The following is a 144,179-nucleotide window of genomic DNA, read 5'->3' as shown; positions in this document are numbered from 1 at the left end:
TACACACTAAATGTTAACTGCTTGAAATCATGAAAGTGTTTTTCTGTCTTCTCCAAGCCCCTTTACATAACTATGTTCCTTTTTCATGGCATAAACACAAACATTTATTTTCTTGGTCCTTCACAGCTTGGTTCTTCTTTATTTCTTTCATCTTGTGTTTATCATTGACATTACTTTAGGAAATGCTTGTTTGGAAGAGTTGCATGAGAACATACAGACTTTAATGTTTTTGGTTTCTTATCAGGCTGGACCACGCTCATACAAATAACCTCAAGTTTAAAAGCCCTACATGTCTTTTCCACATTCCTAAACAAATAGTAAAAATGTTACTATTACTTTTGAAATGTTCTCTTACTCCAGGGCAGATCATGCTCCTGCAGACAAGTTCCCAAAAGTTTTAATTTTTTGTCCTGTGCTTTTGGATAGTAGCTTGAAATGCTCACTTGCCTTCTTCCAAAAATGCCTTTACATGATACAGGATGCTCTCTGTGTACTTCTCTGTGAATCCAATGCTTGAAAGTTTTCTTCTGTCTCTTACATGATGAGATGATAGCCTGCATGTTTGTTATGCTGGATAATACTGTGTTGTAGTCCTGTTTTGTTTCCACATTTTTCATACCCTTCTCTCAGCTGTTGTCTCAGATAATTTTGAGACAGGGCCTGTGTTTTCTGTGTTTGTTAGAAGAACACCAAATATAGAGAAGTCCTAGCCATTGCAGAATTCCAAATAATGTCTTATCTATACTGTCATGTTGCTGTGTACCATATTTCACACTCAGGTCTTAGTCCTTTGATCTTCATGGCTACATACATTTTATTTATCACCCAAGATACCATTGTGGGGTGGTGTTGGAAGGGCAGGAGCCTAATCAGTTCCCTTGCTGGGAAAAAAAGAATTATAAAAAATTGCAAATATGAACTGGAAAACAGTACATGCCATGGGTTCATTCCTATATAAAACATAAAAATAAATCCTGGCAGATTTGGCTTCTTCAGCCTGCAGCTTCATGGCCTTGTATGCCCTTCCGATTCTCATGCTATAGACCAAAACAACATGCCTCAGCCTTGGCAACATGCTACAAAACATTCCTGTATTAGATTGGGAGGTGGCTGTCTCATTTGTGTCCATTGCAGAATAGAATTATGCTAAAGAGCATTTAGAGAAGTGCCAATGGGGGTCAAGAGGAGATCAGCACTTCTGGTTCCACCAGTTTAAATTCAGAAAACATCATCTGAAGCCAAAGAAAGAAGCTGGAATTTGAGGGAAGTTTCAGCATTTCCAAAATATGCACAACTTGGATGGAGAAGTAACTATCAAATGTCCATGATTCCATGTTCTCAGGCCAAAGCCCATATAGAGGTGCCAAATTCCAAGAGACAGGTCTGCGTCTCAGCATCTCCAGACATCCCAGGGCCCAGCTGTGCAACTCCTCCCACAGGAGCAGCCTCCAGATCATGGTAACCATGCTGGTGAAGGCGCAAGGAGGAAGTAAACAGGCACATGGTCATGGCATTCATGAATCTCCTCACTTATCAACTATGCTCTGCAGGATCAGGTAGTGATACCTCTACTGATTCACACAGTTGTAGGTCGGTAGCACTGGGAAATCTGGGAGAAAGCATCCCTTCAGTGTCTTACATGCACTTACTGCTTCAGAGAGGCCAAGAGCACACCAATTCATGGACAGTTGGCAGAAGGGTCTTCTTACCTTTATTCTGAATTATTTGCCAGAGGACTTTCTCTCTCCAAACTGGCTTGGGGTGAACAGGTCCCAGGGCAACTTCCTCCCATGGCAGAAAAGCACTGATGTTAGTGATACATCTTGCTGCTGTAGGGCAAAAATGAGCTCCCTACAAAGAACTCTGTGTTCCCACACCTACCTTAAAGTTTTGGAGGTACTTTGAGTATCCCAAGTCTAAAATATAATGCTGCCATCCTAGAGTGCTCCCTAGTCAACAACTGCTGTTCAACAACGAAGACTGTGGCTGCCCCCCTGACAAAGTGAGATAAAGGGTAATGTCCCAGTCCAAACAGCTTTGTCTGTCCACAGACAACCCAGTGTCTACTCCTCCTGTGCTAGACATCATTGCTCCAACACACAAGGTGTGAATAAACCTGGAATATTCTTCACAGCTAAAGACATAACACTGCCACTAACATCAGCAGCCACAGCAATGGACAGATTATGTAGCAAGTCCAAATAAGACGTTAAGTGCCTGGGTCTGTATCATGGAGAGAACTGGAGAAATTTAAAATTCAGCTGGTCAAGGTCCTGAGAAACCTTATCTAAGTTGACCCTGTTTCAAGCAGAGAGTTGTACCAAAGCACATCAAGAGGTCTCTTCCAACACAAATTACTCCTTGATTCAGTGGTTCAAACACTCATCTATGCTAGAATATCATCACAATTGACTGTAGGAGAAAAAAAAACCCAAACACTTAAATTAAAAGACCCATTGTAGTCTAAATTAAATCATTGCTAGTGACTGTGATGGTACAACATAAAGCTTGAAAGTTCTTCGAACTCCATGTTCATTACCTACTTTCTGTTTTTCTATCTTCATTACATATATGTGCTAAACAGAACATATACAACAGAGAGCATGGATTAACTTTCAAATTACTCTAGATGCCGTAATTTTCCATGTGGTAAATCATTCTCTATACATAACACATTGTGACAAATAATATATGTAGCATGAGACTACACTATTTTAATGAAAGTCTACATCTTCCACTAATTTTCAAAGAAGGAAACACATATCTACAGACTTAGACATGAAATCCCATCCTGTAGTCTCTATTTCAGGGTCAAAGTATATTTGCAGCTTCAGTTCAAATAGAAGATGTGTTAGTAATAGTCTTAAGTGTAATTGTATGTATCCAAACACAAGAACCTGTGTCAAAGAAACAACTTTCTGGTGTCCGACACATAGCAAAGTACTGCTTCCCTCTTGTTATCCCCATCTTTGACTCTCTTCTTTCTACCTTAAAGTCTGATGTTGAAATGCATATATATGGTATGCATATCTTATGCAGACCTAATAGAAGCTCAAAATGTGCCCTAAGAACCATTAAGAAACATGGAATTAACTTTAATTGTATAAATACACAGTCAGAGAAAATCTCAAGACCACATAAGTCAGAAAATACATACACATGACATGCAAGGGAAGGAAGAACATACGAGCACAGCAAACATTAGCTTTGTTAGAATTGTTATTATTGGCTTTATTTGTTGCTTAGGCAGGTGGAAAAACAAACAGGATAGGAGTAGATCTGTGAGAGCAAATGGTAAATCTGTATGGACATCAGGTTATACAGGCAGCAGAAATAAGCTTTTAAAGTCATCACTATTTTAAAGCTTTCAGGTTGCACAGTTTCTGCAGTGGCTTTGTTGTCTTTACTCTTTGGCTGGCTCAGATCTGCAGCTTCTTTTGTAGGTGTTAAAACTTCTATGGCAAAGCAAGACATCTAAGCTCTGTTCAATTTACTATCTGGATGGGCAAGGTTGTACTCCCAGATGTCTGTATCACAATGTGTTTAAGCACAGTAACTTCTGTTCAGTTCTCATTCCTAGTTTTCTTTTCAGTGCAAACTGAGAAAGCTCACTTCAGTCCTAGATGCACTGATTTCTAGCCCTAGTGTCATCTAGACACAGCCAAAGTGTTAAATAGACATAGACCAAGTGTCATCTAGACATAGCCCTAGTGATTCCTAGCCCATACTTTATGGTTTGAAATTTATACATCTTTGCAAGGGTATTTAAGCATCAATTGCCTATGCAGAGTATGAATAAAAAGGATACGACTTCTAAAAAGTAACAAAAGTAATTAGCAGAGGGTGGCCTCACCAGCCAGTTCAAGAGTGACTTTCAGACCCAGACGGAATTTTGATTTAAGGACAAAAAGAGGTCATTATTACACTCTTGCTATTATAAACCAGACCATACAGGTCATTTAAGGATTAAAAAGCCTAAGAAAACCAGAAATGCTTTATAGGCTAAGAAAGTTGGGGCTGTTCAGCCTGGAGAGGAGAAAGCTGCATGGAGACCTCAGAGCAGCCTTCCAGTATCTGAAGAGTGCCTATAAGGATGATGGGGAAGGACTCTTCATTAGGGACTGCAGTGATAGGACAAGGGGTAACGGGTTAAAACTTAAACAGAGGAAGTTTAGATTGGATATAAGGAAGAAGTTCTTTGCTGTAAGGGTGGTGAGGTACTGGAATGGGTTGCCCAGGGAGGTTGTGAATGCTCCATCCCTGGCAGTGTTCAAGGCCAGGTTGGACAGAGCCTTGGTTGATATGGTTTAGTGTGAGGTGTCCCTGCCCATGGTGGAGGAGTTGGAACTAGATGATCTTAAGGTCCTTTCCAACCCTAACTATTCTATGATTCTATATTGGCTCAGCTGAGCAGAGGTATTGAGGAAACATTCAAGATGTGTTGCATATGCCAGAAGAGCAAGCCAAGTCAAGCAAAAGAGCCCCTATTGGCACAGGAAAAATTGTTCCCTGAAGCAACATATGCTTAGATTTGTTTAGATTGGCCAAGAACATAAATGTACTTTTTTTTCTGGATTAAGTTCACTAAGAAGCAGTATTTAGTGAAGTGAATACTGACAAAGTACTGCTAGTGCTCCCTTAGTCGTAATCCATCAGTGACTTTGAAAAAGTTTACTGCAACTAATTTACAGGCTACAACAATAAAACCAGTTTGCCACCTTTAGACATTTGTTTTAGAAGACAGGGAGAATTATATATATATAATGCTTTTACTGATGATAAAGGTCTATGTCAGAGTTTTGTGAAAGTATAAATACAGCTATATGCAGTATGATCTGATGGTAATAGAGTTCTCAACAATCCCTTGACTTGAAACACCATATATGAACATGATGGAAATCAATGATCAGAAAACAAAGAAGATGGAGGAATCACAAAGTCAAATTAAAAGTATCTTATGTCATGCACTCTAATCATATAAAAATTGACCAAATTTGCACAACTTCCCACCTTTTCCTGTTTATACTGTTGCTAGACCCAGCCATCTAAACCTCTGATGGACTTCAATACAGTTGTCTCACATGCTCATGAGATTGGCATCTATAGACAAATGTCAGTATCTCAATTTTCAGGAGAGGAAGTAGGTGTCATTCAGCTTGACTTGTTTTTTTTCTTTGAGATAGTCATTATTAGGCAGTGTTACAACAGATACAACAGATAGATCCCAGGTCCTTAATACTGCAACTCCAGTAAAATACCTCCTAATCCTTCATCCTAAACTGGGAGATATAGCAGAAGCAAGTAACCAAAGCACTAAATCTCTTGTTAGAAGAGAAACAGGAAGTGTATACTTCAGGGAAGGAACTGTACATTGCTTCTGCTTTTTTGTTTCCCATCCCTCCCTTTCTGCTTCCCTCCTTTCCACAAAGCACTGTTTAAATAATCTGTTCATTTGATGGGTTCATCACATACATCTGCAGAAGTATTTGTCCACATAAACTAGGTTTATTTTGCCAGGTTTCCAGGTGGATATTCAATTTTTTTTAGTAGAGAGACTTCTAGAAGCCTTTTGTTGCTGTCAGTAAGGCCTGACAAAAAGATTAGCGTTTTTACATTTTATCTGGGAGAATAAGATGTGGTGTATGAAATCTTACCTTTAAGATGTTCATCTTGGGAAGTGTGTCACTGATCCAAATGTGACCACATTCGCTGATGTTACATCTAAACTGCTCAACAAAATGTGACACTTTGGTTAGCCTTATGTCAGTTGGCACCAGCCTTCTTACCTGAAACTGGCTTAGGACTAATCTCCTGGAGATTTGTCTCAGAAGCAGCTAGTTGAAGCAGTCCAGAACAAAGCCAGCAAATGAACTAAGAATTAAGAGTTGTAGATCATCTTGGGTATAGCTCTTTCCCTACACATCTTCTGCTCAGCAGTGATGACTGAGCCCTACCCTCACCTTTCAATACCTACCATGGAAGTGAGGTGGCACAAACATACAACTCATGAGTGTCTGCACCCTTTTAGAGGAGGCTTAGGAACAGCTTGGTAATAGGTCTTGCTATCTGCCAGGGGGATTGGACAGTATTTGAGTTATAAGGTCAAATTTTGTGCTGCAGAACAGAAAAGCAGAGAGCAGAAGTAGCATGGCTAAGTGCTGCACCTGAAACCAGACCAAATTCTCAAAGAGAGATCAGAGTCTGTCCAAGCATTATGGAAAAGTTGATTCTGAGCTCATACCATTTTCAGGTATCAATGACAGTTGCAAAGAGCTGCAGTAATGCAGCTCAAGAAAGCAGATGAAGTCACTCAGGCAGAAAAATGGTAGCTCTGGTAGCTGGTTTGGATTGATCCTCAGAAAGCTCTTGTATTTCCAAGCTATTACCTGTACAGAGATCCTAGTACATGGCTTTTAACTAAGACTGTCAGACTGTAGTCTTGCACCATAGTTTAATTCTCTGTATGTAGTGTGCTGCATCATTCACAGGACACACAGCAAAGTCCCAGGGAGTTCTTCTGCAAGTAGCTCTGCAGAAACTGGCACTGACACAGAAGTTCCTGAGTCTAAATGTTAGCAGGGAAGGTGTTGACAGCTCTCTGGAAAGGTTTTATGATTAGGAATCTCAGGACTGTCAGCCACCCTGCCCAGAGCTGGCTTGGAATGATTCCATTGCATTAGACTTTCCAGGTTGTCTTTTAACAGATTATTTGTTTACCCAGATAATCTCTCTTTGAGAGTGACTGTTTTGCCAAAGTGAGAAAGTGACTGAGTTGTCACCTCCAAGCCTGTGCTGTACTTGCATTCTTTTGGTTTAATGCAGATTTAAAAACATCCAGGCACTATAGAGCATCCAGAGGACTTCTAGCCATGATAGAACACATTTCTGGACCAAAAGCTGCTAGAGGTATTATGTTACATGAACAGTCAGCTGTAAGTTGTATCCTGTGGTGTTATCTTTTGGACATGTGAACATTGCCATTTAAAAACTAAAACCTGAAGCCCTCTACTACGTTGCTCACACATCTTACAGGTGTTATTAATTATCCTCTGTGACATAAAAATATTTTTCCTCTTCCAAAATCTCTTACAAACATGTTCTGGAGATTTTTTTTTTCAGTAGTACATTTATCACGCTTTCAGGCACTACCTTTCTGAAACATTTAAGTACGTACAGGGTGTACTGTCATGTCACAGAATACCATCGGACCAGCAGTAAACATAAACTGATCTACAGAGTACCTCTGTGCTGCAGAGCTCCTTGAGGCACTACTTAGCCTAATATAAATATTTTGCTAATATAAACTTCCAAAATATATACACATGTACTGATTAAAACATATCACTTAAAATTAAAAAAAAAAGAGAATGAAAAACAAAAGTGTGAGGTGGGGGTGGGCTGTTTGTGAGCTAGATAAACCCAAAGTCACAGTTGTTTCGAATGAGCATATTCAAGTTCATTTAGCTGGTGCTGGATCAATTACTTTAATGCAAAGCACGCATTTGTCACAGGTTGGGAAAGTTTTCCTAATAAGTAAGTCCACTGCTCTTAGATGAGACTAATCCCTAAAACACTCTATATGATTGAAAATAGAAGAATCTGGCTTTCGCAAGTCAGGTCAAAAACTACTATAATCATCAATCTCCCCAGACACCACTGAGAGTAGTAATTAAATGTTCTTTGATTGGAACGGGAGCTTAGACATGCAGTTCATTTGCAAGCATTACATTCAGGCAGTTACAGTCTGGTGTTAAATCTTATTCCTAAATGGCTTAAGTGGTTAAATTTTGAGAATTTAGGACTCCATTCAACAGTTTAAATACAACAGGGGACCATACTGGGCCTCCTTCCTTCCGTTAGGGAAGAACACAGGCCTCATACAAATCCTCTGTTTTATCTTCTCGTCCCATGTGAATGGCTCAAGACACTTCATGGCAACAGGCAACTGTGTTTAGACAACTGAATTATCTCCTATATGTCAACCTTTAGATGAGATGACCATTATCATGGAAGTGCCTGCTTCTCTCTACTGACTGTAGAGAAAGAATTGGTGGCAGCTCACGTACCAAAAGTGAGCTGAATTCCACTGTAGATGATTTGTGTAAGGGTATTGGTGACTCAACAGCAGTTGGAGGATAAACTTTTCTCATTTGAAAAATCCCAAAGTAGAGCTAAGTAAGTAAAGTTCACCCAAGTCTTTGTGTGCATCCAGAGACAGATACCCTGCCGTAAAGTTGTGTCAAGTGTATCTCCTTGAAATGAAAACAAGGAAAGTACCTATGTTGTTTCCTATAAAATCATAGAAAAGTTTGCATTGGAAGGGACCTTCAAAGGTCATCTAATCCAACCCCCCTGCAATGAACAGGGACACCTTTCACTAGGTCACTACCTGTGGCTCTTGTCCTGGAGAGAGAGAACTGTTCATGATGCTAAGCTTATGGTTTCCAGCTATGTTTCAGTGTTTCTGCGTGCCAGTAGCCATGCATTACCTACTAATGCAAAAGCTCCCATACCACTATTGTCCTCCATGTTTTCCTTGGCCTTACAGGTTGATTGGTGCAGGTACTCTCCAGGTATAACATTACCCCAAGGAACTTCGTCTTGGGTAGGAGAGACTGCAGTTGCAAACCTCAAGTCTAACAACAAAAAGCATGTATTTGAGAGGAGCTCTGGGGAATAACTGTTAAAATATATTAAAAATAAAAACTCCCAACCACCAAACAGCAAGAAATTACATTAGCTATAGGGAATTTCAAAATAGAAATGTATCAAAGAACTCATACAGCCATGTAAGGAACTCGTTCTTAATAAGATGGGTTTTGTGGTGTGTTAAATCAGAAAGAAGTTGCTAACAAGGATGGGAAAATCATGCATCTTGTATACACTGAAAGTAGTTAAAAGGTTCATCACCTTCATGGAAAAGCATGAAAACCAAAGAAAAGGGGGCTGGGAAAAAAAATGGTTGTCACAGTAAAATCCAGAGTTGAAAAAATCACATCAAAATTAACTCTTTACTCTGATAATTAACACCTTTCGTTAACCCCCAGGAAAGCTGATGCTGGACTTGGCTTTTATATCTTCACATCTTTTTCAGATCAGTTTTTTTGAATTTGCTTCAACCTAAGTGCCAAGAGTTTCCATTTTCTATAGCCAGTTTTCCTGAGAAGAGCTTGAATTCCAGCACTGTCTTTTCTCTAAAAATCACCTTTTCTCTAAAACCCCCGTTCTCTCCTACCATGCTGGAGTATCTATCGGTTTTCATTACTCCAAGTAAGATCTCAAGGGCTATCCTCCCACCCTGGCGCTATTTTGTGGTGGAGAATTACCTTAATTTTGCTTCATTGCTTCCTAAAAATGATTCTGTTTTCTCAGAGTTTTTTACTAATGGCTCTTTCATTTGTAGCGTTATGGATAATGTAAAATACTTCTGCAAGTTCTCTCTTTCCCAAGTCCTATCTCCCGTTGCTTGCTTTGGATTTGCAAGTTTTCAAAGTATATGATAGCTGCTACACTTTCTATTTTCTCATCTGGAAGTGCTTTGCCTGCATTAGATCCAGCACTTTGTCAGAACATTTCACAACATAAAATCTGAATGTATAACAGTGGAGTTGAGATTCATCACCTGTAGTTACTAATATCTAGGTGAGGAAACTGAGGCAGAAATGAAAAAAATCTCTTGTCAATGGAGAGAAGTAAGTGTTTCAGAAAGACTGAATTACTTTCTTGATACATACTTCCCCATACCGACTATGTAAGGAAGTGACATTCATATTGCAGATACTGTAGTTAGATGCCTGACTTTCATGGTAATACTCCAAGAAAAAAAGGATTATACTTTTAACATAAGGTAAAACGGTCAAGTTGAAGCCAGGAACCTCTTGTGGATTTACCTCTGTTTATTTTGCATATATTATAGTAAAGCCAAAGCAATTGTACTGCTGTCAGGCTGAGGTAACTAATGGGGTTAGTATCAAGCCTTGAATTTCAAGGTAATATTTTAATGATTTAAAAAAAAACCCTCTCTTCATAAAAACTAGAAAATTTAATCTTGCATTATTTTCTAGGGATATTACTAACTTCAACACAAAAATTAGACCTCTTCATTGCCTTGTTCTCCCTCTTAGGACATAGATAATTTATATTCTTTGTGTACTGAATGAATACTCAATTGTCAGAAAACTTTTTTTCTGACAAAAGACAGACAACCTGATTTTCTTCTCTGTTATCTCTTAAGACAGTTCTGTTTCTTTGTAAAGCCACTGCACATCAACATCAGATGTATCTATCTCATCAATATCTGTTTAGGAATGCACAAAGTGAGAATTTTAACTTTAACTACTGAAGAAACAAGTGGTTTGTATGACTCCAGGAGTCAGAAGTAAACAGTTTGTGAGCAGAAACCATGGAGGAGCATACTTGTGTAATGAAGAGGAACAGCAGTAAGGGATGACAAATTGACATTTAAGGATAAAGAATCATAATTTGGCAGAGTGCTGAAAACAAAAGACATGATGAAATTAAAATCTGAGGACAAATGTCCTAATGCTGCTTAATTAGTATGATGGGTGCATCCCCTGTTGCCTATCAGCACCTTATTTCTGCACAGATTCCAGTGGTTACTTGATTAGCTACAGTCCATCACATTTGCTGTATTCCACCTAGAGTAACTTAGCGATTGTAGTGCTTCTGACATGTTTATTATATGAGCATTGTAAATATTATAGGTGAGCATTGTACAAAGGAGACAAAGTTTTTCTTCCAGTGCCATTTAAGTTTTCCCTAAGTTGCCCATGGACATACACCAAATGACATTGAATTACTTACTTTAAACATATAAAAGCACCTATAAAAGCACAGTTGTCACTAAGAACACTGGTGTTTGGATGAGATGTACCTTAATTTTGACAACAAAAGAGTCTTTTAACTCAGTATAAAAGCAAATGTTAGACTAGCAGGAATCTTGAAAGCATGGACAGCAGCCTTTGCAACCATCCCAGAGACCTTAGGAAATGACAGATATATGTTAGATTGGAGGCAGGATTCCTCTCTCTGCAAAGTCTGATCTAGTTGCCTAGGTTTTCTCTGCTTTAATGTCGAAAAAGACACTGACACCTCCACAGAGAAGCTAATGTAAAAGAGAAAAACTTCTCCAAACAGAAACTTCATTGAATTGCATACAGATCGACTGGATCCTATCTGGATTCAATTATTCATGAAAATCCCATATGACTAGCTTGGAGGAGATGATACCTAACTTTTGGATGGTTAAATTTAGCTTACATAAATAATACCTTTAAAAATTATGTTTTGGGAATAAATATTTTTTATGTTTCAGAAATGGTGAAGAACAGATGGCAGAGAAACATCAGCACACCTATAATGACACTGAAAGAGTGGGGAAGGCAGGGAAGCCAGCAGGACTGAGCAGCATGCGTGTTTGTTCTTTATCAGTTGATCCACTTGCCAGATTTTCTCTCCACTCGGATTAATAAATCAAATACCTAAACCTCCTTTCTTATTTTATTGCTTGTTTGTAGTGTTTTAGGATTTTACTGGTGCTGAACTGTGAAGACAAGAAAGCAATGAAAGAGCAGACATATAGAGTAGGCAAACATTACAAATCAAACAAAAAAGAAAGGCACCTTTTATATTCAAACTATAACCCACAAGCAATATATGCTGCTGGAAACAACTCATACTAACTAGACAGTTTTTGCCTTAGTGCAGTTACTGCTGGTGACTGCTAAAACAGGTTTGCATTTCCACCAGCAAGCTGATTATGACAGATTTAGGTCGAACCCTTGAGGCAGTGATTTACACCTGCCCTGGAAAACTGAATAGGCTAAGAAATACAGATGGAATCTTGCACTGTATTTAAAGTAAAGGGATAGATTTTTCAGTGCTGTTGCAGTTTGCTCACGATATTAGCAGTTGTGCACAAAAAAGCTGCCTTCTCCAAGCTGGAAAGCTTTTACCTTCTGCCCTTTATGTTTAAAATATATGTGGCCAGTTGCCTTTGCTGGCTTTTGAATTTGCTTTGTGTAATTTAGCCACTCTTTCATATAAAATACTTAAAAGTAAAAAAAAAATACTCAAGAAAGCTTAGAAGACATACAAACAATGCCAATAACCACTAAGTTATCTCCATCGATGAATTTCCTATCTTCCTATGTCTGCCTCATAAACTTTAGGCTATTCACATCCAATAGCGCTTTGCAATGTAATAGAAGACATTGCAAACGCAAAACACATTGCTTGTGTTAAACCAAAAACAGTCCATTATGGTACCACAGACCTGTAGGTCCTCAGATTCCTTCACATTTCTACCACAAGCATGGGGCCCAGATCCAACAGTGAGTTCCCCTAGGCGAAATCCTGTGTGCAGAGCAGGTACAGAAATTCAAGCATTCTGAATAATGCCTACTGACAGCAGGCAGCAGGCCATCCAAAAGACACCCCAGATCCCAAAGGGCACTCTTGTAAACCACTTTCTTCTTCACCTGTAATCAAACAGCGGAGCTATGAGAGTTGTGCTTTGACCAAGTTGAGTCCTCCCTCACAGGGTCCCTGCTTAGCAAACCAAGAAGCCGTGTTTTGCTCTAACTGAATTTGCCAGGTGGTCTTTGAGTGCATGCTCACTGAGAAAGCTTTCCAGTGCCACAATCCCACAGAACAAAAAATCACATTGTTCCAGAATTAAACAAATCAATAATCCCCTTGAAAACAGAATATCTTCTTTGATTTTGTGGACATCAGATCAGACGTGAGGCACCAAAGTCAGAAACATTTCTACAACAATTTACTATTGTTTTACAGTCTTTAAAGGGCAAATGTAACCAAATAAAAACCTTAGTAAGCCAGTGTAAATAATAAATCACCATTTAATTTAAAGAACCTTTTCCAACTGACAGGGTTGTCTTCCTCAATCAACAAGCAACACACCCAACCATACCTGAAGTAAGGATTGCTCCTGAATATAGATTACCTCAATCTGAAATTCAGTAGTCGGTACAGAGAAATGCTTGCCAGGAAGGGATGTAACAAGAAGTAGCATGAACACAAGTATGCTATATGTTACATGATTTTTAGAATTGCTTGCCACAGGTTTTGCATTAAAATATTTAATGTTCAGGAGGGAGGCTGTGGAAAGGAGACAGTGGAAGCAGCCCCACTGCATGAGGTAGCAATGGAGCCAGAGCTCAGGAAAGAGGAACACAGTGCTCTGGCAAGAGCACAAGAGAAAAGAAAGATGGGATTAAGAAGAAAAGTGAGATTAAGAAGAAAAGAGAAATGCATAAAACATTTTCTAAATTAATCTCTCAAAGAAAAGGAAGAAAGTGCATTGAATGCACTAGTGAAATGTTTGGCAATAAAGCAAAAATGGAAGGATGCAGAAGAACTTGTACCCAAACAATCCTTGAGTGACCGAAAAATAATTTGTGATAGCTAATAAATAGGAAAGATAGAGCTGGAATTAAAAAATTAGTTCCCTTTAATATAATAAAGAAAATACCTTCCCAAACAATAACTTGACAGGAAGGCAGAGAAGCTTTATTAAAGATTAAAAAAAAATAATGAACCAAAGAAAAGTCTCTTTCCCTGTAGTTTTGATAGGAGTACTCCTTAAACTGGAAATAAGGAACCACACACCACAGTGCTTCTGCTTTTGGGTGTTCCTTGATGGCATTCAATATTGAGAAGGATTTGTTAGATGCCTTAAAATATGTGTATACTTTGGCTGTTGCTGCTCATGACTAAATGTGCTTCATTATAGTGAACTGGATACCATTTGGGTATATATTATTTTGGGGATAATATAGTTAATTCTTCTCAGATGTTTGAGAAGCTACTCCCCGACCTAAAACAAATGTGATTTACTTCACTGAATATGAAAGATCTGCAGACATATGTTGGGGCAAATTTCACCATTTTCAGAACCATAGATGTTGGGGGAATACCACAACCCTACAAACCAAATAAATACAAATAAAAGCTTTTATTTTCCCTACACTAGGCATTTACTTACCCAAAGAGGAAGGAGATATGTATTTTAAGTCTTAGGTGGCAAAGTATCCTATTATCTCAGAATCAAAACTTTCAGACTCGTGAATGTTTACTCTCCCTCCCATCCTCTGGGCTATCAAAATGCAATGCAGTTTACCAGTGCTCTGGGGAGTATGTGTCATGCACAAAGCTTTGAAAGTTCCTGTTTATTCTGAGTGGGGATTTGAGATCCTGGGATACGGATCATAAAACTAGGTCTTTTTTCTTTCATATTTTGCCAGCAAGACTGCTCACTCTTCTGTGGTAGCATAAATACATATATATAACAGCTTTTGGATCATTTGAAAGACCACATAAATGGAAGTTATAAGGAAAGTAATGAAATTTGAGAGTCATGTATAGCTTGTCTGTCTGTAAAAGATGACAGTCGCCTACTTTAAGATTCTAAAGATCTCTTATGAGCAAAAATATTCCAATTAAAGCATCCACAGACAGCTGTTTATATTTTTAAAAAAGACCCCACAGTTATCCTGTGCAGCACTGGTAGTCCTAGCGCTAAGAAAAAAAACCCTAAACCAACAAAGCTTTGCAATATTACTGAGTCATATGTTAGTGTGACAACTCCTGTTTATCTTAACTTTCTGCAGCTTTAAACATTAAATCTAAGAGGGAGGAAGCAGGAAGACAATTTAATGGTCAAGAATAGCTGGTGTGAAAGGAAGGGAGGGAGCTTTCCCCTTGAGCTGTTAACAGATAACTTGCGAGAGTATTGCTCTTTCTTTCAAAATGCTCTTAAAATCAGGGATAGTGATTTACTGAATACCCAGGTTCTGGTATTCAAAAGAATTAATTTATGCCAACAAGATTTTTTTTTTTCCTTCAAAGACCAATACTCTGCTTTTGGCCCAAAAGAATTTTTTGAAACATGTTTCACAAAATGAACAAGAAGATTGTAGGTGACCTGTGCATGTATTCTGAGTATATAAATCTTATTTCATGGTATATTTTCTATAACGATTTTGAAAGCCAGTTTCTATTGCTCACAATAGCACACATAAAAACAAAATGAAAAAAAAGTTCAAGCAGGTTCTTTGCATTCAAGTAAAAGAGGGTTGTTTTCAGGTCTGTATTTTAAAATGGTTTTAGAACTTACCTTTTTATGTATTTATATTTCCTTCAGGGAAGCAAGAAGATATTCCAGTATTTTTAATAACTGTGCAAATATCCCATTTAGGCTTTTTTTCTGTTCAGTAAGAGTAATGAGGAACAAAACAGACCCAGCTGTGCTGGGCTGTACATGTACAGTGATGCATTTTCTCTCCACACTTAACTAGCAACATATAATATACACAGCAGAGCCAACATGAGAAAAAAACAAATCTGGAGGTTCTACAGCCCTTCTTATCTCTACATGATTATGAGGACCTAGCCTGTATAAATCTGCAGTCTTACCACTAAGTGGAATGAAGATTTAAAGCCATGTACATTCACATACACAGAAGCCACAGGAGTGGCCCATGGCATCCTTTTTTCCAGTACAGTAATGAAGTTACACACTGTTGTAGCACTTCCACTTCCAAATTCACTTTCACAGCTCAAAATGAAGCCAGCATGTGATTAAGCAGACATATATTTGCCCCCCCCAAAAAAATGGGACTGATAGAAAAGTGCCCTACAATTATTTTTTGTGCTGAAAAAGCTGAGGGCTGGTATAGCACCCCTGCCAGAGACAATCTAACATTTCTTGAGCACTGGTTTCTGATTTATGTAGAGGCTCACAGGTAGGCATCATGTGATTGATGGCAACCTCTGTTGTGAATGCAGCTTTTCCAGAAGGCAGAGCACTTGGCACAAGCCTGAAAGTCATGAGACTTCCATGAGACTTGGACGTTACCATCTGTACCTTTGACCTCTTCTGTAAAATGGCAAGAACTGCCACTGTTCTCTGAATGGCTGCTAAAAAGCTTAACTAATCACTGTTAATAAAGTACACTGAGGCTTTCTCACAGCATGAGCATTTGGTTCTCTGAGACAGAAACACACAGAAAAGGAGGTGTCTTAATGCAGAGTCCCAATTCCATCTTAGAAAACTATTTTTTTTTAGGATTACTAAGACACTCAGAAGATCCTCAGAAAAGCAGCTGCACTGAAATCTGCTGAAATAATTGGATGTAACTTATTAAAAACTGTCCTCAGGTTTTAAGAAGTATCATTTTAAAAACATTTGGGAACTGGAAATTAACATATGAACTCTTCGACTCTTTGGGTTTAGAGCAGCCCATCCTGAAACGGTAATTAAGTGCTTCTTAATGAAATATACATTGCAATTAATTGCAGGTATCTATTTTCATGCTTTCCTGAATAGGAGTGATACCAGCATTGTTTAAGAGCTTTCTCAGTCAGGTTCCAACTGCAGTTGTTATTAAAACAATCAGACAGATAGGGTTGTTTCTGAGGCTTCAAAACAGAACTTCACATCCCCTGTGTGTAGTGAAAAACATCTATTCAATGTTCATCTCACAGAGCACAAGCTCTCTAAACATTTTTGCAACTTTATTTTCACAGTGTTCATTTCCCTGGCATCTGCAATGATTAAAGAGACTTGCTCATCTCCAGCAAAAGCAATAATGTTTTTGGAATATCTAAGAATGAAAGCTGAAACAGCATTCAAAATACGTCTTGAATAAATGTTCAAAACCATATCCTTAGGGTATTTTCCATGTTCCTGGCAAATCTAGTTTGCGTGCATCTGATAAAATGGTTTGAACTACGGAAGTTTAATACTGCAAAGAATGTTTGAGATGCTAGGACATGCCATATGACAAACTCAGAAACTCATGATGCTCCTAGTTTACCAGTTCTTGCCACTAGTCAAATGTATTGAGCTGGACATGCATTCACTTTGTCTTTCTAGCGACAGGCATTTACAGTCTTCTTTCCCAAGTTTTGCCTCCTATGTGTCTCAGTAAGCCTGAGGACTTTCATTAAGTTGTCTTTGTTACTAACATGGAATATAGAGCTCCCTGAACTATTTTTTCTAAATGGTCAAGATGATGGTGGATGATTTTTACATTGCTGAAGTGAGAAAGCAAGGCATTTATAACAGTGAGGAGGGCTATTAGCAAAAGAAAACTTTCTTAGGGAAGGTATTTTATGTTTTTCTCTCTCCTGAGCACTTCAAATCACAACTAGATGACTTCCCAGAGATTCAGTTAAACACAGAGGTCAATGGTAAGTGGGCAAACTAAAAAAAAAGGAAAGATTTTAATCAGTATGGCGTCATAAAAGCAAACCAAATCAAGCCAAGCCAAGCCAAGCCAAGCCAAGCCAAGCCAAGCCAAGCTTAAATGCTTATATTGAATGCTATCATTTGAATCGGAGGACTCTTCTGGGCAGAGATGCCCTTCTACAACCACTTCAGTAACTGTCACTCCAGTAATGCTGTGTATGGTATGTATAGTCCTGCCCAGAAGGGAAGAGCCTGAGGTATTTATGAAAGGTACACAGACACTGGAGACTCTAGGGTAGTGGGAAATGTAGATAAAGTTTCAATTTATTTAATCCTAACAGGAATTTCCTAGAAACTAAGTAATTATATTGCACAGCATACTATTTTAAGTTGCAACATTCCATGTTCTTCTACCTGTGAAACTTCTGCTTTGCAGAAATAGAAAGTTTCCTGGTGTTCCAGCAGTGCCTGTTGCTGGTGGCTTTGGAACCATGGGGAAGAAAAAGAAAACCTTTTCACTTCCCTTATTCTTTGGGCTGTCGAAATATTTAACTGGTATTTTGGCTGATGTGCAGCTCTGTTCAGAAGAGAAAACTGGGGTTATGTTAGATGACAAACAGCAACAGTTCAATTACATGTATCCCTTCCCATGGCAGGAGAGGGGTTGGACCTAGATAATCTTAAGGTCCTATCCAACCCTAACCATATTGCTATGACATTAGGCTTGATTTAGATCCAGAGGAGACTGCATAATTTCAGGTAGTAAAATGTTGCCTGATTTCTTTCAGGACACAGAAACTGAAGATGTTTTCTTCTGGAAACCGTTCAAAACCAATGCACCCTGAAAGCCTCTGAAAACAGCACGAACCTCTGTGGAAGCACTTCATAAAAGTATTTGCAAAATATTTGTGGATGAATGTCTTTGCCTTTGGCTATTACATTCCAGTTTTCATCTGCAGAGCTATAGAAAGGAAAACGTTAATTTCGCATATGGCTTAAAGTATAGCAACAAAATACTGAGGTAATTAACATAAGGGTTTAAGACTGCTAATTTTCCCTTCCATAATCTTCCCTCTCTGGTCACATTTTGAAGCAATAATTACAACTCTTGTAAGCTATGTCCAGAAAAAAAAAAAAAAACCCAGACAGAAACCACAGGTTCTGTCTGCTGATGTTAGTAAGTAACATCTGCATTAACGTTTACTATGCTGAGTACACCTAACAGCTGCAGCTGCTTCCAGGAAAGTAGCAGTCAAAAAGGCTATTACAACAGATGCTTTTCAGATCCTCCTGCAGAACATGATCCTTTCTGTGATAATATATACAGACTACATCTACATCTTGCACACATCTTGTACCTACATTTGTCATGACTGCTTTACAGTAACATATGTGGTAATTTTTCCAAGCTTCTTTTTTGGTTTTGGGAGGTTTTGGGGGGGGCTTTGTTTGTTTGTTTGTCTTTTGGTTTGTTTTGGTTTATTCTTTGAAACAGAGCCAATAAAAGGATCTGTAGGCATGTAAACTACGTGGAAATTCCTGTATTTAAGAACCATTACATCTATAACACTGAAATAGTCCCAGGAGAAAAACAAACAAGCAAAAACAAAAAACCCCAACACACTGTTCCTTTTCCTTAACCACTAGTATTCAAAGTTATGCAGCAACTTGTGTCCTCTCTCTGGCCCAAAGTTTCCATTAGTTTTTTTCTATCCAGTTCAATGAGGAAACCTCGTGACAGTGTTACTCTTCTGGGATATGAGCTGTGACATCCTAGAAACCAGGTCTACTGCTTCTTCAGGAAGCATTACAGCCATCAAGAGCTATATAGAGGGTTACTATCTTGGAGGCTATCTTTTCAGATTCAAGCCCTGCCGAGTTCTAACAAGGCACATCTTTACTGCTAAACAAGAGAGTTAGGAATTTAGGCTACGAAGCAAGCCCACGAGTCATCCACAATATTTAAATGTCAGTTCACACCCTGGCACCCTTTCAGACTGCTTCAGGTAACTCTCTCTAAGATCAGTTTTGTTCCAGAGGGAGCTACCCTTGGCTGCACAGCCATGAGCCAGTTTCTGCCAATTGGCTTTGAGGTCAGGGTTTGGCTCATGGCCCCTTTTTAATTAGCAGCATAAACATAGCTTCAAAGAACATATGTGGGTGTCAAACCTCATTAGAGGATTTGTGGCTGTGAATCCCAAGTGAGCAGAGTCATCTCTGTTGCAGACTTAATTCAAGTACCTCCAGTGTAGGAAAGGGGAAGGATTTAATTAGCATTTTTTATTAGTTAGCCCTAATGGGAGCACTACTCTGGGTGTTTCTCTTTCCCTTAGCAGTTAGGATGCTTCCTTATTTTACTTAGGATTTTGGACTACCTCCTAGGGCAGCGGGAACATCAAAGGTAGGCATCACATACTGTATCATGTAAGCATCCACCTCCACAATCAGATTTGCCCCTACACTCCTTCATGGAGAATTTTTCTTTCATGGGTTTTCACCAGGCTTAGACTTAATCTCTGCTCATGAAGTCTCTGCTGATGCAAATTTAGACAAAGAACAGAAGCTTCCTGGTTGGAACAGCTTAGAAGTGGTTAAGAGCCCAGGCAGGATAGAAGCTCACACACTACGAAAAAAAGCATACAATGAGATTCTAAAACGTCAATTAACAGCATCATATTCCTTTTCCTTTTCTGCTTTTTAAGTCATCATAGATGCCATAATTCTTGCTCTTTCTTTCCCTTTAAAGGGTCAACACCAGCAGACAGATGACCACAGTTGTGTGGCTGCTGACTCAGAGTCCTTGATCTCAGAACTATTACTTCAAGACCAGCTTCTGTGGTAAATCCAAAAAAAGAGAGGATGCCAAAGAAAGTTGCCAGAGACATTTCCCTATCAAGTACATGCAATCTAAAACATATCTGAACTGCACTATATAAAGTATGGCTTTTTTTTGTTTCCTATTATGTTGGCTTTTCCTCGCTTTTCAGACTCTTAAGCTCCTCAAGGCAGGGACTTGTTCTTGATTTGACCCAGTTTTACCTCCTTACCAATGCCATGTGCACAGCAGCTGTACAAGAGGCCTGATTCTGCAGGAACGCTGCACCAACCATCATAAAACAGAACAGTAATTTTGTTTACAGTCATTGGAAGACCACACAGAAAAACACTGAAGTGCTTGGTTTCTGATGGAAAGTGCATGCATAATCAGTATCAACATGAAGTGTCCTAGCCCAGATGTTCTGGCTCACTACTACAATTGTGAACCACCTTAATATAATAATAAATACAGATGAACCACAATTCTCTCAGTTTTCTCCCATCCTCTGTCCTTTCCTCAATCTTGACAGCTGGATTAGCAGCTAGCATATATAAGACTGGACATTAAAGGACACTAATTTTTCCTCAGTCTAGACAAAAAAGGTTCTGCTACCTGAATTCTGGACATATCATCTTGTCTCTGGAACATCCCAGAAAAGTCCATTGACCTTCTAGATAAGAATCAGCATGTGTAACATAAGGATGAGTTATATAGTACCTTTTATTGGACTTCTAAGGTCTCTGGAGATCTTTTAAGATAGCCCTCCATTTACAGCACAAAGGAAATAGCACAGGGCCAATAAATTGGCTTGAAGTTGTCACTTTTGTATTAGATTTTAAAATAACAAAAAGAAAAAAGCTAAAAAAATATAAATATGGCTTGTGAGGTAAAACAATATAAAATTTCTGCCTCATCCATACTGGTTCTCATTGTTCATGGAATAGTTTTTACTTTTCTCCCTGTAGAAAACTACTTGGGCAGCTCTGAAGTTGCTACAGAAGATTGAAAAGCCATCTCTTCTCAGAAACAGGCACTTAAGCCAACAACATAAAAACATAAAGAGCTTGGAAAGGAGAGAGAACAAACAGAGGGGTTACTTTAAACACCCTTTCTTGTGCTGGGGTTTGAAGCTAGTGAGGAAAACACACACTGTTGGTGTACATCATGGATCAGTACCTGCCCCTTTGCCCTCAAACACAGTACTATTCCCATCAATTAGCTGCATTTCTGATTCTCTTTCTCCCCTTTCCTTCCACTTGGGTCTGTCCTATTTTATTCCCTGACATGAAGATGCAAAATCTTCATCAACCTACAAAATAAAGAACAAAACTAAACTTGCAACAGAGCATTTGCTCATTAACTAAATGCATCAATAGCACAAAATAATCCAGTCTCCACAATAAATATCTGTACAGGGTTTTTTTTTTTTTCAAATGTGAATTAGAATGTTCTATTATTTCACTGCTTTTCTTTATTGCTAAATGGTTGCCTGTGTTCAATAGCATCAGAAATTATTATCTGTTTCACTGTAGTTCCCATAAAACCTGAACAGTCTTATACTAGGCTTTATGCGTACATGGTAAATTTGTTAAAGCAAGGACCATTTGAGCAGACGCTTGGTAAGGAAAGAACATAAAAATGATCAGCCCTACAGAAAATGTCTGGGGAAGGCAAGTGAGGTTTTCTAATTTCCAGTTTACTGTCCTGGCTATTTGCTCCTGTCTCAGAATTAGTTCTGCAATCCTCTTGCAGCTGAAAGAGTGTTATCCCTACAAGGTACACAGAGCTCGGGCAATGCCCTCACCTAGACTGCAGCTGCTTCAGACAAGGATTTCTGGTTTTATTGTGTAGAGTCCAGCTTTCTTCCAGCCCCTAGACACTACCACAGCACAAACATTTAATCCCGTTATGCAAGTGTGGGCATGTCAAGCTTGCTTTGTGGTATTATGGAGGTTTTTGGAAAATATGTTCATTTTCACTGCTTTGTGATTTTGTCAGCAGGCTAACACATGCCAGGAGACAGTTTTTCCTGTATCTTTTCTCTCCCACAGGAAAGCAGACAGAAAAAAAAAGCAGCTATTTCACAACAAAATTATCTGTGGAACTAAAGAAAAGTTTAAAAACGAAGGGCAAATCTGCAGTTCACTGCTTCACAAAGGATTAAAGGAATATACAGGAGATGCACTTTATAAGTTCTCTTCAAGGAGACGGCCTTCTTTTATGTAAACTGCCTTTCATCTTATCATATATTGTTCACAGTGAGGATATAAAGTAGACAGGATATTGAGTGAGGTTTCAAAATGATGCAGAAGGAAACAAAGCTCTTTTCAGCAGTTTATGCTCTGAAACACTGCTGAAACGCTCCAAGGTTTCCACATCTCCATTTCTTTCTTGGAAGTATACTGTGCTTATGTAAACCCAACAAGCACCTGCGATTTATATTTTGGAGCAAGTCATGAATTTCTTGAGCAAACTCTTGGTTTGGTCTATATGGATGCCATAAACCTATTCTTGCTACTCTTGGGAATACTGTAAAGACTTACCACAATGGAGTCCTCTATTATGTAAATACCTCTTGAATGTAGTTTTTGCTGTGCTGTTTTATGCAGTTAACATAGATTTTATGAATACCTGAGAATTTTTAATCAATATTGGCATTTATACTCAGTTCTGTATAACGCAATTGGGTGCCAGGGAAAACTATCTTTCCAACTGTCTGGAATAGCTTGTCAAGTAAATAGCATTTTTCTTCCTGTTTCCTTTGGAAAATGTATCATCGATAATGCAAAACAAACTAAACATTATTTTGAACAGAATGTTCTGTACACCAAGTTTCAAATGCCACAAAATACAGAATATCCATGTTCAGACAGTAAATTTCATTCCAAGCCATTTTCACTCAATGGCATTGCATGCACTGCTTTCAGAAATGGGCTCTAAGATACTGCCCTGTGAAAATACAATAATGAAACCTCAGTTTAAATGAGACTTTAGTAAAAGAATATCAGGAAGATACAGTTTAAATGAGACTTTAGTAAGAGAATATCAGGAAGATAAAATTTGCCCAGTGTGTAATTTCAAAGGTGCTAGAAGTTTTACCACTTTAGCTAGACATAATTCTTTTCTGTGGGAGTGGTGAAACACTGGAAGAAGTTGCCCGAAGAAGTTGCCCAGAGAAGTTGTGAATGCCTCATCCCTGGAAGTGTTCAAGGTCAGGTTGGATGGGGCTTGGGGTAACCTGGTCTAGTGGAAGATGTCCCTGTCCATGGCAGGGAGGTTGGAACTAGATGATCTTAAGGTCCTTTCCAACCTAAACCATTCTATGATTCCAATAGTAGCTGCAAATACTCAGTGCTCCAGAAAAACATGCTCATAATGTAAGACTGCATAAATACATTTGGCTCTTCATCAAAGAGCACCACTTGGTAGTGTGCTTCCAAACTATAGGGCTGGATAACAAAGCCACAGATTTGTTATGGGCTATCAGCTACCAGACTGATAGTACTGAACTAGGTAAGGCAGATGCACGATCTCCTTCTACCCAACTGCAGATCTGCATCTGCGTGAGACTGTAGCCAAAGTAATAAGATATCTTAAGAAGAAAGATAAGCTCCACTAACACTTGGCATAGCTTCTGGATCAGACTTCACCCACATCAATCAGATGAGAGCATACTTAACAGGAGTCAGGCCCATTGGCACGCAACCAAGCAGCTGTATTTATAAATTTGAAAGGGTCCCATTTTACAGCATTGATGCTGTTTTGTATCAATTGGAAATATCAGGAAGATATTGCTTGAACTCAGGAAAAAAAAAAAGAGAATCTATCTCTTGTGGAAGAAGCAACTGTCACCCCATGAAAAGTACAAGGATGTTGTTAGGTTATGTAGAAGGTCAGAAAGGTGAAAGCACAGATGAAACTAAAACTGCCATAAAAGATGATAAAAAGTACTTTCACAAATACATTAGCAATAAGAGGAGGGCCAAGGAGAACCTCCATCGTCTACTGGATACTAGAGAAAACATAGTGACTGAGGATGAGGAAAAGGCTGAGTTACATAATGCTGCCTTTGCCTCAGTCTTTAATAGTCACACCAGCCATCCTTAGGGTACTTAGTTCCTTCAGTTGAATGGCAGAGATGGGGAACTGATTGAAGTCCCCATAATTCAGGAAGAAATGGTTAGCAACCTCCTGCTCCACTTGGATGCACACAAGTCTATGGGGCCAAATGGGTTACACCCGGGAGTGCTGAAGGAGCTGCAGAGGAGCTTGCTGAGCCACTCTCCATCATTTATCAGCAGTCCTGGTCTGACAAGTCCCAGAGGATTGGAGGTTGGCAGTCTGATGCCTCTCTACAACAATGGCAGGAAGACCCTGGAAATTACAGGCCTGTCAACCTGACCTCAGTGCCAGGGAAGAACATGGAGCCCGTGATCCTAAGTGAGATTCTAAAGCACGTGTGGGAAAATGGAGGGATTAGACCCAATCAGTATGGATTCATAGGGTAGGTCCTCCTTGACCAACTTGATCTCCTTCTATGACAAGATGACCCACCTGGTCAATGAGGGAAAGGCTGTGGACATTTTCTCTTTGGACTTAAGTAAAGCATTTGACAGTTTCCCACAATGTTCTCCTGAGGAAACTGGCTGCTCAAGGCCTGGATAGGTGTATTCTTTGCTGCTGTGTATGTATATATAATCAGTGTTACATAGTCCAGTGCAGGCGGTGACTGCCTAGAAAAACATGGATTAAATCAAACACATTTTTATGATTTCTTTTGGCTTAAAAAAAAAATCACATTTTCTAAACTGAATTTTCTTCTTAGTTTTTCAACTTTTACTTCAGTTATTCACATTTAAATGAACTGAATGAGAAATAAGCAACATTATATAAGGAAAATGGATTATATGCTGATGCTGACTCAGGAATACCCTAGATTTGGAAACAGCATAAGCCTCCTAAAGAGGTCAGTAGTTACTAAACATTTTGCTAAAAGGGCGTTCAATGTTTTTATCGGCTCAGTGAAATTCATAATCAGAAATCACTTATTTTGAGTATCCAAAAATGAGGCTATTAGATCCTCCTGTAGGAAGGGGTAAAAAGCAAAGTGGAGAAACGTATCAGTATTTTCTCTGTTTTCTATTACTGAAAGAAAATTATTCCAAATAATCTGGTTTAGGTGTATTGTAGTTGATGTCCACATCATGCTTTCTGCTGCTACTACTGTTGAAAAGTTCAGTCTTGGATACAGATAATATACCTTTTTTCAGTAACATCTGTGTGCAGACTGCAAAGTATGAAAGTTGGCTGGATTGCTAGAGCTCAGTTTGGGAATTTGGCTGCAGGCTTATTCTGTCTATAGATCTGGCCATAATGACACAGGAATAATACTTGATTTTTCTAGGGGAATGACAGAAATCTCAGGGGCAAGGAGTAACTGAAGTGAACAGAAACAAAAGAGGAAATATTGTTTTCATTTTTTAACAAAGAAAGATTATTTTCATTCTTTAACTCAAATTAGTCACAGTAGAAAAATATAATACTACATGCATAAGTATATGTAAAGAGCTCTACAGAGCAGACTGTGTCTGAAAAGACAAAACATTACCTTTTGGCTACAAAACCAAGTTTGAGTACCATAGTCTAGCTGGACTCTGCCCCAGTAATTAGCCTCTTTTAAGCACTCCACCTTGGCAAATGAACATCTGCTCCCTGGTACCTTCACAGGGAATAGTAGGCAGCGATGGCTGTGCATCTGCGTACCGCGTGTGCAGCAAGCACTGAGCTCCTAGGAAGCATCAGGGCTGCTGCAGTTCCAGACTGCATGACCAAGTCTACTCCTACATGTGTAATAGCCACAAGGGTGTTTTTCTGTCCAACCACAAGAACAACTTACGTGGCTCAACTGGTTTCAGATGTCCAGCCCCTCTCTACATTAAGAGGACTGAATACAATACTGCACCACCAAATAGCTAATAAGACTGAAGACAGTGACAGTCACCTTCATTGTATGTATTTGTCACATTTTACTTCAAGTAAGAGCCACTTTATGGACTTTAGATGTTATCTGTTGTCTATCTAATTGCAGTTTCATATAATTTCGATAGTTTCATATAATTTCATATAATTTCTATAGCTGTATCTGGGAATTGTGTACATCTTTCGACTGTGTTAGAATTTAAGTTTTTTCTACACCTCAAAAAAGTCAAAAAGTCTATAGAAGAGATTAACTTTTAAAGTATTTCTCTGCAGAAAATTTGAAGGTCAACCATCTTCTTAACATGGTTCAAAGAGCCCAATCTATATGTTTATTCGTTTTCTACATGAGCCAGTGAAAGACGAGACTACCAGTTGCTTTTATATGTATGTAACTGCCTACTATAATTTCATACTCTGCTCAAGGTAATGCATGAATGAAGCACTTCATTATTCACATTTAGCACTTAACCTCCCTCATTCTCATTCCCACCCCCCCCCCCCCAAGAATGCACTATTCACATCTCCAGATCTAGGTGAGTATGTTCTTTGTGAATGTACCTATCAACATCTGAAAAAATATCTTCTCAGCTACCTCATCTATTTGTAGTCATAAACATCACTGCACTGGTTCACATACTTTCAATAATGAATAAAAGCTGCTAAAGTCACAGTGCAAGATGAGATGGCCACAAACATGAATAGTTTGAGAGACTTATCATGGTAAAGCAAAGGGTTAAATGTGACCCAGAAGCCATGAACCAGTTTTCAGCTACTTCCATGCTGAAAGTACCCTGTCTTGCCACTGACTGTGCCAAAATTATTAAAACCTCCCGTGTAGCATGGAATACATGCAAAGAAATTAGCACTTTATATCACTTACATGGATCGGGGAGCCATATGAGCTAGTAATGACCAAAAAGTGATGAGATCTGCAAAAGTGTGTCATAATGACATTCCAAAATACAGAGTCACTGTTCAGAAAATGGCAGCTACAGTAGGTTTCATATTATGACTTATGAACTTCCGACCTTTCCCTTCCCCCCTTTCCCCTGATGGGCTCACGATGCTTAAAGTAGACTATCATAGCGTGCTGCTTGGTATTGCAAAGCCTTCAGTGGTGCAATCATGAAAATGCCATGCAGATTATGCTAAAATCAGCATTTAGGTACCAAAGGACCCCCAATGCCTTTTTTTAAAAATTATTATTTTGTTTATGGGTAAAGCCACCTAAATGTTTGGCTTATATAAAACAGGAACAAGGCTTCAAGAATGAATCTATCTGATCTCCCCACTTCCTTTCATGAGACGCTTTGTAAAAAGTGTTGCTGAACTAAACACGTACAAATATAATCTCTCAGGCTTCTTTAGGTCAAGGCCAATCCCTTGAATTGCCATTTGGAACTAGAGGTGTGACCCTGCTAAGGCATCACTGACTCTGGCATTAATTACTAACTTCTCGGAGCTATGAGCATCTCTTCATGACTTAAACGTCCCTTCCACTGTCATTAATTTAGATTAAGTGTAACTGCTTACCTTGCCATGTGACAGCTGAAAGTCCCAACAGACAGATGCACTGAGGACCTGCTGGTGCACCCAGGCTGGTGAGCAAGGAGCAGAACTTGCTAACTGGTGGGATCTGCAGGCAGAATGGTCAGGAATCACACCAGCCATAAGAGCATTTGTAACCTCTGAGAGGTTGATGTTACAAGAAAGGCAGGAATCTGGTGACAGCAAGAGCTAGAAGTGTAGACAACAGGAAAAAGATGGCTGAGCAGAAGGGCTGGTCAGCTGGGAAAAAGGAAACTAAACCAGACCAGCTTGGACATACCCTTTTCAACACAACGGTGACAGGAAAAGTCATCCAGACTTAGTAATTTCCTTTTTTATCCATGATTTCTCAATTGATAAGTCATGCCTGAAGATTAAACACCACAAGCCTTTCGTGTCACTGCCCCAATTCTTTTAAAGTATGAAACCTCATCCACCATTCATAGTAGATATTTAAATAGTGTTTTCCATATGAAGATGCTAATTTTTAGTATTTGTGTTAGCATACAGACAGTCTAATGTCAGGCCTGAAATCCTACTGGGCTTCACGTTATACAAGCACAAAGGAAAAATACAGGAATCCAGGTCTTCAGCAACTTGCAATTTAGGTACAGCAATAGTCATCAATCAGAGAAAGGAAAATTGGTTAGACAGCATCTATTAAAGGATTCAAGAGCAGTAAGAAGACACTGTTCTCCTCCTTTGAGTGGTACTGTACCGAAGAAAAAGCTTTCAAGGAAGGACATGCAGACAAATAAATATGGAGACCCTTATGTTTATGAGAGACTTTCCCCACAGTAAGGGACAATATGGAAGGGAGCTAGGAAATGTTTTGCTTGCAACAGGTGCAATGCAGGCTGGCATCATGGATATGGGAATCCATGCTCAATAAGAAACTACTAAAGGGACAGGATATTGTGTGTGGCTTTCTAAAAGAAGTTAATAATCTTTTTAACTGTATTACACAGAGAAGAGAAAATCAGTAGTGATACACAAGAAGTGGTCAAAGCAGTGACATGGTGAAAGCAGGGAGAGAGGAAAATGATACTTTAGAATAATAAAATAGTTAGGGTTGGAAAGGACCTTAAGACTATTAGTTCCAACCCCCCTGCCATGGGCAGGGACACCTCACACTAAACCATATCAACCAAGGCTCTGTCCAACCTGGCCTTGAACACTGCCACGAATGGAACATTCACAGCTTCCCTGGGCAACCCATTCTAGTGCCTCACTACCCTCACAGTAAAGAACTTCCTCCTTATATCCAATCTAAACTTCCCCTGTTTAAGTTTGAGACCATTACCCCTTGTCCTGTCACTACAGTCCCTAATGAAGAGTCCCTCACCAGCATCCTTACAGACACTCTTCAGACACTAGAAGGCTGCTATGAGGTCTCCACGCAGCCTTCTCTTTCCCAGGCTCAACAGCCCCAACTTTCTCAGCCTGTCTTCATATGGGAGGTGCTCCAGTCCCCTGATCATCCTTGTGGCCCTCCTCTGGACTTGTTCCAACAGTTCTGTGTCCTTTTTATGTTGAGGACACCAGACCTGCACACAGTACTCCAAGAGAGGGCTCAGGAGAGCAGAGTAGAGGGGCAGGATCACCTCGTTTGACCTGCTGGTCACACTCCTTTTGATGCAGCCCAGGATACGGTTGGCTTTCTGGGCTGTAAGCGCACACTGAAGCCGGCTCATGTTCATTTTCTCATTGACCAACATCCCCAAGTCCTTCTCCTCAGGGCTGCTCTGAATCTCTTCTCTGCCCAACCTGTAGCTGTGCCTGGGATTGCTCCAACCCAGGTGTAGGACCTTGCACTTGGCATGGTTAAACTTCATGAGGTTGGCATCAGCCCACCTCACAAGTGTGTCAAGGTCCCTCTGAATGGCATTCCTTCCCTCCAGCGTATCAACTCAACCACACAGCTTGGTGCCATCGGCAAACTTGCTGAGGGCGCACTCAATCCCATTGTCCATGTCACCAACAAAGATGTTGAACAAGACCGGTCCCAACACCGATCCCTGAGGGACACCACTCGTTACTGGTCTCCAGTGGTGTGGTCAGAGCATTTGCCAGTGAAGACTGAGGCAAAGAAGCCATTCAGAACCTCAGCCTTCTCCAAATCCAGGGTAGCCAGTTCTTCCAAAAGCTTCTGGAAAGGGCTCACGTTTTCCCTAGTGTGTCTTTTATTCATTATGTACCTACAGAATCCCTTCCTGTTATCTTTCACATCCCTAGCCAAGTTTAACTCTAACTGGGCCTTAGCTTTCCTAACCTGTTCCCTAGCTTCCCAGACAACATCCCTGTATTCTTCCCAGACCACCTGTCCTTGCTTGCACCTTTTATAAGCCTCTTTTTTCCCTTCGAAGTTTCCTCAGCAGCTCCTTATCTATCCAAGGAGGTCTCCTGGCCCTCCTGCTGCACTTCCTTCTGGTCGGGACGCAACACTCCTGAGCTTGTAGCAGGTGATCCTTGCATATCAACCAACAGTCTTGGGCCCCCCTGCCCTCTAGGGCTATATCCCATGGAACTTTACTAAGCAGATTCCTGAAGAGGCCAAAGTCTGCTCTCTTGAAGTCCAGGGCAGTGAGCTTACTGCACGCTCTTCTCACCATCCTGAGGATGTCGAACTCAACCATCTTGTGATCGCTGCATCCAAGGCTGCCCTGGAGCATCACATTTCCAACGAGCCCTTCCCTGTTGGTGAGCACGAGGTCAAGCAGGGCACCTCTCCTTGTCGGCTCCTCTATTGCTTGCAGAAGGAAGTTGTCATCCACATAATTGAGTAACCTCCTGGATTGCTTGTGCCGGGCCGTACCGTCGCCCCAACAGATGTCAGGGTGGTTAAAGTCCCCCATGAGGACAAGGGCCTGCGAGCGTGAGGCTGTTCCTATCTGTCTGTAGAGTGCTTCATCCACAGATTCCTCTTGAACAGGCGGTCTGTAACATATCCCCACAGTAATGTCTCCCATCGCTGTTCTCCCTTTAACCCTGACCCAGAAACGCTCTGTTGACTGCTCACCTATCCCCAGACAGAGTTCCATACTCTCTAGCCTATCCCTAACATAAAGGGCAACTCCCCCTCCCCTCCTGCCAGGCCTGTCTTTTCTAAAGAGCCTGTAACCTTCCATTCCAACACTCCAGTCATGAGAGCCATCCCACCATGTTTCTGTGATGCCTATTATATCATACCCCCGTAGATGTGCACACATCTCTAAGTTCTCTTGTTTGCTCCCATGCTATGGGTGTTTGTATAGAGGAACCTGAACCAAGCTCCAAAGGAAGCCAGCTCATTGGCTGGAGTGGCTGAAATATCTCTACAAGCACTTATCGCTATTAACAAAATATCGCTGCAAGCACTTATTATATTATCTTATAATAATCTTATAAGATATAATCATAATAATCTTATTTAATATATTATCATTTTAGTTTGGATAGATCTCTTGATGAAGACACTGCAAGTCCAAAGATGACTTCAGGTGAGGAGGTAATGGATGAATGCCCTAGCTGCAGGGATGAGGAAGGAAAATTATTAAGGACATTTATTATGCATGCAGGTCTTTAACCTACCCAGAATATTAGGTTCTAGAAAAGGCAAAGACATTTATGGGGCTGAATGACTGGAAATGTAGAGGTTTTATCCCCAGTGACTAAAAAGGGAGGGGAAAAAACCTTAGAGAAAAAGGTTGAGAGTCGTGACTCTGCCATCAGCTCAAGAGCTGAGCCCATCTACAGTTTCAACAGAAGGAGGCAGCCAATTCTGGGGATGCAGCAACAAGGACACAGGAACGGGATTTGCAGTCATGGACCAATAGAGAACCACCAAAGAGGGAGCAAAGAGAGAGCTCTCAAATGTTCCCTTACACTTAGATATTAAGTTTTGGTTGTGAAAAGTAAGTTTGAGTCTTTACTTTTAAAAATAACCGAGTGGCCTTTCTGTTTGCAATTGCCCTGGAGGAGATTCTGCCTGTCACAAAACTGAGCATGACAGAGGTGGTTTTGCTGCATATTTCATATGGTTTGCCCCCAGTTACACTTCAGTGAAGTACGTGACACTGTGCAGTAGTACCTGGGTTAGTTGATGCTAATCTCAGGGGAGACAGCCAGCTCCACCATCAAAAGGCAAACAGCAGCAGTACCACAGCCTGTGTTTGAAACCAGTGTGTGACTCTCTAGATTCTTTTGAGAGTATAAGAGATCAGGCTTCTCACATCTTGCATTTCTTCCTGAAGTTTGATGGTATCCAGTGTGACAGACACTTGATAAAAACACTTAGAACAGCAAAGTTATAAGGTTACCAAATCCTGACATGACGTATTGCAAGGGAACAGGATAACTAAAACAGGAAAAACAATGGCATCTTAACTCAAATAGCTCATTATATCCAAGATGCTTGACTCTCCAGTTCACATCACATGTTGTAATGTGAAATTTAAAAATGCAAATCACAGACAGTTGGGCACCTTCCTTTTACGTGTTGGCATCATACATAAACAGCACTGGAAGAAAACACAGGCACTGGGTTCAAATCAAGAGCCTGGAAAATAGAAGAGCTTTAACTACTAAAAAGAAAACATTTTCAAAGTATATACTGCCCTCCCGTGTACAACCCAGTATTACCTCTAACAGTTGCAACCTGTTTGTAAAATCGAGAGTACTGTAGGGTTGTGATGTCCCAGATAATGGAGGAAAACAGGTAAAATCTTGGTGCTAGGGAACAGTGAAGAGACAGCTCTGACCAGGGCTGGCACAGACAGCAACGAGCAAAAGCTATCATTGCCACTAGCTTCTAACCATGTTTTATGAAATAGATGGTGCTGGTTCCCTAGCACCAGGAGCCCTGACAGTTTATTAATCTGGGAGGTTCTGCAGCCCTCGTGTTACAGGCAAATATCAAAGCACTCTCCCAGCCTGGCTCTGCACCCCTGTCACAATCAGTCTGAAAGCAAAGATAAACAATTAAAGACAACAGTTTGTACACAAACGACTCATTGCTTTAACCAGCAGTAATTTCTTCCAATGAAAGCTTCTTATGAGCTAAGTCTGGGACACTCCCATTTAGAATACTTACCTGTGTAGAGATAATTTAATCACTGGAATATTTATTGACATCATCTTCAACAGTTCTGCCTTTTTTTTTCTTTTTTTTTTTGATAAAGTGGATTTAAACTGGATTATAAAAACTAATGTGAAAAATCATTTACCTCTGGTAAACAATATCATGCTGTGCAGGGATACTGCTGCACTATACAACCACTTCTCAGTGTAATAAAGTTTTTACTCACCACTAAATGCTTCTCCGTTTTTCTTTAGCTTAACCATTTAAGACAAGCAGGTCCTCGAGCAAATTCAGAACAAAACTGAGAGGAACTCAGAGCCACAGTGAAAGACTTACTTGGTACACAGTCTGTTTCCCACTGTAAGTCACATTTGCACTTGCAGAACTTGAACACTGAACTGAAAAAAAATCTTAGGATCATAGCAAGATTGACTAAAAAATAATACATATGTGTTTGATGCATACTACGGCTTCGTAACACAATTAAAAAGACACAGAAGTTTTCAGCTGAACTTAGTTGCTATTTGCAAAAATCCAGCATAACCTTTACAAATACTAAGTAATAAAAACTTTAGGAGCTAAGTAGATGTCAGTTGCTAAATTCTGACAATGTTTACACTGCACACTCAAGGGCTGCATTATTGCTGAAATAGATTCTTTATTTCTGAAACATTCCAAAACAGCAGTATACACAGTTGTAATCAAATATTAAGTCATATGCCATTATAAGAAAGCATTGATTAGTGCAATTGGATTTTGTAAAAGGTCTATAAAAAAATTTATTTGCATTAAAACTCATTTTCCATAAGCAACTGTTAATAAAACATTACAATTTAATTCTTTTGTAATAAAGTACTGAAAATCAACTGTAGTTTTAGAGACCACTTTGTAAGTGCAATGTGACTTTTGCTGCCGTTTTAAACACAAAACACTATGACAATTGAACAAATGGTGAAAGACCAACAAAACCATGCTGACCCAGCTGGATGGAAATTTCCAGTGAATGCTACTTTTTTTGTGCTTCTGAAACATAAATATACTGCTTTGTATTGCCAATGGTACCACTTTGTAAGATATGCTCCTAGCGCTAAAAAAGTACATTACCCCAAAAATATTATTTATGGCACAGAAAAGTTAAATTATCTCTCTGTTGTTCAAGGTTCAGGCAAGTTTAAATGAACTTAAGTATACAAAATAAACTGTACTGGAAACACTAGAAAAAAATTCAAGCACATACATAAGTCCCCCCAAATTAAAAATAAAATGCATGATGACTTTACACTAAATAAATTAACTTAAAATTTCAGGATGGCAAAGCTGCCCAAAAGCATTATCTCCTAGTTCTTTCCAAGGAAATATTCTGGAACTTTCTTCAGTTCCAAATGCCAACACTGTCATTGTTAGTGTGGTAACAATGCAGCTATTCAGGTAACTGATTAAGTGCAATATTTAGTACTCGGTAAGATGTTCATTTTTTAAAAATGACATTGCATTATGGATGGTTACCTATCAAAATCCCAGGGGAAATAATACTGCATGACTCTCCTTTCCCAAACCATTGTTACCCAGCCAGCTGGGTAATGAAATCCACATTATTTTCCACTGTTGATGGGTATCCTTCAATAGCAGCCGTCTCTCCAGTTCCCATCCCGCATCGTGCTGAGTGATGAAAGTGGTTTTGGAGGCTGAAGAAAACTGTATTAACCAAATGACAGAAAAAGGCAAAGGAAGTCATATTTCATGTGAAAGATCAAGGTAAGAAACATCATTTACTTCTCCAGTGACACTGGCTTTATGGCTTACTTAAGGACTTTGGTTCATTTCTGGCTTCACACTAATGTAAATATAGAGATCTACAGTGAAATTAAGGCCACTTCCAATGAGACCCCATTACTATTCCTGGTCTTAACAGACTAAAAGCTCTGTAAAAAGGAATTTGGTGAATAATTGTCATGATGAAGAGACCCCATTACTGTTCCTGGTCTTAACAGACTAAAAGCTCTGTAAAAAGGAATTTGGTGAATAATTGTCATGATGAAGAGACCTTTCTAAATGGGAAGATTTGTGTTTTCAGGGCTAAAGATGATAAAAACCTTTTTTTGTCACTATGGTCAGCAAAGATCTAACAGGAATATCTTCATGGTTGAATAACTCTACCAAATCTTGCTCCAGACCTTTTTATCCAAGACCCATGACAATGTTTCTACCCCACTGCTGAAGTCTGAGAGCCGCCATTCCCAGCACCACCACTCCAACCTGGAACTCACCATGCTCCAGGCCCCCACCCTCACAACCAAGCTGCCTCTCTCACTAATCAGAGAGTGCTTATTCTTATTATAAAAAGTTTCCTGACCACATTCCAAACTCTCCAGGTAACTACAGTGTTAGCTGTACCTTTTAAACCTTTCAAGTAAGATTAAAAAAAGGAAAACCAACCATCTGAGTCTATGTGACTGCCAACACACTGCTGATGGGGAAGGTTATCTCTAATTTGCTGCAAACTTATTTTTATTTCACCAGAATTTGCTGAAAAGAAAGCATCTCAATTCCATGAAACTGTTTCTTATAAAGCCAGGTCTCAAGCCTTGTTCTCACACTTTTTCTGTGAGAGGGCTTAAGTAAAGAATAATTAACTAAGTTGAAAATAACTAAGAATGCCACTATATATCCTGGGCAGTGAACAAGAACATGTGCCAGCATTGAAAACCATCTCAAACAGGCACAGGCTGTCAGTATAATGCCCTGTGGTTTGAGATAACAGGTTTTGAGGGTCTGTAGTCCCTTTCTACTTTTCCATCACCAGCTGGATTGCAGTGACTGGCTCCAGCACAAGGCAGCAGGAACAAGCAAGCCTTCCACCTTGGCTCAAGAGCTGAATTTACACTGCTACCATGCTTGCGCCTGGTACCTGGGTTGATCCAGACACAGCTGCTGACTGACTTCTTGGCTTTAGCTGCAACCTGCCTCATCACTGTAAACCTGTCTGGAGACTGGGACTGTTGGCTGACCCTGGTCACCATCAATAATTCTCTTGGTTGGTTACTGTAAAGCAGCCTAGCTATCCTGCTCGTCTCCCAGTACACCTTACCATGCTGCCTCATATAAGGATAGAAAATGGAGGGCTTGAAGGCAGGGGTCTGCAAGAAGGCCCAAGCATAGAGCTGGAGAGGGCTGAGGGATTATCTGGATCCATTCAATAGGAACAACAAAAAATGTGCTGCCTCACTTGTAAGGCCAAGAAAAGATGGACTGTACGGTTACAACTTTTTTACACTGCTTGTGGATGCATGAATCTCAAACAGCAAGGAGAAAAGTGGTTAATATTTAGCCAAGTTGTTATCTTGTCTATTATAATATATTTTACAAATTATCTAAAGCACTCCCTTATCCTGTGTTTGATCCTATGCAGTATTTACTGAAGTTCCCTAATGCAGGTCCTATATAAAGTGTCTAACAACCTATTTTAAATAGCTTAAATACCAATAATTTGGCTACCTAACAGCCTGGCCATAGGTATGAAGACACACCTCTGCTCTCAATGTGTACTTCCCTGAACATCTGATTTATTTAAAAAAAGACCTGTTCCACTTTCAATCAAGTAATGAACAGAAACAGTTTAATTTTTCAGTCTAGACTCTTGACTGATAACATGAAATATCATTCCTTGGAATAACCATGGTGACAAAAATCAACAGAGAGAAAATCTGCTTCTGATGGCTGAATTGCTTCCAAGAAAATTCCACATGAACTGAAACTGCCCTTATTTTTTCACATGCATAAATAAAATTAATCCAGGGTCTTAAAGAGCTCCAATGTGCCTGTGCTTTTAGAGATGTATAAACCTGTCGTTCCTACAGTGCCAAGACCATCCATCATCAATGACCACTGGTCTGGCTCTGTGGCAACATAGGATCCTGCTAAGGTGCATTTGAAGGTACGGACAGGAGCCCTAACTCTCTGGACTATAAATAGTTTCGTTACTGATTTGAACCAGCTTCTAATAAAACCAGTGTTGAGAGTGAGGTGTCTCACCCTCCCACTGAAATCTCAACTTTGTTTTTCTTTAATATTGTCTGTTGGATGCAAAGTTACAAAACAGAAAGGACTGGTCTTCATGGCCTAGGAAGTATCTTTCTCACATGTTGCTATGAAAGATTTAAGAGCTCTGCAGAAGACTATGAAGTGGGGGAAAGCTAAAAAAATATGCTAAGAGAACCACCCACTATAAAGAGTTCTAACAGACAGAGCTCCAGCAGAGAGCAAAGGAGGTTATAATAGAAATCTTATGGTATAGGCTTCATCAAAGAAGAAACCTAATGGCTCTTTATGAAAGTTTCACCACAGTTGGTCAAAATCTGTTGTCAGTCACATCAGTGTAATTCCCAAGTAACTCAACCAAAGTGAGAATGTGAGCAATTTAAGTTACTCTGGATTTGGCTAGTATCTAATGAGAAGTATAAAAATGGTGAGATCTAAACAGCGACAATTCATCAAAGAGAAAACCAGGTGGTCATACAGCAGGCCCTCACATGAGGAGGGATGCATCTGATGGGAAGAAGTAGTTGGAAGAGTTGATGCAAATTGATAGACATTTCTCTTTGAGAAACTTCATCACCTATTAATTACAGAACATATATAGCTAAGAGTATTTACTCAAGCTCTATGTTCTGTTCTCTTTATTCAAGTTTATTTTAATACTCACCCTAAAAAAATAAAATCATTTGAAAATTAAATTCTCTTGGAAAAAATGCAAAAATATATTTGCTTAACAGCATAGCTCATTGCCAAGTATGTGATATTCCAGGATTCCCTGTTTGTCTATTGTCTACCAGATGGAGTTGAAGAGATGCTAGTTCAACCCAAGACTGTATTATTCAAGACAGTTTCTTCCTCACAATGCCGTAATGTCACAAGCTGTATTTTTGCAGTCTACTGCCATTCACAACAACAGGGATGCTTTGTTTTTATTTCTTACTGACAGGTAGCAAATCATTCTTACTTCTATGTGATTATATCCTATCAATTATCATAGTTTACTAGTAACTACCAGCAAAAACTGTTCACTGTTTCTGGAAAGAAATCTTTACCCATTCAGTGACGCAGCACCAGGAGCTAGAAAATCTTCTGGTTTACAGCCCCCCAAAAAAACCAAACCAAAACCAAGTCAACCAACCAAACAAAAAAAACCAAACACAATCTAAGCCAAGCCATCCACATATGGAAGGAGGCCTATTTAACTCTTACCTTCGTACTGGCTGTGCAATTTTACTTCTGGGGATGCCACTCCCATTGATGGCCAGTGATGGTCTTGGAAGAGCACTGCGCCCTGCAATCCCTTGACTGGCAGTCTTGTTTGGCATTGGGATCCCAGTGTTAGAATATAACTGCAGGTTATTGGACACTGGAATGCTGCTGCTACTACTGCTACTACCTTGTATGGTTGGGCTTACATATGCAGTAGCTTTGAGAGGCTGTCTGGCAGACACTGGAAAATGTCCCACACTGTGAACTCTGTGTTGAAGCTGTCCTGGTGATGGAACTGTAAAGAGTGGTAGAAAGGGAAGGAGCAAGGTCAATATGCAACAGATGGTGCTAGGTAGTATTACTCATTTCTAAGAGAGATATGAATAAGGATAAATCATTATATGTATCATTATGTATCACATCATTATCAATTTATTTACTAATTAGAAACTGCTGAAAATCCTTGTATTCAATACTGTGTCTAGTAACACTGCAGTGAACTAAAATACCCTGTCCCATCCCCCTCCTGAAGCCCCCCCCTTCTTTCTCCCCTCAAAAAGGTTTTATTAGCTATTACAAGCACACTAATTACACCTTTACAAATAGAGCTTTAAGTAGGAGAAACTGCTAAACATATAATTTAATTAGTTAGACCATCTAGATTTTCATAAGTTTGCCGACCATAACTGTATCTTGTTTAAGGAATGTCGCATAAAGCATTATAAACATCACAGAAGTTTCAGCTTTATGTATAAAAACAACCAAAAGGCTATAAAAAGATCTTGAATATAACAGCATATTCCAAGGCAAACGTTATGCAAACTATCATTTTAAATCAATGCTACGGGCTCCAGAAGCTTTATATATAGATTTTCTACACAATCCTGCCCTCTGGTGTACAACCAGACATGCATCTGTTTCAGAGGCCACATATCAAAAGCAAACTGTCAAAAGCCTGAAGCACATAAAACTAACACAGCACATACAGGCCAATCCTTTTTCAACTCTCAGCAAATTATTTAAAGACACGTTCTACATTAATAATTTTAACATCCACTAGATCAATTCTCTCTTTATCCCCCCATCAAGAAGCCACCTAAACTGAACGTACTACAGAGTAATTTTAATTCCCCCACTCAACAAGTATATTACACTTGAGGACATAACCCTCTGTTTATCATGCTTGCTTAGAAGTGGTTACACTTCAGCAGGACAGAGGTAATGTATTTTAAGACAGTATTTACACAGTGTACTGTAAACCCAGCATTGCATAAATTACCAAGAAAAGCAGTTTTCAATTCTAGTATCAAAACTAAAAATATAAGTTTATAGGAACTAATTGCATTACAGTGCTTCTGCACTACTACTACTACTTACTGGTATTATAATTTTAGTTTTATAGTTGCCACAAAAGGAATGGGAAAAGAAATTTAAAAAAAGGAGGTGATGAACGTCTGAATACTGCATAGCAAGACTGGCAGAATCCACTTTCCAAAACAGAAACTTTAAAAATCCCAAGTTATATTAAAATCTGGTGCAAAAGGAACACAATCTGATTTTAACTTTTCATAAAGCAGAGGATCAGTGACTGGGACATATATTTTACCATTCTGTCAATTCCTTGCGTGCAGCCAAAGAACACAGGTACTTACTACATGACTGCAACCTTGAAATTCCATTACTCGCTCCATGCAAATTGGAGTCAAAGCTCTGACTGTTCCTCACAGTGACTGGAGAACTAGCAAAGCCAGCACTGCCGTTAACAGTGGGGGTACTTGGCATCCGAGCAAGGTTAGGCATGCTTCTTCGAAGTTTATCTGAAGCAAAAGAAGACAACGTTCATGGTCATGTCAGAATTTCCAACAAACAGAAGCAACCTCTGAATAATTTCGGCATAAAATAAAAATTAGAACGAATTAATTCAACACAAAGAAAATTTTTGCTCTTCAGAAAGAATATGAATTCATTATTGACAGCCTACTAACTGAACCCTACTGACTACTGTAACAGCAAGATTATTCACAAATAATTCTAAAGACATCAATATACAGTACATTTTTGGAATCACAAGGATTTAAACACTGAAGTGTCATAATAGGAAGAGTTTCACATAAATGTGCAAAGTAGGTCAGATGAGTTATGCCCTGAACGTGCCTGTTTCATTGCAGTGAATACAAAATAAGGCTGCAGTGAAAGTCAGATGCATCTATGCTGTGGATGTATGTCTAAAGACAGGTGAGATGAGTCTATCCAAAGTGACCGAAGTCTTGCTTTCAGGTGTCAACAAGATGCTAAAAAATTCCACTCAGTACCTAACCTTATTAGCATGTTAAGTTTCTGTAGATGGCCATGCACAAAACCTGCTGAGTCTTGATGCTTTTCAGTTGATTTGAGTCCTTGGTTGACATCAGGATTTCCACATCTGGTGGTTCTCCCTCCTACCCCACTTGTGGTGCCTGATTTGGTGGGCTTTTTCACAACAGGCCTGTAAGGATCTTCCACAGGAAGAAAGCTGCAGATGCCTCAAATGCTTCTGGGTCAGGTTCAACAGCTAAGGCAAGTACCTAAGAAGTTAGAAGATGTCTGCACCTTCACTCATGCTAGCTGATTTGGAGAGAGAAGCCAAAACTAAGTCTGATACATTAAGAAGACTTCCCAAACACAACAGCATTAGATAATCCAAGATGAAGCTCTTTTGGTCTCTTCTTCCACAGGGCCAAAGGATGACTCTATTCTGTGCAATCAGAGGAGAGTGGTGGGGGCAGAAGGGCACACACTGAATGACCTGATATGAGTTGCCTCCTGTGACGTGACAGACTTCAGTAAAGGACCAATGTGGGGAAATAATACGCAATTTGTTAAACTGCAGTTGACACCACAACTAATGCTGGCCTCTTGGCCAGGTTCACGAGCACCAGTGCTGTGCCCCTCAGAGGTGGCTATGTTTCTTATGTATCATGATATCATGGTCAGCGTGGAGGCCACCAGCTCCTGCCCATGCCACAGGTTCCAGTGCCTGGCAGATGTCTGCCTCCAGTTCTTCCACTACAACAGAAAGCAGGGGCATACTTGTCTTATAACAGGCAGCTATGATGGCTCTCTCCAGTGGCAAGCAGGGCATTTCAATATTGATGGTTTGGATTTTTGCGCAGGAAAGACACATCACATGGCTTGGAACTGCTGTTCTGGGCTGACCCCGTAGCTCACACAGGGCAAGTTGAGTCCATAGAAATAACAAACTGACTTATAAATCTCTGTTCATCAGTCCACATACATATATAACCTATTTAAGCACCAGCATGAACTCCTCTAATCCTTAAAGCTGCTAACAACTGATGACTAATAAGAATTGACAGTATGGATCTAGCTATACAAGGTATTAATAGCCACTAACAGTAACTTTAATATCTGTGATGCCTATGTAACTCCAGCAAACAGTCACAGCAAGGCTACAACCCCAGCTGATTTTTATGACTGGTCCTCATGATAAGAATGATACAAAATCCTGCAAATAGTCAAAAACATCCTTGTACTTCAAAGGTCCAGCATTTCTAATATTCATGTCCGAGGTCCCAATTACTAGTGCCTGTCTGCCCTGGACACTGTACCACACACACTAGTCCTGTGATGATCTTCTCTTCCACCTCACCTAAGGTTGACTTTCAGTTACCACAGGCAGTCAAACGTAGAAAAACATTGCTGTCTAGGAAATAGTTTAAACATTCCCATTAATTAAATATACTACATTTTAATATTTTTTAAATCAAACAGTAGATATGGGAGGTAAGATAGGGTGGGGTTCAATGCAGCAAAAGGAGATGCAAGGTTTTAGTTCCTGGAAACTACAATACAACCAAATCCTAATAAAGTACCAGCTTAAGGGTAATCCTTCATCAAAGAGTTAGGGCTGTTGTGCTTCAGTCATTCATCACTAATGATGGCAGGCTGAAACTGTCAGTGGTACAGCAATAAACATTAGCAAAGGAATTATCACTGTGGTTCAGTCAGGTGGTGAGTATTAATCTCACTCATATAATAATAATAAAAGAGTTATCAGGCTTCCAAAACTGTCCTGGGGATGAAAATAATAGCATCATACAGCTACTATGTAACTATTTCCTGAAATAATCATGATTTTGCAAACTAGAAAGGAACTGTCTTCCTATGATGCAATCCTTGGCCCAGCATGGCAGAAAAATCATGAATATGGGATGTCCACAGCTACTGTTAGTTTGAGCCTAGCCTACTCTAAAATCCTAGGTTCTAAAATCCTCGGTCAACATTACAGCACATGGCAGAAAAGGTCTGAGTAGCAGGATGGTGGCAAGGAAGATGGTGCTGCGTAAAATAGTTTTTCTAATACTATTCATGTGTCATGTCATATAAGCAGAATTCCTTAGACTCTACATGCTTTTCCAGTCAGGAACTGTATCAGCCAACACAGGCATGATCTGTGCCTTGAACTGTCCAGTGGCTGCAGCTACAATAGCAATAAGAATAGGTACAGAGGTAGCTTGGATTTCGTCCATGTCATGGACATCCACGTCCTTTGCCTCCTGTTCATTAGTCCCTTCTCTTTGCAGCAGTCTGCTCTGCTGCTGATTCATTCAGTCCTCAGGCAGCAGGTTCCTGCTGCACCTGCAAGTTCTCATCCATCAAGCATCTGTGTTTACTTCTTTGATGGGTCCTTGTGTCTGCTGAGATAAATGGCCCTGAAAAGCAATGAAAATAGCAGGTCAGTTCTGTGTTTGGGGAAAACCCAGAAATGTTTGTCTTGATGACATTCTGCAGCTTTCATCTCCTTGGATGATGCATCCTCTTTTATGTTTCTTGAAGTCTCTGTCACCTGTTCCCCTCTTAAGAACAGTGAAAAGAGTCTTACAGATACTTTGTTTGTAAATGGAATGCTGGCTTTTGTGAGCTTGAGCAGAAGGTGCGAGTTATGAGATTTTAACATTATTTCAGGCCGCCAAGACACAACTCGAAACAAACTTACTGGAAATATATGAGAAGAAAACAAAAGTGTTTTTCCAAGCTGCTAGTAGCAAACCTTCCCTTTCTAGAGCATTCTGTTCTCCTATGATTGATAAGAAAATTAACAGAGAGGAAAAATGAAAGAACAGAGATGTATTCTCAGGTAAGAAGTAATTTGCCCAAATTGTCCTGTTTATGATGAATGCTGAAATTTGCTACAGTTTCTGCTACCTCTTCTGCACTAATCTGGTTCAGTGACAAGCCTAAAAATATCAGTTGTTTACAGTTTGTTCTGTTTGGAAGTTGTTGATATTAACACTAGCAAGGAACTCCAAAGAACCTGTAACTTCTACAGCATCCACAGTTATTGTGACCCACTACTGAGTCTCAATGATAATCTAGGCCAGAGTATGATGTTTAAGTACGATGCAGCCATATAAAACATCACAGATAATCTTCACCTTTCCCAGGCTTCTTTGAGATGTAACAGCATGACCTACAGACACTGTAGTATTGATGCATTTTAAAGTTTGAAGAAAATGCAAATTCACACAAGGGAGTTAACCAGGAACTGTTTATTACCACCTTCTCAGAATAGTTCATGCATACACACACATGCTTGTCACTTCATGAGTGCTGGTGGCACACATTGCCCCTTTTTCACATATGTGCAGCAGATTGATACACCAAAAATCACCTACAGCATGTTTACGCTTTCTCCCCTATGTGGCATCCATGCTGAATTGCCTGTTGACTACAGCACAGGAAAAACAGGGAATTGTGAAATACAAGATCTTCTGCCCTTTCCTGAAAATGTGTATCCAAAAGCACAGATCATATCCACCACTGGTGAGAAACGGGTCAAAAAGTGGACAAAAGTGTCCTTTATTTTGTCACGCATTCCACAGAATTACAGGAAAGACAGCAGTTTGCCTTTTATGCTCAGATGCTTCAGTTCTGATTTTTTTCCAGCAAGTTCTTCCCCCCGTGCTGTTTCTTCTCTGAAGTCAGTCTGGGATCCATGGCCCAGCTTCTTTCTGGCAGGCCACCAGAACAGGCATCACCTGCTTCTCTCTTCTGGTCCCAGCACTGCTAGTGGCTGCCCTCATTTCACTGTTTCTATTTTTTTCCTTCTCTGACCTAATACTATCACTGGCCAAAGATTAATGTCCATATAGCACACAAACAGACCTCACCCTCAGAGCAAAGCTGCCCCAGAAAAGGTACTCTTTTGGTGGGTTGCCAGGCTGGGATTCTGTAGCAGTTCTTGATAGCTAACATCTTCTCTCTGCCAAAACACCTCATCCAGTGAGGCTCTCCTTGCAAGGAGGGCTTAAGCTGACACTACAGCCAAGTGTCTCCAGATCCATTTATTCACTCATTGTTATTCTCTGCAAGTGTTGTCAATGTTTTATTTGCACAAAAGGACTCACAAACCTTGCCAAAAGTGCATGATCATTAAGGAATGTGATACAATGAATCATAATTATTAGTGTCTCAGAAATCTGTATCATCTTATTAACCTATGTTAGCAGTTCATTACACATAATTAAATCCTTCACACAAGCCCTGCAAATTCAACTGTGCCTTATTCATACCATATGCACAAATAAGTTAGGAAAAAAAACATACGGAAAAAAATCTGTGCTTTTCTATTTTAAATATTATTTTGTATTATGTAGTTATTCAGAGTTTGTTCTGAAATCCTTAACAAACTTTCAGACTCAATTACAACTTCACCTTAAGGGATTAATCTCTTCATTGCTGAAGACCAGAGTTGAGTATCTGCATTACATTCATTATGTTTATAACATTTGTGACATCCCAAATACACCAGGGTCTTGTTAAAAATAGTTGCAGATACAGCAAATTAAAGATTTTTCCATTATGCTTCCATGACTTCTCCCCACTGATTTCTATTCTCAATACAACTTCAAAGGTGACAAAGTAAGGTTTTTTTCCTCCTTTAATAAAATCTGCAACAACTTCCTACAGTGAATTCCATTCCTCACTGAACAAGAGAGGTTCTGAGCAGAAAAATACTCTGTAAATTAGTAAGAACAGACCTTTACCCAAACACACATATCAATGTTAGTCTATAATGAACTGGTATCTAAACACCAGACTACTGTTCTTGAAATGCTCCTCTTTTATTTCTGCTGGAGTTTGCTTAAAAAACCACTCAAACAAACAAAACCCAGCAGCTTTCCAAATGAGGCAAGGGTGTTGGAACAGCTGATGATGATCATAATATTTTCCCTGAGAAAAGTTATCCTGCCGAAGTATATGCAATCAAGTAACTCAAAAATAGTGACTTCTGGAAAATAAAAGCAAAATTTTCCAAGTGAATTGTATCTGTGGCCTGTTTATGACAATATCAAACAAGTTAAAAACTTTAAAATCAACCTGAAAAGATAATGTCAAATATACATTCAAATTAACCAAATAGCATGCACTGCTACTCAGCAAAGAATGTATTTTTCATCTGCCCCTTCTTACTGCATTATCATAAACTCCTTCTTTAGCTGAAATAGTTTATCCAAAATACATATTTTCCAATCTTCAGGTATTATTAAAATGGACACTTTAAATTGCACATGAAACAAAGGGTACCTAGGATAAAGTTTATGAGCAAGCTTATCTCAGGATCTGGTAAGTGGGTCTGAACACAAGAAGATCAATCCCATTTTCAGTATCCTGTCAACCCTGCATTTTGACTCTATGGATGATTTCACAGCACGGTAGTTTTGTTACTTTCTGTTTCAGAAAATCAGAAGAAATAAAGGGCATAAATATCTATTAAAAAAGAGTAAAGTGAACCAACAGAAATAAAAATGCTTAAAAAAAAGGTTAAAATGGATGAGATCACTTCTGTGTCACAGTAAAAAAATAAGTGTACATTTTTGGACAATGCAAAGCAAGAAACAGCTTGGTTTTATAACATTTGGTGGTATTTCTTATATAAAATGACTAAATATAACTATTCTTGATTATTAATAGATTTAGCAACATTTTAAGTTGCTAACCATGAACTTTTTCAAATTAGAGGAAGGGCAGAGAGGTATAAATGTAAATCTTTCCACTGCCAAAATACAGAAAGATTTGTAAAATTATAAAACACACTAAGAACCTGAACGATAAGAACCTGAATGTGCACAAGTCCATGGGACCTGATGAAATCCATCCATGGGTCCTGAAGGAGCTGGTGAATGAAGTTGCAAAGCCACTGGCCATCATATTTGAAAATCACAGCAGTCAGGTGAAGCCCCCAGTGACTGGAAAAAGGGAAATATAACCCACATTTTCAAGAACTGGAAAATGGGTGACCCGGGGAATTACAGACCAGGCAGTCTCACCTCTGTGTCTGGCAAAATCTGGGAGCACATTCTCCTGGAAGGCATGCTAGGGCACATGAAAAACAACAAGGTGCTTGGTGACAGCCAGCATGGCTTCACTAAGGGGAAATCCTGTCTGACCAATTTGGTGGCCTTCTATGATGGGGCTACAGAAGTGATGGACAGGCGTGGAGCAGTTGATAACATCTACCTGGACTTGTGCAAAGCGTTCAACACTGTCCCACACAACATTCTTGTCTCTAAATTGGAGAGACATCAGTTTGATAGGTGGACCACTCGGTGGATAAAGAACTGGCTAGATGGTCGCATGCAAAGAGTTGTGGTCAATGGCTCAACGTCCAGCTGGAGAACAGTATGGAGTGGTGTCCGTCAGGGATCAGCGTTGGGACCGGTCTTGTTCAACATCTTTGTTGGTGACATGGACAGTGGGATTGAGTGTGCCCTCAGCAAGTTTGCTGATGACACCAAGCTGTGTGGTTCTGTTGATACACTGGAGGGAAGGAATGCCATTCAGAGGGACCTTGACACACTTGTGAGGTGGGCTGATGCCATCCTCATGAAGTTTAACCATGCCAAGTACAAGGTCCTACACCTGGGTCGGAGCAATCCCAGGCACAGCTACAGGTTGGGCAGAGAAGAGATTCAGAGCAACCCTGAGGAGAAGGACTTGGGGGTGTTGGTTGATGAGAAAATGAACATGAGCCGGCTTCAGTGTGCACTCACAGCCCAGAAAGCCAACCGTATTCTGGGCTGTATCAAAAGGAGCATGACCAGCAGGTTGAAGGAGGTGATCCTGCCCCTCTACTCTGCTCTCCTGAGACCTCACTTGGAGTATCGTATGCAGTTCTGGTGTCCTCAACATAAAAAGGACATGGAACTGTGGAACAAGTCCAGAGGAGGGCCACAAGGATGATCAGGGGACTGGAGCACCTCCTGTATGAAGACAGGCTGAGAAAGTTGGGGCTGTTCAACCTGGAGAAGAGAAGGTTCTGTAGAGACCTCATAGCAGCCTTCCAGTGTCTGAAGAGTGTCTGTAAGGATGCTGGTGAGGGACTCTTCATTAGGGACTGTAGTGACAGGACAAGGGGTAATGGGCTCAAACTTAAACAGGGGAAGTTTAGATTGGATATAAGGAGGAAGTTCTTTACTGTGAGGGTGGTGAGGCACTAGAACGGGTTGTCCAGGGAAGCTGTGAATTTTCCATTCGTGGCAGTGTTCAAGGCCAAGTTGTACAGAGCCTTGGTTGATATGGTTTAGTGTGATGTGTCTCATGCCCATGGCATGGAACTTGATTTCAAGGTCCTTTCCAACCCTAACTTTCTATGATTCTATGAACTAGACGGAGTCACATTAGCTAATTGTAACAGATAGCCAAAAGCTATTTACCTCCTGTATCTCTTGGATCTTAAGTGATCTATTTCTGACCCACTGATTACAGAATCTCTGAAAACCAGAATGCCTTAAAATGTTCACAGATGGAATTTTTCTGATGTAACTTAGTGTTAAAAACCATTCAGCTGATTTAGCCTGATTTAGGGAGAGGGTATAATTAAATAAGGCGGGGGGGGGGGGGGGGGCAGACTGTATGCAAAGCTTTTCTTAGTGTATTCTTGCTAGAACTTGAAATAAAACTTCTTAGAAAGCAGAGCTAGCCTACATGTTACAGGTTATGGCTGCAGAAATGTTGTTTAAGAGGTAACAACAGGTACACCTACAGCCTATGCTACAAGTGGCCCCAAACAGGTCTTAAACATATCTTCACATATTTCACACCTTAACATACTTACAGGTGCCCATATCTTCCACTTTATGACAGCATTTACCAGGAGCTTTTCAGCTCCTGAACAAAGGCAAGCTGCTGGGGCCTGACAATCCATCTTGTGGGAACATCAAACATATTATCTAAAACTTCAAAGTTCTTGAGAAAAAATGCAACCAGGTGATAAAATTTGTAGCCTTTTACATGCTTTCTAGTTAACAAACTAGGAGTCTAGGGTTTTTAGTGCCCTGTAAGTACTTTCTGAGACATTTCCATGTCAGAATGCAATGCTTAACGTCCATTGACATGGAACACGAAAAAATCATTGAAAAAGTATCTGGGGACCATGTAGAAAGATCATTAGCACCAGATCCTGTCCTCATTCCTGAATCAAAAATGCTCCATAACCTTTCTATCTCCCGAACATTTCTGCAAGCCCATCAGCACTGTCCCATTCTTGTACCTCACCAGCAAGAAAAATAACGTTAAAATTAATATGGCACATGTGCCGTACCAACAAACTTCCATGTTGCTCTATCCTATTAGTGTCAGCCTTCTTTTTTACAATTAGGGTGGTAGAATACTGGCACAGGTTGCCCATAGAGGTGGTGGATGCACCATCCCTGGAGACACTCAGGGCCAGACTTAAAGTGGTTCTGGGCAACCTGATTAGTTGAAGATGTCCCTATTCATTGCAGGGGGGCTGGACTAGATGATCTTTGAAGGTCCCTTCCAACCCAAACCATTCTATGATTCTCTGATTCACATACTGCCACTTGTCAACTATATGCATCTTACTTTGAATGCAAGTGCTTTTGGCACCAACCTGTCCTGACATATTTGTCAGGAAAGCAGCATGCATACCTGTAGTGCTCTATAAATAGCAACTTTGTGGGGTTTTTTTGCACAAAAGATTTGTTTTCTTGCCCTACCATGAGCTGTAACCTGTAATGTTACAAACAAGACCCTGACAGAAAACTGACTGTTTTGAATTAGCTTGGGGAAAGTAAGATATAGCAGAAAGAAGAAAACAGTGATCATAATAAGGAATGAAAGGAAGGTAACAGCAACAACGGAGCAAAACTTAAGTCTTGAGTAAGCACCAAGAGACAAATTGTCCAGAGACTCTGGAATAAATATCAAATGCAGTGCAAAAAGCAGCAATGGCCCAGGATAGTTTGGGACTGACATTATCTCCCACTATGTTTTTGCCACCAGACCTGGAACAGGAGCATGGTGTTGACTCCTGCTGTAAACACTCATTGTGGATTCATTGCATTAACAGCAAAGTCAGCAATAAGAAAGAGAATGAAAATCTGAAAACCCTATTTTGTATTTTACTATATTCACAATGGACATGAACAGGCCATGCTCAAAAGCCCAATCTGTTCTTCTAACTGCCTATTAACCTGCTAAAAGATGCTCTTCTTTCTTTTTATTTTGTTCTTCACTTGTGGTCACCCTTGTAGCACTCTAAAACAGACTAAAGCAACAACTTTTATGGTCAGGTCACAGATTACATTTTGTAGCAAATGACTTAATAACATACCTCAATCTTTTGCACAGGCTTAAACTGTCACAATTCAGGGGCTGCTCTAGCTGTCAAACACCAAACACAATTCACTCTGTTGACACAACTTGATCTTTAAAACGACACTGTCACTTTGCACAGAGAAAAGACCACTTCTCAGAAAAGCATGCAACCCACCTCCATTAATCTTATTTGGTTGCTGCTCTGGAGTTTGGGCTTGAGGAGAATAGTAGGGCTGCTGATAAGTATTTGAAGGAAAGTGTGGGGAGGTAGAGCTCCTCCTGCAGTCCCGGATACTGGAGAAAGTCTGTGAGTGTGGAATCCCTCTCTGGAAGGGGGAACAGCGAGTCAACCGTGGCTGGGGAGGCGGGAGGTGGTCAAACTCTTCCTCATCCTCAAGACTATAGCGATCATACTCCTGGTCAGCACATGTCCCTTTCTTTCCTGCATGCAGACTGACGTTGGAACTGTGCCTTGACACAGATGCTGAAGTCGAAGCATAATCTTGCCTAAGGCCTGCAAATTCCAAGAAGAGGATAATTCATCTTCTGCTAAGTAACTCTTAACATGCACTTCGATCTTGAAAACTAAGCAGAAGAGTAGACATAATTTTACAGCAAGAATTGGATTGACTGTGTCACCAGGCTGAAGATTTAAGGTACGATTCATCTCATCTAACTTTCAGTGTCTACCTTTCAGGCATCTAATTCTGAATTATTTCCCTCAAGATCCCTTTTTAACAAAAAATAAAAATGCAAGAATACAGCCACCTCCAAAATGTAGTACCTGTGAGAAGTCTTAGATACCTCTCTCAATGCAAATTGAATTGCCTTCAGGAGGCATCTATTTCTCTGCCAACAGAAAGACTACATGAGTATTTTTTAATTAGAGGTATTAACACTCAGTGTATTAGGTTTCCAAGTTATTGCTATTAAATTTTTTATATTCATGCAGTGAAAATGCTGACAATGACATTTCCTAAACTTATAACCCATGTAAGGATTCTGGCTCTCCAACCTCTCTGAAACAGAATTACTTCCTGCTAGCAAGACAAGGCTTAGTGGTAACCTGTCTGACTTTTAGACAGGTAGGCACCACCATCCCTTCCAGCTCCCCTTCTCAGAACACCAGGTTATGAAAACCATCCCACTATTAGCACTGCGCCAGAAAAGCATGTTAGCTCCAGGTCAAGCATGAGGGAAACATCCACATCCCTTGTAAACCCCCACAGCAGCCAGACAAAAGGGATGCACATCACATTTCCAGGAGCTGAGTATCTCTGGCAATAGCTGTGGATAACAGCCTCGCTAGATTTACAAAAAGCCCTCATCTTTGACAGATGTCTTTGCCTCATAATCGAAACTTCTTAATACGCTTCCACCCACCCTCAAGTGGGAGATTCTATCCATGGCATTGAGGAGAGTGTGCCTGTGTATATGTATAGTACTATCACTTTCCACAGGATTAAGTGGACAACAATTGTCACGTGCTCAAACACTCTATACTAGCTGCTACAAGGATGAGATACAACCATTACACTTGACAGAGATGAGAAGAACATAGTGTATTTCCTTCCAGTTTACCAATGACCTGATTGCTCAAAGAGGAGTCTTTTTTACACTTCGCTCTGAAGGAGATGAGCGCAGCTGGCATTTAACCAATGCAATCCTTTGTGGTTTTGATAGTCACCACTTTACTTTTTTTAAACTATTACAACTTCAACATAATATCAGAAATTTTCCCAGCTGTAACCACACACATTTGCCAGCTAAGAGAGAATTCAGCTATCTTGGAAAGCCTCACACTTGCTAATTTCTCTGCTGAACATAATGAGTGCCACCAGATGCTCAGCAAGTTCAAGTGCTCACAAGTGATCACTCCAACTTGTTCAGTCTGGTTTGCTGCAGCCAGACCACAGCTCTACTTTTTAATTAACATTTTATTTTTATTCTATTTAATCACTTATTACTTGGTATTTTCCTTCAGTCACCTCTGAATTTCTCTTGTTTTTCAGCACATCGCGTCCTCCTTGATGTCTTACTTGGCATTCATAGGAAGTGAGAAAGACACTGCACTTACTGTCTGAGTGACTTCTAAGTCAAATGGCCTTTATGAATAAAGACATTTTTCAAAAATTACTATCAAGCCAAACTAAAATCTATGTCAAACAAGCTTCTGGGCTCAGATTTGTGCATAGTAACTAGTCTTAAACTGAAATGCTAAATTTAAATGCCCCAATTCAGGATTTAAAAGGGAATTAATTTAAAAATTCATCTGACACAAAAAACAAAGTAGAGGAGAAGAAATACATGAGAGCTGCTTATTATTACCTGTCTCATAAAACATATGTGTGAGAAAAATGCTTTAGCATCTTTCCTTCCCAGAAATAAAATTATTTTAATTAATGTGGTAACACATTATAAATCTTTTAAATCTAAATGTACTCAACAGATATGGAGCTACACCAGTTGGGATTCTGTAAAACATACGTATCAAGTGTTGGGACGATCCAGTACTGTTAACCTGAACCCAGCAATGTGCATACCTTATTTACACAGGTGAAGAGTTTTTCCACCTGCCACTCAAGAGGTGAAACCACTTACGAAAGATCCACCTGACTGAGACCAGACTGGAGCAGTTTTGCCTGTTCTGGGAAACCTTCCTCAAACTGTTTTGGAAAATTAACAAAAGGCACCTACTCTCCTCCTGTAGACGAGCCATGATCTGAACATCAGTGAGGTCCTGCAGCTTGTATCCCATGGAGATGGAATCATCCTCCAGCTCTGAGGTGCTCAGCTCACTGTCTATTGATGACTGTGGGCTCAAAGGTGAACTCCTAGAAAGGTAACCTATGTAAGAAAGCATAACCTTTAGTTTGTGACTGCATCTGTCCATCTTTCATTCACTACTATCTGCCCTTTATGTTACAGTACCTTAAAATATTTTCTGCATAGTAGATAAAAACTTTCAGAAGCGTATTGCAATCCACTAAGTTAGCAGAAGTGTTTTGATTCTTGTGAGATGTAGTAAGTGTAGTAATGGATCATGAATTCCTCTGCTTTTTTCCAAAATACCACCACATAGCCCAGCAATGAATAATTTACCCAGTACAGTTCTGACTGATCTCAGATTACTTAGTGTAGTCTAAACACATCTGCATTTGAATACTTCTTATGGGACTCTGGTTCTCCCTACTTTGCTCTGCAAAGCAAGTGTGTGTCATACTCAGTACTCAGATTCTATTTCAGAGTCATTTAACTAAGTTTTGCAGGCTGGGTTTGTTTTTTGGGGGGAGGGGTTGGTTTGTTTGGTTTTTTGTTTGTTTTTTTTGTTTTGTTTTTCTAATTCATTAAAATCATCAGATAAATCAATGACAACAATTAAGACTAAACATTATGCAGCACCAGAGAAAGCATTGCCTCCTTCAGAGAGCTACCTTTTGGAGAGGGGTCTGGGTTCTACTTGCAGTTAGTTGCGTGAGCTAGTTGTTGGCCAACTTTAAAGACAAATTCTTCCAATAAAACAGTAAGTTCCTTTCTAATAACCTCTGGACCACCAAAGGGCCACAGCTGCCTGCAAGGCAAGAAGCACTGTGGCTATGGCTCATCAGCTGTGCTCATAACACAGATGTATTTGCACCCTCTGGCACTGCTGAAAGCAGCCACCTAAAATTCATCCTACATTCAGCTGTTCTCTAATAGTATCTCCAACAGAAAAGAAGATGCTGGGGATTACTTTGCTTTGGAAGGACTGTAAGCAGTAAACGTGTTTGCTTTTCTTAAATTTGCAAGTTACAACGGTCCTCCGGGCTTTGCAGAGGTAGTAACACCTGTGCCTATTTGGTGCAGCAGTGGGAAGCTAGACAAGATACCTGAGGATATCTCAAATAGCATGAGACACCTTCATTTAGGTACTAGACTACATCCCATTGAATAGGGGAGTTCAGATATCTTGCTCACACATACACCTACACCAGGCATTCAGTCTGGAGCTGTATCTCACCCACAGTGCCCATATCCCTTAAAACAGGGCTTTCTGCACTGATTTCACACATTGAAAAGAACAGTGGGCACAGATCAGTGTGACACTGAAGCTAACTTCCTTAGACCATGCCTGCTCCTGCCAGCAATAAAATTTTAATGCCTCTTGCCAAGATTATTTTCTCAGCTGCCACTACAGTTTAGTCACAGATACAAGCTGACTCCTGATACTTGTAGAGAAGGAAAAATGCAACTCTCTGCAATTTACAGCTCACAGAAAGTTTACATTTTTCCTAAATGCCTATGTCCCCTGGAAATCAGTGGTGAACATAAAATAATCTTGGATTTATTATTTAAAGAATACCAGTTTGAAAACAGCCATGATTCTGTTGCCTGTTTTTATTGTAGGAAAATGCTCCCTGCTACTTCATTACACAGTTGCACAAATGTTTCTGTAGACAGAAGGAAGGGGCACAGTGGGGCAGAAATGAGCAGTAAAGGGCAGGCAAAGCTGGAGACTTTAGCCTGACACAGTCACAACTATGCTTTCAGGTAAATCACTACTGAGAAATAGGCTCTGTTTAGTAGCACCACTTTCCTATGACATACTGCATAACACAGAAGATAACCTACACTACTAGTTAATTGCCACATTTTAGGGTTTTTTAAAAACATCTCCCTCTGAGGTGAGAGTCTATATACAATCATCAAAAAAGTCATTGCTGTTACATGCCAGGAAGATTAGATTAAACCAAGCAATTTTGTAAGCACCATAAATCAATAAAAAGATAAGCATTACCTGTTCGTTCAGGTGTTAGTATTGCTTTACTGGAGGTTTTAGAGAAGCTGGGACTGTTAAAGCCATTGGTATATGGGGTGAGTCTTGCAACGGGACTATAGGGAAAAGCCAAGGAGACAGATGTAGAGAAGAGGTTCCGCCATCGGCTAGCTGTTACAGATATGAGGGAGGAGGGGGAAAAAAAAGATGTTCCATTATGAAGAGAATAGTTCTGGTCAGAGAGAGAAAAATCATCTCATCTTAATCTGTTCATTAGACATATTTTACTTACAGTAAAAGGAAAATAATGGTCACAGTTCAGCAGCAAAATAAAGGATCAGCACAGTCTTCTATATTTAAGTGTGCTCCAAAAGTTTTCTAGCAAATGTCTTGATTGCCATTTTCTATGTATACACCATTTTGATGTATATTCATCACATACATGACTGGGTGCAAACACACAAAGTAACAGAGGAAGTAAAACCCACTACAGTTAATAGAGAAACACAGATTACATTTGTAGTGCTCTTCAAGGAATTGTTCATGGCAATCAATCATCACACAATTGAATTAGCAGTTAAATTATTGGTTATGGGAGTTCAGAGACACAGCAGTAAAAGACACTTAACCATCAAGTGCTGAAACCAACTGTAATTCCACAGCGAGGTTTAAGTTACCGTATTTTCTCTCTTCACAGCATCAATTCCTGATTACATTAAGTATGAAGTCTGCTGTTTCTTTTTACTCTCCACTCATTGGGTTTTGGGTTTTGGTTTCTTATTTGAGGATTAACCAAATAATAAAACAGGGCATCTCTTTTCCTACATACTGTTTACAGTAAACTTGGAAGAAATCTGGTCTGCTCAGTAACATCACAAATTGCTCAGAGCAGACAAAAAAAGCTAAAGGCTTATTTAAATTACATTTTCTTAGCTCATCCAGTAAAATATGAATACAACTGCCCTTTGGTTTGTTTATTTTGTAACATGCATTCAAAAGGCAAAATAAACAATATCCACATGCTCTTCAGAAATTAAATGAAGTGGGTTTAATTAGAAGGAAAAGGCAAAATTTAAAAAATGTGAATTTTCAGAGAACCCAAACAGGTACAAGCAAAGCTTGTACAGATGAGAAACAAAGTATAATATCACATAGTAATTTGTGACAGAATTTATTTTGTCCTGATAGATGTTACATACAGTGACACAGGGAGCAAGCTAGGAACATAGCTCTACCTAACTTAGAAATCAATGGCATAACCTCAATCCTTACCAGGTTTTTGTGGTGTCAGATGCTACTAACTGGTTTTCAAATCTAGAAGGGCCTCAAAGCCCCCAGAAGCTATTCTCCATCACATGGTTAGTTAATACCACAAATCTGCCATCTTATTTGGACCTGTTGATTCAGTCACTTTAAACACGGATACCCAAATAGCATTCAGGCCCTCTCTATTTTAAAACCTGTCACCAAAATGATTTAACAGGACATATGAACTATTCCTTCTTGCTAACATCAGCACCAAGTGGCCATGGAAAAATCAGGGAAGTGAATCTCATTGGCAGTCTGTCAATCATATCCTTGCAACATTTTGGAGTAATCAGTTCAAAATATGCTACTTCCACCTTTCCCTTTGGTTTTGACCCACTCAAAGCTACTCCTGGAGTTTTAAGGAAGAAGCAGCTTTTCTTATTCTTCCCACTAGCGCTACTAAGCTCAGAATGAAGGCAGCTACCTGATTCCAGCACTGGCACAAAGCAGTTTGCCAGGGAAGAGAAGTACCTGCAAGGGTCAGTCTCTGTGGGAAGCAGCTAAACTACACATTAGTAAGATATAAAAATTAAAATTGTGATCTTTGCTGTCCTCTCATCAGAGAATAATTGTAACTTCTCATTTTTGATGATTCTTGATCCTTAAGAAGCTTAAAGAAACCTCAAGGTCTGAGACCTTAACTAGGAGCAGCATCAGCACCACTTCTAGGAAACTGCTTGATGCCAAGCAGCACAACACAGACTTCCTGGCAGTGCTATTTGTCCTTTACATCCACTAGCATGATCGGGTCAGAAGTCAGGCACACAGGTGTTCCAGGACAGAAAGGAGAGCACATGCAGATGGACACCACTCTATAAACTAGTAACTAACACAAATTGCTGGGAATGAGATCAGTTTACAAGTAGTGAAAACCTGCAAATTGATTTGAGGCATTCCCTGAAAGAAATCTGTGCAATAGAGTAGTTCTCAATTTCATATTTGCAGCTAATGTTTGTCATTTCCACTAGAAACCATCAGTAAGGAGCAAGCGCTGGCAGTTCCTTGTGATTTTATTTTTGTGCCTAACGTAAGATCCTGCTTTGTAGCAGCCTGATCATCTGCCAGGCCAATTAGCTGCCAGCATGTTCTCACCCCAGATGTGGTCAACCGCACAGCACAAATAAACATCATTCATTACCCTCTACAATAACCACTGTGCACTGGCCCACTAAGCACAAAGCAACAGCTACCGCGACTATGAAAGCAAGAGCCCACGTGAAGAATATAATTAGTATTTATGGCAAAGCAGATTTCAAACTCCTCTTTCAAATAGTGTTTTCAAGTAAAGACGGACAAAGAAGCCAAGAAACTCTAGACCAATCTCTCTATATAATGAACCAATGTAAAATATCCCCAATTCTGGAACTTTCACCACCGTGCCTAAAATGAAACTTCATAGTGTTCAAGCATCAGCACAGTAATGACACTTTTCTGGCATACAATTAGTTCCATTGTTCAGGATCAAATATAGAAAGGAGTTTTCACTAGTTTTCCAATGAAAATATCAAAGTACAATTAAGACCTTATTTTTATAATTTTCCTGGAGATATCAAAAATGCTAAAATAGATAAAAATAATAGCTCCCATAGAAAAATATCAGCAACTACATAAACATCACCATACTGACTCCCGTGAATAATCAGCATTTGGTAAGAACTGATGGAAAATCTCACATGAAAGCCTGAATAAGTAAACATCTACAGAATTGCATGGCTCAAAAGGAATGAAGCACCCTGCAAAACCACAGGATGCTGTACCATACCTAAAGCAATTCCTTTACTAAAAGCATTTTCTCATTTAAATTATATAAAGTACAGGATTTCTAAACATATATAGAAGAATTTTTTGAAAGTGAAGAAAAAAATTGCTATTCAAGTTAATGGCAATATTAACAATCTGGGACATGAGGTAAAAATCAGCACAGATTCTCATTATGTTGTTTTAATTTTAATTTGTTGTTTTTAATTTTACAAGTACAAGTCCTCTACTTGATGAATCACATACGCCCCATCCCTGTAAGTGTTCAAGGCCAGGCTGGATAGAGCTTTGAGCAACCTGGTCTAGTAGAAAGTGTCCCAGCCGATGGTGGATGGGTTGGAACTAGATGATATTTCAGGTCCTTTCCAACCTAAATCATTCTGTGACTCTGTAATTCTATTACTTAACAATATTAGTGTAGACTGTGCAAGGGGACTTCTTTCAAGAGTTAGGAAGTAGGGGTCTCCAAAATACAATTTAGTGTACATCCTCGCATAAACAGATGGACAAGCACAGAGGTTTTGTGAAAAATGTAACTGTCTCAGCATTCATTTTCCTTCTGCATGCACAACTCTCCCCACATGCACAGGTCCAAAAGCAAATTTTCTAAGCAGACATAGTAGCCAAACTTGGCTTTCCAGCTTCCCTTTTCTGAGAAACTGGCCAAATGTTATGTTGAATTATTAAGCTCCAGGCATGACCTAGGACCCAAATGTCTGCTCCCTCCCCAGCTCCCATACTCAGTGTCCTGGGTTGAGCCGTAGCAGTCATTTTTCTCCTTCTTGGTAGCTGGTGCAGCACTGCGTTTTGACTTTCGGGCTGGGAACGGTGCTGATAGCACCTATGTTTTTAGTTACTGCTCAAATGTCTACTCTGCCCAAGGACTTTCTGAGCCTCATGCTCTGCCAGGGAGGAGGGGAGGCCAGGAGGAAGGAGAGACAGGACACCTGACCCAGGCTAGCCAAAGAGGTATTCCATACCATAGCACGTCATACCCAGGAGGTAACCAAGAGTTACCCGGAAGGGCTGGGGCTCTGGGGGGTTGGAGGAGGTATCGGTCGGTGTTTGGTTGGGCAGGGTGGGGTGAGTTATCGATCAGCGGGTAGTGAGGTCTCATATTCTCTTCACTTGTTATTTCCTTTATCATTAGTAGTAGTAGTAGTAGTAGTAGTAGTAGTAGTAGTAGCAGCAGTAGTGATTTGTGTTATACCTTAGTTATTAAGCTGTTCTTATCTCAACCCATGGGAGCTACATTCTTTGGATTCTCCTCTACAACTCTCCGGGAGTTGGGGGAGCAAGGGGTGAAGTGAGTGCACGGGCTGTGTGGCTGGCTTTAAACCACGACACTCAGCAAGTGCTATTTTATATAAACTGCCACTTTGATGCATTTTTATTCCATTTGATGGATTCCTAAGCAGAATCCATGAGCATACAAGCTCTCACATTTCAGCTAGCTTGAAAACACACTTTCCTGAGCAGAAGACTCATTATCATGTATTACTATATAAGGAAACCTGGAACAAAATACATGGCCCCAGATTCTTCGGCCAAACTATTACCATTTATTAAGGAGAATGTTTACACCATTTAATTTTCGGAGCCTTCAAATAAGAAATTAGGAGCTTTCCAAAACAAGGAATGCTTACCAAAGGGCACTGTGAATGCAGAAATTTACATAGGAAGACTGCACAAATTCACAGAAGAGGAATCCACCAAAGGTTAATAAATCACATCTAAACCAGAGTTAACATCTGGTTCAGCCAGTCTCTGAACTGGAAATACAACGAGCAGGGTGTTAGGGCAGGCATGTATGCTCTTCCCCCATATTCTCACTCCCTTCCAATACCTATTTATTGCAATTTTGAATGCTGGAACCTGCGTCACAGACACAATGAAGATGCTTTAATGTACAGACGTTGATAGTTGACCTAGTCACAACAAGACACAATATACTCTGAGAAAAAGGATGGGGAAGAATTAATCTCACCTCTACTTGAAAAGGTCATGAGCCGTGCCTGTTTGTCTGCACTGCCTACAAAGGCAGCACAGTGTGACTGGCTCTGATACAGATCCCTGCATATATTCAAATGAAACTCACTCTGACAGTATTCATTACAGAGAACAATAAACAGAGCTTAAAAACACATCTCAGAGACTGCATTCAGTTTTCCCTTTTTCTAAACAATTGAAAAAGGCAACTCTTTTGCAGCACTAGAGCACTGCAATGCTTGCATGCATCCTGTTGAAATAGCTGTAGATACCCAATTAAAGTGGCTGAAAATCTTTTTTGGCAGCAGCTCCAGTTGGAAGGGGAACCTTGCTACCTCCCTACAGGCTAATGCTTTACCCCAGTCCTCCCCATGCCATCTTCTTGGCAGCACTGGTACAATGTCCCAAGTACAGCTGTCCTTGACAGACTTCATGCTCAATTAGATCAATTTTTCAATCTGTATTAAAAAGACGTTTTTGTTAATTTATTAAAAAAAAAAAAAAAAACAAAAAACAAACAATGAGGACCTCCTCAATGGCCTTTGCCAGCAAGATGGAGTCAAGTTGTACTAGAGCATTTAAGGAGAGATGGAGAAGCAGAAAACAGAAGCAGGAAGGTGAGGCTGCTGAAGCCCACTTTGCCTCCAAAAGAAATAAGCGCAGCCTCCACAATGTGTGTAAGCGCAGATGAGATTAACTCAATGTTTGACACCAATTGCTTGTGTACACATACAATGCAGAGCAAAACACCACCACTTTCATTGCATTTTAACAATTATCAATAAAAAAGGAACAAAATGATAATGACCTTACAATATCACTCAAAGGGTAAAGGTCTGTCACTACAATGTGCAGACAGTGCACATCAGGCAAAAGAAAAATCTTCCTCCAACCCTTGTTGTGCCAACTGGATAGACTCCTGTCTCTGCTGACTCTGGCTGTAAGTTATCAAATCTCTAGTTAGGCTCACACAGCATGTAGTGACTGAAATAAGCTAAGAAGCCATTATCTAATCACACAAGTAGATCAGAATGGGCAGCAGTTCCTAGAAGCACAAATGAAGTTAGAACAGGACATATGTCCCTGCCAAAGAGAAAGCAAGTTACATTCCTGTGTAAAGGGATGAAATGAAGACTCAACCACAGTGATGAGGCACTGGAACAGGTTGTTCAGAGAAGTTGTGGATGCTCCATCCCTGGCAGTGTTCCAGGCCAGGCTGGATGGGGCTTTGAGCAACCTGGTCTAGTGGAAGGTGCCCTCCCAATGGGTTTGGAAGGAAATGATCTTTAAGGTCCCTCCAAACCCAAACCATCTATCATCTTATTCCAAATGTAGCAGATCCACAAGAGACTGGGGTTGGTTTATAACATATAGCAGAGTGTCCAAGAGCCCTGCAGAAGACTAACTGCCTGTAATCCAAAGGGAAAACATTTGGCTTGGCATAATTTGTGAAATACTTTACATTTTCCTTTATAAAACAGTTCTATCATTGCTTACACATACTGTAACACTGTGAGAGACACTCATACTCTCTGACGTCATCATAAGCAAAATCTGAACACTCATGCCCATTGCATTAAGCACTGTGAAACTCATCCCAACCTTATTTTCCTTCATGAATTCATTACCTTTGGTAACTGCTTCGTCTGTATTTCACTGACTGTGATAGAGCAAAATCCCACAGAGTACTGTAGAAAGTACATTTTGCAATCACTCAGCACTGGTTTAAATGCTGTTTGTCACAACACTCCACAAATAGTAAAACCAACTAAATTTTGTACAGGAAAACATCCTTTTGTCCTTTTCTTTAAATGCTGGTTCTTTGAAACATCTCACAGGTCTGAGAAATGGTGTGCCTGGGTCTCAGCACATCACTGCTTAATGGCAAACTTCGCCTGCTATATAACTGACACCCTTTCAAACCAGTGGACATTGGCTCTACAGACAGTGTGATATTCTCTCTGGTTCTGAAGCAGTTAAGGGAATGTCCACCAACAAGCAGTAGCAAGGAGTATGAAGCTGGAGGACTCATCTCCATAGCCTCCATAATTCAACACTTGCAGAATACTCATCAGAGACGCTTACCTAGGATGTGGCTCTCGCACAGTAAAGTATTGCTGACCTGCAGCTTGACAGCTACTGTGCTGGATTACTAACACCACAGTTCTGTGGTATTATCAACTAGGAAGACCTAAATCTGTGGTGTCTGAATTAACATATTGTCATCACCTCTCAGCGACGTGCCTTTAACTGCAATGGGATGTGTAGGGTTGTTTGTATGGTTTGTGTTTTACTGTTGACCCTGCACAAAGGTTATATACAGCTGTAGAGTGCTGACCAGAATATACATAGTTAGTATTTCTATTTCTGTACAAAATGTGCTGTTACACTACTAATTTTAGGGTCTGCTATAAAGAAACAAAGTTTAAAGTCTAAATCCAGGCCCATAATCTAATCAAGATTTTCAACAAAAATGTTAATTAAAGTTCCTTAACCAGGGGAGGAGGCAGAAATTTCTTCCACTTTGACACAGTTACCAGAGTTGCTATTTTGAAAGACTCTGCAAACCACTTTACAGGAAGGATCTGGGGAGCTGTATCTCTACAACCCTTCTCAGGCATGTCCCCTGGGGTGTTTGAGCCTTCTAATTCACCACTCTCATTAGCAGAGATTTGGGATCAATAGAGAGAGAAACCTAGTTTCATACATAAGGTTAATAATGTAGGTGGGAGGTTGCTTCTAATATGGGCCCATGATCATGATCTGTGCACTTCAGTGAGCACTTAATCCTAAAAAACATCCAGTGGTAAAACTGACTTAGAGAAATCTGGCCTGCCACTTCTTCAGACATAGTTATCTATTATTCAGGAGCAGCCTTTCAAACTACTAATCCATCTGGTGCACGTACTGGGTATGGGACTCTTGTTACAGGTCCTCCTCTTCCCCAGACACAGAGCTCTGTCCCTTGGGGCTTCCCTTAGATGTGGAATTTGCCTTAGCATCCAAGAGGAAGGAGAAGCAGTTTCATGTCCCCTATTCCTAGAGGGGCTTTCTTTACTTTTGTACAAGACATGTAGGTGCAGTGACATTTTTGAGATGCAGTAAAAGCTAGTAATCTCATTTTTGGACATTTCTCTGTCAGATTACTCCTGAACTAACAATTATGATAATTACCTGTTCAAACCTAAACAGTGGAAGTCTGGGTTAGATATAAGGAAGAAGTTCTTCACTGTGAGGTGGTGAGGCACTGGAATGGATTGGACAAGGAAGTTGTGAATGCTCCATTCCTGGCAGCGTTCAAGGCCTGGGTGGACAGAGCCTTGGGTGACATGGTCTAGTGTGAGGTGTCCCTGCCCATGGTCGGGGGGTTGGAACTAGATAATCTTAAGGTCCTTTCCAACCCTAACTATTCTATGATTCTATGATAATTTTCCTGGGCATCTGTTTTCCAGCATAATGATACTTGTTTCCCCACAGCAGTCCACTTGCCACATCCACCCAATTCTTCAAACTACTTAAAGATCAAATAGCCTGTTAGTGCAGGGGTATTTTGCCAATACAATATAGCAGGATGTGTAAATGACTCTTAATACCACTACACAAAGTTGATCTTTATGTCAACATCCCGCAACCATTCCCAAAGCAGGTAATGGATTCATATATTTTCACACTCTTGATGAACAAAACTATGCTACATTCAGGTTTCCAGAACAGACCTGATTCTTCCAAAATTTGAACAACAGCAAGAATACCATATATAGCTCTATTGTGTGTCAGAACCACTGCATGGCATCTAGGCAGGCTTTGCAAAGTCCTCCTCAAGCAAAATCTCTAACTATGGGGAATTGAGCTTCAGAGTTTTAAATAGTTTGTATTGATTGCTGTCAGCCTAATCAAGAGCATGAACTCATCCTATTTTCAGTCATGCGGGAACCAATAAATACTGAAACTCATCTTGCCATATTTCTAACCTCAAATATAAAGCAGAAAACTCCTCTCAAAGTTATCCAACATTCACTCCAAAAAGTTTACAATTAGTAGGCGAAATACCTTCAGGAACTAACATAAGGTCAAATGCACAAACAAGAAGGACTTCTAGAGATTTCAGTAGGTTTTGGATCACCATGGTCTTTTTCTTACTGTGTTTCTACTACTACATTTTTCCATTGTTTCTATCTTGTACATGAGATGTAATTACAAAAGATCATTTTTTTTTACATACTATTTATTTAGTTACCTTCCCTCCTACTGTAAGATTAGAGACATTTCACTTGATTCTTGTCTTAGATTAATTTTACAGTGGTGGAAGCTCTGCTTTCAGCAGAATTTCAGTTTACCATACACTTCACTATTAAGTGAAGGCTGGAAATTAATTTTGCTTGATGACTAAAAATTATTACAGAAGCTATTGTATGGAAGCCAATCTGAATTCCAACAGCACAGAAGGGGAGAGACCGAGGAAACATTTTGAAACATGCAGCATGTCCTCTGTCTTTACTAAACTCTGTGGTCTGTGTTCACATCAACTACTTTCCAGTGTTTAGATTTGACCTCCAGTCCTACCTCACCAGCTATGCTCCTCTATGTCCTTCCCTGTCACTGGAGGAAGAAAGATCTCATGCTCCACAGATGTCTCTATTTTTCAATTAGTCCCCAGTGTCAACCCTGAAGTGTAAGACTGCTTAAAAAAAGCTAGTACAAATCTTATTTGAATGTATTTCTAGCAAATTTAACACAGAGAAACAGACACATATGGTAGCTAGAGAAGATATAACCTGAAAGTTGAAATAGAGGAGTATCAGTTTATTCATTCAAGCTGGATCCAAGTGACAGCTATACTGATATATATTATTGTTATATTATCCATGCAGCACTGCATTGCAGTGTGTGGATGGAAGCACTAGAGCTAGGCTGTTTGGCATGCCTGTGCGTGGTGTAGACAGGTTGTAAGCACTGAGAAGATTAACTCTTAGTGTCTACTTATGTTCTGATAACACAACAAGGAGGGCTGAGGTAATCTGTGTGCCTGTATATGCTCTGTATACAAGCATACCCTTCAAGGCTACTAAGAACACAAAAACCTTGTACCTTATCAGCAAGCTGCCATCTACATAGCAAAAAAACCTACAGGTTTTGTGTATTTTTTAACTTCAGTCTGAGAAGGAAGCCTGGTTTTAAAACCAGTTAAGCTAATAGAGCTTTTTTGTGCAGAACTAAATCTCCCTAATCTCTTGCAACTGTACATTAGATGTCTCCAGTTCAATCAGCCAAAAGCAATTCTAAAACCCCAATGATAATAGTGCACCCACTCTTTTGGAAATACTGTTTTCATCCCTTAGAGAACAACAGCTACTTTGTGATCTCTTGAGTCTTTGTGTCTTTGTACTGCTACATCTAAGATCGTCAGTGCCATCATATTTATCTTCCTGTGCATTCAGTACAGGAGCTGAGTCATCACAATCACAGCAGCCACAAAGAACTCTGCTGGACAGGCTCCTTTTTTGCAGCTTTGGTCTCAGGAGTTGAATAAAAGATAGGAGAAGTCAGTAGTAAAAGCGCCATTTAAGAAAGAAAAAACACCACCACAATAAAATAAAATTGTATCAACTAAAACTCGACAAATATGTAATAGTTAGGGCAAACACGGAACTGTAGTGTAAGCAAATTAATTCAAAACCAAAACCAAAACACACATTGAAAGGATTATTTTTGAGAATAAAACAGATTTTATTTTTTTTTAAATAGATTTCAAGACAGGCTTAGCTGCCATTCACAACATGGAGTAAGAGAAAGGGTGCCTTTGCCCTTTCACCCTGTGAGTCCATGCTTAGGGGACTTCTCCAGGATAAGGAACAAGGCTACTTATCCCTTCTCTGCTTGATTTACAGAACAGGTATCAGTTCAACTTCCCTTGCAGATCGGAGATCAGCTACTACACCATGTGCCCTTATGCTCTTCTGCTGAAGACAGCCTGTTCCTTTAGACTATCCACTGAACTAGAGGTGAAACAAACCAAAAAAGACTGTCACAAAGTGGCTAGTGCACTCCTTCAGAGAAGGTAGATTAATAAGAGAGAACTTCATTTCCACATGCCACAAAGGATGTACAGCAGTTCTCCTAAGTGGACATGTACTATACTGCTAACCAGATAATGCTAGCAACAATTTGAATCAAAGATGTATATTTTTGTTTAGAGGAACAGTTGGCTGAAGAAAACCAGAGCTAATTACATTCCTTAAATTTAAAATTTTTGGTAGTATATGTAATTCTTTTTTTCATTTTTAAATTACCATCTGCTAAGCGAGATAAGGGATCCATTCTGTAAATAACAGACTCATAGAAGGACAATTTCCCACCCTTCTCTGAACAGTATAGGATCATAATTACCTACCAGGTGTAATTCAAATATGTGTCTCTGTTGGGATATAAATCTCTTGAACATTTATCGTAACATAAAAACAGTAAAATAATTCAGATATTAACCCTAAACTGCATTTTTTTTCTAACCTTACTGGTGAGTTCTGAATTTTCCCTGCATCCAAGAAACACCTATAAACACGTTTCACAGTTATTCACAGGTTAAACCTCTGAAAGAAGGGTTTTGAAGAAGGCTTTTCTGTCTACACCTTCTTATTCTGACACCCTGTTCCAAGATGCCGCACTCCCTTTTTTTGGCACAAGTATACCTGCTCCCTATACTGAATCTGACTGGAAAAACTATAAGTTAGGCTTAAATCGGGGTCAAAAGTAGCACTTACCCTCAAGGACCCCTGTGGAATTTGGATAAATACAGAAGGTGTCACAGTTATGTGCTGATTATGAGAATGTGTTAACACTATCACCCAAAGCAGAGAAATAATACAAAACCCTTAAAAAAAAAACCAAACAAAAAAAGATACTATGAAATAGGTTCTCATACTTCTGAAGCACCAAATAAGGAAAAAAAAAAACAACACAAGAGTTAGGATTAAGAAAAGTACTGATAGAAGTTTAAGTGACTATCAACTATAATAAAGTATTCAGAAAACATAACGTTGTGTAGAACTAAGGTTCAACACCAAGCTAGGGTAAAATGAAGAAATACTAACCAAACAGTTACTTCTAGGAGAATGGATGAAACGACATAGAATCAATGAATCATAGAATAGTTTGGATTGGAAGGGACCCCCAAAGATCATCTAGTTCAACCCCAATGAGCAGGGACATCTTAATCTAAATCAGATTGCCCAGACCATATACAGTCCAGTCCTGTCTCCAAGGATGGTGCATCCACCACATCTCTGGGCAACGTGTGCCAGGATTTTACCACCCCCACTGTAAAAAATTTCTTCCTCACATCCAGCCTGAAATCCCCTCTTTTAAAACCATCATCCCTTGTCCTGTCACAACAGGCCCTGATAAAATGTCTCTCCCAGTCTTTCATATAGGCCCCTTTTAAGAACTGAAAAGCTACAATAAGGTTCCCTGGAATCTTCTCTTCCCCAGGCTGAACATACATATGTTTGATATAGACACCATTATTATTACTGTCATGGGGGTCAGGGCTTCTGCAATGACAGTTTTTAGCTTAAAAAGACAAGTCTCTTCCAACTCTCTAGAGAAAGACAGGTTTCTCCTGGCACTAACTCAGAGAACATTCCTAAACTTAAATTCCCTTGGGGTGACTTTAGACATCACAAGAGACTCCCTGAGTACCTCCCAGAGGTACATACACTCTAGCAAGAACTGTGCAAGCATTTAATAAAGTGGCAATCCTTTTTCCTTGCAAACAAGTAACATAAGTGTAAGCAAACAGAAAAGGAGAGAGGAATATAACATTACCAATCAAGAGGGACAACAGGGAAAGCACAAGAATGGCACAAGAGACAAGTCAAAGCATACAACTTGCAGAATGACAATCAATACAATTATAACGCTGCTGCCACATCCTTCTGCCCACGTCTTACTTTCAAGATAAAAAGAACTCTACAGTATCTTTAAAGAGTTTCCACCACCAGAACCTGTCACGTCCACAATAAGCAGAAGTGGGCTTGGACAACAAAGCTCGAGAGGTTTCTTCAAGCTTCTCCATAAAACACTATTTTGTTTCTTCCAAGTAAAATTACCTCAGATTTAACAGCACCCACACGGGCCAAAAATAAAACCTCTTTTGGACCAAGTCCAATACAGTGGGAACATATGTGCCTACTTACAGACTGAATCTTTTTTATTTAGAAATAAAGACTCATTTGTGATTACAGTGAAGTATTTCACAGTGTTTCAAAAGACATTTAATAAACAACCCTGAGGCACTCTTAATGTCAGCTACATAACTGCAACACGTGAAGCAGAAATGACAAAAAAAGAAAACTGGTGACACCATGGAGCAATAGGCTGAAGCGATGACTCCATACCTCCATTCCACCATATTCCATGCTGGCCTGTAAATTGCTCCCTTCCCTAACCTTCCTCAGGATTGGGAAGGAAGAACAAAGAACACAGAGGTTTTTCTAGTGTTTCACAGATCTACTTGAGGGACATGCACCTCTAGGAAGAAAGGACCTTAAGCTGTTAGGATGCTGAGCCCAGTCCTCTGTTTTTGCAGGCAACAACACAACAGACAACTAAACTCCTATCACATCCTACAGCCCACAAAACCATTCCCTGCACCCATAACATACTTAAGAGGTGTTATGAAGAAAACATTGCCTAAAGCTAAAAATCACAAACACATGAAGTGCCAAATAACTCTAAAACTGGGGGAAAAAACAACAACAAAAAAAAAAGATATGCTACCAGTCAGATGCAAATTCTTAAGACTTAATACTCAATCCTACTTGAGACCAGTGAAACTGGAATTGCATTTTATGAGTCACTCCTGAAGGATACAACAAACAACAGCCCCTGGCCCTAACAGCTTACTTAGATTTCTGACACAAATCTTTACATGGCTTTCAAGTGGCTTTAAAAGAAGTGGCAAGTAGTTAATGCTACTCCAAGTCCATTCACATGCTGAAAATATAAGTTATCTTGCACCACTTACTTTCTTATATGCGGATAACTCTTCAGCAATATGACAGCATTAATATAAAGTGCATACTGAATTTTGTTATATGTAAACAGCAATTTGAAATGGAACAGACAAAGTAATGAATACATACTGCTGTATGACGCATGAAAAACCATAGAAGCCATATGCCAACATTCTAATCATTTAAAAGCTATAGCCTGAAGTTATATCTGGAATGAATGGGAAAATAATTACAATTTTTCCTTCCAAAACTCAAAAAATAATTCTTTCAAATTAGCAGGTTACATATTCAAGTTGCCTGCATAATAATAGCTGTATCATTGAAGAGATTAATTCAATTTCATTACCAATAAAAACAATGTCTATTAAAAAAAAAGTAAGACACTAACACATTTCTAAGAAGAAAAAGAAATTAAGCTTCTGTCATAGGATTGCTTCAGGAATTCTTCGCTACTTTTCTACCTTCCCAGACATGTGCTCTGAGTGTTTATGATGTCCACAACTAAGTTTTGCACCTAAGCTCTGATCACAGTCAATGAAGACCTACAGCTCAATTCAGCTGCCCACAGGTAGGCATATTCTGCCATTTAGATATCCACTCAGGACATTTCAAGGGCCTCAGTGCCATATGTATATGGACAACCAAACCTAGCCCTGTCTTTCTATTGGCTATAATGGGATACTAAATACTGGTTGTATGAAGGTATGCCAGGAGATGACTTGTAACCAGATGCAACATGAAATGTTGCTCAACATAACCAGGAACAGACTGTGAACAGGTCACTGCTGTGAGCCAGCCATGTACTTGATCAGTCTCTACTGCATGCTGAACTCTCAACTATTTTGCTGCACAAAGGGTGTTGTCTGTGCCGTGTGTGAGTGCACAAACGCACATGCATGTGTGAGAGAGTTCAGCAAACGCCAAACCATGCTAGCCAATTAGACAGACAAGAGGTCTGGGAATCCATTATTGAGCAACTGCAGGGCTATAGGCTTGGCACTGGAGAGACTATGGGTCTAGGCCAGCTACCAGATGTCCACATGCGCATGTGAGATGCCAATAAACATCAAGTCAGACTAGCCAGCAAACAGGACCAGAGGTCTGGGGCCTGGATACTGCCCAGACAATAGATGTAGGGGTCAGCTACCACAGCATGGGTGTCGGAAGCCAAACAATGGAGGGAACCTAGGTCCAGGCAGGTGGCAAACTTGTCCATGTGACTCCACATGGACAAATGAGAGTGTGAGACCTGCTGGCAAGACTCAATCTTAACAACTGGCTGGACATGAAAATAGGAAACTGTAGCAGCCTCACATCTAGTGGACTGGAGAGGAGAAATCTCCTGGGTCTGAGACTCCCAATAACTTCAGCTCTGGAGAAACATAGCAATGCTGTCCTTGCGACTTGAAGTCCACCAGATTTGGGCACACTAAACACATCTTGTATGCTTAGACAGCTTCATTTAAACACCTGCAGTCTGGAGCAGAGCCCACCCTTCAGCACAGAACAGCAGGGGCATAATTTAGCTGTCTAAAACTAGAATGCAATGGCATCTGAGGTGCTCCAGCTGGTCCAGTTAAGTGAGGCTGCTGTGCAGGTCCTGTAACATACATCTGCCTCATATAGATATTTCAAGGACCCAAGACCATGTCAAATTGCACTTATTATCCTTGTTAAGGTAAATGAATCATGGCCAAAGTGATTGCGCTGTTAAATTAGGTATACCAGACACATGCCTAAAATTAGGTGGAATGAATCTGGGCAATATGTTCTATGAATTAAGTAACAAATGTCTGAGATCCCAGGACAAGGTACTTACAGTCAGACACAATGGGAACAGCTCCATGTCTGGCTCCAGTAACTAAGACACAAAAAATCTTTCCAGGCAAAACTGAATCACACAGACTTCTCCCTGGGATTCATATGCAACACAAAGCAGTATCCCATGTATCTCACTTACAACTAGCAGACATGCACTACAGTGTTCGTATCACTTCATCCATGTATGGACCCTGGTACTATTTGTGCCTATCATAGAAAGATTCAGATGAGCTACCAGTATGTGAAAAAAACCAAAAAGACCCCAAGTGTCCCTGTTCTGCAGAATGAACTTAGGCATCTAAACAAATGATTATGGGCAGGGTCTGAAGTGCAGTGACTGAAAAAAAGGAGACAATGAGAAACGGCCTCTGAATTAAAGATATCAGGGCTAGTCTTGCAAAACGCAGCAGGTTTTCAAGACTTGCTAAAAGCATAAAGGAATATTGCCATCTAACTCCTTCCAACGTCAAGTACTCCCAAGTTTCTAATTAGTGGAGAGAAATGAGTATCCCAGACTCAGTTCAGACAGTTGCTAAAGAATGGAGGAAGACAGGTTGGATGAATTGCCCCTTAGCTTCTCCAGAGTCAATGGACAGTTAAGTTTTTCCCAGGTATCTAATTCAAATCGCTAAGGTTAGCTGAAGTTACTCATAACCTTTAGCACCACAAAAAGCCCTCTAGTTACAAATCCTTACCCTACTTAGATACAACCTGTGCTCCAGCAGCTGCTGACAAAACTAAGCGAGAAATTAACTGATCTTCTCTCCTATGCCAGCTCAACTCTTTCCTCAGTGGAATTTATCTGACTGCCTGAGGACTTAACTGAAGTTAGCCACTGCTACCTCTCTGTGTGCAACCATTTCATAAATGTGCATTTTGAGATACAAGTTAACTTACCCTGAATTAATACAGCACAGGTAGCAAGATCAACATTGTATGGTTATGTAGTACCAATCATAGAACAGTTGGAAGGGACCCTAAAGATCACACAGTTCCAAACCCCCTGCCATGGGCAGGGACACCTTCCACTAAACAAAGTTAATTAAAGCCCTGTCCCAGATGGCCTTGAACACTCCCAAGGATAATGGGAAAGAAGAATACAAGAGAAGCTGTCTTTCTTTCCAAATGTAAGAAAACTTATTTGGTCCCAGTCAGAATGTATTTGCAGTGTCCCTTTGTGGTAGGAAGGTGCACAGGGTTAAATATACACAGGCATCAGCCATCTGCTTCTATGAAAAAAGCTATCCCAAAATAGTGTCACTGTACAGATTTCTCTGGTGTTAGAAAGTGGGTTTGATCTTAGCTCAGCCAGCCATGTAGACTCGGTTTACAGGTACTTGGCACTGTTTGGGGTTTCTTTGGTAACACAAAAATTTAAAAATTTTAAAAAATACATAAAAAGATTAAATAAATAACTAATGTATAAGCTATCAGCTTAATGTCACTTTAAAAATCAACTGTTGCCCTGTATCAGTTTTCCGTAACATCTCACACTTCAATCATAAAATATTCAAGAACATGTTGAAGTATATTTTGTGACTTATTTTCATATGATTCTTTAAAATTAGTAAAAATGTATTTTTTACATTGCTTCAAATGCTTTTCAAAACAAGAATTACCCAGGTTTCAGCCTCTTTTGTTCAGAAAAGCAATTTTCTGTCCCACAGGCATATTTATACTACTTTTCTCCCTGAGATTTCTCAGAAGTGTAAATCTCTTAATGAAGTATTCCAGTGTAGTGTTTGATCAAGCCACATTCAAAGACTTAGGGACCCCATCAAAAGCGAACATTCCACAAGAAAGCCTTTTCTATTGTTGTAAGTTTTACAAATATATTCCACTCTAAAAGTAAAGTTAATAAAATAGAAGACTGAGGGGAGGGCCACAAAAGAAAAAGTATATCCTTATGCCTCAAGTATTCAGATTAGAGCTTACTGACTATAATTCATTGCTAGGGAGAATCAAAAAGGTTATATTTTATTACAAGGATTTTGGTATGAACCCTTAGGTAAAAGCAAACTACTGGTGTAAATATTTTACTTCCATGAAATATGCATGGAGATATGCTGGATGTGGAACACTCAGTAAAGCAAGTGCAGATAGCTGACTTCTAATATATTAAGACGTGACATCAGCTACCAAGGAGAAAAACTGCATGGCACATTTACAGGACTATGGACTATATCCCAAAAGTAACCAACCAAAAGATACTTAGGGGCCATGCCATAGAACAGTCTGAACAAAAGCTTCCCAAAAGATGCAATGCTGTAAGAACAAGAACCAAAGTGCTCCCTGAAAGTGAAAATATGGAAATACACCTTTTAGTAAAGAGGCAGTGCCACCTCTGTGTATCACATGGGGGAGGTTCATCTACATTATGAAATGTTATTCCCAGGTCTCTTCTGCAGACATCAAAAATAAACAGTGAAAGTCAGCATGTAAGAGAAAAACTGTAACAATAACTAGGGCTAGCAAACAATTGGCAAGACTCAGACTATCAGGAACAAAAATGAAATGGCAGCTTCCAGCACAATGCAGTTTTGAAAAGATCCTCTTTTCCATACAAAAGGTATTTTCAGAGTATAAGCTTTCAAGTACCCTCAGGTCCATCAATAAATCCGATGTTTCTTTTGAATGTCTATCCAGGAAAGTAGCTGCATACTTCGGAAACAAAACCAGTGATTAGTACTCTGCTGGATAACACTAACTGTGCCTTTATTTTTAGTGTAACTGTCAGGGCTGATGCTACTACTATTGCTTTTAGACATATGCTGCGTTACAGACTCTGAGCCTATATGGCAAGAATAAGTTATTCTTATATTAAATAAACCTACTGAAATCCTCACGTAAAATTTGACAGTGTTTATCTAGCTGTTTAAACACTCAGGATGAGTTGATAATCTCAGCTCAGCAGCTAGCATGAATTAATAGAGCACTTATATTCTAAAATAGGATGGGTATCTTCTCAACTGAGGTAAGATCCAACACCACCTCTTCGCAAACCTTTAGATAAATTTCAGAACTCAGCATCTTCTGGCACATGTAATGACAACTAGAAATCAATTCCAAGAAAATATTTATGAGCTGCATGACAATCAATGCCCAAATATGAAATTAAATTCTTAAATAGTATGTATAATTTAATAAAAAGCAGAAGTCATATCTAAGAGCTATATTAAACAGGCAAGAGATATCTGTGAAATGAACAAGTATTTGATCTTCTATGCATTTGTTGCCATAAGGGTTTTCAACCAAATATTTCTATCTTGAAGTGTATTTGCAGAGCAGAAATGTTCCAGTAGGAGAAAATACTCTGAAATACAAGCAGAGTATCAAACCAGATGCAATACACAAATCATGATCAGCAGCTGCATCAGAAAATCCAGTGATATCATCATTTGCAAAACCTCTAAGAACTGCTTGGAATTATGCAGCTGTTACAACAGGTTACATCAAATAAATGGAATCTAATAGGAAATTTCTGCTGTGCATGGATGTGTGCCCTCCAAGGACTAAGCTTGTAGTGCAGCAGAAGACAGCTACACATCCTGTCCTCTGAGATATTGCTTTCCCCGAAAGGTGCTCCTATGATGACAGAAATTACAGTTGCTCATCCATCACCTCTTATTATCAGAAACATTTAGAAAAAGGAACCAAATCTGTTGTGCCACTTCTTTCATTCCTTTTAGAGCTTTAGACATTTTATTATTTATGATGGAAGCAATGATCCAATCATCTGCAAGCTCCAACATGGTCTCATTTTACCCCAAAAGCATTTTACATAAAACTTTATATTTCCATTATATATGAAAAATAATTATGAGAAAAATATACTAAGACTAAATCTTGTTAATCTAGTCCCGAGTGCCACAACACACATTTTTGATCTATCAAAGGACAGCAAGCAAACATGTATCAGAATAATAAAAAAATCCCACCTTGCACTGGGCACAGCACTGGATCCAGCTCAAGCACACAAAATAAAAGCTTTTATCCACTTACAGCATTTTCTGTTTGATTCTGCTGTTAACAGACTACAGCACAGAAGTTCCCTATGACAGCAATTCTTCACAGTTGATGAAATACATTTTATATCTTAATGATTACAAATTAAATCACTTCACTGTGAATCCCTGGGAAGTGAAAGAGAATTAAGAGAATTGGACAGGATCTCACCTCTTTCTCTTTAAGCAAGAAGTTGCACATCCAGGCAAAAAAATTTCTGCCTGGAGCCCTACCAGCTGTAATACTGTTTTTTCCCAAGTAAAAATAATATACCATTGTTAAATTAAACAATTTATTTTAGTTTGGGTTTATTCTTCTGGGTATCTTATATGCTTGGCCATCAAACTTGATGGACATCTGACATTGGGATCCAACAGAATAAAGGCTAAAATGTCACTGATGAGATTCTTGGGGTTTGTGAAATCATTAGCAACTGGAAAGAAACTACAACAGGTATGTTTCACAACACACCTTATCTCTCTCTAGATGACATAACAGCATTCATCCTGAAGTACATTACTCAGTTTAAGAAATGAAGCAGAGTTTAATCTTGAAACTGTAAATTACTGCAGCCAACTGCAAAATCTACAGACTTCTGTTGCCTCCACTTCTTAAACATCTGAAGCAAAACTTCTGAATAAGAACTCATCTAAGCCAAACGCTGAAACTAGCCAATATTTCATATTCTCCAAGAAAGAGAAGCTTTCTGTCTGGAAGGCTGAATTGGATGAGATATGCTTTGAGGCCCTGAATAAAAGCTGAGCTCCTACAGACTGACTCCTTGCTAAGCCTCTTAACTCCTCAGTTTATCCACCTGCCTCCTCCAGAGCATTTTACAGAAGTGAAGCTATACAGGGTATCTCCAGCCAGGCTGTCAGTCAGCACTGTCTCATCCATTTGAGAGGGGCTATATCCATCTGCACCAGCTAGGAAATTTACACACCGCATCTCTCTGCTAACTGGGCTTAAAACTGATGTGCCCCAAAATCTCCAAGTACTAACAGGAAAATACAGAAGAAGCTCCATCACACTGTTAAGACTGTTATGTGGCCCTGCTGATTTGAATGAATCTAAAGGAAATAAAATAGATGGCAAGATTAAAAAACAAAGGGAGAGGGAACTGGCCCTGTGGTAGAGAGAGAACTGCTGTAAACAATACCAACTAGAAAGGTTTCAAACAAAGGATGCTTGAAGAAGAGCAAAAAGAAAAAAGGTGATCCAGATCAGGTCAGGGAGAAAGAAAAAAATAAGAAAAAAGAGACACAAACATTACCCAGACACTATAATTGCTCATGGAAAACAGGAACAATTCCGAGCAAAGATCTTATCATGAGGTTACATTTAACTGTCATCTTCCTTAAAGCTAGCATGCTTAATCCACAGAAACAGGGTTTGTAATAAGACTAGTTCATTATGAACACGATAAAAGCTTTACCTACTTAGTGGCAGACTCTGTCCAAGTTCTCACAGGGGTTCACAGATGAACCACCTGCTGGAGACCACCACAGTGCTTATACCCATAGAAGATTTATTCCAAGATGAAATATTACTTCCACAATGAAATACCTGAAGCAGTCAATTTCACTCAAGAAAAAAAAGACTGCTGAGCACAGCAAGGCAGAAAGTAAAAGAGCATAATTCAGGTGATTCTCCAGCTTGGAAGACCAAGTAATCATTGTATTAATTCCTTGCCTAGGACTGCTTTGCCAGGTGTTTCTCACAAGAGTTTTAGCCTTGTTATGACCTATCTTAATGCTGGGATATTTCAGCCAGCAAATTAATACTTTTATGAAAATCAAACTATAACATAATACAGAAAATTTACATCGGCAGGAATAAATGAGCACAGATTTAAAAATCATAAGAAGGCAACAGGAATTCCTTAAAACTGAGAGAAATAGCCTGGCAAAACTTTACTACTTTTGGCTCACAGCTCCTCTTTCTGCGTGCACATACTTAGATATGCTGACTTTGCAGACAAAAATCATTTTTTACTGCTTTTTATTTCTATGTGCACTATTGTGCCTAACAAGCAGTGACAATCTAAACTGGATTAATTTTTGGCTAATGCACCATGAACAACACTACTAAACCAATTCTACCTATAAGCCATTTCAGAAACCAGGCACTGGTACTTCATAAATGTTTTTCACTACACATTTAATAATTCTCAAGTACTTCAGTGTCACCATTGACTCTGTGCCAAACAGAAGAGGCACAACTAGATTTCAATGCTCTTTCAATGCTAAAATGCTCTTGTAAGACATACGGCTAAAAGAGGGAAGACAATGTCCACCTTACAAAGTTTGCAATTTTAGGTCCAGAAAAGAATGACATTCTTACTGAGATGCTTTTACAATTAGGTTAAAATTATATGTATGTATTTATACACATATACTTACTGATGAGAGTGCACTGCAAAACAAACCCCAGGAAAGTCAGGTTACAGAAAGTTTGTTGCACTTTTAAAACAAAATCGTTAGATTCTTACAACAATCTCACATCTGGTTTCAAACTGAGGGAGAAATAAATATTGTGGAAAAAAAACCCCTTCTACACAGTTAGGGTAAGAACTACAACATTGGCTCATTACATATTATTTGTAAAGGTATAGGTGATAAAATCTTTAGAAATACAAGAGTTAATCAAGTCTAATGGAATTATTAATTAAAACAATTTAGGATAGAATTGCTGCAGCAGAAACACGAGCCTATTCCCTCCTTGAACATACTGCTCCCATAAGGAATTTTATACATGGCATGTAATTTCTCAGAAACTCTGTACAGAGCCCAGGAAATGCATGAACCCATCATGAGTAGAACATATGGATTAAATCAACCCACTGTCAGCATAACATTGCGACATATGTCACTCACTGTGACTTCTGCACAGAAAGTGATTGAGCTTGTTTCTGCATTCATATTACAGGCTTGATTTAGTTGCCCATACCTAAGTGTTCTTGCTCATCTGAGAGGCCCTTGAAAGGCCAAGATATCATTCAAAGGTATGGCAGATATGACACAGGACTTGTGGAAGGTCTGCATCTGTCCTGAGTGGAAACCAGAGTAACTGAAGTCATCTCAAATGGCACTGAATACCTATGTGGGGCAATCTAAACTGAGCTTCTCCATGAAAGTAAGTTCCAGACTGCAAACACAGAATGGGTACGGCCTAATGGGACCTTAATGATCACCCAGTTCCAACACCCCTGCCATGGGCAGGGATACCTTCCACTAGACCAGGTTGCTCAAAACCACATCCAAGCTGGCCTTGAACACTGCCAGGGATGGGGCATCCACCTAGGGATATCCTACACCACATAGACAACAGATGACTAAATGGGAGTTGAGTGTCAAGCACCCATTACTGGTCTCAAGAGAGCTACTGACTTCATTTTGAGGTCATCTCCTACACCTCATCATCTGAGCATCTCCCCTGATTCCTCTGACTCTATGGACTAAACTCCCACTGACTGACAAGCATGGACAACAAGCTCACGCTACAGACGCCTAGGTCAAGTGTCTAAATCACAAGCCAAATTCCACCCTAAACCTAGACTGGATGACTACCAACATAGGAACACAGTTTAGCCCACCTAACTTAATGCAAATAAGCTGAACTAAATATTGCTAGGACAATAATCACTGTATAATCTTTTATAGTTGATGTAAAGACAACTGCTGTAGAAACTGATTCTGTTAAATACCTGATTTTGGAATACAAATCCACAGCTACCCAGCTACACATACCCTCCAAAGCATACAGGAACATGCTCAATCTTTTAATAATGGCTGTAGTTAGCTTATACAGCCATATGTTCATATTGTAATTAGCTTTATTCCTTTCTCCTGTCACCTACACTGTTCATTTGCTGCTTCTTTCTTAGTGAGTTATAAACCTTAATATCCTATCTTAACCACTTTCTTCAACAACACTCATTACAATCTTAATAGGATCCTGGGTGGTAAAAAAGGAACAATAATGCTGGCTGATAATTATTTAGAACAAAATTCAGCACATCCAGCTATAATTCTACAAGTTCACTGGCACCAAACAGCCATCAGATAGATCCCAGTCCTTGAGACTACCGAGAGCCTAACAAAGAAGTGCTAGTAGTCATGTTACAGCTCTTCTTGGTCTGTCCTGTACTCAGCAAAGTCCTGATAATACATTAGATGTGGATAAATATGCCTTTAAAAATTTATAGCACCATAATAATTTTGACTTTGCAAAAGAACAAAAGCATCACTTTTCAAATCTTGATAGAGACACCAACAGTAAAGTTAACACCAATGTTTTCTTGCCAGGAGGTTCATTATTTTAAGCAACGGATAAAAACTGCCAAGTTTAAAGGACACGAGTTATGCAGAGGAAGAAAAGGATAACAAAGGAGAAGAACACTTTAAAACATGCATGAGCAGAAAAAAAACCCCAAACAATAGTTAGCATTTAGCAGAGGAAAGCTTTCATATATAGAAAAAACTTGCATGTGTGCCATCTGTAGAGCTTGCTATATTGTGAAAAACACCAAACACGAGTGAAATACCAGACCAGAAACGATAACTTGCTAGTCAAGAAATTTAAAGAATAAGATTACCTTGTTCCAATCTGAAGCATAGGGAACGTTTTGCAGCCTCTATCTCAGGACTTGGGTGGTCCAGAACACGCCTGCACCACTGCAGGGGACTCAGTGATTTCTCTTGAGGAGTGAGAGTCTTGGTAGGCAAGATATACAACCTTAACCAAAATACACACAAATATCAGGAAGATACACAATACTTAAAAGTTTACTTCTGTATTCCCACTTTCCTGCCTGCTAACAATGTATAACAGTGCAAAGGCCTGCAATATGATATCTAATAACAAAAGATATTCCAAAGTAGAAGAGTTTTCACTAGTTTGATTCCTTCCCCTCTGAAAAAGTGGTGGCAAAATATCAAGTCTACAGGTCTGGCATGTCAAAAAAAGTTCAAGCAGATTTCTCATAAAAATCTCGCATCTCATCTTTCTGAAAATCTAAACTTGTTTTTATCATCTGAATTTCAGCACTGCTCAAAGTTCCAATGCATTAGGTGCTGTACATACACCAAAGGAGCTGTCAGTTTTCCCTTGCGGATTTAACTTTACTGGAGATTAGATATTTTCAATATTGGATTTCACATTTAAATCACAATTTCACTGTTAACTATTTCCCTTTTTTACCTGTAACAATTAAATCAACTTGCCAGTGTTGCTGATATTCACACACAGTATCTTGTCTCAGGCAAATCAAATGTTGTACAAATCACACTTTTAAAGATTAGAAAACGTGCTGAGAAACAACGAAAATCCAATTTTGATATTCTATTCCAGCAGGAAAATAAAAATAAGGGAAAAAAGCTAGAACACATGTGCTATTCTCAGACAATAGTAGGCGGCTAATCAGATGGTCAAGCACATTAGGAAGCCAGGTATCAAATCGGGGAAATTCTTGAAGCTGGGCTCTGCCTTGCCACTGTTGCCTTTGTAGATTAGTGGGCACAAGTCTTGCTGGTTCCCCTGGGGGAGAGCAAGTCTCCCAGGAAGGAAACTATTCTTGGTCGCTGGAGACCGCTTGCAGCTCCCTGGCCTGACCACTTCGCATGACATCGATGAGGCTGCAGTGAGAGGAAGTTTTTTCAGGTACCAGGAAAACACTCCACAGGCTGCAAGGAATCTGGGCTGCACGCAGTGGAGCAAAAGGCAACACCTAAAAAACCCGAGGGATTAGCTCCTCAAAGAAACACTAACAGGTAGCAGCCTTTCACTTTCGGGGTTTTGGCTCAACAGCTACGCAAATCCCCTGAGAGCAACCACTCCCCAGTGCCTGATCAATGGGGGGTTTTTTTATCCCTTTGAAGTCAATCAGCACTCTCTACCCAGCTCACAAGGAATAAACATCCTTGCTGTGATTGCTATCTCTCTCAGCAATCCCAGCAGAGATCAACTATTGAATTTCTCCAAGGAGAGGACTCATTTCCCCTGACTTCCAGCAGTGCCTGGCTACATATTCAAAAAAACAAAAAAAAACAAAAAAACCAAAAAAGACAAAAACCCCAAAAACTGAGAAAAAAGGAAAAGAAGAAGAAGGAAAAAAAAAGGCAAACCAGAAAAGCTTTCATCTTTCCTGTTAACCTGAAAAAGTGCTTCAAAAGCTGAACAACTGAGTTCGTGTGAAAAGCTGAACAGCAAAAATAGGTTGGATTTGTCTGGAACGATGCTAATTCTACGGGGTTTTGTAACTACACAGGTATTCAAGGACTAAAATTACTGATCAACAACTAGGATTGACTCATCGCCTCTGGCTTTCCAGATCGCAGTTTGCTTTAACGACTGACATTACAAACAAGCTCCAAGCAGCCAGCATCAGACCGCTGACCCTTCATGGACAATAACAGATTTAGCCTTGAAATTAAAACGTTCAACAGCTAAAACAACTCACTCTTAGTGGAATAAACTGACTAACAAACCCCTGCCATTAAATTCTGCCTGATATGAAGGTAAATTTTGCCCCCCCCACATCCCCACCTCTCAAGCACTTAGGATTGCTTCCAGAGGCTGAAAGGAATAGGAAACTGATGGAAATCATAGGAAATTGTTGGACAAGTAGAATATTGTACTAAGGCACATAAAATAACAATGACTGTCCACCAGCCTGAAATGTAAACAGGGAACACATTTTGTTTAACAGGACAGGATCAAATAAGCTTGGTATTTCTTAATGTGAAGGAAAGTTAGGGGTTAGGACTAATGCAAAATTTGGTTCGAGTCTGGACTGACAACCCCAAAACAGCCCTGCGCAGACTAACACTACGCACAATGAAAGAACACTGGCACAAATTTCCATACTTGTTGATGACTCTCAAAAGCAATTTTCCAAAGCTGCAGCATGGTATTATTTGTACCGTGAAGTACAGACAACAAGCATTCAAGAAATATTTATGCTATTCAGCTTAATTTGTAAATTTTTTCTCTTGTACCAAAACCACGGATGCTAAATGCATCTCAGAAGTGCTATACTATATTTTATTTCCAGATGACATAAATTTTAGCTTGATTTGAAAACTAACCACATAAACACCTACCTTAAAGCTTTGACAGATCTTTAAAACAGTGCTTTAAATATAGCTAATCCATAATTTATAACTGACACTTTAGAACAACTGAGCATCAATTATGTTTAACATGGTTACGCAGCCAACGATTTCCATAGCATTCCAGCAGTATCCCTATAATGTTTGTCCACGTTGCTGACAAGTCTCGAGGAACCAGGTTTACTTATTTATATCTCCAGTCTATAACTTCCCCCCCCTATTTGTTTTTAAGAGAGCCCAATCATTCCTCTAGGTCGATTTTATTTTCTGTTTTATTCATTCGCCATTAATTTCTGCTTTATTCAATTTCCTAGCACCCAGACGAGCCTTTTGGAGCTACATGGGCGCCTGAGATACACAACCAACCATTAGATCAATATCTAAAAGACAAAAGCGCTCCCAAATCCCTGAAGACAGGAGACAACTGAGCTGAGATTTTAAGATGGGGAGGCAGCCACTGCTCTGATAAAGGCTTTCCCGGAACAATTCTTCTCTTTTTAATTCCTTATGTAAACAGGAGGCTGAAACTAGGCTGATATCTGAAATTATAGAAAAGCGATCTTCCTCGAAGTGGGGAACAAGCGCAGATCCCCTACCGAGAGCGAGACGGGGCGGCAAACGCCCAACCTGACCCTCATCCCGGACACGGGCCCCTCCCGCCAGGCGGGTACCGCACTGATGACACATTTTAGAGGGGAAAAAGGTAGATTTAAGTTTAAACAGAAGGAGATCGGGGGGATTATTTGGGGGTTAACGGTAAGCGGAGCCTGGGGAGCGCCCGCGGGGTGCGTGCTGCGGGCACTCCGGCCGGGGTCCGAGGTGCGCAGGCGGGGCGGGGCGCGCCGCATGTACCATGTATCCTCGTCCTGTCCGCAGCAGCCATCCTCCAGCTCCAGCACCGCCACCTCGTCCAGCACAGTGGTGGCCGCCTCCGACCCCGAACCACCGTCAGTGTCCTGTCCCCCGCCGCCGGCCGCTGGCAGGCCGAGCGTGGGCTTGAAATAGGCGAGCGGCTCCGGCAGGCCCAGCACGGCGGCGCACAGCAGGGTGGGCACCGGCCCGGGCAGGCACGGCGTGGCCCCGCTGCCCGCCGCCGAGGGAGGGCTGGCAGGGCGCAGCCCGCCGGGGGCCCGCAGCAGGTGCGGGCTGGGCGGTCCGGTGGCGACCGCGACGGCAGCGGCGGCGGCAGCGCGGCTGCGGAGCTGCTCGTTTTGCTTCTCCAGCTTCCGCACCAGCTCCTGCAGCTTCTTCACCTCCAGCTCGGCGCTGACGGCGGAGCCCGCGCCGCTCCCTTTCACCTCCGCCATCATCGCCGGCTTCAGCAAGGCAGCCTCCATCCCGCCGCCGGCACCACCGCTACCGGCACCTGCTCCGCCGCGCCGCCGGAGGGCAGCGCCCGGCCCCGGCGGGAGCGCCGGGAGTAGCCGCGCTGGGGACCCTGCCCGGCGCTGAGCTGCCCGACCCGCTCCGCTGCAGCTCCTACGCCTGCCGTCAGCGGCGGCGAGGACGCGGGTGGGATCCCCTCATCCCCTCCCACTCGGGCAGCCGAAGCGCCGCGCACACGCACACGACGGGAACAAAGAGGCGCTCGGCTCCCCAGCCATCGGCCCCGGGGGAAGGACGGCGGGGCCACCTCCCTACGGAGCTCCGCGGGCAGCCCCGGGGCCGGCTCAACGCCCGTCATTAAACAAAGGTGCCGTCCCCGCACCCCGCCCGCGAGCTGGAGCTGGCCCAGGGCGCTGCTCCTCCCGTGAGCCGCGTAATTAGAGCCTGGTGGTGCCAGGGTTGTGATTATGCAGATTGGAAGTGTGATGGGAATGGGAATCACAAATAGAGGCTTTGTTGGGCTTGAAAGGAACGAATTCGGCCAAAAGCAGACGTTCAGGGGCTTGAAACGTGCTGATTCTAGGAGTTTTGATTCTTAGCGGGGAAAGCAATGTATTTTTAAAGCTGGTGAAGCCAGGACTGAGCCAAGCACAGCAGAAAACTGCAATTTTTTATGTGTACGAGATGGATTTTTTTACAAGGACATGTAGTGATGGGACAAGGGGGAATGGCTTTAAACTGGAAGAAGGGAAATTTATATTAAATATTAGGAAGAAAATCTTTGCTGTAATGGTGTTGAAACAGCAGAACAGGTTGCCCAGAGAAGTTGTGGGTGCCCCATACCTGCTGGTGTTCAAGGTCAGGTTGGATGGGGCAGCCTGGTCTTGTGAAAGGTGTTCCTGCCTATGGCAGGGGGATTGGAACTAGATGATCTTTAAGGTCCCTTCTGACACAAACCATTTTCTGATTCAGTGAGATGCGCTCATACTGAAATTTGTAACATAGTCTAGATACACAGATGGGTTTGCAATGTTCCAGGTCTTTGGGAGGGGGAAGAATGACCTTCCCTCATGCTAGTGTTTTTACACTGTCCTCCATTTCTCAGTATTCAGAGAAGCCATTGCTTGTGTCCCTTCATCCCACCCAGCAGGTGAGCAAAGATTCAGTGTTGCCCAAGGTAGTTCAGCCATCGCACAACCCTTGCGGGGTTCATTTCCCCTAGCTACAACTACAGGCCACAACCTCTTTAAGTTACTGTCCTGAAGCCTCCTAAAGCTCTGATATAAAACAGGGAACAAATCTCCAGGAGGGGTGTAAGCTGCTCAGCCAGCCACCATCCACTAATAATAGCTATCAGTTTGCCACTGCCCAGTTCATGAGCATCAGCTTTAGGCAGAGTAGTAGCAACAACAGCCACCACGCTTTTACGGTGCTTCGTTGCTGTTTCAGGTTTCTGGTGTTAAGGAGGAACAAACGCCAGTTCTCTCTTCAGGGCATAAATCAACTTAGAAGTTATCCAGCTTGTCACAGTTTTCTGTCTTGTTTCTAGTTGGGAAACTTTCTTCTGCACGTGCACAGGACAATGGCACTGTTGTTTGTCAGTCTTTTAAGTGTTCTTACAGTGCAAATAATAACTGCTACTACAGGAATGGCTGGAAAGGAAGATAGAGCAGGGCACAAAGTGCCGACTTCCAGATAATGCAACTTGTGTCACTAAACAGATTAAGTACCTCCAGCAGTGTACTACGGTACCAACCAAATAGTGCTTAATACAAAACTTTCATTGCATCTCCTCCATCCCTTTGGGAGAAAGGAATAGAAAAATGTTGAGAATATAAAATCCGTCTGGCCCCACATGCTGGATTTGGCTGGGCTAATTTTCTTCATAGTAGCTGATATGTAACTGTATTGTGCATTAGTGCTGGAAACCTGATAACAGGATGATGTTATATTTACTGCTGAGCAGTGCTTACACAGAGTCAAGGTGTTTTCTGCTCCTCACCCCACCCCACTAGAGAGCAGGATGGAGGTGCACAAGAAATTGTGAAGGGGACACAGCCAGGACAGCTGACCCCAACTGACCAAAGGGGTATTTCATACCATATAATGTTATGCTCAGCATGTAAAGTTGGGGGAAAAAGAAGGAAGCGGGGAACATTTGGAGCGATGGCATTTGTCTTCCCAAGCAACCATTATGTATGATGGAGCTTTGCTTTCCTGGAGATGGCTGAACACCTGCCTGCCCATGGGAAGCAATTCTTTGTTTTGCTGTGCTGGTGTGTATGGCCTTTGCTTTCCCCATTAAACTGACTTTATCTCAATCCACAGGTTTTCTTACTTTTACTCTTCTGATTCTCTCCCCCATTTCAATACATGAGCGAGCAGCAATGTGGGCTTAGTTGCCAGGTGGGGTTAAACCATGATACCTCAATTCTACTGTGTGTCATCAGAGTGAGTAACATAATCCTGTTTTCACTACTACAGATGTAATCTTTATTCCCATAAGTGAAATTAAGAATTGAGTTTCTACATCTTTAGCCCCAGGCAAAAGTGGGCTGTTATCACTAATAATGATACTAGCCTTAATTCTTACTTCTTATTCTTATTCTTAATTCTTAGAAATGCATAAACTAATCCAGTAAGATTGTAAGGTGATACAAATTATTAGCAGCACATGTAATAATAAGTTTATTAGACATCGGTAATATACAATGGAAAAAAAAGCCAAGAAGAAGTTTATGACAGTAACAGTGCTGAATGATGCAAGGAGGTGGAGGAAATACTCAAAAGAAATTCAAAATGGAAGAATGACCTTTTCTCTTTGAACCAGACAAGCAGAATTATTTAGTGGGCCAACAAAAAACCAAACCAAAACAAAACAAAAAAGCAAACCAGGAAATAGGGATCATCTGATTTTTTAAAATTGCCAGAACAGTGTGATCAGAATATTGCATGGTTAAAAAGAAATCTAATGCAGACACCAGTTTGGAGAAACACAAATTATTCTCCTCCCAATGCTGACATTACTAATGAATTGTTAATGACCTCCATTCAGTATCCCAACTCTAGCTGATGAGTTGGATCAACCCAGAACTTCATAAGCGCTTTCCAAACCACAGCAAAGGCTTGATGGTTCCATTTATTTTTTAAGGCATTGATAAAATCTGTTTTATACCCCAAACATCCTAATGTGCCCATGAAACCTGTTATTCTTGGACCCGAGAAATTAGTAGATCTTTACTGGTTTAGGCCATATACAAGATATGCTATAGTACATGATATGCTATAGTAGAAATTTCTGAATCAGTATAGTTACTAATAGGCTCCCAATGCAGAGAACAAAGAAACAGGAAGTCTACAAATCCCATCTGCTCTTCTCTGATAATAAGCCTGTTGCTTTATGCTGCAATAGCTGCAGGCTGGACCTGCCTTTCAGGCAAGCCAGTAAAGAATTAATTGCAATAATCCAGTCTGGGCTGTACAAAAGATGGGTTACAATAAGGTCAGAGCACGGACGGTAAACTCAAGTCTGCTGAGATTATTTTAAAGCACAGTGCCAGTCTGAAAAATGACTGTGCAAGTAGTTTTATAAAAATAGAACCACTACCATGCCAGCAGAAGTTCATCTAATACAGTATTCTGTCTTTAACAAAGGCTGATAGTAGCTTCATAAGGAAAATATATGAGAAACAAGAAAATATTGGGGGTTTTCTCCAGCTTTCTGAAGTTCACAATTTGGGACATCTGGACCATTTATTTTTGATAGCCACCAATGTGTAATAATATTGGGTTTGCCGAGCCCCATTTTTAAACCATTTAAACCTTGGGACTCTCCAACACCCTGTGGCAATTAGTGCTGCAATTTAATTATGTATTGTAAGAAAAACTGCTTCCTATTATCTATTTTAAATCTGCTGCCTAGTAATTTAATTGGGTGCCCCTTCTTTCTGGTTTTCTGAGAAAGACAGAATGATTAATCATTCTCTATTCAGCTTCTCTTTGTCATTCATGACTATATAAAACTCCTTTATTTCTCTTCCAGGCTGACAAGCCCTAATTCATATAGCCTTGCCCCCACAGAAGTCGGGCTGAATCTCCCATTGTTTCCCATCTCCCTCCATAATGAAACCTGAATTTTCTGACCCATTGTTTCCTTTCTGTTAATACTGCATGTTGTCATAACTTAGGGAAAGACTGTGATAAAAAATTCTTGTAAATCCAAATACACTCAGATAAAGAAAACAGCTTAACCAGAACCATATTGGTTCCTTCTGAAACACTCATATATTCATGAGCATACCTTGATTTAAAAAAGCTCTATGGACTCTTCTCCAACATATCCTACCTATCCAGATGCTTCTGTATTCTGTTGTGTATTATAATCTGTACAAATTGGCCTGATTGATAGAAAATCAGACTAACAGAAACGTAGTTCCCCAGAGCAGCTTTCATGTTTTTCAAAACTGATGTCCCAGCTGATGCTTCTACTTTGTTTGGCACCAAGCCTGCTTTGAGTGATTGGGTAGATCTCTGTGAGAAGTTCAATAATGTCACATGTGAGCTGCTCTAGAGTTTTTGCATAGATACTACCAGTCCTAGCAGTTTGTTTTTCCTAAATTTATAAATTTGCTCTGAAATACTTGAGCAATTAAACATTTTCCTGGAGTTATAGCATGGATTTTTTCATTCTCCATGTCTCTTGCAAACATTTTGACTTCCTAGCTGTTGCTAATTTCCTTTAATTGACTTTCTCTTTTTCATATAGTTTCTTTTTTAAACTACCATTATTCCTTCTGGCTTTTTCCTTATTGAATTAATATTAAATTGAAGTACATTGTAATCACCATTAGGATGTATTTTTCTGTAAGATTGAATCCAAAATTGTGTCATTTTCAGTGAGCCCCAGTTGCTCCAGAAAATCAGCATTTATGGTATCCAAAGATATTGCCCATGCATTAAGCTTAGAGTCTGTTAGTCTGTAGATCAATCTAGGCAGAACTATCCTTGGCAGCTCTAATCCAATGGATTCTTATTTTATTTTGACTCATCAATTCTGTATCAAATAACTCTGACTTTCAAGTGCATTAATCACTTCCCTTCCTCATAAAGCATCAACCTGAATCTTACAAATCAGGATGGCCTGTTTCTTTCTAGTGAGTCTTCATCAAGAGCAAAGACTAATTATGCTTTCAAAGAAGCTTAAACATTTGCATTGCCTCCAGTATACAAGTATATTGGAGAGTATAATTTGGTTCACAGAACCTTACCGCTGATGAGTAAGAAGGAGAAGGTGGAGGGGGAGATGTGAAGTTCAAGGTTGGTAATAAATGAGCTGTTAATGTTAGAGTAAAGGTTCTGAAATAGCAGCTTCTCTCCAGGAGGCTAAAAATCCATGGCACACATTTTGCCAGGAAACCAGATTTCAGCTTGATTTGTCTCCAGGGAACAGTGGCAGTTGACACAGGAAAAATGCCTTATTTCATGCCAACATACTGGAGGATTCAACAAATTCTGATCTTTATATATATATATTTTTTTTCCATCTTCTATCTACATGTGCTTGGAGAAGCAGGTTCAGGAAATTGCTATTGTTACTATCCGAATTACTATCCATTTGCAACTCCATCATATAGATAACTAAGTGATTTTTATTGTTTGCAAAATTTTAGTAAGTACAGGCCAAGGCTGAATGTCTTACGGTAATGTAAAATGTTTTAGAAGTTACCATGTTAAAAAACTAAACAGCCAGATTCTTAGCATTGGTTATGTGAGATATTTAGTGAAAAAATAAGTATTACAAAACCCCCTCAGTCCAGCAGTAAATGTGTTTTTTGTGAAGGTGCATCGGAGCAGTACTGCGACCATGTCAAAAAAGCATGGGAAGTTTGTAGTTGCTTGGAAGGTTTTTCTTGTGTCAAAGTGGTTGTGCTAAGTTTCCAGATAGGGAATGGTTTCAAAAAATAAGTACCTGAACTTTTATCCAAGTTCAATTTGATCAAACAAAAATCTGCCGAATATCCAGAAATGCCCATGTAATTTATCTTTGTGATTTGTTTTTCCCATCAGAGGATCTAAAACCTAACCTATCATTCAAAAACCTGTCCTCAGTGGCACACTCAATCAGAAAAGATTCAATAAATGACAGAGAAACCTATAAAGGAATTCGGGTACAGTTAGAAAACCTAAATCTAAACTTGTTTTCCAGACCCTCTCTTCCGTATACTATGTAATGTGCAAAAGACTTGAAATCTTTCCTGCCACAGATCATGAGATCAGCATAAAAATCTTTGCCATTAGTCCTGGGTGCAGGTAGTGATGGATCTATCAATCATCTTTCCACCCCTGGGTCCCTTTTGTTCATTGTGGAGGTGTACAGTCAATACCAGATACACCTCTAAGTCTGGGGGAGGGCTGCTTTATAATCAGCCCTTTCTGGGACAATCTGTAAGTAGAAGAAATGTAGGGCAGCAAAGGCATTTATTAGTACACTCTCTGGATTGATGAAGGATGCATGAATTGTGGTGTTTCTAAATATTCTTATCTAGATCTTTTCCTTGTGTTCCAGTTTCATTATGGGAAGCAATGTGCCTGCTGTCTCCGCTCCCCTGTTTCATTTATGTTTCTACTGAGAAGATCCCAATTCTGAATTAGAAGGAGGGGAAGTTTTTGAAGAGTCGTGGTGATGTCTGAGTTAAAAATTGGAAATCAGAGTTCTCAACGCATGTTCTCTTCTCTGACTGAGTATATGGGATGTCTCACACTAGATGAGAAGAGGCAGAAAAAATACCGCTTCTTTCCTTGCTTTCCTCCTTCAGCTTTCCACAGATGTCATTCATGTCAAAACTGGTACACCTGCTTCCATGGAGAATTCTGTGGTAAGAAAGCGGGTATTTTGCCACAAAAGGCTTTTCTGTTACTTCTGCTTGTATGTTACTTTGGTAAATTTATAAAAGCAATGCTCAAATGCATTATCAATTATATAAACAGATAAGACCAATGTTCAGATGCATTATCAATCGTATAATTCTATAGATTTTCCAAATCATAGAATTTTTAATATGCAATCAAAATGCTACAAGTATGGTAAGTTGGGTTCTCATTCTTAATTCCAAGATTCAAACTACGTATGGAGATAATATAATTCAAAGTTCCAGGACTGGAAACTCCCTAGAGGAGCTAGAAGACATAAAAGTACACCAACATTTTCTGGAATATGTGCCTTATAGTCAAGTTTGGCTGTTGATTTCAATGGCACCATTATTTATGGCCACACTATTACGCTTTAAATTCCTATCCCCAGTTTTCAAAATCACTGATTCTACTTGTTCTTAATTGGCTTCTTTGCATAATGTTTTCATCTTAATAATTTCTCCTTTTTCTGCTTCTTTTGGGTATTTTGACATGTGAACACTATTTCTGCACCCTCTCCCCTCCCCCCATTTGGAAAAAATGGCTTGAATGCCAGAAAAAGCTTTGCCTTTTCTTTCCAGAAGTGATTGTTTCTTTTTTCTTTCCCCTTTTTCCTTTATTTTTTACATTGTTTTCCTGAATAGGTAGTTTTAAAATGTTGGCTGCACATTGTTCTCACCACAATAGCTGTCTAAGCTTCCTAAACAGATGTCTGATGACTGCACAGCAATGCCAAGTCTCAGACAAGTGCTTTTGGCATGATCATACTCATATATTGACTCTAACAGGACAAAACCAACCAATTTTAAGTCTTGGCACAGGCTGCAAGATTATAGCTGTCAATTTATAACTGACACAGTTATAAAAACTCCACGAAGAACAGTACATTTACAAGTAGCTTGCTTGGAAAGGGAATGAAGTCTGTTTTCTTGAGCGATTTATGCAGGTGCAGCAGTACCACCCAGAGGCCACTGCTGTGCTGGGCACTGCACAAAACAAGGAGTTAGTTCCTGTCCAAAAGGGCTCAGATATTGGAAAGGCAGATAAGATATTAAAGCTTAGAAGAGACCATATGAAGACATTTCTAGTAATCTCAGATGAAAACCCCAAAACTTGCACTCTATCTGCATCCTACACCATCCAAATCTGGGTGCAGACACCTCCTCTAACGTGGCTAGAAAGGAACATAATATTAACAGGGATAAACAGAGGATCGTTCAGACTGCTTGTAATTATGAATTAGGCCACTTAGATGAGACAGGGGAATTCCAGGATCTGGTCTCTGCTCTCAGAACTGTCTCTACATTTTCTATTCAGCAGTCATTCCTGAGGGGTCAGTAGGCACCTAGTGATTGTGTAGGCAATGCAGCTATCCTGCAGGCCATGGGCTGTAAGGATACACCCCCCACCCATATCAGGGAACATGGCAACAACGCCTGGTTCCATACACTAGCCTGTTCCACTGTGTTACATGACATGGTCAAAATAGAGATAAGATGGGGGAGAAATTGAACTTGATCCTCCCACTTTCTGGGCCAGTGATCTGTTCAAAGAGGAGAACAGCACCTCCCTGATTTTAAAAAACAGTAATTATGAGGAGATTTTTGTGGAGGTTGGATCTTGGCACTGTGTGCCAAAGACGTTTTGAGAATGTCTGCAGGCTATTCTCCCTGAAATGCAAGGAATGTTTCTAAATCCCAATTTTACTGATGCAAGAGATTAGAGCTGCATTGCTTAGATCAAGCAAAACAGAAAACAGGACTGGAGGCCTTTGAAGTAAAAGAAGGAAAATTGGATTTAAGACCTCAGTGATTCTGCATCCGTTAAGCAGCTAAACAGAGCTATTTTGGTCAACAGTCTCAGACTTGGGCACTACCTAAGTATCAACACTACCTGAGTATTAAGTGTCTTTATCCATTGTCTTTATGGAATGAAGAATGTCTCTACTGTTACGCTGCTTGAAGAAAATTGACATGTTTTGGTGCAGCAGATGGAAAAAAAAAAACTAAGATTTCTGCCTTGTAGTCTGACACCAACCTGACTGGCAGCTAAAAACACCTCGCAGTGTAACAGAGTAGCTACAATGAGCAACATGCAAGTATGATCAGAAAGCAAAACCAACCAGGAAAGTGGATACTTTTCATCCTAAACAACAGGATTATGTTAAAGTATGAAGGAAAGCAACCGGAGTAGCAGAGTTCTGAGTGAAACAATCCCGACACAACACACATCTCCATAGCAAGGAGTGGGGAATAGAGCTACTTCTGAATAAAAGCAAGGCCTCTTTGATGTTGACCAGCTCTTTACAAACATAGCTAAGGGGGCTCTACAAAGTAACAGAGAGCATATCTTGTCAAACTCAGAGAGATGCTTATTTTAAGAGGAAAAGGATGTAAGTATCAGTAGCTTTGAAGTAATTTACGTATTCAAATACATCAATATATATTACGTGCATTATTTAACTCCTTTCCTCTTATTGCTTGATTCTGCCCCCTGTAGAGCTATGCCCCAGCTTTGTAAGATAAAGTATCCATTACACACTGAAAAAATGGGCCTGATGAATCAAAAACCCCCACATAATTTAGTACATCATTTCTCAATAGAGCTTTTCAGTCTAATTTAATGCATTATTGAAGATAACATGTTCATTAAAACAGCTGCCAGCAAACCGTTCATTTGGATTGTTTCATGGAAGCACTAGTCAAAGAGAAATAAAACACCACATGCTAATGAAATGCAAAAAGGACAAAAAAACAATTCAGTTTTGATACATTGGTATTGAGATGTTAATATGATTTTTTTTTTAATGACTACTGCCATGCTGGCTTTTATATGGTAAATATGAAGCATCACAAACCCGGTGTTTCTTTTCAGCAAACTTACAACATATAATAAAAAATAACAAAAAAACACATGGCAAAATTACCAGGGTTGTTCAGCAAGTATGAATTAACAAGCATGGAATTATTATTTATTGTTTCCTATTGCAGCTTCTCTCTCTGTGAGCATTTAAGTAGCAGATTTTTGGATACAGACTTTGCTCCTGGTCTCTAGTGGAATGAACTGAAATCTCTAATCCTCTCAAATGCTAGGAAGTCCTGGATTCTAATGAACTGGCTCAAATGAACATCCAACATCTTCCACTGTAACAGCCCAACATTAAAATTTCACCACTACTTTTCTCCACCTGTTTTGCAAGTCTCATTGTTTCCTGGTGAAGCACAGGGTAAAATAACAAGCATAGTTTAACTAGAATATGCCATCAGCAAGAGACACACACCAGAAAAAAAATATCTGTAATAAGTTTATTAAAGCTACTGCCATTAATTAATAAGAAAATTTAATAAAATTAACAAAACAAACTATCTACTGTTTCATGGGTCCTTTACATATCAGTCTGAGCATCCTTCAAGCCAGGCAAGACAGATTACATCATTATTCAGCTGCAGACCCAATTGTATAAATTACACAGACATCCATACCTCCTGTCTCCACTACTGAATGTGCAGATGAGGAGAGAAATTTTGTCTGAGGCAGCTATTCAGCAGTCTAATATTAATCTATGGCTTTGGCACTTTTTGCCCTTCTAAGCTTCTGCAAAGGTCCAGCAGCTTCCGAGCGCTCTAGGTCTGTCATGGTCATATCCAATAAGTCATTTTAAGTTGAGATGTAGGTAGTGAAAGTCAGTTCTGAATAACCATGATCTGAAACATCTGGTGGCAGAGACTAGTAGTCAACACCTTTGTTTGTCTAGCAAATGACTGAATTATTTATTATTTTAAACAAATAGGCAGGTAATTATTGAGTGTTGTGGAAACATTATAACAAAGGATGAACTCTTCTTCCAGTTTCTATACCTTAATGAACATATGCTCTTCAAAAGGAAAAAAACCCAGTGCTTTCACTGTAGTGTCAAAGGAAGGAGTTTATCTGGCCTAATGTAAATCTCTAGAAATTTGAGCTATTCCCTCCAGATTCCATTGCAAACCATGGAAAATAAAACATACATTCAGAGCATGGTTAACATCACATTAAAGTAGATGTTTGCGATCTGACCAATTGAATCACTTCCTAAAAATGTCTACTTCTCTGTATGAGTATAAAGACAGAATAGAACAAGTGACTTCAATGTCTGCAGTATAGATGTTTAAATTTAAGTGAGATGAATCCATCCAAGGTGTTTAGATACTCTGCTTAATAAAGTAGGAAAGATAAATACAACATAGTGGCATGCAAAGTATGTATTTAATGATTTCATGGCAGCTACTAAGTGTGCAGTTATTTTAAAAAAAAGGGGGTATGCAATAGTTACCAGAATTCCAGAGACATGGGGTGGGATACTTCTAATTGAAACCCTCGAGCATTTTTTGTCTAGAATTCCTCTGCAGTAACAGAGATGCATTTTCCAAAGAGGATTTGTTCCATCTTAAAGTTATCATTTAAGTTAGTTGGGAATAATCTTCCTCTGCAGACTGATGTCTCTCCTCAAAGGCAGAGTGAACCCACCTCACTCTGTATCAAAACAGTAATTTAAACTGAATAGCTGACTTCTAAATGATTAATCTTTGATGAGATTAATCCTATTCATGCTACATAAAGGTAACAGGTCTTTGAGGAGATGTGTTTTCAGTAAAAAGAATACAGCCCCTTCAAAACATATGTGTAGGTATATCCTGCTGTTCAGAAAATTTTAATAAATTATCATTAGTTTTCCATGTAGTTTCACAAATCTGATAAATATACTAAACAATATCTTGTTTTGCTTCCTGGAATGTATGTATTAAATGGCACCTAGGTTCTCAAGCACTTAATTCCTTTGGGAACCATGCAGTGGGACTGCATTTAGAGTATTTGTTCCTAGCAGTAAAAAATAACCATTTTCCATAGTGGTTTGAATTAACAGGGCAATACACTTAAACTAAATACTAGTGGAACTTCTTTATCACGCTGTATGTCAAGTTAGTAAATCCACTTTTCTGCAAAAGAGAAAAGATTGATCAGAAATGTCAGCACATCAGTATTCTCTAAGTGGCACACAAGGAAACTTTAGATCATAGAATCATAGAATAGTTAGGGTTGGAAAATCTACTGAAGTCCCATCTTGTAATTTGCTGAAATGGGATATGTCACTTTATAATGCTTCACATACACATACTTGGTCTGTCAAAATGCCTTATTAATTTTTAATTGGATTAATTGCAAAATTCATTCTTCCATCAAATTTTGCAATGGCATAGTAACACAAAATATTTTAACAAAACAAATTGCTTAATATAATTTTAGTTAGGATGATCATATCTCAGAAGTACATTGGTGAACACCACATTATCAGAACATTTCATCTACATTTCCATTTGTCTGTATTTGGTACAGGGGTACTGATTTTTAGTGCTATGAATTAATAAATACCATGAACAGAGAAGACTTAAAATCTAGCAACTTCTAGAATAATTCATAAAACAAAAGCTTCATTCTTCAGTGCCTTGCACATTTGTTTACTCACTATGCTCCTCACAAAAGTAAGAATGGTACTCACAGTAGGTTATTTTCATTATGATTGAGTAGATTTTGTATCTTCTCTTTGTTCATTGTTCACAATTGTTCACAATGACTACATTAGGTGAAAATACCTCTGAACCCTGGTTTATTTGTTTCAATAGAACAATCTGGTTTTCAGGTGGCCTTGCAATTAATTCTTGTTACTTCCTGAGTAAGATGCCATTGACTCACTGTAGGTGTCTCCATTGACAGCGGAGGCAGGACTCTACAGATTTCAGTGAGACCTTAAGAGATCTTCCTCACAAGTACCTAGTAACTATTATGTCTAGAACCTGGGGTTGGATATCATCCTAACTCAGTCTTACTGAATGAAATACTTTGTAAAGGTTTAAGTGAACAGAAATGAGAAAAGCAACAGCTGTGTGGTAATATATTGAAGTTATTTGAATGAATTTCTCTACACTCTTGTTCTGTTTTCAGTATAATACATCTCGCATCTTACCTTTAACTTTGGAATAGCAAGGCTCACAATGCACAGTTTGTCGGTAAATCCAAATGCTGTCTCCTGCTCTCAGATCTTCCAGTGGTCTTTTACATACTTCACACTTTGACACACAAGTAAAAGTAACAAGAAAAATTAAAATGAATCCTTCTCTAATATTCATTCCCTGCATGCTATCTGTTAGGAAGTAAGCAACCACAGACCAGAGTAAGGGTTATGAGTAATGCACTATCAGCTAATCTGAACTCTGGAAGAGCAGTTTTAATGAGCAGTCAATTATACATCTGAATATCTCACCTTTAGACATCTAAAAATCAGAAACCTAAGTCCCAACTGGTTCTCTAGGTTCTTATTATACTCGCCAAACCATCCCTTCCCCCAGACATTTCCAAGTGTACTCTTTCTGTCTTAGTCTAGAGATTTATTCTAAAATAAGATTAATCACGCTTTTGAGATCCTTTTGTTTGTTCACTGAGTAAAGGAAGCACGATCAGACTTAATCCAGCTCAGAGTAGATCTTAGACAATCTGAACCTTCAAAAATATTTTAGACTGTATCTTAATCATTAACTATGTCCCCCATTATTGCAGAATCTGGACACTGCTCTCACTAAAGTCTCACAGATAATTTTTGAGATAGAGAAGCATTACCTATATTTCACATATAAAAATACACAGATATGCACAGAAGTTGAGTTCCCAAGATCACAAGGAAAGCCTACAGTGGACCAAGGAGCAAAATAATTTGATCTATAAACAAGAATCTTAACACCATCCATTTTTTTTGCAATCTAATGAAAGAATAACAAATTCAGGGTTTTTTTTGATATTTTATCCTCTGATAAGTGAAAACCAGAGTCTTCCCATAATTTTCATGATGGCTCTCTATTCAGATAAATTTGGACTAAAAATCTTTATTAAAATTAAAAATTAAAAGCCTTACCCAGAACACCCTTTAGCAGCTAAACAAATAAAGAAACTGTGTGATGTCAACACCATGGACTTAAAGACAGTGGGATTAGATCAAGGATCCAGACAATATGCAATTGCCTTAGATTACATGTGCTCACTGGGGCTAGTATGAAATTTCAACTGAGAACTTCGTGTTGATTAGCATAACTTGTGAGAGTACTAAGCAACTCGGGTTTTTATGTTTTACCATATTGCTTTTTTTCTATATCTTTTCTACACAAGCTGTTATTATTAAGGTATTATTAAAATAGTCTGCTACCTTCACTAGTTTTATGTTTCCTTGTATAAGTCAGCAAAAGGATGGTCATATTTTCAAAGCTTTGATCACTAAGATTAGCTAGCATTTTTATACAGAAAAAAACCCTACAATCTGGCCTATTTACTCACTGAACTTCTAGGCCAGGTTGGACAGAGTCTTGAGCAATCTGTTCTAGTGTCTCTAATGTCTCTGGCCAAGGCAGGGGGTTGGAACTAGGTAATCTTAAAGTCCTTCCCTACCCTAACCATTCTATCATTCTATGATTCTATAATTACTTTTACAAGGAAACAAAGACCTCATGCTGCTGCCAGCTACATGTAAATCTCTAATGGATACAAGGTATTTGTAAAGAGCTAAATGAATATTAATGATAGGAAATTGCACTACTTAGTTAAATACATAACTACAAGCGTGAACCACAGACCTACATTAGCTGTTTAATTTTTTTGCCAATGCTTTCATAAATGAGTAGTTACACAAAACTTAAGCTGAACTTTGCTGACCAGAAATGTCCCCACTTGAGAATAGGTAGCAAAAAGGATATAATTTAAAAGTTAACATTAAATATTTAACAGATAATTTGGCCAATACCAGTGTAGGAGTGTTAGCACTCCTAACTGTGTGAAAAGCCTATTCCTCTTTATGTGGACTGATCTATCCAAAAAGGATAGAAGCAAAGCAGAGCTTGTATTTACATGGAAGAAATTGCATTTCTACTGCTCACAGAGCTTAGAAAGCCTATATGAGACAAAAAGCATATGTAACTTCATACATGTTAAGTATAGCCTTACTGCTGTATTCTGCTTTGGGTTACTTTTCATGCAATAGCTAGGTAGAAGGACTGCTATCAGAAGCAGAAGTATATGCAAGCTGGACAGAAAAATGAGCTATGCTAATGTGTGATTTTGACAGTATCGTTTGTTAGAACAGCAAACTCTGTGTTGAGATGCAAGTGGGATTAAGACGAAGCAGAAGGAAAACGGACTAGAGGGCTGAGCACTGATAGGCATACCCTGAGAAAAGTTTAAGAGTGAATTTTAGGTTGAGACCTAAGCTTTGGAATGACAAGCAAATTTTTTTCTGTGTTTTCATTCTTATTGGAAACAAGAAAAAAAAAAGAAACCAAATATAATTTGTACTAGAATGAGAAAGACACATCCATTTTCATCAGTATTTTATCCTACAGCAGAAACTATCTGTAAGACCCAAATTTTAACCAAATCTTTGATCCTAGTAGGTAAAGTGATTTTACCTCTGACTGAAATACATTTTACTGATGCCTTTGGGTGTGGCTTCTGCACAAGCTATAGTTATCCTTAATCAAGGACATCTACAAAGCTTCACAAAAAGAGAAATAGAATAAAATTTTACAATATGAAGAAAGTGCAAGTAGGAAATAATTAATCAGACAGAAGCCTGTGAAGCTGAAGCCTTATAAATGTGTAGGACACTCAGGGTACATTACACTGCGCCCTTTATTCTCCTTGCAAGAAAGGATAGACAGGGAGAGGGAAAGTAGAGGAAGAGGGGAAGAGAGATGAAAAGAAAGAGGAAGGGATTGTGTAGGGTAAGAGAGACTGCTATTTCCTACATTAATCTTCATCTCCAGGGTGCAAGATTTCCTCTTCTCCCAGGTGGAGAAGGCCTAAGGCCTAAATATTCTCCTATTATCTGTGTACTATAATGCAGGTATTACATTCAAATGATATTTGTTAATAGCAGGTGAAATCCTCTTACCTTGAAGCAAGTTGAATGACAGCAAATTTGCAAGGCATCTAAGATCATTTTGGCATCTATGCCCAAGGGCTTCCTGCAGTATGTACATATATCTTTTCCAATTATACTCCTGTGTATATAATACAACATCGGCTGTCAGAAAAAAACCTACCATTGAAATCTCAAGGAGAAAATTGATAAGCTTAGGACACTAGGTGGGAAAGACATTTGTATACTGTACAATGGCCATAAATGGAAAAACATCATGTGTATGTTCCTTCAATTCTAGTTGACAGCTGTAATATACATGCTCCTGTGATGAGCAAATTGCTGAGCATAATAGTCAACTAGCAAAAATACCTTGATAGAAAGGATGGTCTTCTTTGGTGAACTGAATGATTTCAAACAATAATGAGGCTGTATTAAGCTGCTGAATGTCTGGGAGCATGTATACTAAATGGGGGTGAAGTGGAGGATAATGATTTTAACATTTTAATCACAAAAGAAAATTGGTAGTTGAATTTAAACTGCCGTCATTTGATCAGTCTGATAAAGAACTGTCTTCTATGTTGCAGAAGAGCCTGAAAACATAGGCAGAAATCCTACCTTCATTGCAGTTATAGTGAACACATGCATAGAACAGCCTACCTGGCATTCATAACAATCATATTTTAGAAAATTTTCTCACCTCTTTTTGCACTCCTATGTGGCATCAATATGTACTTTCCCTAGATGTAACTTTTGGTGTGTCTAATATCAACCGGTCTGGCTCCTTTTCACTCAGTAGTAAACCACTGTACTAATATTTAATCATGCCCAGAGTCTTTTATACTTACTTTGGAAAAGAAAAAAAATCTTTATTTCCAAGTAGTTGGGCTGAAAATAGTGACCACATTTATTTTATTCTTTTTGTTTTCCATGAGGTAAGCTATTACTGATGAGCAAATATCCTTCCTATATTTGGGAATATTTTAGCTGGTCTGAAAACACAGTTTTTAACAGCATTGTCATGTGAAGCTGTTCCTCCACATCTGTACACAGAATTGGTCATTACAGACACCATCCCCAACAAGGAAGGAAATTTTGCAGGATAAGAAGCTGCCCAAGGTAGAAACCTACAGTATCACAAAGCCAACTCTGTCACTTAAGGCATTGGCTATTGTTTCTATAGATATTTTAAAATGTCAGCTGTGACAAGGCTAACATAACATTAGGCTGATGAACCGTGGTAATGATTTGACAGCACGACCCCACTGAAAGGGAGCTCCATATGAAAAGCTGTCTGACAAGCCTAATGGGGACTTCCACTGCTCTCTTTTGTCTGAATCACAGAGTCACAGAATCTCAAGGGTTGGGAGGGACGTCGAAAGATCATCTAGTCCAACCCCCCTGCAAGAGCAGGGTAACCTAGAGTACATCACGCAGGAACTTGAATGCTTATGCAAAATGTCTGTGTCCTTTAGTATTCTACAATGTTATTAATGTGTACTTACCGATCAGAAGTGGAGTAAACAGTTTTGATAGTATTTCCAGTTATATTTTTGTCATAGGTACCATATGATGATTTGCTGTGAATCAGTGAAAGAGCAGCAATTAGTAAACAGTACTTTTTATTTTTAAAGGTTTCACAACACTGATGATAATATGCAAATAAAAAGAATGCAAAATGCTTGTAAAAAAAAAGAAAAATATCATCATACTTGATGATAAATTATCTTCTTCACAGCCATCAAGAAAAATATATAAAATTCAAACAAAGAAACAAACAAAACACAAATTAGAAATATGGTGTCCTTAAACCATGCTCTGTTGCTGAATGATTCTTCAACATTTGAAAATTAAATCCATAGTTCCACTGAGCAAAACCTACATGATAGGATTGGGTTTGCCTGTGCTGAGATCCTAGCCTAAATGATACATTTCAGGAAATGGTGACACACTGCTTTTTTCCCCTTTTCCCCCCTCTTCTTTCACTAGTCCTCAAAGAGCTGCCAAACAGCCAAACAAAAGTATAATACCTCCCTCAAAGTAGAGTCAGGATCTTTATAATACAGGCTGTTCAATGTGAGATTTGTGCTCACTACAGTAACTCTATTGTTCCTTGTATCAGAATAGGAAGGAATATACTGAATTTAATTATCAGGGAAGCTAAATCTTCCTTTGTGACTGTCCCAGTTCTAGCTGCTTAACTGTCAGCTTTGTTTGCATAGAAGGGATGGGCATGTATGTGACAGCTGAAGAAGTCATCTTGCCATACATGTTTTGAACATTTCTGAACTGATTTAATTATCCTATTCCTCCAGAAATTCATAAGGTATATGGTAATTATTAAATGTTTCATATCACTCTTGAATAATGTTTAACAATGTTAGGAACCATTTTTTATAATCATGTGCATTTGCAGAACATATCTTTTTCAGGGAAAGTATAACAGACTTAGCATGCATGTGTAATGTGTTAAACAGCCCAGATGATACACTTTTCTACATACCTGTCTTTTGTAACATGCATACGTTTTACTTGATTTTTATGCAATACCAGAAATGGATTAAAGTTGCACAATTGCTGAGAAGCTTAAATGATAACTGTTTTATTAACCTTTCATAGAACATAACAATGTGCTTGCTACTTAATAGTTATGTAGCAAACCTGGGTTTGCTCACCACAGAGAAAGTACCTCCTCAAATGAACACCCAGCACTCCATTTACCTTTCAGGCAAGATGAAAGCACCTTAATAAGTAGGAAAGCAAACTGAAGCTAAGTGATCACATTTTGAAGGAGTTTTTCTGGCTATTTTTGCCCTAACCAAGCTAGACACATGCACAACACTTGTCACAAGGTGAAATATATTGGTGGTGCAAGTCCCTGAAGTTTCCTGCTGTAGTGAAAAGCAGCATAGGAATATGACCTCTCTATTCCTGCAAAGCATGGGCCTATCTGTGCTTTTCATGATTAAGCTTCCCCCCCCCCCGCCAAGTCTTCCATTTAACTCATTGTATTTAGCTGCAGAATCTAGTGCTGAGTCAGGTTGACATTTCAAATCATCTAGTTAAATCAGGTTTGAGATAAAGGCAAAGTGAGTCCTATGCATTGCACACTCACCATAATACAGCCAATTTACATGCAACTTGCGTAAAAATAACACTGTTTATCTTATAGGAATTGACTAGAGAAGAATGCTTTCTTTCCTCAGGTGTCCTCTTGTAGACAAGTGTCCCTTGACTTTTAATAACTGGCTAGAGTACTATGGTGGAAATACACAAAAACATACACATCCACATCTTAAAAAAATAATTGTGCTGTGTAGTAAAAAAACCCTATGAAACTACAGCAAAAATATTTTTAAAGCATCAGTTTCTAGTCTTGCCAACAGAAAGTGTGAGGAAACTCAGAACCTTTCAAATAAATGCATAATCTGACAACTTGACAAGACGCTAAGTTAAAACTGAGCCATGATGCAGCCTAAGACTGCATATCTGATCAAGTACTTTCTTTCAGTTCATATCACCCACTCCTTTACTTGCTATGGTGTGATTCGTTTATACAGTAAACAACTCACCAACAAATACTCTGTAGAACCTATTGCATAAACCCTGAAAGAATAACCTGCAGAGACCATTCATTTAGTAAGCTTTCATGAATTAAATTATGATTAGAGCTTCAGGTACAGGGTATACATATTGCCAATGTGCTTTGTGAAGCACATTCTTTGCCCTGCATTCTTGCATTACTGTTCTCTATTTTAATTTTCAAAGATAATTAGAATATTACACTTCAGAAGCTGTATGTCTGCAAAATGCTAATTATTTTTTGTGTGGAATGTTCATTTAAAGTCTTAAAATTGTATGTTGTTTCTTTTTTTCTGTTGTATGGAGTTTTGTTTTTTCCTCAGCCAATTTATAGGGTTGGCCTGAAAGACCATGCAAAAATTACAGAATACACAAATTTCAATCACCCTCCAACCTCCTACAGCAAATGTAAGAAAATAAGAGAGCAAAGACCCTGTGCTCAGTCACACCCACACCAAGGGTTAGGTGTGCATAAACTTAAGGACTGGGACATTGGCCATGGTTCCTATGAAGTACCAGACTGTGACTATTTTACTTGTTAGTAAGGCTCAATAGAAGTTTTCTTCTCTTTCTCATGTCATCAGCCTTGATTTAGGCAGTTCACGGCTGCCATACAACAATACAGCACCTTACATATGAGATTATATATTTAAATAGTCCTATTTATATTAATATTTAATTAATCCACCTAGATGGGTGGGCTGGTACCAAAGGGTGTTTTTTCTAATTGAAGAAGGTCTTTTATGCAAAATTATTTATTATAATTTTTTGTCATAATTCTTTAAAATGTATATTGACTGTGAAGAAGCATATATTTCCTTTATTCCAATGATTTCCTGTTACCAACAGACCTTGTCTTTAGTTAGCTCTACACAATATCCCTACAACACATTTTTCACTCAGATTTGCAATGCATGTGCTTATAGAGACAGAATACACCCAGAACAAGAGTATTTGCAAGAGAAATGTTTTTTAAAATAGTTTGTACCTCGTCAAAAAGTCAGAAGCCCACATTACAGTTTCAGTGATTTGGATGAGAGATGATACATGGGCTCAGATTCATCCCATGTACTTTTAGGAACTTAGCAGGCACTTAAGTGTAATGTTTTCCTTACAGCCTCTGGAAGAAATAAGCTCCCTGAGAGTGTGATGTATCCAACATGCAGGAAACGCCTTTCCTCTCTGATTGTATAAGAATTCTGGCTTAACTGCTCTCCTAAATTTCATGCCTCAGCTACATCTCTAGAGCTACACAGGCTATGTCTTATGCTCTCCACTCTGTGTGCTAGAGCTATGCTCTGTGGGCCACCATGCATGGGATCTTGGAAGCAGAATTTGGAAGGGGGCTGGCATCTTTCCAGAGACCAGGGTAAAGTTTCTAAATATCCCTGAAATTTCTTGCATAGATGGGTTCTCTTATTTTTTTTTTTTTTTTCAAGAAATGCCACTTCAGGTGTTATGGTTCTCAATATATTGTTCACAGTACCTGGTTTTTCTTTCACTGTCACCATAGTAGTTTGTTTCTGGGAGATTATTTAGAGCCCTTGGAGGATTTTCATATGCTTGCTCAGTTATCCTAAAAAAGAGAAACCATACAATATGAAAACAAACACCTTTTAGAAATCACATTCAGTTACACAAGTTTCAGTTACACTTAACAGCCATAAATGTAGAAACTTGGGCTAGAAACAGTAGGTAAAAGAAATTTGTCTTTTTCTTATGGTTGTTAAATTGTTGCTTATGAAAAATAATGGAATAAGTGACCTATAATTTTAAGTCCTCTAGTTAATGCTGGTAGATATATTCATATCAGAAACTTCACCTAACTTTAATTGAACTCTGATTTCCTTAGAGTGCGTACTGAGGCTATCAACTATGTAGTAATGTCTGAGTAGTTGATAGCACTATGCGTTTTCTTGGCAATATTCTATAATGTTTTATTATTGGTTTTACTATATCTTAGTTTCAAATTTATTTTTATATATATATATAAAATACAGTTATGTTTTTATTAGAAATGACCAGCTAAACAGATATGTAGAGTCATTTTCAAAAGTAGGATTAAGGTCCAAGTAAATGAAATGTTGCCTCCTGCAGTTTTCCCTGCCACAAACATGACATGCAACCAAACATAACAATAAACCTTGTCAGATAAATTACAGGATTTAAGGAGTAAGTGCTAGTAATATTTTTGATGATTACACAAAGCAGCTCAGACAAAGGCTGCTCTTGTTTGGTTCTGCCAAAAGTTATATTCTGAAACAACTTGATGATTATCAGCCTTAATTCTGGATGTTTGGGCTGCAGCTTGATTTATTTCAGTGAACATGCCAAGGTCTGAAGCTTTGCTAAATGAACTTGCTCAGTGCTGATCACTGTTTTATATGCATAGCATGCTACATGAAGCAGCACCCTCTGTTGTGCCTGACTCCTAATCTGTCAGGCCCCCTTTCAGAACTAAAAGAGAAACTCATTCACCAGAGATATTCAGCATATGCTCCTCTGGTCAGATTGTCAAATGGGACTGCTAGAATAAATAGTAAGTTTTATATTAAAAATAACAAAACTGCTAGCTAAGTTCTTCCTTTTCATTTAGATATACAACTAAATGGAGACTCAAAAAGATACCATCAGAAAGGTACCTAAGAATATAATACTAACTTCACTTTAACTGAGCAAAATGGATCTTTCTGCAAATAATGAAACTTAGTAGCAGTGAAACTTTCAATCTGTGAATGTGTTTACTTATATTTCTTTGAGATGCTAAGATCTGAATTCACAAAACACCTAGATAAGCACAAATATACCTATGAAGATCTTGTCACCAGGCATTATCATTCACTGCAGGAGATTATAGGTTTGAGTCATTGCTTATTATCGAAATACATGCAGCTATACTCTTTTATCTGGTTAATCAGGCATATTTTAGAAATAATAGAGATATCTTACTCAATTTATGCAAATTCTGCTCACTCACTTTAGGAATTCTCATTTTCTGGTACCACACAAACCAGCTACAGCTCTTGATATTGACTCTAGATTTTAGGAATAACTGTGAATTGAGTCTTACTGCTTTGTACTTTGATCATTAGCAGACTTCACTTCAGTGTGATCACCAAGGGCCTCACCTCTGTGAAAGTGAGGAAGACCTCTGAATTAATCAAATTATTTGATTCAAGCTAAACATATTAAATGGGTTGATTTATTTATGTTGAAGAAGAGAAGTACTGTATGCAAAAGAAAACTTTTCTATGTATTTCTGACTATGACTATGTATTACAATTGTTTAAAATCCTAAGTGTTTAGTTAATCATGAAGCAAGAGTTTGTATTTAGTTATATACTAAATATTAATAAAATAAAATTATTTCATTATTTATTAATGTGTAAGAATATTTAAATGCTAAATATTTGAATTTTTATAAATAATTGCTGTTTCCTAGCCTGTATTTGATGAGGAATTGTAAAAAGTTAAAATTCTATGGTTTAAATCAAATAAAAATAAAAATTTTGACTTCTCTAATGATTTTTACAGAACAGAAAAAAATATAAAATGAAGACTATACTGCAATATTTTCCAGTTTATCTCAAGTGTGACACTATTCAAACTACTAAAAAATGCTAAGTTCTTTGTAGTATTGTAAGATAATTCATGTTGGAATTCAGAGTTGTTGAGAGATATCTAGTTCAACCTCCTGCTTGAAGCAGGGGCAGCTCTGAGATCAGACCAGACTGCTTGGGACTTTTTCTAGTTGGGTTTAGAAAGCCTCCAAGGACAGAGATGGCCTGCTGTCCAAAACAGCTTCTCCCAGCTTCACAGCCCTTCCTATAGCTGGCCTGGGCCTTTGTTGATTCAGTTTATGACTGATGCTTTGCATTGTGTTGCCAGGTGAAGGGCCTGCCTACATCTCCTGTACTGACTATGGCTCTACTGTTTTAACTTGATAGCATAATTTCATTCAGTACAGGAACAAGCACCATGAGCTATGGAGATAGCTGCCAAACTGAGTTCTTTGGTTTGTCATTATACCCAGCCCTATTCCTCTCATAAGTGCTGTTATCTAGGGTTGTATACAATCTCTATTTTCGTGTATTAATATATGTCACCCACACAATATGTTAATATAAATTTACATTAGTATTTTATAGTAAATGATCTGTAATTAAAAATAATATTATGCATTGAAGAATTTTTTAAAATGAAAAAAAATGGCAACATTGGCTCTCACATGCAAATGAATAATTATACTAAGGAAAAGATTAATTTCTTATTTATTTATGATAATGATATTCCTCTTACATATTTAAAAAAGACAATTTTTGGTTTAACAGAAAATTTCACATTAATTTAAAGAACTTCAGTTTAAAGAACCTTTTTCTTCTACACTGAGTTATTCATATTTACTACCTGTATTTAATGAAGAATTTTTAAAAGTTAAAATAAAAAAAAAAGTTTAAATCAAATAAAAATATTTGGCTCCTGTAATGATTTTTACGGAACAGAACCTATTCTAATTTCCAGCCAACCACCAATATTTTATAAATATATAAGGGAAACATTATGACATCCTTGCCTCTTATTTTTCTGACCAGCAGTATTTATTTCAGTAAAATCCTTAAGGTCTTCTCCTCTGAAACAACAAACAAGAACAACTGTTAGAATATTGCCCCTGTGTGAGAAGAGGTAAAGAGTAATAAAGGAAAGAAATATATTTAGGCCCACATTTAAAAGGAAAAAAGTAAATTACTAGTTAAGTTTATGTTTAAAATCTACAAACAGTTATGTTATTGACCATAATGAGAAAATATGTTTACAATTTTCTACTAGCAAATTAAAGTTCTGTACAGTTAAATAAAAATTATCATCTAGAACACCCAAGAAAAGGAAAAGGCTTTGTTTAATCATATCAATGCTGCAGTGTAAGATTTTTCTTTGCCAGTGAAGACAGTGAAGGATAAACACGAACTTTCAAATAACTTAGTATTAAATTACAGGTTCCAAGCAGCCTAATCCTTGTTCACATCACTAATTTGCAAAACAAATTTATGTTTTTTTTTAAAGAAATGTCTGCTTCTTAAGATGTCACTAAAATCATGTCCAAATGTCCACATATTTTTGCTTCTGGAATGACAAGAATTTATCTCTGTGTGTAATCATAATTAACAAAGCATTGATTATGTCTGTACTTATAATAAAAATTTAATTGCCCAAAGACTCACAAAGTTTACATAGAAGGAAACATTATTTTAATTTCATAAACACAAACTAGTGGCTAGTTTTTCTTCAGGATTTTTATTATTGTTATTATTAATATTGTCATCATCGTTATCATTATTAAATGGTTCAGTGAATTAGAGAATGGAATGTCCCATGAAAAGCACTCCAGCTAATGTAAAAACCTCTGATTTTTGTTAGGTAGAAGTAGGGAGCAAAAGCAAAAGGCTAAGTTTGCTCTGTGATAAGTTGGTCACTTCATAATAGGCATATTAATCTTAAAACTTTGGATGCCTCCTGTACTTCAGTAGTGCCTCAAAGTCTTGGAGTCTATCCCAATGAATTCTCTGTGAATTGCAATTTGCAAGTTATCTGCAGAATTTTGGTGTAAGGAGTGACAAATATTACATAGCTCTTACTAGCACAGTACCCTGCCAGCTCCTCCTCTTCTGTGTGCTTAAGAGCTGCTTACAAGACCACAAGAAGCTTAACTTGAAACACACTGAGCTGATGTGCTCTTCAGAAATATAAATTCAAGCTGTTTTTTATAGATCACTGCCCTTGCTGTCTGAAATGTTTTGTTACACCCTGCTGCAGCAACACTTATCACTCATGAGCTCTACTGTATTCAGTTTAACGCCCCTTCTCTAACTGCATTAAAACCTTTCTTTATCAAGGAAGCATACCAGACATGTATGGGAGTTTGCCAAATTTATTACGTGCTCAGCTGTTAGTACCCATGATAGTTAATTAATCTGTATTTTTATATTCATTATTCTGTATAAGGAATGCTATTTATTAATCTATAAACATTTTACAGATGTGGAATGTTACCTTTCCTGACATTCTCATGGTTACAAACTACTCACTGCCTTAGAAAAGCAGGGCCTGAGAAGCTTTGAAGACTTACTCCTTGTCACTTGTGAAAGAACTTGGTTTCACTTTGATCTGGTTATCAAGATTTTGGTTCCTTTGGAGACAGAACAAAACCAGATCAAATCATAATTAGTATAGACAGTGGTCAATCAGCCAAGTTAAATACTCACTTAAAAAGAAATTGTAATTGTCACATTCTTTATGAAAAACAAACTGATAAAAATTTCAAAGCATACATCATTTAATAAATCAAAGATGTTCATAGGCATAGCCACATGCCCCCCATATGCACATTAGCACACACTTCCTGGAATAAGAAGACCAAATTATGTTTTGGAAACAACAAGTTATACCTAATACTTGTGTTAGAAGAGATAATTCCCACTGAACATGCATCATGGACAACTTCAAAGAGTTCCTGACCTCTAACATGCCATAACAAAAATCTTTACCAGATAATTCAGTCAAGTGTCCCTGGTATGTGGATGAACAATTTTTTATCTAAAAAGTAACCATGGATTAACTTTTTTTGGCTAAATCAGTTAAAAAGTCCATTATCAAATAGCTAATTATTCTTGTATCCTCCATTCTTTTATGTGCTTAGAGGTATTTAAAATAATGAATCTCTAGTCTTCTATAAAGCCTACAGAAGCTCTGCAGTTGCAGCTACCTCAGTTAGGCTTTTTATGGGCTATGCAACCCTCACATATATATTGGCTGCAATGTGGCATATTCACCCAAAACATAGAAAACAGGAGATTTGGGACTCCGGTTTATTCTGGCTGCAGTCATGGGATTCTATGCCGTTTACTCAGCAGGGTTATCAGTAGACTTTCCACTTACTGCTGCTGACTTTCACAGTGTGAAGCAACAGAAAGGCTGTGACAGTAGCAGAGCTGTGCCCTGCAGGCCAGCACGCTCCTGTGTCTGATTTCAAGGGAATATATAAGCATTTGGAGAGCCAAATTCCACTACACTTTTTATGAGACTTAGCTCAATAAAACACATACATTCGAAATTTTTACTTACAGCATGGATATAAAATATTATATTCACTTTTTTACAATTTTCAATATCATATTTTTAATAATTTCTGGGAGTTCTTTCAGAATCAGATAAATTAGTTGAAGACACCTTCCTATTAAACAAAAAAATTAAATACAGTGCAGATAAAATAAGTTCCTACCACAAGGCCCAAATATCAGAACTTCTGTTAATCTCTGTAAGAAATATTAAACTATCTTAGTATACGTATATCAGATGCTAAATAATTGAATTAATGATACTATAAAAATTTAACGTAGAAGACTAGGAGTTTATATCACTTATATACTTGTTATAGGTGACATTTTCTGTCAACAGGAAATGAACAAATGCACTCAAGGTCAGCAGAAAGTATTCTGGTTTTAAAACACAATCTTTTCAGGTTTTCACATGTATTTTAACACTTCCCAAGTAAGTTCAGATTCGTTTTACCTTCAGTTGCTCTTTTCACTTTGCACAGAGTTTTCAAACAAAGAGGAGTTATCTAAAATAGTTCTACCTTGACCTACTGCTTATTTGAAAATCATAAAAACAAAAAAACACAAATTTCCAATAATTTCAGAATCATTCCTTCAGAAATGTGCTTACTGAGCCATATTAATCCTTGGTGCAACTTGAGAGATAGAGGAGTTAGTTCCCTTCTGTAGACTTTAAATCGTCATGACTTTGCAGCCAACAGCATTTTTTTTACTTCCTCATACATTATTTTCAGTGCTTTGAGCATCCCAGTGCATTGACTTGCAAGGAAGATTTTATTCACTGTCCAAAGGGATAGTAACAAAAGTAATAAAAGTCTAGGCTGCATGTGCACTCCTGACAACTACCAGCCTGATTTATAGAACGCCAACACTGAAGAGTCCTAATAAGTGAATATAAACAGTTGCAGATGCAGATTACAGCATGAAAATGCATGCTGACTAGCCTGTTCAGCTATGCTTTATGGTTCCTATGGAACAAACTTCTGTAAGATATAACTCTTAGAAAATATTTATTTATTGCACTCGTCATACTTCTCGAATTTTCAGCCTTATGGAACATCTACCTGATATGTCTGCAGCAATTAATTAAAGTTGACATCTTGTGAGTTCCTTGCCTTGAGGTGGTTGGCTAGTGCAAAGGAGAGGTCATGGGATGTACAGCTTAAAGCTACTGGTTCGAGCATAGTTCAGGTTATTAGCAACTAAGTTAAAGTTTGAGAGCTGTTATTTACGGAAGGATAAAATGTAAAGCAGGGCAAGCTGCAGGATAAGTAGGAATTTATTTGATTAGGTTCAGGGCATACTTTTACTCTTTCTTTTTATCTCTCCTTGTTAGCTAAGCTACATTAACTTTAGCAATAGCACACAGCAGGCACCAGCATTGCTATCACCACATATCTCCATTTCACATTAGATTTATCAAATTAGAAAGGATGTGCAATACAGAGCCTAAAGAGAATTTCAATTTAGGTTTTGCTTGAGAGTTGTTAGCATGCTGCAAAACAGCAATACAATTTATACCTTTCTTAATACTTCTAAAAGAGGTATAAAATATTAAAGTGGGGAAGAGACCAACACATATGTTTATACATTGAAGAAGATCCTCGATTATCAGGATGTCTGATGCAGTGAAAGGCTGTTGTGGGAAAGTCTTCCCAGTTGCAGGTATAACTGTTATTTGAAAAAAATAAGCTATTTCAATGTCCAAGGCTGACTGAATTGAGTTCCTATCTCTCAAATTTGTCAGCATGCCTTCAAAATATAGATGATGATGGAAACCAGCAGGATAAAAATCCTATACAAAGCAGTTTAGACAAACTTTGGGAAATATCGTTCAAATGCGTTAGGTGACTTGTAAGAGAGCCTGACATTTTTCATAGGTCATTCCAAAGGATGCCACCTTCAAGCACAGTATTTTCAGAGACAGTCATTACATCACTGTGTATATTCTGCCTAGGGTGAGTGTTTTTTTAAATGGATGAAAATCAGTAAGGTCAGACTGCCTGCCAGGAGGAGAGTATATAATTTGTTTATAAATTCAGGAAGATGATGAAATATTTTAATACAGCCACAGGACATGACTGGAATTTTTCAGGAGCACCTAACTCAGCATAACAAATATATATGCTTGTATTCTATACAAAAATATTGTGACAGCAGTACAAAGGACTTTGTATCATATTTTGCACAAAAAGATCAAGGATTGGAAAAATCTACTAGTTTATTATAAAATAAAAGCATTAAGGCTTAGATTAAGATCCAAGTGTACTTGTTATCATCACTGCAGTGTGGAAGACAATTCTATTGATTCATTTACTTTTCCCTTTGTAAGCAACTACCTCAAGAAAAAAGTCTATTAAGATACCATTTCAGAAAAATGCTTAAAATAGCACTATCAATCTACGAGAAAGGCCCACTCTGGAAGGCAGAAAAACCTATGTGCGCCTGAGTCACTGTGGGCCTCATGCTATAAACTTGTGCTTAACTTCATGCTTAACCATGAATTTTGCTGCTGCTGCCTGCTATTTTGCCTCCAGCTGTTTGTGTAAAATAGGATTAGAAATTGGACAATTTATGAAGAGAATCCAGCAGAATAAAGAGCTAGCAAAGAATATAAGTAAAATAGGTTTACAAAAAGCTGTCAAGGCAGGCTGCATACAAAATTTATGGCTTAGTTTAACCAGACACTTCTATTCTGCCATATCTTGGACCCCCTGTGCCTCTCAGACACAAACAAAAAGGGAAATTATTTAGGGCTTCTGTGACAAGCTCTCCAGAAATTATCAAAATCCCAAAAGCTTCCTGTTTCTGACCCTGCATCAATATCAGCAAATATTCTTTGATTTACAGAATCATTGTCTTTTGTATTATCACATTTTATTAATTTTAGGTATCTAATGTCTTCCTTGATTTAATGTACGAAAGACCTATGACGTGTTCAGTAAGTAATCTTTAAAAGTATAAATATGAATGTCTGATGTAAACACAAAGTATGGGGTTTTTTGTTTTTTCTCCTTTTATGCTCTGTACTAAAAACTTAGAGAAATTGAGTTGTCTACATTTTGCTTTCAGTCTGTGTTTGAGTTCTAACTCAGTTCACTTGAGATGAAGATCAGTACTTTTCAGCCCTTCTGCTCTACAAAATATGTTTGTGTATCTCACTTATTTAGACGGATAATAATTCTGTAATTCTGGTTTAACCGGTGACAAGTCAGATCACTATCAAAAAGGAAAACAAATGAATCCCACCCTACAGACATTCAAGAACAGCTAGTAGCTTTTGTTTTGGTTTTTTTTTTGTTTTTTAATGGTTTTTTGTTTTAGTCTTGAAAACGCTCAGATAAAGTTTCAGATGGGATAGAAGCAGCAAACATGTGAACCATGTCCATCCCTACATAAAAACTGTATTAGTTGTTTGAGAAAAGCAATGAAAAGCTTTCTAACATATATGTGAATTCTGAAGAGAATGAGGGAAAAAAAAATCAACAAAAGTAGTTTTTAAAAATTTTGACCACATTTTTCTGACTGTCCTTAATGCTGAGGCCAAGTTGAAAGTGATCCTGGACATGTGTGGGAAAGAGAAAGAAATTTTAAGCAGACCCCAACCACGCTCTTGAACTGCCAGTATCAGGCAGCAGCATATGTGATCACATATCCCTAAGTCATTCAGTGAATGCTTACTTAAACTGTGAGGTCTTGCTGAGCTCATTTCTATTTCCAGATGTTTCCAAATTCCTGTAGGCATTCTTGCCTTGTTACCTAGAATTTCATCATCCCTCTTTGATGATGCACAAACCAGTTGAATAATAGCCAAGCACCAATATTGTCAGTGTTGTTCTGTAGACCAGAAAAATGAAGGACCACACAAATTTGCTGTAATGTCTTTAATCAGTGGGGCACTTCATGTCAAATTCTAGGGTACTCAGTGAGGTTTCAAATCTACTCACACTCTCATCATCAGCATCATAATGCAGAGGCAGATCTATTAGAGTAATGCATGGTATTTTTAATAGATTTCCATCTGGTTTATGATTAAAAGCCCTGATCAGGTTTATAAAACTATTGAGGTGACTCCCTATTTCTAATGGATGATACTCTAAAATATATATAATGTTTCTAAATGTGATAACAAACAAGTTGCATCTGTTGTCCTTTCTTCAGTGATCTCTCCCAGCTGAGCTCCTACAAAGCATTCTGATCAGTGTCTTCTTCTGACATGATGGGATATGCAAAGATCACATTAACCAAATCTGGCTAAAACCTTAAGGGCATTTCTGACCTGCTCATGTCAAAACAGAAGAAGACAATAACAACTGATGGCCAACTGGACCTTCTAAATCTGACCAACTAAAAGAGTTGGTCTAAATTGTATTAAGTATGTCAGGCCTCTCACTGGATAAAGCTAAACATCACGGGCCCAGCTGAATTTCGATGTGCCATCAATGGCTGCTTTACTCTGCCTATGTCAGACTTTTCAGACTTTTCATGTATAACTGAAAATGAATAAAGAAGCTCTTTGAGAAAAAAGTAGCATTTATTCTGAAGCAGGGTACATTTCCTTCCACACCGCTATGCTCACTAATCAGTGCCAGGAGCCCTCATTCAGACCTTTCATCAATAACAGCCAAGGACAAGAGAACAGAAGAGGTCTGCAGTCAACTGTAAAAGCCAATTTATACTGTGCCAAAACTAGTGCAATGCTAAGCCCACAAGATTTTGGAGTTAAATGCAGAGTAAGAAGATGTTGATCAGAGTGTTTAAAAGGACATGGACTGGGAAAGATCAACAAAAAAAGATAACTCAGTTTTGCATGGAGAATATGTATGACCCTGTAAACACTGTATTAACTTTTCAGTCAGGAATAATGGTCATAGATCACTTCACATGAGCTCTGCAACAGCAAATCAATTATATCAACACGCAGAAAACCTGTAAACCAACATTCCACTGAATGCTGAATCTGTCAGAATTGGGAGGCAGAAGGTCCCTGTCACTAGGAAGTGCCTTCCTCAGAAATGCAAAAATGTGTCATCAAAAATTATTGTATAAACCTGTACTATCAAAAACAATCTAGAAAGCGTAAAGCCACTTTACCATAAACAAAAAAATTGTCATTGTACCCAAAGCAAGACCTGGCTGTAGTTACAACTACTGAATTATGGGTATGTCTACATGAGTTCTGTTTTAGTATCCTTGTTTCCAACATTTTTTGAGCAACACAAGTGCTCTCCAGAACATTTTAGAGGTCTCCTGAAGGTCTCACTAAGAAATGAAAACAAATGAGAAAGTAATCACAATGGAAAAGTCATAGAATCATAGAATAGTTAGGGTTGGAAAGGACCTCAAGATCATCTAGTTCCAACCCCCCTGCCATGGGCAGGGACACCTCACACTAAAACGTATCACCCAAGGCTTCATCCAACCTGGTCTTGAACACTGCCAGGGATGGAGCATTCACTACCTCCCTGGGCAACCCATTCCAGTGCCTCACCACCCTAACAGTAAAGAATTTCTTCCTTATATCCAGTCTAAACCTCTGCTGTTTAAATTTCAACCCGTTACCCCTTGTCCTGTCACTACAGTCCCTAATGAATAGTCCCTCTCCAGCATCACAGAGGAATACTTGGTGTGGGAGTCATGCCTTCTAATTCTGGTCATCTAAACTTAGTCCAACCTAAGGTAATTCTCTAGGATGTTTCTAGTGACTGTTTGGGATTGCCTATCTCGCTCCATAAACCAGATTTATCTTTTTCATGTAATAGGAACACATAATCAGCCAGTGCCTTAAAAGGTATCTACAGATTCTTTCAGTTTTATGCTTTTGCATCTCTAGAACAATGAGTTTTATAAACAAATGTTCATTTGGGGGACCTGACATGATGAGTTTAATTCCATTGGTTTGGAAAATTCCAAGTCAATACAAATTTACTTTCATTTTTTAAATAATTAAAAAAACCTCTGTATCTTATTTTGCTACTCTTCAAAGTTGTCAATGTTGATAGACACAGAAAACTGTGTCCTTGTTACAAGAAATAGTTGAAGTAATGTGTCGTTCTTTCATGACCTTTTATAATGAAAACTGTCAAAACATCTTGAGTCAAATAGGGCTATTATTAAAAAGGAGCATAACACAAATATATTTACAGCATTGTCTACATTTTCTACTATCTGATAGGAGTAATTATAGTAAATTACCTCTACAGTGTAGGACAATCCTGTGCATTCAATGCCCTGTACTTTATAGGAAATAAAATACTAAAGAGCTAAGAATATAGTGTCTGCTTAAATATGTCGCAAAAATATTGCAGTTGCTTGTTTCTGCTCCCTAGAAATTGTGTCTCTTACACGCATACATACAAATACATAGCTGAAACATTTTCTTCTACCTAACTCTGCTATCAATGACATACCAAAAAGATATTACTTATGTAAAAGTTTCTACAATTTGCCCTACAAAGTGATAGTCATCCAGTGGTAGCAGACAATCTCACTACAGATGCTTTAAGGGCTGAACTGGGATTTCTTTCTACATTCCTATACAGCTCCTGTTACCATCAGTTCAAAAGTTTCTCAAGTAGGCCCATCACAAATTCTGAGATATCTATGCAAAATAAAAGATTGATTCATTACTTCTATAATTTATGAACTCTTGGAAATATTTTTTTAATTATTCTGCCTCTTTTGGTGGTAATACCTTTCTACTGCACTGGTAAATGTGGCCCACTGTGCCAAGTATTGTTACTTTCTGTACAGATCATATGCAAGGAAGCAGTGTAGTTGAATACGAGTGAACCCCATTTAAAAGCATTAATAGAAATACGTAATTTTGCATCCTAACTGCAATTGTTAATGAAACGTTGACTAAAGTTGTGTTAAACACCCTCAGGATGTTTGAAGTGGTTTAATAAGATTGCCCACAGAACATGGTTCTTTAAAATATTCAGGCTTTTAATCACTTGCAGTTAATGGTTGCTACAATTCTGTAATGGGATATCACAGGGTAAGCATCTTGGATTTCAACTGAAATGGAAATAAAACACAAAAAGGACTTGATAAGTAATGAATATAAGACCTATTGAGTAAATCAGAAAAATGTCTCTGTATGTATCCAGTGCAGTCCTCATATACTGCTGCGTTTGTAAGATACCAAGAGACCTGATTTGGGGACAACCCATGACAAATACACAATTAGTGAACAGAGGCTATCTTTACTTTTTCTGCATCCTGCCTACTTATTCTGTCTAGGGTACCTATAGATGCCCTCACTAATCATGAGATGTCTATTCCATTCTGTTAATGATGTCCAAAAGGTGGAGATCCATATGTCCCTGCCTTCAGATATGCTATATGTTATTATATACTCTATATACTCTATATACTATATATACTATACTATTATATACCATACGTTTTATTATGGATCCTAAGTCTAACTGTTTTACTTGAGAACAATGCAAAAATATCTTTTTACATTAACAGAATCAGTGTTATGTCTTGTATGAAATAGTGCACAATAAAGCTCACAATTTTAGCCAGAAGAGATTGTATCTGACATACTTTTTGGGATTCCGAAAGATGTTAATTGCATTGCTGACAAGCTTGATAGAAAAACAATTGCCATTTTCCACTTATTTTCCACTGAAATGAGTTCATTATTCCTTTAACATCCCTATCAGAATCATGAGCGAAAGACAAATCAGCAATTAAGTATGACTAAAAAAGTGACCTGAAAAATCTTTCCATTCTAAGTAAAAATATAGGAAATTAAAGGATGTAAGAGAAAATGTTATTCTAATAAATGTCAGTGTTACTAGAAATGCTTGTTGTGTAACTGTTTGCTTCCCCTGTGTAACATGACCCTTTTTGCCAAAAGTGTAGTATTTATATGACATCTTTAGTAGAAAAAAGGCGCTTCTGCTGACAGCTGTTTATTGCATTTTTGGTTAGTGTAAATTTAACAAAAATCTGTAGTTTTATGAAGCTAACACAGCAGCAGCAGATGGACGACAGCTGAAGCACCAGCCAAATGTAAAGGAATTATAGCAGGAGTAGAGAGGGCTGAATTTTGCCTGCTTAAGATTACAGGCTACTTATAGTTTATATACTGACACAAATAGCTCTAGCAGCACAATGTTGCCATAGAAACTTGTAGACCAGTAAAATACTCCTCCAGCTTTCCACCAATGGAGGGACAGGAATACAAAGCTTGATATGGTAATGAGAGCCACCAGGGGATGATGAATATGAACTGATTGAGGGTGCAGGTTAAGTAAGACCTTAACAAGCCTTTAGGAGTGAAGAATGGTTGTGACTTCCCTAGTTAATATGCTGGCATACTTAATTCTCTAAGATCTCCCACATTTGTTGACAGGAAGATATTTCACTGAAATATTTCTTTTTTTCCTAGGGATTACACTGTCAGATGTCTTTTGCATGTTTTTGCTAACGTTTTGTACTGTTTTTACATACTGGGGTCTTTAGGGGAGAGGGGTACAATATAAAATAAGAGAGACTGTGGCTTCAGACCTCACAAAACTGTACTTTATGAATAAAATTAAGTAAGTTTAGCTCATTTAAACTGATTTTAGTGTTTGCACCATTTAATAATACCAGTTAAAAACTGCAAAATGGGCTACTGTAATTTTCAGTCCATGTGTAGAAATCTGCTTCTAGTTCACTCACTAATTGCATATGCAGGCATTTTGTTCTGTTCAAGGACACAGTCAAATCTTTCTCATGGTTGTTGCTGATTGTTTTCAAAAATACAATACCTCCATCAATACAGAAGCTTACAATTTGCTGGAATTTCAGTTAAAAAAACCCAATCAAACAACAAAAGCCACCAAACCAAACAAAACAAAAACTTTCTATGTCTTTTCCAGCAATAGTTTTCATGGTATTCTGTAGCCTTGACAAGATACATTAGTACATGTGCCATCTAACTCATACCGCAAGAATAAGTCCATCTGTTTAAACATACTAATTTTGTCACACTAACTGTTATATGTTGGGGTTTTACTATTTAAAATGTTAATGCACAAGTTGGGTTTAGGTTGTTTTGGTTTTTTTTATATACATAGTAGTGTGTAGATATTATCACTCCCACAATTTATTGAAAATATACTATATAATCCATAGCACTGCAATTCATCTTTTTCTAAACAGTTGCAGCAACTATCTATATGCTGCTCTTTAAGATGCAGGCTAGACAGACTGAAAGAATAAAAAATGAGACATCTGCGGTAACTTAGCAAGTCAATAAGATGGAACTCAAAGTTTGTGCTTCTAGGACTAGATAAATGCTGCATTTATCACACACTATGTCCAAATGAACTGTCAAATATGGAAATCAAACAGATTGGGTACTTAATATCACATTTTTCAATGTTTATCAAAATATTGTTTTGATTATATTTGCTTGTGTTACCTTGCTGTAGCTTGATCATTCACCTCAGTCTTGGATTTCTGAGTGGTCACCTGTTCTGATGAAGAGGCATACCTACAATAGAAATGGTGGAAACATGTTTAAGGCAGACAAAGATATTTGGAAACATTATAGCATTTAAGTGACTTACCATTATAGATATTCTATCTCTTATATTTGTAACCACAATGACTTTGGATTTTCTTTGAAAAACATTTGTCTGTTTTTTTCTTCGAATATAAGAAAGTTGGGGCTGTTCAGCCTGGAGAAGAGAAGGCTGCACAGAGGCAGCTTTCCAGTACCTGAATGGGGCCTACAAGGATGCTGGAGAGGGGCTCTTCATCAGGGACTGTAGTGATAGGACAAGGGAGAATGGGTTCATACTAAAACAGGGGAAGTTCAGGTTAGATATAAGGAAGTAGTTCTTTACTATGAGGGTGATGAGGCACTGGGACACGTTGCCCAAGGAAGTGGTAAATGCCCCAGCCCTGGCAGTGCTCAGGGCCAGGTTGGACAGAGCCTTGGGTGATCTGGTTTAGGGTGAGGTGTCTCTGCCCATGGCATGGACGTTGGAACGAGATGATCTTAAGGGGGTCAGAACTAGATGATCTTAAGGTCCTTTCCAACTCAAACTATTCTATGATTCTATGATTCTATAACATATAAATTTCTATAACATGTACATAAGGAATGGTATATGTATATAAAGAAAAAAATATACATAAAGAGCTAAGCAATGTTTCAGTGCAGTTGATTGCTCTATTCAGTGAGCACTTTGAAAAATTAGTATCCCAAGACTAGCTGCTTTGCTAGTATGGATGTAATGAAGTGGAGTTTCTTTACTGCTTCAAAATTAAGGAACTTTAAAATATTTTTTGTACTAAATAGATTTTACTTATTCAGTAAAGACTAACAATTTACTTATTTAGCAAAGTATTAAAAAAAACACAACTAAATAACTACCAACCTCATTTTCCTACTTTAACTTGTTTGTGTAATCAGTCAGATCAGTCACTACAGGAATAAAAGATTTATAAGAAATTGCAAGAATTTTAAGAAGGTGGTCAATAGAATTGGAAAGGAGAGGTAAACGCTGCTTTAGAGAATTTTTTTACTTGGATGGCAACTAAAGCATGAGAAATTGTGTAGCTGCCTTAATTATAAGGAGTGAAATTACAGGTTGGTTAAGTAATCTTTTCCTTATTTAGAACCATCTGAAATGCATATTTAATTAATAAATTAATTTAATAAATATATTTTCTAAAATTAGAGCAATCTTTGAAGACACTCAAATAAGTTTAGAGTACTTTATGTCAATTCATCTTATGTCAGTACGTTCTATTACAAGTCTTTGCATGTGCAGAGATTTTTAATTTACCACTTTCTTTTTCTTTACATTCCTCACACTCTCTTTTTTACTCTCTCTTCAGAGCACTGTTCAATATAAAGGGACATTTGCATTATCAACATACATAACTGTGGAACTAAACTTGTGAAGCAGCTTTTAATTTTTAATGCAGTTACAGTTGATTTTCCAATTTGAATAAATATCTAGTGTTCTAAGCTATGTGAAAATAATAACATTTCTGCAAGGAATGAAGTCTTAATACACTTCTGTGGTACTAGCTATAGAGGAACCCTCCCAGGTAAATTATTCAGTCTTTGTATTATAAATAAATGTAAAATGATAATCAAGGTTTGTGCATGTGAGTGTGTTGCATTTATAAATCTACTAAGAAGCAAAGTAAGCAAGACATACGTTGTTGGGGCCTCTGAATTTTCTGAAGTGGTCCTAGAGAAAGAAAAGAGTAAACAGTTCAGAAACCAAGTAGCAAAATTCTAGTATTGAAACACTTCTTTGCAAGACTTTAGATTAATGAACAGCAATTAATTTTACTTTTCTGTCCTTCAAGGTGGCATTATTCTTTGTTTCTTAATGTGGAACATAACACTTTCAACTCACTTAGCATAATACGGAATAATATTCCTTTTATGTTATTAAGACTATTATTCTTCAATTAACATTCTCCAGTTATTCACTCTGGTCATTGGTGGGTTTCTTTCAGCACACAATTCACAACCAAAAAACTCAGTTACAGGTAGCTGCTTATATTTTTAGCCTCAATTGCAATCTCTTTTAAGTGTTCTGTAAAGTGTGCTTAATCAGCTTGGAAATGAGGCAAAGTACTTTAACAGTTTACATATCATGCTTCACTATAGAAGGCTAGGTATCAGAATCAGAAAAGGTAAGTAAATATAAACGCTGACCAATCCTCTCTCCGTGGAACCCATGATTGTTGAATTCCCTTCTTGAGGCAGATCAGCCATTCTCATATTTCAAGAACAGACACAGCTCTTTGCTACACCTGTCTTTAAGACTGAGAGTGACCTTTAAAAACAGGTTATTAGCACCTATGCATCTTTGTTTCCTGAATCTCACTGGTGAGTAAAAGTCTAACAATTATTAGCTATAGTAATATTCACAGTATGAAACAGCTTTCACATGTTCAAAGCAGTTTACAAAGATAAGCAAAGAAATCTAACGCTCATCTCTGTTTAACCAGCTGTGCTTGGTGACATCATTGCTAGCCGACCCAGGAAGAGCCATGAAATCTTCAGAATGAACATGCCTGTATTTCAGTCTTCTCTGACTTGAGAGCAGAGGAGTAACTGGTACTTCATATACTCAGCCCTCAGTCAATGCTGGACATCAAGCTGCTAAGAGCCCACGCCATCTTACTTATCAAACTCAATCTGTCAATAATTGCCCTGTTGGCTCACTCCCCAGATCAGCTTTAGCCAAGAATTAGGAAATAACTAGCAGTCATCAGTACTTACCTTTTGGTTTCCACTGTTTCTGTTGTGGGTTTACTACTTGAAACTGGGGGAGGCATCCAAGATTGCCTGTCAGTGTTAAGAAATATTTTTTTTATTATTAGTTTAATGCTATGGGGGCTGAATAGTGTCCTATGAATGTTAGAATGTCAAAAGTGATGAAGAAATACCTGGAACTTTTCTTAAATTACGAGTATTTTGAAATACTGAATGCAGATACTTCTAAGACCACTTTATTGTTTGTTTTGTTGTGGGTTTTTTAGTTATTGTTTTTTGGTTTATTTTTCCCCAGACAACTGAGTGGAATTGGAAATAATATAGTAATTTTAATTATTTTTGTAAAAAAAAGTATTCTCTGACTCTAGGTTGTCTTACCTATAATCTGAATGGTACAAATAAAAGGATCATTCATGTGAAGGACAAAAAATAAAATGCACAAAGGGAAGAGTGTCAAGTATCAACCCAAGAAACCCATTCAGGCTGGCATTAGAAGTCACATAAACATTACAAGCACTTCCACTTATTATTTTTTCTTTAATCAAAACTATTAATCCTACAACTGTTTGTGAGGGAAAAGCAGTTGCACCATAAACATTGCAATTCAGTGATGACTTTTCATATCTTCAAAGAGCCTGAAGAGGACTATGGGGTGGAAAACACCATAAACTTCCACCAAACAAGCAAAGCTGTCAATATGAAAATGATATTTTAATTTCTACTTCCAGAATTCTACCGATCATTATTTTTATACATGAAGTATGGAAAGGAGATCGCAAAAAGAATTCGTGCCTGGGAAGGACACATAAAAATATAGCCATTGTCAGCAATACATTTTGAATCAGAAACATAGTTTTTTCTTTGTTCTAAACCCTGTTTTTATTCTTGCCCAAAGAAATACAGATTTTTAAAGCTAGCTGTTCATTGTACAGAAAACCGTGTGGTTCATACGCACTCAAACAGTACAGGCTTAAGTTTGGCATCAGAGATTTTGTAATTACAGTGAGCTAGAATGCTTTAAATTTAGACACTGAAAAGGCATATGGTAGCTGAGTTAGGGGCTGCAGCAAAGTCACAGCATCTGTTGTGCTATGGTCCACCAGGCTCACAAAACTGGCTCTACAGAGGTTAACTTTCAACACAGTACTCCCATGGAAAAAGCCAGAGCATGTAAAAGTTTCATTCTAGAAGCTTGCTGAGGAGTTAGAGCATGCTAGAAGAGAAAGCTGGTAATGCTCTTTTTATGTAATTGTGACATGCTACTGAGGTTTCGTAGAGTGCTGTATATTCTCTGGCAACCAAGCAGTGGTGGTAACAAATACCTTTTTTTCTTGATTGGAGAAGTCGCAGCAGTGTTTGTGGATGCTGCATTAGAAGTCCAACATTGTCTGTTAAGGAAATAAATATACTTAATTCTTAAATAATTGTATCATTGTGAATGACAAAAAAGTCAAAAATTTATTGCAATTCTTAATGTAATGACAGTAACAGAAGAACAGAGCTTTGCAAACTATGTTATTGCTCTTTGGCAGGAAAAAAATATATACTACTTAAGTCTCACTGAAGTCCCACTTCAGAGTTCATGGTAAGTCTATTAAAAAATCATCCCTAGACAAAATAAGATAAAATCCAATTTATATGATGTTTCATGTGTCATCATCACCATGATTTACAACATAATGGTGTAAAATTGTAACTTATGAGAATGATCTCACTTGAACTTTAAATGCCAGGGACACTCATTTACTCTTCAGAGTAATATCTCAGCACTTCACAAGATGACATTTAATTGCTGTGCTCAGCCCTCAATGGCATCTATATTCACTGTAATTTATTATTGATGGAACAGTACTGACAGCGATATATTTGTCCCTTTACATTTATAAGTATAGTGGCTGAGCTCTTCTGACTTCCATTTTTTAAATACCAATTTCAATCAGCTAAGAACTGTAAATCTTTAAGAAAATAAATTTTTAGTGCTGTGTAGTCAGATACAGAAAGTGTTCATCTCTGCACCTCAGCAACTTATTTTAATAACATGTAAAAAATATTTGTGCCAGGTTATTTTAAATGAAAAATCAGTTTCACCTTGTTTTAAACAAAAGACTGACCTTCTGACAAAAGAAAAGCCTTCCACTGGAAAAACCAGTTACCCTGGCTATCAAAAAAAGCGTTTCCTGTGTTTTGGTACTCAGGTTTTCTATTGGCAATATTCAATGTTTTTTTTCAACTGGAAACATTAATTGCAACTCTTTTGTGCAGTCTTTCCTCAGCAATACCTGTTATGTTTGGTAGAATTCATGCAGAGAAATGCAGAGCTCAAGCACATGCCCACACTGAACTGTTTTCAAAACCCTCTTACTCATTCTGGTTTTGTATCTAAAAAAATGTGTTTCTTAAATAATTGCTTTTCTGAGTGAATGTGCAATCTGAGGTAGTCTCTTAATCTATGTGGAGAAATAGGCGTTTTAAAGGTAAGTTCTTCTTCTAAAGAAAATATCTTAGAGACATCAGATGAATTGTCCTCCAAAAGACCCTTTTTCTCCTCATTGGCTACAAAAAGGGTCTATGATAACCCAGACATAGAAGTCAGCATTTCAGATGTCAGGTGTTGAAATTAAGCCTACTGTTTGGATATATGCCATACAAATAATGTCTCTATATATTCTTGGCATGTCCACATAATCAAAAGTTATGATATTTTATAATACTTATGTGATAATGCATGATAAATGATCCATCATAATTTCTGATGCATAATACATAATACATAGATGATTAAGTTTCCAAAAATCATACCTGATGCTTTCCTTATTATTCAGAGTTGGGGACTTGTTTATTTTATCAGTGTCACTTTTGTCTGGAATTCTGTCAGGAACAGAGAAATTATTTATAATACAAACTCTAGATATGAAAAAAAAAACCAACCAAAAACCCACTTCCAGTAATGTTAAATGATGGAGATATTTTTTGCCCTCTGCACAGATTTAAAATTCCCCAATATCAAAAAAAGGCTAGAACAGTACCTGAATTAATATAAACTTAGTTCATTAATATCTGAAGAGTTTATTTGCTCACTAAAAAAAAACTGTTTTAAAAGGTTATGTTCAAACACTAATTGATATACTATATCAAGCCTCCTTGTTAACAGTTTATTGCAACTCCTTTGAATTCGACCAGAATGCTAAGAACAAAGCAATGTTTCCTCAAGTGGCACAAACTATTCCTTTTCCCCCTCCCTCACCATCCCTAGAGAGATGCAACTGTCTCATTTTCTTTACAGCTTTTAAAGATCAACCTGCTGTGGCAACACTCAGGTGTAAAATCCCCAACAAATCATGGTAGTGACCTACAGCAATAACATCTAGCAAGAAGTAAGATTATTTGTGCTTGAATTGCTTTCATTAAGCCATGAAATTTACTCTTAAAAACTACCACATGATTTTTCAAGCCCTTTATGGATTCCACAGCTGTTGTGTAAATCCCAAATTTTCACAGAAAGTACCATGTAGCTACCATAGCTAAAACAGCTTAAGCACTTATTTTATTTCAACTTTGTTCTCTTCTATAGAATACCTTTTAATAAGAACAGTGGGACTATTTAAAGCTCAAATATAAAGTGACGTACATTGAAATAGGTCATGTTGTGTTAAATATTTGGTTAAAACAATTGATTTATATACAGAAATTAAAAAAAATAATTTGACAATTTATTTACATATAGAAATTATTTAATTTTAGTTATGTCCATCTGTAAACTGAAGTTATAGATACAAAATAATTAATCCCAGAACTCTAACATTATGTACAAAATATTTTGCATCCTGTCCCCAGCCAAGTATCACAGAATACTGTTGTATTTAATGGAAAGCCTTCAAGGGAGCTCTGGGACACAATTTGCACCACCTTATGCTCTGTGCCTTTTTCAAATCTAATTCTAATTGGACAAATAACTATCATGTCACGGGCAGCTTGTGGCTGTGGCCAGCAGTTACAGTTACTCGAAAGATCACTAGAGGTCCCACTAAACTTGCTATAGCATTGCTGCAGATGCAAACACCAGTGTCAGTTCAATTCACAGCTAATCGATGAACCACCATTTCTTTCACGCTTCGTTTTCTATTTTCAGAATTTCAGCACAGTGCTTAAAGCAGTTCTGTATTTGTTCATATTAAAGACTTGAAGGGTCCATCTGGCTTCCTACTCCACTGCTGCTTAATTGTAACAGAGGCTTTGGAAATAGTGAAAGAAGAAATGTGAGTATAATGTTAACTTCTCCTTTTCAGCTTCTGATAAGCAGTGGTTGAAGAATATCCTCTGCTTACACCCAGAATACTGTTTCCAGACACCTTTGGATCACTGATCCATTCACTCATCTGATGTTTTCCTGAACCAATTTAAATTTCTGGCGTCCACTATATCCTGTGGTGTTGACTCCAACAATTAATTTATGTGTTAAGGGAAAAACAAATGCTCTGGGGTTTTTTTTCTTTCTTTTCTTGCTTTTTTTAAATTATTTTTATTTGTTTTGTTGTTTTTTTAAAAATTATTACTTAAACATTTTATAGAGTATCCCCTCATTCTCACAGTGCAGCAATATAACAGAAAATATCACCTCCTTACTCACTCTGTCACTCTCTTCCAAGTTAAGGAAACTTTGTCTCTTCAAACATTCATCCCAATCATCATTCTTTCTAACCTTCCTCTTAACTTTTTTTCTGGTTGTTGTAGTTTCTTCACACAAGTGAAAGGCTGCATTCAGTGTTCAAGATGTGCAAAACGGGTTCATACGATGACTGAACAGTGGTTTCAAAGGGTTAGATTAATAAAGAAGAGAATGAAAGTGTCTCATTTGCTTCAGTCCCATCTCTTCAGATTTAATTGCTGTAAGTGCAGTTAAGATTTATTCTTCCTGGAAGCTATTCTGGACTCAGTAGTACTTGGAAAAATAGTAATGAAATTTTCATTGTCACTATATTATTTTAATATTTCTCCCATCTTTTGTCAAATGCTTAGTTGTTAATAAGATGAGATAAATGAAAAGATAAATGAAATTTTTCCTCCCATCTGGAAGGCTGCCTGTGATTATCTGTAAAATGCAATTGTTGTCTGAGTTATGATGTGTAGATCTGCATGCCGGTACAAGCATATGTGTACCTACTGTCATCAAGCTATGGAGTGCTGCTAGTAATTTAACAGCTCTTGGTGTTTTCTTGTGCTTGCAGCCAATGTTGCATGTAGTCATCTGCTATATCTCTCCCAGGTCCTTAATACTGAAAGTGATGTTTAAATTTTGTAGATATTGGGTTAAGCAAAATTAATATCAAACAACGCTATTTTTGAACATTGATACGGCAGTCTCCAGGACTCAGAAAACTGTACTTAATATAGCTCCTACATATGTTTTCACTGTCACATTTACACACCCAGTGAACTCAAAATTACTCCTATACTCCTTAAATTACTTTTTTTTAATTAACATGTCAATGACCATTTTGTCATTTTGAAACCTATCTATTGAAGAGACATTCATCCAGATACAGATCCAGATTCTTTAAATCCTTGTCTTTTGGAATATTACAGTCATGGCCAGAAGAGATACAGAGCAGAATTGTGAAAAGATATTCCAATATCTAGCTTGCAAACAGGTAACTCCTAAAGGCCTTCTCCTAAAGTACAGAACACTAACATTTTACAGCATCTCAGCTAGATAAAATAATTTTCCACATAGACAACATGATTTACTATAATTCTGTAAACAGCTCCGAGAGATCTCCAATACCAAGGTAATTTTTCTCAAGAACTGTCTACTAAAAGCAGTCCTTCAGACTTTATCCTACCTCCCAGGAACATGCTCTTTTTTTTTTCAGCTCTGCCTTTTAGTTTTGAACAAGAAATAAAAATAAAAGAATGCTTCTTTTTCACACAGGCAACAAAACAACCAAGTCCTGCAAAGTTCATGCAAACTTGGAGACTTCTGTACTACGGTTATGCTTGCCAGAAATAATTTTTAAGAAAATAAGGGAATTGTGCCCAATGGAAAACATCCTTCATAGAGGAAGCAGAAGTACCAAACTGGACTGCAGGGTACAAAAAGGTGTTAAGAGATAATACATCACCACACCTTGTAATGCATTAGGCTGCAAGTTTGAGGAGATGCATCCGTTACAGAAATGCCTGCTGGCAATGGGTGTGTACAAATTAATCCTAGAATGGTTATATTCCAGTTTTGAGAAGACCAGTAATGAGTAAGGAAAAATAAACTTCCTTATTGTGATCATTTCAGGTAAAGCCATCATTATTCACTCAATTTGTGGACATATTCTGCATTAGTTATCATATATACATATATATATCATATACACTATATATAGTGTCTATTCACACCTATAATCCTCTTTGTATTCTCTGTCATCTTTTGCACATTAAGAACCCTTTATGTTAGATATTTGCATACATGAAAACATAAAGACAATCAGCTTAAAACCTAAAATAATTCAGACATCTTACTATCTTGGCATAAAGACACATAAATAGGTACAAAAGGACAATGTGATTCAGTGACACTGTAGAAACTGGAATTGTCCTATGACTTCTTAATTAGTAATCGGGGTTTCTATGTATGAAAATCAAGCCTTAAAAATACATTTGAAGTCAATGAAAATAAGATAAGAGTGACATAGCTGACATATTCTACTTGAATTTCCAAAAGCTTCATAGAAATTTGCTTTAGGAGCTCTTCAACAAAGTGATCTCCTATGTGGTAATAGAGAAGGTCCTTTCAAGGATAAGTAACTGCTTCAAAAGTAGGAAACAAAGGTTTAAGGTAAATGATATTTTTTCAGAGTGGAAGGAGGGATCTGCATAAGACTTGTGGTTTTCCATATGTTCATAACTTATCTAGAAGAGAAGGTGATGTTGCTTGCCAGTGACATTGACTCATGGTAGTCAAAACAAATGCAGACTGGCAAGGTTTTCAGAAGTCATCTGCTAACATGTCAGATTACTAAAATGGCAGATAGCATTCACTTTTCTTAGATGCAAAGTAATGACTGCCAAGAAAAGCAGTTGATCTCTGAACCATCTATAATAATTCAGGAAAGAGGCCCTGAAATTATATAGATAAAGTTATAAAAATGAAAGATATTCTCAGCATCACTCAAAAGAGCAAATTCCATATTATTGAGGGAAGGAACAGCAAATGGACCAGAAACCACTGTACATATACAAGGTGTGTGCCCATCTTAAATACCTGCATGGAGATTTGGACCTCCAGATCAAAAACACTACTGTGGAAATAACAAGATACAAAGAAGGCCAGTAAGTAAATTGAAGTTAGGATAGTTTCCTCCTGATGAGTGAACAAACGCAGCAGGATTCAGCAGCCTACAGAAGAATCAATGGAGGGCTGATATCACACAGATGCATAGCCTGTTCTGTTCCAGGCTTCTATGGAGAAGGTAAATTTTGCATAACAGTTTTCCATTGTTTCTTACAGCAGAAGTAAAGGTCATCAAATGAAATAACACAGTGCTATGATCCAACTAAACAAGTGCACTTTTTCCACACTGTGTACTAAAGTGCTCATACTCATGGCCTCTGCATGTTGTGGATACTGGATGTTAATGTGGGCTGAGTTTTGAAGATGCAATGCAGAAAGAATCTGCAAACACAGGCATGGTCATGTTTAACAGAGGTCAAGGCTGAAGAGGACATTCAAATTAAGTGCCTGCATGTTAAGCATATTATCCTGATATTTGTACTGATCATGGTATGAAGTGGCAGTAAGGATTTACAAAGAACTAGAGGTTTAGCTGTGTTGTGCTTAACTATCAGAGAAAGGACTGTGATATACAGTTTGAAAGTAGGAAACGGGATGAGTGGTTTTCATTGATGCAGAGATACTTTTATGAGGACAAGAATGCACAGAAATTGATAGAGAAGAAGAAGAGCTATATGTCAAAAGAACCTTTTCTCTAATCACATTTCCATTTGTTTCATTGGTAATTCATGAAGAAAAATTGTCTTCTACTTGGTGCTTAACAAATAACGAAATTTTAAAACCCCACTGATTTTATTCATGCTTTCATTTTTAAGACCTCTGCACAGGTATGAGAATAACTAAATACAATATATACAGAAAAAAATCCCTACCTGTCCAGGGTAGTATCAGACCTGTAACGTCCAAGTACAGCTTTCTGATCTTCCTTTTCATCTGTGCAACTGCTATAAAAAATGATTAGAGATGCCACTTTGGTTACTGTTTTTATTAAACAACTCATCACCAAAAAAACAATATACGCTTCTCAAGATATCATACATTATTTCAGACCATCAGGTGTCAACACATCCAACCCTGCATGAATTGCAATGATCAACCTAACAGTTATTGACATTGGAGTTGGATTTACAGAGGAAAGATGCATAGACTAAAACTGAACAAAGCAAGTTCTTGCTATAAACAGGATATAGTAAAAGGATACTCAGTTTTCTTTGACAATATCATTAGAAAGGTGTGCAGATTCGCTACTGTACCTGTGTAGGCTATCTTGAGATTTGTATTGGTTAAGCACAGCCCTTCCATAGTTTTCATCAGCACTTCAAGCAAAAGAAAGACAGTAGTTAGTTAAAATTTGAGTATTAAAATAGAAAATTGTTACTTGGCAAAACATTTCTGTCCTCAATCATATTTCACAGCTTTCTGCTATTACTATAATCACACCAGCTACAGATCTCTGCATTAGATGACTCCAGACATTTTGGAGTAAGAATAATCTCTTCCTACATGCTGTTCATGGGCCAAATAATGAAAGCCTACTCTTATGGTGGATTTTTTACTGTAATGGAAGTCCTGGTTTGTATTAGAGTGAATTTCAACTGATCCTGGTTTAAGCTCCTTAAAAGAACTTGCTAAGATTCATAATCTTCATGCTTGTAAAAGGAAAATGTTAGATATTAGTCCTGCAACCTAGATATACCAAATGGGGGATTTTTCTTTTAGAGCAGAAGCCCTTCATTAAATGATCAGCATTCAAAAATCCCAATTAAAAACATAAGGAAAATCCAGCAAACTACTTCCAAAAGGCAATCAATACCTCATCAAGATAAGCAAATACTAGTTATTTGATTAAATTAATGTAATTCCTGATCATATAATTCAGGAAATGTAGACACTCCAAGACAGTGTACATGGCATACTGAACTAAATACAGAAGAAATATATTTCATATCTTTCTTACTTTTCCTCTTCAGGTCTCTTCTTTATCCAGCTGTTATCTTGCAAAAGGGTCCGTCGTTTGTTACTATCATGACTAGCCTGTTGTCTGCTTTTAATTGCAACAGAGGGGCTCTTGTTATCTGCAAATGCAGAGAAACACGTCTTGAAAAGGAATGTATGGAATAACTTTGGAAACTTAATGTACTATTAGAAAGGCTGAAATATGTAAATGTTTATCAGAGTTTGACTCTTCAGCAGTCATTCCTGTTTAGTGCACACAATTTGCTTTGAAAGTTTGCGGTTTAGTCACTTCAAACTTCAAGGGACTGCAGAAGCCCCATTTACAAAACTAAATTCAGTTTCATCCTTAATATGAAACAGCTTCATAAACTTTTAATGTAAACAAATATCACAAATCTGATAAATTGATTATGAAATATACAGAGAACAATAATTCCAGGAACGTCAAACTAATGAATACTGTTTCCTGAGGCATTGTTTGTGGGTTTTGAATTTACAGATGTGTGACAGGATGCAAATTTCAAAGCAAAGCTAATCTTGAGATGATCACATGGTCCTCCACCTACATTCACAGCTCACTGTGGGTCTATTTTCAGGTTTCTTAGAAGGGTCATGCTCCTTCTGAAGCTTTTTCCTCAGTGCCTAATGAACAGTTCATTTTCTAACCAGCTACCTAGTTTTACTGAACTTTTAATAAAAGCAATACATTTAAAACCTACAACTTTATGTCAAATTTAACTAAAATGAGTGTATGGTTTCACGTTACTGGGAGGAACTCCCATATACACTTACACACTGTGTGAACATGGAAGCCTTATTTACTTTTGAAAGCAACCTAAAATATCCTTGTCCAACAATGCTGATATTTAGTATGTTGAATAAGTATCAATACAGTGTTAATTTGATTTGTGAGAATAAAACTTCCTCACTGTATTAGAAAGTTAATGTTTATCTCAAATTCAGTGACTATTGTCCAATATCCTCAGTTCGTTTTCTTCCCACCTAAGTTTTGTATCATCAGCCTATTTGAAGTGAGGGGAAATATTGTTAGAATCATAGAATAGTTAGGGTTGGAAAGGACCTTAAGATCATCTAGTTCCAACCCCCCTGCCATGGGCAGGGACACCACACACTAAACCATGTCAACCAAGACTCTGTCCAGCCTGCCTTGAACACCACCAGGGAAGGAGCATTCACAACTTCCTTGGCCAACCTATTCCAATGCCTCACTAACCTCACAGTAAAGAACTTCCTTGTGATGTTTTAACTTTCCCCTTTAAAATGGAAGACTAGAAGTTGAGCCAAAATAGAAAGTCCATCATTGAATTGTGATATTTGCCCCAAACCTTCTCAGAGAAAAGATTGAAAAACTAAATGTGCAAAACCTTTGTCAATAGCATCCAATTAATCAACTAACTGACTAAGAATACTGAGTTTCTTGGATGTTCCTTTAGAGACCTCCATGATTTTCTCCAAGAATTCCTCACTCCCTGAGTGCTCATACAAAAGGAGTTTAACACCATCAGATTTTAGGAGATGTCACTATCTGGTGTTCAGTAAGGACATTTGACTTTAAAGATTGTGTATAGGAAGACCGCAGAAAAAACACATTCAGCCAGTATTAGATCATTTGTCATAGCTGTGTTTCTGTTGTAATTTGTAAGAAAATGTATTTCTTGCTTTTAATATAAGGACTTCAGCTCTAGCACTAACATGGAAAGATGACAAATTGCTACAGTGAGTGGAAGACCAAATTATAATGAAGCACAAAAAAAAATCATTTTGACTGACAAAGGCCAAGACTGATTTTTTTAAATACATTTTTCTCCTGAAAGCAAAAATCTGCAGTGCAAAGATAAAATCCAGTCTAAATGTACATCTCACTGTAACCCAAACTGTGTCTGTTCTTATATGTTGCAATTCGTTGTAGATACATCTATACTGACAATGAAAGGACAGTGAACAAACTAAAGGATTGGACTCCTCATTCATGTTTGTGCAGCTGCAAATATTCTCTGACTCTTCCTGTGTTAGACTGAGCTGCTAGAGAAGTGACAAACATTTAAGAAGCATGGCTGTGGATAGCACGGATGTGCGTTTCTGTCTCTTGGCCCTGATGCCAGTGTTTGGCTTTCTTTTATGAGCAGTATAGATGCAGCCTCAAGGCCATTAAGAAATGAAAGGCACATCATAGATGAGATTTGTAAGAATGTGCTGACAATCATGATAGGTTAAGAACAAAAAGTCATCTATCTTTACTGCATGATTTCTGCATCAGCCTGTTCCCTGCCAATTGATCTAGCTTTTCTCTTAAAGGTATTTATTAAAATCTGACTTTAAAGACTTCAAAAAATTAAGACATCCCAGCCTCACTTGAATAGCTCCAGTGGCTCATTAAAATATGTATCTACATAGGCAAACTGAAAAGAAGGACCTCCACTGATTCAAACAATAGCATTGTTTCATAGTCACTGTCAAGAACTGAGATAGCTGTAACTAGCTAACAAGACTAGTTTAAGGGCATTTGCTCTAAATATTTAGTTTTGAATATAATGATAATACTAGCAATGTTGGGATATAACAGGAACTTGATATATTGATAGGCAGTAAACCAACTTTGTAACATTCAGTAATCAAGGATTTGAATGAAAATCCAATATTAAAAACTGTACCTTCCTGTTCTCAGAAATATTTAGGTATTTTATGTTTGGTACAATCATTTGCATTGAAAATAATAAAAATAAAAGTTAATTTTGGAAAGTAGGAAAAAATGTGAGTTCAAGCATATGCATTCCAGAGATAAAACTTCTCTGTGGTTAGGACAGCTTATGGCAGCTAAAGGGGTGGAAATGATTCCAGCATTCCTTTCAAAATAATGGTTTTAGCCAGATGTTTTCAACTGTCCGCAATACATTTTAATCTGTGCTCTATTGTCAGGCGTAACTTCCTCTGAGTCTTGAAGAAAAATTCTTCAATGACACAAACATAATAGAAGCATTTCTGTATAATCAGGAAGTACTCAGTATATATCTATTACAATTAAACTTGCATGTATAATATTGGCTTTTTTCCTATGACATTTTAAGAAAACTATTATCTCTTACCCTAAAATCACTTGGATTTCAGAGAAATTATGGCTTTCTTAATTGCTTAGTGCAATTAGGAAAATCTCCTATAGAGGCCGTAGCCAAGGAATATATATTGTGGTTTATTTTCATGAAACATCAGAAGCAATTTGCTAATGCATGAGGCTTTGGGTTTGCTGAAGAGTACTAATTTTTGGACTAATGAATTGCCTCCCAAGTTTCAATTAAATAACTAAATATAGATCTGATACAACAGTTCAGGTCACATGAGCACAGGCAGATGGAGTTTATCCCCTCCTTATCTTGACAATAAGAATTTTATGTCCTTAGCATTGTAGAGCCAAGCTGCTTCCCACCGTGGCTGCACGCATTTTGCTGTACTTAGGTTTGGCATGTCCCACCCAAACCATGTCCTCGTGTACCTCAAAACCGTTCAGTCTTTAAAAGTATTTTGCAGGTTCCAGGGAAACGGAAAATTTCATCGCATTCCCAGTTTGTTTCTTGACATTTCTCTGCATAGAAAGCAAACTACAGCCCTCCTCAAGCTTCATCCCTCAAAAGGAACAAACAATCCTATCTGACAATGATTAAATATCAATTCTCTCCCCTCTTCTTATTTTAATTTTCATTGATTTCTCCTCATTTTCCCCAAGTGAGACAACAGGACGATACCAAGACCGTCTGTCCACGGCCTTCCAAGCTGCCATGCTCCTGTGGGATCACCAAAGCAACCACAGGGCTCAGTGGAGGCAATCACTGTTTTGCACCACACTGCCTGGCTCCCCTGCTCACTACGCTGCCCAGCATGGTGGTTTAGCCTGAACCTCTGCAGTGAAACCTTACAAACACCACTGCTAGCTTTGTGACTGAAGCAGGTCCTGGTGTGAACCTTATAACCAGCCCATCAAAGCTTAACAGGGTTGGTATGTCCTCTGAGGGAGCTGCACAATGAGCATGGCAACGCTGGGAAAGGAGAGAGGCCATGCCTCAATCTGTAAGTACCCTAAGAGCAGAAAATAAAGACTCAGTATTACCGCTTTTGTTAGGAGCCTGTTTTCGTATGCTGAAAGCTGACATTTTATTCAGCGGGGTGTCCTTCTGTGGGAATCTAAAAGAAAACATGAAAAATAAAACAAACAAAAAAAGAAGAGTTAGCAGTGAGATTAGAAATCATCCCCAAAGACACTTTAAATTCATTTGCCATGCTGATCACCTCCTAGTGCAAGTTTAGTCTAATAGTAGAATGACTTAGCACCAGCTGCCGACATTTTTGAACTGAATCTCAGGCACAGGAATGGCTTTTCTCTCCCTGGTGATGACTGTGTGTATCCCTGCCCTGTGTTTCTGCCTGTCACACTGCCTCTTCCTCCTTTTCCTTCTCAGGAGCTCCTTCTCTGAGAGCATGTGGGGTGGTAATAGCCTCTAGAGGGCAAGACAAAGTAATGAAGATTGGGGTGAGCTGATTAGCTTAATGGGAAGATGGTATCAGCTTGTGGCTCAGAGCACTGCCTCAAGCTAACATGGGCTCTCCCAGCCCCACTGACAGGTCTCAGAGCTTCCATGGCCTGCAGCTAATGTGGGGGTCCAGGACAGAGGTGGTTCTGCGCTGCATCAGTTTTCCAGTCACTGACTTCTTCCCTTGTTTCAAATCAGGTCAAAAACTGAGCATCCAAGACTGGTTGACTTAAAAAAATAAAATAAGTATTTGAGGGTTGAGCCACTCAAAGGATTTCATGTTATCCTTTGAAACTGCGAAAGCATCTAGCAGAATGATAACGATATTTCAACAACAAAAAACTCTCCCTTAGGTCAAAAAAAGCAAAGCCAATCCTAACATTGAAGAATGTGGACAAACTGACCCTCTTACAAATGAATTCCTCTTTAAAAAGCAGCATTTTCTAAGAAAACAAGGTTAAGCTGGGAAGCTCCCAACCAGCTCCACTGGTCAGGCTGCTTAATATTTACAGAAGCACTAGAAAACATTTTGTGGCGGAAGCAGTCATTAAAAGTCAGAAACATTCCTGGTTCTCTCAATGACATAGTTGTCCTGCTTGTTTTGCAGACGTAGAGTGTATTGCTTGCTCACCTAAAATAGGGTGGATTGAGAGCCTGGAGCCTGTGGCTGTTCCTTTACTGATGGAAGGTGAAAAAGATGTTTAATTTTGGCAAAAGCTTAGGGAAAATACCAAAAGTAACACTGTAACCATATAAAACTGTGGTTTACACACAATGAATTGCACTTGGAACAGATTTGTCTTTTTTATGTTTTTAATGCCAGACAATTCCTAAAAAAACTTATCATTACCAAGCAAAGAAAGTAGGAAACCAATATCTGGATGTAAACCAATACAGGTCTTCTTAGCAAGTAAAGATATAAATACAAAAAGAATGCCAAAATCCAAAAGTTTGCATATATCGTACCCAGTCATGAAATTCCAGATGTTTGTAAGAGTTTAAAATTCTGGCATGTTGATTGGAAGGTTCTGACCACGCTCCTTTCTTTTAAACTGTTTGTATCAAGCATGCATTGGCATAGTGTATGTAGAAAATGTGACTGTTGGATCTTGTTTCCACTGAATAAAAGTATGCTCAGGGCTATGACGAGCCTTATTTATTTTGCAATAGGTCATAAAACATCTTACAAAGTAACTGGTATAAGGTTTTGAGGAGATATGCTCTGCATTTCCTAGAAACCATTCAGGTAGGCTATCAAAGCAATTGGTTTTAAATACTAATCGATCTTGCTATAAGTTTTCCTGAAGTGTCACAAGATGATGGAGAGGACTCTGATTTATTTATGTTTTCAGCTTAGCAACAGCTGGACATCTGATACTGGTTCTCATTTCAGTCAGTCCCATGACAATATGAAGCTTGACATTTCAGCACGTTTCACAGGCAGTGAATGCTGTGACTTTTTCATCTAGAGAAGAAGAAAGAATTATTTTCTAATAAAAACTTTTAAAGCCATTTCCCAAGGGAAGTGAATCATAAAACTTGGAAAATGGAGCCACCTTTTGTGGTAATTAAACCAAATAGCATAATTGTAAGGCTTAGATAATCTTGTTAAAAATACACATTCTGCAATTTAAATATTTCTGACTAAAAAATGAGAAGGAACTGCTACGTAGACTTCACCTTATACTATAGCCTTCCTTCCCACAGATTCATGATGGAAACAGTTTCTCACAGAACTGGCAAGGAAGTACCATACACCTTTGTTAAAATTAAACACGAGAGACTCAGGCATTTGTTCTGAAACAGAAACTATCACCAGAGTAAAAAGTCCATACATTTTGAGGCTTGCCTTTAAAATCGACAGAATAACTACAAATGTATTAATGACACAATTCCCGCTTGTATCCATGCATGTCAAAAGAAAGGCCAGCAAGCACGCTTCTTTTATCCTCCAACATTAAATTGAAACTGTGTTTTGTCTCCTGGCCTGTATTAATTTTTTAAAATGGTTTTAGGGCAAAACAATATTTCTGCTGCACATATGTACAGCATCAGGCATAAACTACTACCTAGTCTGGCAGTTTGAAAGTAGTATGCATAAATGAATATAAGAATCAGGCACACTCCCTTCTACAGTCAGCATGGAAAATGTGCCAGGTATTCTGAAATTTCAGTCCTACATAACACTGCCATATTGTCCTCAAGGTTTACTTCTTGCTTCCAGACTTTCAAGTTGTATATCAAAGATTAAGCCATTCAAATTTAAAACATAATTTAAAAAAATTTTCCTAATTTTAATCTCTAGCACAGACAATCAAGAATCATCAGAGTCAGATTTAAATTTCAGGATCTTGAACTGAAAAGAATCTTGCATAAAGAGGAAGAATACAATTCAACAAAGCATTTTTTTCTTGGTCTTCACTATTGTGGATTAAGCGTGTGTATCTGTGTATGTGGAAAGGGGAAATGACAGAAGATGTGAGGATCACATGAGTTTAAAAACTTAGGGCTCATAAAGATCTGGAACGACCACATTATACAAGCAGGTCAATGAACTGCTTATCTTTAGCCCATGGTTCAAAGGAGTTTGTTTTTTTTTTAAAAAAAAAGGTTGTTTTGAACTTTGTAAATGAAATTGCAAGACAGAGAAGTTACAGGCTTCTACAGTATCCTACAGCAGTAAATTATGTGCAGGCATTCTTAATAAGAGCTCAACCACTGAAGCAAAACAACCCAGCTGGAATGCAAAACAAAAACAAACAGGAATGCAGCTCCAGCATAATTTGAATTTAAAAATGAAGTCGGGAAGCTTTAAAAGAAAATTAACATTGCCTCAGCCAGTCCAATCAGCAGTTCCCCGAAAGTTTTAGGACATGCCAGTCCTGGATCCAGACCCTCTCCCATTTTGGGGGAAAACCAAATTCAGTCCCAAAGAAATCCAGAAAAAACCTCAGACAGGGAAAGTCAAATGCCCTTCCAAACTGGTAGCTAGTTATTCAGAAAGCAGCACAGGTGTCCAGTTCTGCTTTTATCACAAATAACCATATTCATATTTCTGTATCTCCTTTCCACATCTTGCAGCAACTGACCAGCAGAAGACCTCAGACCTGTCTTAATTTTTTAAAGCTAGACCTACTAGTTTTCAGCTCGTGTGAACACACCCATCCTTCCAATACAGAGTCCTCCTGCCTTCCTTCTTCTGTTCTTGGCTGTAGCTTTCTACATAATTAGGTTTCACATGTATGCATTGCTGTATTTAAAAAAATACATAAGAATAACACAAACATTTCCTATAAGAATCATGTTCTCCACATCAGACTGAACTAGTTACAACCAAAAAGTCTTTGTTCTTTGATTTCTAGCTGACAGTGATTAAAAACTTATTTATAAATATTTAGTTGATATGTATTTTGCTTCTAATAATATTTCTTTCCACAGCTTAGAGGTACCACATATTATCACCCTGTATATAAAGTAACTCAACACATGAGTAGTGAGGGAGTGTCAAGGGAGGTGAATCTTCTCCTAAAAGTCAAAACATTTGTTTTTATACTGTAGTTTTTAATCTAAAACATTGCTGAATGTGAATGCCTAAAATATCAAACTTCCTTATTAATGAACTGAGTGACACAAAAAGTTGTAGATGAACAGCTAGTTTTAAACAAAATAGTATCAGAATTTTCCTGTCTTCCAGCCGCTCATGCTGCTTTGGATGGTAGAGAAGCTACTGGGTTTGGCATGTCCACATTAAACGCCAGCAGATGTCTTATACATGGCTCCACACAGCCACAGATTGCTGACTGATTTTCAAAAATATCTAATATCTGCCATATGAGAAAGAAATTTTATTTATCCCAAATAGGAAACCTTCCACCAAAATGTAATATTTTTAAGGGCTGTTCTGCTCAGAAGTAAGCTAAACATTCAGTATCTTGGGAGCAATCAGAGTGCAAAATTTTAACATTATCCCATTGGAAATCTAATTAAATATTAGGAAATCAATTTCCCATATCCTTTGTGTTTTAACCCATTTGCTTGCTTTTACTGTGTTCCAGGAGAAATTTTGGATAGAATGACTATTGGTGAACAAATACAATGAAGGCTTACTTCACCTTTACTGTTTGTTTGTTGGTTTGGGTTTATATTTCCCCCATTGTAATGGTTAATATTAAACCTATACAGCCTGGATTGTTTTAATTTATATGAGATGAATGTGGAGAATAGGACATTTAAAAAAACCCCACATTTGATCTTACTTAATCACGGTTATGAAGTCCATGATAGTATTTCCTTGCCTTTAGTTAACGACTTTCATGTCAGGTCAGCAAATTTTGTTATTTTCTTCATCATTTTTCTTGAATATAGTAAGATGTGTGAGCAAGAAAATGATTAAAGTAATTCTGACTTGATACAGAATAAAGATCTCCAGGCCTTAAAAAAAAGGCACCGGGGAGACACCTCATTACACTTGTCCTTCTAGATAGGCACCCATAAGTCTGTGAGTGAAATCCTCCTCATTTGGAAGTCAGTATCAATTTTGCTCTTCTCTACATCCATCATTTCGCCCCCCAAATATCAGAAGTGCTGTGACTGGGCTACCTATACTTCAGCTCAAATAAGAATCCCTATTTCTAAACATGGCTGTACCTCTTGATTGCAGATAAAGGCTGTTTCCCAAATCATCATCACAGTTAGAGCCAGCCAAGGCTGTACCATCCTTCATACCTTCCAACTTACTATTTCAGTCAAGCATATGATCTCCTCAATGACCTTTATGTCCCACTTTGTCAGGTGCAGATCTGTATGTATAAACTGGGCCGTACATTTTTCCCTACACAATTGTCATCAGTATCCAGTGCTGTCACTCAAGACTGTAGGCCAGGACATGAAATAGAACTCAGCATAGTACCAAGTGTGTACTCAGAGCTTAAAAAACCCCCACCTGAGTATAATTTATATGCTTCAAAATTAGAAGTAATGTTATTCTCTTTTTTTGGTTATTAGTCTTTTTGTCTTTTTGCTGAAAAGTACAGGTAAAAATAACTACGTTTATTTTACAGACATTAAAGAACAACACAAATATGTTCCTAGAATGACTTTTTTTTTTTTTCAGGAGTTGCATGTCTGGGCAGTAGCCATATAATACATTTGCAAACTTCTGGAAATAATATATTGTGTTTAAATAAGTACTTTACAGTTTAGGCCACAGAATTAATAACAGCTCTCACAGAGAATAGAAATAATGTGTATGTGAGTGAAAGAGAAAACAGGCAAGGTTAGAACAGGCGAGGTAGGACTAGAGAACACATGAATGTATGGCAGAGATCATCTATTTGTAGCTGAAAGAGCTCTCAAAACTGGTTTTTCAGGACGTGGGCGGAGGAGATTCTGTTTTGAAAGAAATTAAGCTTTGGTACTGTCATTAAATGTAACATCAGCTGCTTAGTCAAAACCTAAATTTGTACATGTTTTCAAATTAGTAATATATGATCCATTCAAATTGATTCTTTTTTATTGTTTGTTTTTAAAGGATTGGGGGGGCGAGGGAGGTGTTAATTTTAGTAGAGGGTTTGGTTGGTTTTGGGGTTTTTTTTCCAACTTTTTCACTTTTCTAGATTTTTAGTAAAGAACCCTTCCTACTTACAAATGAGTACACTTCATGTAAAGGTATTTTATTGGATCATAGCAGAATGGGCACTTTTGCTGTCTCTTTTGCTAAGGTGGAAATGAAAACAAACTGTTGCAAATTTTTTTTTCTAAAATTATACATGTGAAGCAAATTCAAGTAAATGAGGTTTTAATGCTTTTTAATTTTACATAAGAATTTTAAAGAAATAATAAAGAAAAATAAAACTAAGGACAGTGCAAACAATACATTAAAACAGCCATTCATAAAAAGTGGTCTGAACAGTGAGCTTGTCAGCGGGGAAACAGCATTCAAATAAAATATAATTAGCAATATAATGTAAGTAATGAAGTAATTAAAATAATATGGCCAAGAGAAGATGCCAGAAAGGTCCAAGGAATTTGAAATGAACCTAAAATGAAACACTTTGAGAGCTGAATTTTCATAGTCAAGGTCTCCATACTTCTTGAAAATAAGATTCTTTGAAACAGGACCATAAATTGGACACTAAGAAATCACAGAACACCTGAAAATGTAGGACTTTGCATGTATGGAATATAAACCCAGAAAAGTAAATGCCCTTACCTAGAAGTTAGTGTCCTAGAGTTGTTCAGTATGGTAAGTCAACCTGTAGATACCTGAAAATGAGGTACAGTCAAGGCAGACAGAGAGCTGAATTGTCCTTCCCCATCCAGCTGTCTGAAAAGTCAAGAGACTTCTCCTTCAGAGGCTGAGTCACTTAAGGAGGAGGTAGGAGGTGTGGAAAAGGGTGGCACCTTGTAGAAATACCAGATCAATTAAAAGTACAGGTGAGTTGTTACACTTCTGTGCTTGCTGTACTTTTCAAGTGCAGTAGGGCGGGTTTCACAAAATGAAATGCTTTCAGACCTTGAAACAAAAAAACAAGCAATTACTATTTGGAAAAATGTGCAGCAGTCATTTGGATTTCCCACAGAAATGTACACTTCAGACTGACTCTCAGCTAAAGGGTTTCAGATATTTTATGCAGGTGAACACGAAGAAACACCGTATTTCATCAAAGGAAAATTCTGCAGAAGTGTTACACACACTGTAATCCAATATGCATTAAGCATTTACACTGTTTGAGTATGTGGGCAGAGGCAAAAGATCTGCGGAGGGAAACTCCCATACGAGATCTTATTGTAAGTCTCCCTTATCTGTGCCCATCTGCATTCTCCTTCAGCACAGGCAGTAATAAACAGAAAAGGGAGAAGAGACTGCCTTCCTTTTCCTTTCTTTAAAGTGACTGCAATACATTTCTCTGTAGGTTAACAAATGCCTTACTATTAATAAACACAACAGCAGGGAATCAATAACGTCCTTATAGGAATTATGTATACAACCCTATGGTTCTGTTTAAGATACAGAATCTGTTCAATGTATTTTATACAAGCCCCCACTTCTTATGTATCTGGAGAGCTTTTGCAATTAAATATGTGAGATGCTGTTATACAAGATGCTGGGTAACCTTTACTCCTATTGTCTTTTGTGAAAGTTAAGAAAACTGACACAAGTTAACTTAGTTTCTCTTTAGCCATGTTTCTAGTCCTTACTTTTGTTGATGGTTACATCTTCATGGGCTTGGTACTTCATAGCATGAAGTTGTCTAAACATTGGTTATATCTGATGAAATAGAGCTGATGAAGCAGAGCAGCAGGCAAGACAATACCAACTATAAACTACTAACTACCACACGCTTCAGAATTAATGAATACAAGCAAGCAAACATTTCTGAACTTCATACATCTCACTTCTGTGTTTCTGAATGTGAAAAATACCTATAGCAGTCCTGGCATGTTCAGGTACACTGCTTTATATGTTCATCTTTTTATGATCAAGAAGCAAATATTGTGAATGCATCTCTTTACAGACATACTACAATTTTACAATTGTGGCACATATGCCTCTCAAATGAAACAGATGGCTTTCCTCATGAGAAATGCACAGAGGGAATTAGTTTAATTTAATTGATTAGCCCATATCAGAATTTGAATTATGTCTCCCTTATTCCCCAGCTGAAGCACACACAGTATTCTGGACACAGATTTTTTAGCAGTGTCAAAAAAGCAATGCAAAAAGAGAAGTGAGTAAGTATATGCCTCTGTATTGACAACCAGTGATTTCTAATCAAAGGAAGTAATTTACTCAATCACAAGGCTGGGCCATGCTTTACTATTGATTTATCAGAGCTGAAGGAATTTTTTTTTTAGTTCAACCAGGAACAACAGTAACTCATTTAATATCTACCTATAACTATAATGCCTATATAATCTGCTTGTTGAGAGTTGGCTACATACTCTGCTTCTACTTGCCATTCCCTTAAGAATAAAGAGGAACTTCTCTGAAAAATATACAAACACAAATGGCCACATCCTCAGTGGATATAATAGGATATAACTCCTCCAAAATCATTCTGACAGCTTGATTTACATTAGCAGTGTGCATGGTTTGATATGATTTATGAGAGAAAACAAGAAATGTCTTAGAATTCCTCCTTACAATAACATCTCTTTTAGATTCATTAATAACAAGCAGTAGGGACACATTACTGATTAGTAATCAAAGGTCACTATCTCTTGCTACTTAGAACTCTAGCATTTTTTGGAGGCCATTCCTAACAAGCTCATTTTAAATAGCGTAGGCTATTGGTCATCCAAAGAATTCTTAAAATGCCTCCTAAGAAACTGCAAGTAAGGGATGCTGAACTTTAAAGTAGAGCACTGGCAGAAAAGAGAACATAAGTAGTTCAGAAATGTCATCATTTAGATTTGAATAGCTTATTCAGTGTTATTTAATTTAATTTACATTTTTAAGTACAAAGCATACTTCAAAATATTATGCTACTGCCACATCTTTATTGAGCTTTTATGTAGATTCACAAGAGATAGATGGGAATGAGCAACGACCCAGCAGACAACGTTTTGGACAAGTATTCTGTGGCTCCTCCCAGAAAAGGAGGAATACATTAGTGAATGCATTTTTCTCATATACTCAGTCCTCCAAAAGAAAAGTCCTTTAATACTTTAGACTTTCCAAGCATGACTGATAAACTATTGCTTTCTGGGCTATAACATGCTATTATTATAACTGTCCTTCCAAAAGATTTAAAGATATTCTAGCAAGTGGTGTTTAAGTTTTTTAGTTTCAAGATACAGGTAAAATAGCTATATTTATCCTATGAAGTTAAACATCCCAAAGCCCAGTCCCAGAAGACAAGTGACATCATGGTTTCTATATTTATCACTAAACTTACTTTCCAAAAAGAACCATGTGGCCTCATCAATGGTCCAATTGGAAACAGGCTTACTAATAGGAGACACCCATGTGCAAGGGTTTTTTTAGAGATAACTAATTGGCAGGAACAAAACTG

At 38.4% G+C, this 144,179-nt stretch overlaps 2 protein-coding genes across 8 annotated transcripts; both read right to left on the bottom strand.

Annotated features, from left to right (window-relative positions):
- Window positions 1-33,275: 33,275 nt before the first annotated feature.
- Window positions 33,276-82,648, bottom strand: SLAIN1 (SLAIN motif family member 1). Of its 4 annotated transcripts, none has more exons than XM_034074479.1 (8): window positions 82,116-82,648; window positions 78,749-78,888; window positions 54,281-54,430; window positions 52,201-52,350; window positions 49,679-50,017; window positions 39,534-39,698; window positions 37,882-38,176; window positions 33,276-34,332 (listed from the first exon to the last, which is right to left on the bottom strand). In XM_034074479.1, exons 1-8 carry the CDS (start codon window positions 82,598-82,600, stop codon window positions 34,257-34,259), a joined length of 1,800 nt encoding a protein of 599 aa, XP_033930370.1. In that variant the 5' UTR covers window positions 82,601-82,648; the 3' UTR covers window positions 33,276-34,256. The 4 variants fall into 4 exon arrangements, with proteins under 4 accessions (XP_033930370.1, XP_033930373.1, XP_033930372.1 ...); XM_034074482.1 differs by having other exon boundaries at window positions 82,517-82,600; XM_034074481.1 differs by having other exon boundaries at window positions 82,496-82,537.
- Window positions 82,649-92,785: 10,137 nt separating this feature from the next.
- SCEL (sciellin) lies at window positions 92,786-141,528 on the bottom strand. Of its 4 annotated transcripts, none has more exons than XM_013128794.3 (18): window positions 141,374-141,528; window positions 134,742-134,815; window positions 130,623-130,740; window positions 129,919-129,981; window positions 129,538-129,609; window positions 124,183-124,251; window positions 122,706-122,771; window positions 121,390-121,455; window positions 120,311-120,343; window positions 118,555-118,626; window positions 108,140-108,199; window positions 106,589-106,645; window positions 105,086-105,145; window positions 103,502-103,591; window positions 99,939-100,013; window positions 98,467-98,575; window positions 95,500-95,602; window positions 92,786-94,474 (listed from the first exon to the last, which is right to left on the bottom strand). In XM_013128794.3, the coding sequence occupies exons 2-18, from the start codon at window positions 134,782-134,784 to the stop codon at window positions 94,458-94,460; spliced, it is 1,173 nt and encodes a 390-aa protein (XP_012984248.2). In that variant the 5' UTR covers window positions 134,785-134,815; window positions 141,374-141,528; the 3' UTR covers window positions 92,786-94,457. The 4 variants fall into 4 exon arrangements, with proteins under 4 accessions (XP_012984248.2, XP_030903931.1, XP_030903930.1 ...); XM_031048071.2 differs by having other exon boundaries at window positions 129,538-129,606; XM_031048070.2 differs by having other exon boundaries at window positions 141,427-141,506.
- Window positions 141,529-144,179: the final 2,651 nt, after the last annotated feature.

The sequence above is a fragment of the Melopsittacus undulatus genome, chromosome 2 (assembly GCF_012275295.1).
Source record: "Melopsittacus undulatus isolate bMelUnd1 chromosome 2, bMelUnd1.mat.Z, whole genome shotgun sequence".
Lineage (NCBI taxonomy): Eukaryota > Metazoa > Chordata > Aves > Psittaciformes > Psittaculidae > Melopsittacus > Melopsittacus undulatus.
Note: the sequence above shows the minus strand (reverse complement) of the source record. Positions and strands in the feature narration are given on the sequence as shown.

Coding starts and splice junctions, on each gene's coding strand:
- SLAIN1 (XM_034074479.1), bottom strand. CDS start 82,600: ATGGAGGCTGCCTTGCTGAAGCCGGCGATGATGGCGGAGGTGAAAGGG. Junction 54,431..78,748: donor ATGCTTCAGATTGGAACAAG/GTAATCTTATTC, acceptor TATCTGTAACAG/CTAGCCGATGGCGGAACCTC. Junction 52,351..54,280: donor ACTAACACCTGAACGAACAG/GTAATGCTTATC, acceptor TTTCTTACATAG/GTTACCTTTCTAGGAGTTCA.
- SCEL (XM_013128794.3), bottom strand. CDS start 134,784: ATGTCAGCTTTCAGCATACGAAAACAGGCTCCTAACAAAAGCG. Junction 105,146..106,588: donor GCTGGTCAGAAAAATAAGAG/GCAAGGATGTCA, acceptor TCACTTTCACAG/AGGTGAGGCCCTTGGTGATC. Junction 103,592..105,085: donor AATGATCAAAGTACAAAGCA/GTAAGACTCAAT, acceptor TCTCTTTTTTAG/GATAACTGAGCAAGCATATG.